Raw genomic sequence first — 144,179 nt, 5'->3', positions numbered from 1 at the left:
ACACAGCAACAGCGGTGCCGTCTAACACGCAGCTGCAGCAGTGAGAAAATGGTGGCGACGGGGAAAATGGCTTGGTCTTATAGGGCAAGGACATGTGACATACACTGCCAATGACACATGCCCTTGCTTGTGTGAAAAAAAGCACTTCGCTCCGTGTGTGCGCTGCTGATAGGCTGACAGATTGCACCTCCCCACTGCAAATGCGGGAAAGAGAAAAAAAAATGGAGATCTTCATTGTTCCTGCAGAGATCCATCCCCTGCCCCTCCCCCCACCCCGCTGTACACTCAAACTGCGTATTAACATTAATTTTCATCATTACTGAGAAAAAATCCAGTTATGATTTTGGTGCACGAACAGTTATCGAACATAACCTCGAACAGCCGAATTTTTATCAAATTGTTCGTGTTCGCCGAACGGCTCGAACACCGCCCAAAACAGCTCGAATTTGAGATTGGCGAACAGTTCGAGTAGAACAACGCTCATCTCTACTCATGTGTCTTGCGCATCCAGAAGGACCAAGTCCTTGTTGTGTTGGTAGCGAGGTAAGAATCATGCTTCCTTCCTCTGCCCTCTCCCTCCAACCTCGCACAACAGAAATGTGATCAAGGTCTCCCTCATCTGATGAGTCTTCCATGCCCATTGCCAGTTCGTCCTCCACTTCTTCCTCGGCTCCTGCACCTTCCTCAACAGTTTGGCTGCTACCATGCGCCCTGGTTAATCCCTCTCCCCCACCCTCCCATGCCTGCCGCCTTGGTGCTGCCAACCGTCTGGACCTTGGAGATGTTATCCCTTCCGCATACGACTCCTCCTCCTCTACTTCCTCCACCTCCTCTTGTCCCACCACCTGACTCCGAATTCTGTTTAACATGTGCTGCAGCATGTAAATCACCGTAATAGTCATGCTGATAATGGCATCGTCAGCACTAAACATCTTCGTCGCCATTTCAAGACTGTGCAGAAGGGTGCATAGGTCCCTGATCTGAGACCACTCCTCCAGCGTGATTTGCCCCACCTCTGGATCTCGTTGGCCCAGGCTATACGTCAGAACGTATTGCACCAGGGCTTGTCGGTGCTGCCACAGTCGCTGCAACATGTGCAGAGTTGAATTCCACCGTGTCGGCACATCGCATTTCAGCCGTTGAACTGGCAGGCCCAACGACTTCTGTAGAGATGTAAGTCGTTGAACTGCGGGATGCGAACGGCGGAAGTGAGCACACAGCGACCGTGCACACTGCAGAAGGCCATCTAGTCCGGGATAGTGGGCTAAAAATTGCTGGACAACCAGGTTCAACACGTGAGCCATACAAGGCACGTGTGTGACATTGCCCCGGCGAAGTGCCGCACCCAGGTTTGCAGCATTGTCGCACATGGCCTTCCGTGGTTGCAGGTCCAGTGGAGACAACCTTTCATGAAACTGGGTCTCCAGAGCTGACCAAAACTCCTCAGCTGTGTGACTCACATTTCCCAGACATTTCAAAGTAAACACTGATGCGTTGAGCCCTGCTGCCAGCATAGTAAGGAGGTGTGCAGGATTCCTTCTGCGCAGTTAGAAAGCAGGTGGCATTACCAGACAGGCTTTGGGTGCAGTTGAAGGACCGAGAGGAGGTTGAGGAGGCAGAAGCAGTGGAGGAAGTTCGAGATAAAGAGGATTAACACACAACTCGTGGGGACGGTAAGACTTTGACAGCAGCCCCTTGTCCTGCTGTCACCATAGTTACCCAGTGCCCAGCCAGCGACATGTAACGCCCCTGTCCATGCCTTCTCGTCCAAGTGTCTGTGGTGAAGTGCACCCTGTCACACACAGAGCTTCTCAAAGAAGCGGTGATGTTGTGTGCGACATGCTAGTGGAGCGCAGGCACACCTTTCTTTGAGAAGTAGTGCCGACTGGGCATCTGGTACTGGGGCACTGTGACGGACATAAGGTCTTGAAAATCCTCTGTGTCCTCCAGGTGGAAAGGCAGCATTTCTGTAGCCAACAGCTTGCAGATGGTGAAATTCAACCTCTTAGCTTTCTCATGGCTAGGAGGAAATGTTTTTTTACTTTTCCACATCTGAGGGACCGAGGGCTGGCTGTTGTGCTTAGACGGTGTTGAGTAGGGTGTCCCCGGTAACTGCCGGTCTGTGAGGAAGATGCAGGCGGACATGTTAGGTTGACTTGATCCAAAGGTGGTGCTCTCGATGTCGGAGAGCGCTCAACACTAGCAGGTGTTTCCACTTCCCAATGAACTGATGACCTGCCAATCACACTGGCTGTTGCGGGTAAAGAGGTGGCAGGTCTGCGTCCAAAAACATGTGTGACTGCTGTCCCCCCAGTCACAGAGGATGAAGAGGCTGCGGATGCACAAGATGGGGCAGACGGTGGTTGGCCCAGCCGGCTAGGCTGCATTGTAGCACAGTGAGCTTCCCACTGCAACTTATGCTTCATATCCATGTGACGGTACATGCATGTAGTACTCAAACTATGTATTTTTTGGCCTCTACTTAGCTTTTGCTGACAAATATTACAGATAACACGAGTTGGGTCATCCTTATCGATCTGAATAAATGCCCAGGCTATGCAAGGCTTAGAGCCCATGTGACCTGAAGAGCCACCACGACTTGTGGTCAAAGGCAGAGTTGTGGTTGAGGATGCAGTTGTTGATGTGCTTCCAGTACTCCGTCTCTGTTCAGGAAGGCGCAACCTAACCTCGTCGTCAATAGCATCTGTGATGCCCCGCTGCGCTTGGTATCACAGATCCTACAAGAGTGCATTGATGGAATCCTCCACAAGAGGCCCCCATAAACATTCACACATCTCCACCTTCCATCTCAGACCAGCAGAGGGAGCCTGTTAGGGATATAAATAGGGAAGGTGGAGCTAGGCAGTTCAGTTCCTCTGAAGAGTTCCTGCAGTAGAGAAGCCTAAGAGAGGTCAGTCTGCAGTGGAGCTCAGTCTAGTCTAGAGAACGCAGTTAATAGTTCAGCAGTGGAGCACGAGGCCCCTGTTTGCTAGATTCAGGGAGCCCAGATAGAGCTTAAGGTGTGCCAGTGCCGTAAGATCAGTGAAGCGCGTCAAGCTGCCGTTAGTGTGTATAGCCTAGTGAGGGCCCGAGTAAGCCAAAGGCGAGTGGCGAGTTAGTACATAAGGGGCAGAGGAGCTTAACCAGCTCACCCCGAATCATTTACCGGACACAGGATCCGAGCTTACCGGTATCTCTATGACCCAGTAAGGCATAACCGGAATCCCTGGAGAACTACAAGTCCCAGGATCGCTAAGGTGCTGATATGTAACAGAGCCAGAAGACGCTTAGACCCCGCATACTGGGAGCGTGAACTCCAAGAGAAGGCCCTACCACAAGGTCAGCCAGCGCAGGACAGAGACAAAGTTAGGCCTAGCTCCAGGCAGGTCAGAAACTTACTACGCAGAGGCAAGAAACAGGAGGCCCTACACCCGCTCATTGGGGAGGATCCTGATATGCACCCTTCACCCTACAGTGCTCCGGGATGTGCCTGAATTTCTACCAGTAAAAGGTACTGAAGTGACTACCGTGCCCGTTCCCGTTCCTGCTCTGACCCAGCTGGGTCTCGCCTGTCCTGTATTCCCCCTGCATACGCTGCCCTGAGACCTAGCTCCACCTGTGGGGAGTTATACCATCGAGCTGCCTTATCACCGGCCTCAGTGGACTGCTGCAGCGCTGGTGCTTGTCACCAGATACCACAGGTGGCGTCATGAACTCTTATAAAATTAACAATTATCCACCCTTTTAAAGAGAGACCCCAGGGTACGGGCCAGGGAGCCGACCTCCGCGACATCCCCAAGGCCAGGCAAATGCCCGGGTACCGAGTCATCCCCATCCCCAGGGCTAGTCACATCCTCCTCCACCTCCTCTGCTGACCTCATCGACTGTCTGACTGTGGGTTGACAGTAAGTGGGATCTCCAACCTCGTCATCATCACCCTGTGTGTTATCACACCCGTCGCCCTCAGAGCCAACCTCTTCCTGCCCTGACCGAAAAGTCAAGTTGTCGCTCCAATCAGGTATTTGAGTCTCATCATCGTCTTCATCATTGTCTCCACCAACAGGAGTTACAGTTTGGGAACAAGGGTCTACATTATGCTCAGAACCTTCTTCATCTGGTCCTGGATCCAACTTATAAAGATTCTGGGCATCGGATCAGATCATTTCCTCATCTGGATTAACAGAAGCTCTGGAGCAGACCTCCGTTTCCCAGGCTATAGTATGAGTAAACAGCTGGGCAGACTCAGCCATCTGTGTTACCCCATACTCAGACGGGCAGCTGGAGACTTGGGAGCTGTGAGGAAGCAAGTGCGATTGGGGTGACACCTCTGAGGACTGGAGTATTTGTGATGTTGAAATTGAGGTGATGGAGAGCCCACTTGAAGGAGCACTTGATATCCGTTGAAGCACCTGCTGTTTTTGTGCCTCATCTAGAATTTGTAGCGATATGCGTGTCCGTAAGATTGGGATCGTATCACATTGTCCACGAAAAGAAGTCGACATTTTAGTTTGGCTGGAAGATGGTCTTTCTTCTGCAGATGTTACTCCCCCCCCCCACCGTGGGGGGCCTCGACCCACCGGCGGACAGGCACCAGTATTGGGATAGGGGGGCTGGCCGTCAGGGTCCACCGCGGCTCTGGCACAAACCCGGCCACACAGAGGTGGCACAGGCAGGAACGGACTGGCCGTGTCGGCTTCTCACTTTTTGGATTTTAGAAGGGCATGACATGCCTATATCTGTGTCTCCCCCTCCTTTTACTCCTCCACCTCTTTTCTTTTTGCATGACTATATGTACTTGTCACTTTTCCATGTGTTAGTTGTGTCTTCTGAGCAGTTTGTCAGCTTTTGGACACCTTTGAAGGTGTTTTCTATGTGTTTCTATGTGTTTTTGTTTGCCTGCCATTGGTTTTAACGGTGTTCGAAAGTGTTCGACGAACAGTTCGGCGAACACACGGGTGTTCGACGAACCGAACCGAACTCGAACACTACGGGGGTGGCTCAACACTAGTTGTTATATTTCAAATTTTAGATCATATATATCATTAATAGCAATCTCCATCATCAGGGAATTTAACAATCAATTCTTACGTTATAGTAAAATTATAGCATACACATTTATCACAATAGATTAAAATATTAGATTAATTCATTTGTATAGTAACCTATCTGAAACAGGTCAGAGAGTTGAAATATGGACAATTATATCATAGACCAATACATAGACATCTGTACATATAGTAATCATGCAGACCATTTGCCATTGCTCATAAACCCGCACTGCCTCGTACACCAAACGCGCTTTTCGCATTCTGCTTCATCGGGGGGTACAGAGGCAGTGTCCTCCCTGGATATTTATAGCAAAAATATATGCAGGTCGCCTGTGAACCCCATGTTTTTCGGCGCGCGCACACCGTTCATTGAGCGACATCCTCCCACGGCCGGCGTCCCTGAAGTCGGACTGCGCATGTCCGCAACCCGATATCCGATAGGATGCCGGGCGGTGGAGGAGAGGCCAGGAATGACACGGCGCGCAAGTGCATCACACGGGGAGTAACCAGCACCATTTTAAGTGAGTGCAAATTTGCCCATTGTTCCCTTATACAAATAGATAACAAGATTGAAACATTAAATTACATGACAATCCAATTATTGCAGACAGACGACAGTAGCTTCAGTGGTTTCATAGAATCATAGAATCATAGAATGTAGAGTTGGAAGGGACCTCCTGGGTCATCTGGTCCAACCCCCTGCTCAAAGCAGGATTCATTAAATCATCTCAAACTTGTGTGATGATTCACATTAAGTCCAAATGCAAGTCCGTTATTTTGCAAATAAGAAGGGGAGCTTGTTCAAGTAAAAATATAATAAGGTACAAATTAGAAATACAGCAAATCTATTATATGAAATTATCACATTTAGTATAATGGTATATCTTGTCAAATATGCATTTAGCCCAGGAAAAACATTTATAATTATTTGCATAGTGGCATAGACACAGGCACAGCAATGTCAGGATTTAACGCAGAAATGAGGCAAAGCTCACTGAATCATTTAGCCCTTTTGGTTTTATAGTATTGAGGACGGTAATCCATTTTGCCTCCGTTTTGTATAATAAATTATTAACATCACCGCCCCTTACACCTAATCGGATTTGGTCAATTGCTCTAAATTGTAGAAAACGCCAATTACAATTGTGGGACTCTCGAAAGTGTTTAGGGATGTTTTTGAGCTTCGCTATTTGTTCTGTAGTAGTAATTTTCGCAGCATTTTTAATATTGCGTAAATGTTCCAGAATTCTCACACGAAACTCTCTAGAAGTTAATCCCACATAGATCAGATTGCAAGGGCATATTGCCCAATAGATAATATCTGTAGAGCGACAGGTAATCCGATGAAGGATTTTGTAAGTATGTGTATTGGAGGAATTATGAAAGTCAAAGGCTCTGTCTACTTGAGAGCACGCACTGCAAGAGCCACAATAATAACAACCCTATTTAGGATATTTAGAGCCAAAAATAGACCCTTCCGTAGGGGGTGGTATGTAGTGACTTCTAACTAGCATATCATTTAAATTTTGGGATCTCTTTGGGGTTATCAGAGGCTTTGAAGAAATTATATTTTTAAGGATGGGGTCCGACAACAGGACTGGCCAGTATCTATCAAGTATTGCGGACATTTCCCTCCAATGAGCATGGTACGGGGTAATCATTCTTCCTTGTTCATCCTTTTTCTGAGGTTTATTTCTCAAAAGTTGGTCCATTGGAGTTGCTGCTGCTCTGGTGTAGCCCTGTTGAATAGTATCATTATTGCAGTTACGGGCTTTAAATAGTTTTTGTAGTTCCCTAGCCTTGATTTTCAAACAAAACATCAGAGGAACATACTCTCCGAGTTCGATGAAATTGCCCCGTAGGGATAGATTTAATCACTTGGGGGGTGAGAGGATTTGGCACTCAAAAGAGAATTGACTGCAGTTTTTATTCTGTATATATCAGTTTGCATTTTACCATCAATCCCCTTTTTGATTTGTAAATCAAGAAATTAAATTTTATCAGGGCTCAGAGAATATGTCAGTCATATGTTTCGTTTGTTGCTGTTTAGTTAATCAAAAAAACAATGTAATTGGTATTCACCACCTTGCCAGATCAAAAAAAGATCATCTATGAAGTGGACCCACATATGGACCGCTCCATCTTCATTATCAGGGTACTCAATGCCATGTTCCCAATACCCCAGGAAGAGGCATGCATATGAAGGCACACATGACGCCCCCATAGCCGTGCCCCTCTCCTGAAGGTATATTCTATCCTTAGAAAGGAAAAAATTATGTGTAAGGATATAACATAACAATTGAAGAAGTAGCTCTATCAATTGACGATGTATGTTGGTCAGCTCCAGGAAAAATTTAACTGCCGTCAAGCCATCCTCATCATTGATTGATGTAAAAAGGGACTCAATGTCCGCGGTTGCCATGATTATGTCGTGCTCGAGCGTCAAATCCTGGAGTCTGACCAACAGATCTGTTGAGTCCTTAATATATGATGGCAAATTCTGCACAAGTGGCTTAAGATAGTAGTCAAGAAATTTACATACGGGTTCGCATAGTCCATTTTTACCGGATACTATTGGTCGTCTCGGAGGTTCAATAATATCTTTATGAACCTTCTGGAGGAGATACAGTGTTGGTATAGTAGGATTGGAAACAATCCCTCAAAAACACCCGTGTGGTGTGTGCCGAGTCATTACTGGCCTCTCCTCCACCGCCCGGCATCCTATCGGATATAGGGTTGCGGACATGCGCAGTCCGACTTCCGGCACACCGGTCGTGGGAGGATGACGCGCAATGAACGGTGTGCGCGCGCCGAAAAACATGGGGTTCACAGGTGACCTGCATATATTTTTGCTATAAATATCCAGGGAGGACACTGCCTCTGTACCCCCCGACGAAGCAGAACGCGAAACGCATTGGGGTATGAGACAGTGCGGGTTTATGAGCAATGGCAAATATGTATGGTTACTGTATGTACAGATGTCTATGTATTGGTCTATGATATAATTGCTCATATTTCAACTCTCTGACCTATTTCAGATAGGTTACTATACAAATGAATTAATCTAATATTTTGATCTATTGTGATAAATGTGTATGCTATACTTTTACTATAACGTAGGAATTGATTGTTAAATTCCCTGATGATGGAGATTGCTATTAATGATATATATGATCTAAAATTTGAAATATAATAACCATATGTGCATATTATCGCTGGACTTTCTGTACATTCATGGATTTGTTACTTTTAATCTGTCATCAAAGCAAAAGGTGGCTACTTTGAAGAACCTAGAATATGAGACATATTTTCAGTTGTTTTACACTTTTTTGTTAAGTATATAATTCCACATGTGTTATTTCATAGTTTTGATGCCTTCAGTGTGAATGTACAATTTTCAAAATTATGAAAATACAGAAAAATCTTTAAATGAGAAGGTGTGTCCAAACTTTTGGTCTGTACTGTACATAAATATCTCCTCAATTACTGTTATAATTTTCTGTCCACTCTACAAACCTGTTTGTTTATTTTCCCTGAGAGATCAGATGAAAATCAGTCATATACATAGCATAAAATAAATTGCATGTAATTTACATCAATTATCACAGTTGCGTTGTTCATAATAAAATATTTTTCCAAATTTTACCATCATGTTCCATAATATATTTCACAATCCTGGAGTGGTCAGGGTGTTTGGAGATGATAAGTCTGCTCCACACAGGAGAGATGATGCCTTTGTTATATAGCCAACCCTGCCTTTAGCGAAAATGATTGAAGTTAGCATTGAAAATTGCTTTTTAATCCCTTAAATGATGCTGTCAATCACTGACAGAGGTATTTAAGTCTTTGAACCTAGCATTCTGTTTTGGTGCCCAGTGTCCCCCTCAATGAGAACATGGACACCAATGTGTTGCCAATGTAGCGAGGTTTGTTGAAGGCCAACTTGGTTCTCCTGTGAAGCCCATCATGTACCCATCCTGTGAAGCCGTTCTACTATGAAGCCCATCGTGTACTCCCTAGCCACCAAATGGGCTTCATAGCAGACTCTTATTTTTATTGAATATTGCAATTCTTATTTTAGAAGACCACCATTTATCAAATGATCACAGGTTTAAGTCCCCCATGGAACTAAAAAGTAGAGTGTAGAATTTGAAAAAGTTTAATAAAATATCTTAAAAAAAATCAAACTGAAAATTCATATCACTTTCAATTCCTTTCTCCGGGTAAAAGAACAAATTATAAAAAATTCTAATTAGCATATTCTTTACTGCTCTATGCAGATTTTTTCAGATTGTGTGATTGTATTTAAACATATAAAATAATAAAAAGACTGTACAACTGTCATCATAGTCACATGAAGATTCTTGTTGCCAGGTCATTTCTACCATACAACGAGACTGTAAAAACAAAAACAAGAAACTAAACCCAAAAATCTGTTTTGTGGTCACGCTTTTTTCACAATATTAACTGGTTGATTTTCTTTCTACTTTTTCAGATTTAACCCCGAACAACTCTGATTCCTTGGACATAGTCCATAAGGATGGTTTTATCTTCACCAGATTGTGTGATCAGCAAACATCCACTGACCCTTCAGTATGAATAAGGCCCAGGACTGTGCAGTGCGGCTTACGATTGTTTTTCGCCGTCCAACGATAAAATCTGTGTTCCTGCTTTTCACACCAGCACTGACCAACCCATGAAGCAGAGGTAAAGATTGACTGAAGTCACACAAAAGTGTTAGATGATTGGCCATAGAGAAGGGAGTTGTAGCAGTCTAGTCCGGGGGCTATCGTGCACCAGCATTTCTATTAACTAAAAAGTTGATTCTATAACTATTTTTGAGTTGTAGGTGTTCGGAGATAGTAAGGGTGGGGGTGCAGACTATATTCAACATACAGTAAGTCTGTAGGAATGTTGCTTATTAGTTGTATTTAATCGCTAAGGGTATCTGGGACAAATTGAGGAAGACTGGAATGTCACCCTGTACTAGAGAAGGCTTGAAGTGTCAAAAGCATCATCAATGAAAGCTTAATGCATGAAAGAATAATTGCAACCTCAAGAGACCAGAAGTGACCTGGTGTTTTCCTGTTAGCAAAAGGACACTTTTTAGACCCCAAATTTTCCATTGGGGAAGATATGGCGGCACTCCGAGGAACATGTTTGCTGCCCAGAGGTAATAGAGATACAGGTAATGATAAAGGTGATATACATATTTATTAATATGCACAGTCCTGCAGCAATAACCTGTCTGACCCCATCCACTGGCCGTGATAAAGGACTGTTGACCAAAATGTTGTCCCTCTTCTATAGAGACACATGCTGCATTAATAAATAGGCATATCACTTGGATCTCTATGAGTGCTATGGCATTTACCTGTATCTGTGCTATTGCACAATGGATTTTTGTTTTTTTCATTTACCATGTGCATTTTACTGTAAAACTGACCTCGCAATGTGATTCTCCAGGTCTGTACGATTACATAGATACCAAATAGGTATAGTTTGTTTTTACCTAAGTGCTGAAAAAAATTCAGAAATTGTTAAAAAAAATATTAATTTTCGTCATTTTCTGAGACCCAAAACACTTTCAATTTTCTGAATCTGGAGCTGTCTGAGGGTTTATTTGCAGTATGAGCTAACTTTTTACTGATACAATTTTGGGGCAGACATAATGTTTTGATCGCTTCTCATTACATTTTATTGCTAAAAAATGTGTCATTTTGATTTTTTTTGTTATGCTGTTTATCAATAGGATTACTTTATTTTATATTTTTATTGATTTAATTTTTTTTTTTATTTTTGCTTTATTTTTAACCCCTTTACAACCCAAGGTGGTTTGCACGTTAATGACCAGGCAAATTTTTACAAATCTGACCACTGTCAATTTATGAGGTAATCACTCTGGAACGCTTCAAAAGATCCCCCTGATTCTTAGAATGTTTTTCATAACATATTGTACTTCATGATTGTATTAAAATTTCTTCGATATCACTTGCGTTTATTCGTGAAAAAAACTGAAATTTGGCAAAAATGTTGAAAATTTTGCAATTTTCAAAATTTTCATTTTTATACCCTTAAATCAGAGAGATATGTCACACAAAATACTTAATAAATAACATTTCCCACATGTGTACTTTACATCACCACAATTTTGGAATGCAAATTTTTTTTTGTTATGGAGCTATAAAGGTTAAAATTGACCAGCAATTTCTAATTTTTCCAACAAAATTTACAAAACCATTTTTCTAGGGACCACATCACATTTGAAGTCACTTTGAGGGGTCTTTATTACAGAAAATACCCAAAAATGACACCATTCTAAAAACTGCACCCCTTAAGGTGCTCAAAACCACATTCAAGAACTTTATTAACCCTTCAGGTGCTTCACAGGAATTTTTGGAATGTGGAAGAAAAAAATGAACATTTAACTTTTTTCAAAAAAATGTTACTTTAGACCCAATTTTTTTTATTTTCTTAGGGGTAACAGGAAAAAATGGACCCAAAATTTGTTGTGCAATTTCCCCTGGGCATGGAGATACTCCAAATGTGGGGAAAAACCACTGATTGGGCACACGGCAGGGCTCGGAAGGGAAGGAGTGCTATTTGAATTTTCGATTGTAAAATCTGCTTGAATAATTAGCGGACGCCATGTTGCGTTTGGAGAGCCCCTGATGTGCCTAAACAGTGGAAAACTCTCACATGTGACCCTATTTTGGAAACTAGACACCCCTGGGAACTTATCTAGATGGGTGGTGAGCATTTTGAACCCCCAGGTGCTTCCCAAATTAATCCATAAAATGAAAAAGCATTTTTTTTCCACTTTTTAATTTTTACGAATCAATTTGTAAAGCACCTAGAGGTTCCAAGTGCTCATTATGCATCAAGATAGGTGCCTTTGGGTGTCTAGTTTCCAAAATGGGGTCACTTGTGGGGGAGCTCTAATGTTTAGGCACACAGGGGCTCTCCAAAAGCGACATGGTGTCCGCTAACAAATTGAATGGAAAATCGGCTCAAATTGTTAGCGGACACCATGTTGCGTTTGGAGAGCCCCTATGTGCCTAAACAGTGGAAACCGCTCACAAGTGATCCCATATTGGAAACTAGACCCCTCAAGGATTTGATCAAGGGGTATAGTGAAAATTTTGAACCCAGAGGTATGACCCAGAATTTGATAACATTAGGTCATCATATTGAATAAGTTGTCATTAGTCTTGAGCGCAAGTGCTCTCTACTTGAGTTTGCATTGGATACTCAGGTATGCGCCATGTACTGCGTGTGCTCGAGTGACATATTCGTTTGCATTGGGTACTCAGGTATGCGCCATGTACTGCGTGTGCTCGAGTGACATATTCGAGTCCCTGCCGTGCATGTTTCACGGTTATTAGACATCCCCCAAAAAAACATGCAGGGATTACTCGTGCATGGCTGGCATTTCCCGCAAAGTTTTTTTTGGCCACGAAGCATATGGGGCGGAGACTCGAGCATTTCACTCAAATACCCACGATACTAAATGCATACCAGAGCACCCGATGCAAACTCAAGTAGCGAGCACTTGCGCTCAACACTAGTCACCATATCGTCATCTTTTTTTCATACTTTTGAAAAAAATCCCAACCCCATCACAACCCTAACCCCAACCCTAACCCCAACCCCAGCCCTAACCCTAGCACAACCCTAACCCTAGCACAACCCTAACCCGAGAGTTTCTTTTTTACGCCGTTCCTCGTGCGGTATAAGTGATTAAACAACTTTATTCTTCGGGTCGGTGTGATTACAGCGATACCAGAATCATATGGGGTTTTTATGATTGACAGCTGTCACACACTAAAAGACGCATTTTTTGTAAAATCTAGTTTTTGCATCGCCATATTTTGAGAGCTATAATTTTTCCAGATTTTGGCAGACAGTCATGTAACGGCTCGTTTTTTGCGGGATGAGTTGACGTTGTTATTGGTGCCATTTTCAGGCACGTGACATTTTTTGATCGCTTTCTATTCTGATTTTTAGGAGGCAGAATAAACAAGAACCAACAATTCAGGAATTGTTTTTTTTTTTTTTTTTATTCTGTTCCACATGTGGTAAAATGGATAAGGCAGCTTTATTCTTTGGGTCAGTACGTTTACAGCGGTACCAAATTTATATCATTTTTCTATGTTTTGGTGCTTTTACACAATAAAAGATATTTAATAGAAAAAAAAATTTTTTTGCATCGCTTTATTCTGAGAGCTATAACTTCTTTTTGATTTTTTTGGATGATGGAGCTGTATGGCAGCTTGTTTTTTCAGGACAAGATGACGTTTTCAGCGGTACCATTTTTATTTATATTCGTCTTTTTGATTGCGTGTTATTCCATTTTTTGTTTGGCAGTATGATGATAAAGCATTGTTTTTTGCTTCGTTTTTTATTTTTATTTTTTACCATGTTCACTGAAGGGGTTAACCAGTGGACAGTTTTATAGGTCAGGTCGTTCCAGATGCGGCGATACCAAACATGTGAATTTTTATTGTTTGTTTGCTTTTTTTTCATAATATTATTTATTGATGGGTACATTATATTTTTATTTTTGGTGGATTATTTTTTTAAATTTTTTTTCAAATATTTTTACAATTTTTTTTATTTTTTATTTTAATTTCTGAGAGTTTTTACACTTTTTTACTTTGTTCCACTGTGGGACTTTCACTTTTTTTATTCTGATCGCCTGCATAGCATAGGGATGGAGCACCATCCCAGTGCCATGCAGGCAGTCAGCGCTGCACAGTGAGAATATTGTTTGGTCGTGCACTGCGCATGACCAAATAGTGTTCCTGCTGCCTGGTGACCCGGATGTTGTCATGACGACATCGGGTCGTCATGGCAACACTCGGGAAGCCGCGGCAGATAGCGCTGGAGGCCGGAAGAGGAGGTGAGTATACGGATCACCTCCCTTTTCCTCCGCAATGCTGCGATCGACTTTGATCGCAGCATTGCAGGGGTTAATGTGCTGGAAGCTGTCCGGGACCGCTCCCTGCACATAGTACCGGGTGTCAACTGTGACAATCAGCTGACACCTGGCAGCGATCGCGCCCGCACAGCCTGTGTGGGTGCGCGATTGCGATGATGTACTAATATGGGTCAGGCTCTTAAGTCCCAGGGCACAGACACGTATTAGTATGTCATGGGCTGAAAAGGGGTTAATGGGTCAAAAGGGGGGTGTAAATTGCCGCTGTTAGTGATTGACAGCCGCATTTAACATGTTTATAGCCCCCGGCTGTTGAAGACACATGATGGCTGATTAAATCAGCATGTAAGCCCATATTAAAGTCAGGGAGCTAGCATATGACATATCAGTTTTTTATATGTCAGTAAGGGATTAAAATAAAACTAATGTCAGATTTTTTCACATCTTCAGACTATACAATTTCTCATGAAACATTATAAAACAGAGTAGAACAATTAGGCTGAGTATCTTGGACTAGCCTCAGTGATACTTACAATATTATTTAGTATTTTCTAGACTACATTCTTATAACATGCTTTTTTATGGCTTTTATAAAGTCTTTATTTCTCAGGCTGTATATTATGGGGTTAAAAAAAGGAGTAAAGACAGTATATAGCAGTGATATGATTTTACTGATGATTGATAATTGTCCTTTTGTTGGGACGACATAGATACTGAATATAGTCCAGAAGAATAAGGAGACCACAATGAGGTGGGAGCTACAGGTGGAGAAGGCTTTCTGTCTCCCGGTACTGGATGAGATCCTTAAGATAGCCAAAACTATACAGGTATAAGACACTACAATGATTGTGATAGGAATAAGGAGAAGTGGAATACTTAGTAAATAAACCTCCAAGTGAACAATATAGGTGTCAGAACAGGCAAGTTCTAGGAAGGGAACAAAGTCACAGAATAAGTGGTCAATGATGTTCGGCCCGCAATAGTTTAGTTTTGCAATAGTTATTATGTAAATCAAAACAATAGAAAATCCAAATACCCAACAGATGATGGTCAGTATCACACAATGACCACTTTTCATGATAACGTTATAATGTAGAGGTTTACAGATGGCCACATATCGGTCATATGACATCACAGCAAGGAGGAAACATTCAACTGATTCTGAAGCACCTAAAAAATATAACTGAGTGATACAGCCAACAAAAGTAATGGTCGCCCCATTGTTCAGTAGGACGTGGAGCATATTGGGAACAATATCTGTGATCACCAAGATGTCAGTGATGGACAGTTGTGAGATGAAGAAGTACATTGGAGTGTGGAGGTTCTTGCTGGTGGACACCAGGGTGATGATCAGGAGGTTTCCACATATTGTCCCACAGTAAATCACCAGGAGAAGACAGAAAATAAATATTTCTAATTCTTGACTGATTTGAAATCCTAAAAGGATAATCTCTATGACCGCTGTCAGATTATTCTCCAACATGTAGAACAAACTGGTTATGCTACCGAAATAAATAGGTACAATATATTATTATTTCTATTAGCTACAGTGGTCCTCCTTTTTATTTTTTTTTGTAAGGAGAATTTTAGTAATTTTAGATGATACCACTTAGTTTAGATTTTGAAGCAATACAAGTTAATGAGTCTCATAGTAATGTGACTCATATTATTATTTGGATGGCCGCAGCAGAAAATAAAAATTAGTCAGCAAAATACACTTAAAATAAGGCAATCAAAACTCACTGATCTTCGCCAGAGCATTTGCCCTTTCCAAAAAAGCTCAAGTTGAACATGAAATGTATAAAAATAAAAGGTAACTTTCTATAATTCTTAAATGTAAATACGTTTATGCCCAAAAAGTATGTTAATAGATATTTGTGGCAAACACATTAATACAATATATTTTTTTTATTGAATGTTTTCATCCCCAAAAAAATAAACTAGAATTTTAAAATATATTTTCATTAACTTTTCTTTTCCAATCTATTGTATACTTATAATACATATGAAAATAATCCCGCAGTGCTTAAAAGTACTGTAAAAAATATTTGAAAAAACCTTCTAAAGGATATATTTATACCACAAAATAAAACATCCTAAGGTCTAAAATGGTCAAGCTTCATAAATAAAATCTAACAAACTGATGAAGTCATAAAAGGTTTTAAAGTCCTCCACCCACTCATTCCAGAAGAAGGTAAAAAGAAACATTAAGCATCCGCTGAATGTATAAAGAAACTTAGAATTCCTGAGATTAGAATAGTTTACCTAACATGTAAAGTAAGATTTGCAGAAGAAGAACTGGTTCAACAAACCTAAAAAAAGAAAAAAAAGGCAATTGTCAATTGTGGCAGTCCTGAAGAAGGATATGGAGTGACTCTGAAACGCGTTGACATTAAACTATCAGCCGACATTTTATTGTGGCTTGTCATTTGTCCACCAGCGCAGGTTACTTCCATCACCCTTGACAAAGTTATGGTAAAACTAATGTTTTCATTCAAAATTGCAACTTGTCCCACAAAAAACAAGCCCTTACATGGCTCTGCTGACAGAAAACTAACAAGGTTATGGATCATGAAAGAATAAGAGAAAAAGCTCCAAGTGCAAAATTTGCTGGATCTTGAAAGAGTTAAGCAAAAAAAAGTTTGAAAACGCATTTGTCTATATTTTTATAGAAACAATATAGTTCTATATACTTTTAGATAAATCTTAAGTAGACTTTATTAGAATTTATTAAATATTTCTTCAAAAGAATACTTACACATATTTTTTGCTCTTTCAGTTTATTTTATTAATCTCAATTTTATTGTGCAGAAATCTAGAGGAAAATGACTTAAACATTAGACGGCATAATAGTCATGTTGTGTTCATGAATACGAGCGGCAGTGAATATATATATACAAAGTATGAGCCAAGGTTCCAGGTCTGAGTCTTCAGAGATTTTTTTAATATTGTCTCTAGCGTCATATTTTTAATCAGAATGTGAAATGTAAATTTAAAGCTGTTATTATTAATTTGATTTGAGAATATGAGAATCTTCTCATTTGTTTACATGAAGAACAGAAGAAAATGTAGAAAGATTTTATAAAGTGAAATGAACATTTCAATATTTCATTTTAGATTCTGCAGAGTTATTAGCTCATGGACAGACTTTTAATACTTTAATAAAATATAATTTATCATAAAATGTTATCTGCCAAAATGTTCAGAGGGTTTTAAGCCCTTCATGACCTGGTTGGGAAATGGTTCCCGACCTTGAACATATGGAGGCATCCTGGCGTAAATGTGGCACCGTGACTGAACGCATGGTGATCACATTACGGTGCCTGCTGATTCTGACAGCATGGCTCCAGGACTCGTCTTCTTGATGGATTTTGCCGACCCCCCCATGCAATTACAATCACTGTGACTGTCTGTTCAATTCAATTCTGAACAGCCAATCACAACGATTTCAGTGCTTTAGGCAATGAAGATGCCTGAAACGCTAAAGTCATGCTATGATTGGTGCTTTAATGATGATGTTGGATTGCTCCTGTCAGTGAACAGAGACGCGGTCTGAACTCTGTGACCACTCTGCACTTTCTCATTCCAGCTTGGAGATATTGCACAGTAGCCACTGTGTTGTTCTGCTCCTGATCTGCTGGGCCTTCTGGTGCCAACAACTTTTTGAAGCCTATGCCATCACTTCTTGTGCTGCTGCTGAAAGAAGATAGATATTTCTTATCCGATCATTACCTATTCCTGTCTCCTGTTTATTCCTAATCCACCTCAATCCCCTTCTCTTCCCTTTGCCCCCTCCTCCTCACCTCAACCCCTTTCCCATCTCCCTCTTTTGCCGCCAAGCGCTAATCAGTACTTGATCGTTCGTTTTTTTGTCCAATTTTTCTTGCATCCTGCAGCCGCCAAACGCTGATCAGCAATGCACATTATTGATCTATGTCTGTAAATGCTTTTGGTAAGGACTTTTTGTTCCTGTCAATTTCCTCACCCTCCTTTGCACCACCTCTGTGCATGCATTCTGCAGCCAGTGAGCAGCTGATAGTGACCCACATAACTGATCAGCCTCTGTGCTTGCTTTTAGCCAGAACTTTTTTTACCTGTCCATTTTTCTTCCCCAGCTTGCACCACCTACGTGCTTGCATCCTGCAGCCACTGAGCTGCTGATTAATGATGCACATCACTGATCAGCATCTGTGCTCGATTTTGGCCAGAACTCTCCACCCCTTTCGTACCACATCATGCGTGCATCTTACAGTCACCAAGTGATGATCAGTGATGCCAGGTTCGTCATCAGCACCCGGTGCACCAGGGCAAGTGCTGGGGCACTGAGCAGGCAGGGGTCCCACTTGCCATCAGGCACACCGGCGCACTATCGGACTCATGAGTGGAGGAGAGCAGTGTCAGAACTCGCCCCCCCCCCCACTTGCACAGGGCCTGGCACAATGCTTACCTCCGCAACAGGTCCAGTGTCTTCCGTGGCGGCTGCACTGTGACTCTCAGGTCAGAGGGCACGATGACGGCTTTTCACCGCGTTCTCTACTGAGCAGTCACAGCACAGAGCAGAAAAATGGCGACGCAGCTGAGGAGTCCAAAGCAGCAGCAGCAGGTGAGGTGATGTGAGTGTTTTATTTTTGTTTATGAATGCAGCCATGGTGCACCCGCATGAGGCATTATAAGGGAGGCATGGGGCACATGCATGGGGAATTATATGGGGCACCTACATGGGGCATTATATGGAAGCCCAGGAGGCATGGGGCATTATATGGGGTCTCAGCCTGCATGGGGCATTATAGGGGGGCCCAGCCTGCATGGGGCATTAATGGGGGCACAGCTTGCATGGAGCAATATATGGGGGCCAGTATTCTCTATGGAGTATTAGATGAAGTCCATTATTCTGTATGGAGCAATATATGGAGCCCATAATACTGTATGGAGGACTTAGTGGTGCCCATGATACTGTATAGAGAACTATATTGTCTGGTCTGCACTGTGCGCTGTGAGGATTTGCCGGTTTCTGAGTTATTGTAGAATTTACAATAGATATCACTCATGTAATGTAAGAAGTGATGTTAAGGGGACGGTTGCAAACAACTTTATTATATAATGGAATGCAACTGAACCCGGGGTCCGTGATGCAGCCTGGTGGACTACGGCCAAACACCTTCCGGGTGAGAAGGTAAAATAACCAACTTAAATAACAATCCCTTCCGTGTTACTGTACATGGGAACGGGAATAGGGATTTGCATTATCTCCGTTAACTGCACGGGAGATGTGCTATAAGAATTATATCAGTAGTCCTGTTACAGCACAGGGACTGCACAGCAGGCGCTAGGATGTGTGTGTGATACACGCTGGTGTATATGTGCTCTCAGCCGGCATGCTACCGGACTGAGGAGAATCTCTTCACGTGGCTTACAGGCGATGTCGGGAACACAACGTCTACAGACTGCTCGGGGTGTATGGCGACCCCTTTGTTGGAGCCAGACTGTCAGACGAAGCTACCTGCCTCCCTCCATCTAAGGCTGCCTATCCCCCACTAAACCAACCTGAATCTGGCTAAAGCACACGTGAAGCTCAAACGACCAAGCATCCACACAACACCATCACTTCTCAATGATCAGAGTGCACCACCATGTTTGTGGGCGGGCTATTTAAAGATTAAGCCCTGCCCATCATCGCACTATTGGAAACGTCACCCATGACCAATCAGGCGGTACCAGATCACCGGATCAGCTGACTCCCAAACCACCAATCACGGTCCGACATGTCACGGCCATGCTCAGTGCAGAGAATCCTTGACTTAGGCTGTAGCAGCCCTGTTTCCCTCCGCAACCTACGCTTCATGTTGCTAGGAACAAAGACCCAGGAAACCACTTGTCCATCTCGTGCACCAGCTAGGTGTTGGGACTGACGATGATGCTGAGCCACATCAGCCCCAGCTAGGTCAGAATGGGAGACCACAGAATCCACTGATGGTTCTGAGCCCATTTCAAATCCAGCAGATGCCTAACAAGTGAAATATTTTGCACTGTACAATATCTATATTTCTCTGCTGTATCTGTGCATCATGAATCGTGGTATGTGTTAAAGGGGCCAACTGAGACTCTTTTGACCTGGGCCCACAAAAACCTGGAGCCGGCACTGAGTGATGCACATGATAGGGACAGTAAAAATATACCGTAGTAATCACCATCTACTACAGTATTTTTTTTACCACATATAGTCAGCGTTAGCGTCAGTAAAGTATAAAAAAGAATGAAAAACAATAATTTGGATTAGCTGATAGGGTTAGATTAGTGACAGTATAAATATACTATAGTAATCGACATTTGCAACAGTATTTTTTTCTGAGTATAGTCACAATCAGTGTCAGGTAGTTGCGAGCGCTCAGTCATTTTTTTTACTGACTTCAAGTTAGCAAGTATGTTTTTTATTTTACCAAATTTTTATATTCTTTTCATTTTATTTTTAACTTTTCCTTTCTAGATTCTTTACTTCTCTTCTTTTTTTTCTATTTCTTCTATTCTAATAAATATAAAAGTTTACACCAGGCACTCACACACATGAATATTTTTTTTTTCTTTCCCCTATCACCACACATGAAAAAATGTCCCTCTCACCCCAAACACAATATTCTGCTAAGGAGGCATAGGCCTTCCTTGCCTTCGACTCTGATAGTGAGGGAGAGGAATCCACCTTCCTTAATTTTTCTTCATCCTCCTCTTTCTCAAGTGGTACCGAACCACCACACAGGCTCCCCAGGATAGGAAATGAGCAATTGTTATTTAACCCCTATGGACTTCTCCCCCCTAAGACTATGAGTCTCAGGTTCCTTATTTTAAAGCACATTCAGGAATCCAATTTGACACTACTGGCCTCACAGAAATTGATTTTTTCAAAGTCTTTTTCTCGGAGGATTCCGTAAATCTCATGGTGGCCAAGAAAATTTTTTATGCCCAACAATTTGTGGCCCAAAACCCCGCTTTGTCATTTTTTAACTGGACTCCCATAGATACAGAAGATATTATGAAGTTTTGTGTCCTTGTCCTTCACATAAGGATAGTGAAATAGCCAGAATTTTGGCAATATTGGAGTGTTGAGGGATTACATAAAAATTAATGATGAGAGAGCATACTCGTAAGTACTCTGTACCCGCCCAAGTATCTCAGAACTTGAGATGCTCGGAGCTCACCGAGTACTTGCGAGATGCTCTGGCGGATGCTCGGGTCCCCTCCCTGCATGTTTGGCGTTCTTTACAGAGCCAATGAACATGCAGGGATTGCCTGCCACTCACTGTAATGCTGCAACCATGTTGGTTATGGCATTACAGTGATTGGTTGGCCGCACAGCGTCATCAGGAATATATCAGACCTAGCGCTACTCTTCACAGCCACTCTGGAATCAGGCAGTGTATGGAGAGGTGCTGCTGAGATAGGGAGGGATTTGCTTGTTTATTAGGTAGTGTAGGTAGAACAGAAGTAGATTGCACATATCAATCTCAACAAACAGTTCTTCTGAGGACTAATCCATCTGCAGAGATATCAGGCAGGCAGTGTATATAGGCAGGCAGGGTATATAGCAGACTGAAGTGCATATAGTACAAGAGGCTCCATTACAGTTCTGTCTGCTGCTGCTGCTATTAGACATTTCTAGACAAAGGCCCAAGTCTCAGGGGGCAGGAATAATTTTTTTTTGGATCTTAATCCTCATTATTTGCTTTAAAAGCAATCCAGAGAACATTGTTTTTCTGCGTCATTTGCTTGTTAGCAGTGCAGAATACAGCCAGGTCTTTTCCATATTACAGCGCTAAAAAGCCAGCTATTTAAATCTCTGGTTTGTCCGTCACATGGATCACATATAATTGCGCTGAAAATACTGCCATTTATGGCCTCCATTACAAATTTGTTTCAGTGGGTGTAACATACCTGGTGGCGGGCTTGCATAGTGCACCATCTGTCCGCCTTCCTGGAGGCTGTATTCCCAGGCCTGTCTGAACACACTCCTAGCCTGTTCGTCCCGACTTCTGGGGGCCGCATATCCAGACCTGTTATCTGTGTCTTCTATCCTGTTTGTACGCCATTCTGGGGGCTGCATACCCAGACTCGCTCCTGTATCTTGCTGCAGTGTCAGTTCCAGTCTGAATACTCAGCTCCTGTCTGAACACTCTCCTAGCCTGTTACCTGTTTTTCTCTATGTCCGTACATATTCTTTTTCTGCAGAGTCTGAACCTGCACCTAACTCCTACTCGTTGTCTCTGTACTTCCGTTTGTGAGTTTAGAGTCCACTCGCTTCTTCATTGCAAGTACCTTGTGTGTATCTGGTTCTGCCTTTCCCTTCCAGTCAGCTCAGTGTGAACAGAGCCCTGTCCCCTCTGCTCTGCCATTGCTCACCACTCTGGTGGTTTCCCTTTGCTCTGCCTTTGCTCACCGCTCCGGCGGCTTCCTTCTGCTCTGCCATTGCTCACCGCTCTGGTGGTTTAACTCTGCTCTGCCTCACTCACCGCTCCGGCGGTTCCTGCCCGCTCTGCCTTGTTCACTGCTTCGGCGGTTTCCCTCCAGCTCTGCCTTGCTCACTGCTCCGGCGGTTTCTCTCCTGTACTGCCTTGCTCACTGCTCCGGCGGTATATCTCTGCTCTGCCTTACTCACCGCTCCGGCGATTCCTGCCCGCTCTGCCTTGTTCACCGCTCTGGCGGGTTTCAGTCCGCTCTGCCTTGCTCACTGCTCCAGCGGTTTCTCTCTGTCCTGCCTTGCTCACCAATCCGGCGGTTCCTCTCTGCTCTGCTTTGCTCACTGCTCTGGCGGTTTCGCTCTGCTCTGCCCTGACCACCACACCTACGGTTTCACCCTGCTCTGCTTACTCACCACTCCGACGGGATCTCTCTGCTTTGTCTTGCCCACTGCTCCAACGGTTCCTCTCTGCTCTGCTTGTCTACCACATCTGCGGTTCTGTTCCTGAGTCCCAGTCTGTACTGGACCCTATCCAGCCTGCGCTCCAACCTGCTAGTGTCTCCCTGTCTGCACTCCAGCCGTGCTTGCCAGAACCCACCTGTCTGCAAACCAGTCGAGCCTGCCTACACCCACCTGTCAGTATGTCAGCCTAACCTGCCAGTTCTTTTATTTCCCAGTGTGGGTCAACAGCCATATCCAGGGTTTGACCTGGAGTAGCACCTGGTCCCTCTGCTTGGTTCCACCCTGGTGCAGGGCATCGTAGTCGTCGTGTGACCTTGGTCAGATCGGGTTGAAACTTAGCTACACCCCTCCAGGCAATCTCCTGTTCATGGCACAATGGGATCACTAATCACGGACACGCCAGTCAGTCCGGGCGTGTGCATAACAGTTTGCTCTGGCCATGGTTCCCATTGAGCCCCACGGCCCTTCACTCCCAGAGACATTTTCTGGCAAATATGTGCACCAAGCAAAAATTTTTTTTGCAAGCTGATGTCCAGGCGATATACGCACCAGCAAAAATGGAACTATCAGCACTCGTTCCTGCAGATCCGCCACGGTACTATGGGGATCCAAAACGAATTTGTGCGTTTGTGGAGCAATGCATGCTGCATTGCAAGTTCTATCCTCACTACTTTCCTACCGATCAGGTTAAAGTGACATTTATGATGTCCTACCTAGCGGGTGTTGCTTTAAAATGAATCAGCCCCTATGGGAAGCATGGGATCCTATCGTGTTTGACCTACAGGCCTTCCTGATGGCCTTTCTAATGGTCTTCGATGACCCCAATCCTGAAGCCTCTGCTAAAGCTTCCCTTCCCAATTTCCAGGAGCAGCCCTGATGGGTATTATGTGTGGGTAACTCACCAATTCTCCAGCCTGAAGAGACTGCTGCCAACCCAGAATCCTCACAGGATGACTACGCTCCACAGAATACTTCTCTTCTCAACTACAAGAGGCAGTCCAGACGTGCAAGGCGTAGAGGCAAGCTATCACGCCAGGTTCTGTCCTCCCAAAGACATCCCATTCTCGAGCCTGAAGAAGGATTGGCCTCCAAATTCTCTGCGGAACACACTTGCAGGCTTGAAGAATAGGGTCGTAAAGGGGGGGTTCTGTAACATACCTGGTGGCGGGCTTGCATAGTGCACCATCTCCCACTATGCAAGATCGCAAACTTGATCTTCAGTCCAGTCTGTTAGCCTGGCTTCTATTCATGCTGTCTGCTTGTCTCTCTTCTGACTGCTTAGGGTGGTGGCTCGGTTACTTCCTGTTTCTTGTAGCTGCTGGGTCACACCCCTAATGCGTCCCCAGCCTATTGCTGTCTGTCACTTGATATTTAAACCTGCTCCACCTTGGAGCTGATGCCAGAGCAACACTTCCCTCAGAGGGCTCCTTGCCTCTGATTTGCCAGGTCCCGTTCTGTTTTTCCCGTCTGTCCTCCTTCCTGGAGGCTGTATTCTCAGGCCTGTCTGAACACGCTCCTAGCCTGTTCATCCCGCCTTCTGAGGGCTGCATACCCAGACCTGTTATCTGTGTCTTCTAGCCTGTTTTTTCGCCATTCTGCGGGCAATACCCAGACTCGCTCCTGTATCTCGGTGCAGTGTCAGTTCCTGTCTGAACACTCAGCTCCTGTCTGAACACTCTCCTAGCCTGTTTGTCCATCATTCTGGGGGCCACATACCCAGACTCGCTCCTGTATCTCGCTGCAGTGTCAGTTCCTGTCTGAACACTCAGCTCCTGTCGGAACACTCTCCTAGCCTGTTACCTGTTTTTCTCTATGTCCGCACATTCTCTTTTTCTGCAGAGTCTGAACCTGCACCTAACTCCTACTCGTTGTCACTGTACTTCCATTTGTGAGTTTAAAGTCCACTCGCTACTTCATTGAAAGTACCTTGTGTGTATCTGATTCTGCCTTTCCCTTCCAGTCAGTTCCGTGTGAATAGAGCCCTGTCCCCTCTGCTCTGCCATTGCTCACCGCTCTGGCAATTTCCCTTTGCTCTGCCTTTGCTCACCGCTCCGGCAGCTTCCCTCTGCTCTGCCATTGCTCACCCCTCTGGTGGTTTATCTCTGCTCTGCCTTACTCACCGCTCCAGCGGTTCCTGCCTGCTCTGCCATTGTTCACCGCTTCGGCGGTTTCCCTCCGCTCTGCCTTTGCTCCCTCCTCTAGTGGCTTCCCTCTGCTCTGCCATTGCTCACTGCTCCAGTGGTTTCCCTCTGCTCTGCCTTTGGTCACCGCTTCAGCGGTTTCCCTCCACTCTGTCTTTGCTCACCGCTTCGGCGGTTTCCCTCCTGCTCTGCCTTGCTCACCACTCCGGCGTTTATCTCTGCTCTTCCTTACTCACTGCTCCGGCGGTTCCTGCCCGCTTTGCCTTGTACACCGCTCCGGCGGTTCTTCTCCGCTCTGCTTTGCTCACCGCTCCGGCGGTTTCACTCTGCTCTGCCCTGACCACCGCACCTGCGGTTTCGCCCTGCTCTGCTTACTCACCGATCCGGCGGTTTCTCTCTGCTCTGTCTTGACCACTGCTCCAGCGGTTCCTCTCTGCTCTGCTTGTCTACCGCATCTGAGGTTCTGTTCTTGAGTCCCAGTCTGTACTGGACCCTATCCAGCCTGCGCTCCAACCTGCTAGTGTCTCCCTGTCTGCACTCCAGCTGTGCTTGCCAGAACCCACCTGTCTGCATACCAGTCGAGCCTGCCTACACCCACCTGTCAGTATGCCAGCCTAAGCTGCCAGTTCCTGTATTCCCCGGTGTGGGTCAACAGCCATATCCAGGGTTTGACCTGGAGTAGCACCTGGTCCCTCTGCTCGGTTCCTCCCTGGTGCACGGCGTCATAGCCGTCGTGCTACCTTGGTCGGATCGGGTTGATACTTAGTTACGCCCCTCCAGGCACTCTCCGGTTCATGGCACAGTGGGATCACTAATCACGCACACGCCAGTCAGTCCAGGCGTGTGCATAACAGTGTGTTAGTGAAGTTTTTGACACCAGTTTGCGGTTTAAAATAGTTACCTGCAGGCCACATATTTAAAACTGTGGTTTGTCAATTACCCGGATCACATATAAGCTCGCTCCACATTCAGTCATTTGTAGTGAGCGTGGAAGATATTGTCCTCCATTTAAAATGGGAAAGACGCATGGCAAGGGATGGGGAACTGGATGTGATGGTGCATTCAGAGGCTGAAGCCGAGGCCGTAAGCAAGCTGAAATTATGCCACAACAAACACCCACATCTTCTCGTCTGACCTTCCTGTCCCAATTCCTACAGAACCACAGCACACCACTATTGAACACAGAGCAGTGTCAAAAGGTTGTTGGTTGGATAGCAGATAATGATTCCAGTCATTTTGCCACCACCACCCTGTCTTCCACACAATCAATTCTCAGTAGCCGTAAGTCTGGACTGCATAATCCTCACCCTCATCCTCCTTCCACCCACCATGCTGAGTGCCCAGAGACAACTGATCCCACACTTTGACACTCTGAAGATCTGTTAACTTTTCCATTTATATATTCGGGCATCTCGCCCAGTCAACTTAAAGCGAGGCAAGAGGAGATCGCGTGTAGCAATGCCCAAATATTGGAGCAGCAACGGTCACACGAAGGCGACAGTGGGAAAGTGTCACAAGAGGTAGATGATGATGAGACACATTTCCAAGAAAGTAAGGAGGAGGACTAGGGTGTGGAAGTGGAAGGAGCAGTGGTGAATGATATAGTAACTTACCCAACCTGGCAGGAGTACATGCAGAGCGAGGACAGCATCACACAGGGGGAGGAAGGCAGAGCACCCCAATAGGCAGGAAGAAGCAGTGTGGTGGCTGCAGGAAGAAAGCAGGCAACCGTTCCCCATAACACCAACAAGAAGGAAGTTGCCAGTACCACTGTTAGGTCTTCCCGAGTCTGGTCGTTTTTAAGGACTCTACCGATAACCTCAAAAAGGCCATTTGCACCACCTGCCAGGCCAGCATAAGCAGGGGTGGCAAAACTACTAGCCTGATCAACGCAAGCATGATCAGGCACAAGGCAGCAGAGCACCAGACTTTGTGGGCCAAACTCCAGGGTCCAGGAACAGTGTCTGCGGGTGGCACCACTGATTTTTCCACTGTTGTGCATGCAAGCCAATCACCTGTCCATTGTGCATGCAGAGATGCCTCCTGCCCTGCACCTGTCATTGCACACTCTCATGCTGCAGCATCAGGAAGCACGTCCACGTTCTTGCTCCAGCGCAGCGTTCAGTTGTCTATACCCCAGTCCTTGGAATGAAAGCGCAGGCCACACAACTAAATTCCAACATTTCGAGAATACTTGTGCTCAAAATGTTGTCATTTAGGATTGTGGAGATGGAAGCATTACGCAACGTGATGGCGGCAGCCGTCTCTCGGTACTCAGTCCCCAGCCGTCACTATTTCTCTGGGTGTCCCATCCCCGCATTACACACGCACGTGTCCCAAATCATTAGCCGTGCCCTCTACAACGCAGTTACCGGGAAATTCCACCTAACCACGGACACGTGGACAAGTGCCTGTGGGCAGGGACGGTCCATCTCACTGACGGCACACTGGGTTAACATAGTTGAAGCTGGGACCCAGTAGGACCTTGGGACGGAGCACGTCCTCCCGATGCAAAGGATTGCGTTCCATAAGTAAATCAGGGTTGCCCCCCCAGTCTACAGCTCCTGCACCTCATCCTCCTCAGCCTCTTCCTCCTCTTCAGCCTCCATCTCTGAAATGACCACATCAGTCACAAGCTGGAAGAACCTGAGCACTGCCTCGGCCAAGCGGCAACAGACTGTGCTGATGCTGATATGCTTAGGTGACAAGCTGCACAATAATGAAGAGTTGTGGACAGCTCTGAAAGAGCAGGCAGATCTGTGGCTGACACTGCTGAACCTGCAGCCAGGCATAGTCTTGTGTGACAATGGCCAGAACCTAGTGGCAGCTCTGAGGCAAGGCGAGCTCACACACGTACCATGCCTTGTCCATGTGCTTATCCTCGTGGTTCAGTGGTTTCTCAAAACCTACCCGGAGCTGATGGATCAGCTTGTCAAAGTATGCCGCCTGTGTGCCCATTTTGGAAAATCACCTACAACTTCCGCCGCCCTTGCCTTGTTTCAGCATTGTTTGCAGCTTCCGGCTCACAGACTGGTGTGAGATGTCCCCATGTGTTGGAACTCTACACTGCAGATGTTGGGAAGGATTTCTGAGCAGAAAAGGGCAGTTGTTGAATAGCAGCATCAAAAAGGCTGTCAGTATTCAGTTCAGACTCCACACATAAGACCACAGGAGTGGAAATGGATGTCAGAAATATGTACCATCCTCCAAAACTTTGAAGACTCCACCAAGATGGTGAGCGGCAATGCCGCCATAATTAGCATCACCATCCCGCTTCTCTGTCTTCTGAAACACTCTCTGCTGACAATCAAAGAGGATGCATTGCAGGGGGAGCACAATGAGATGGACCAAGGAACCATACAGGGTGATTCCACACAGCCCAGCTTCATCTCATCACAATGTGGATTGGGTGACAATGAGGAAGAGGAGGAGGAGGAAGAACAGGAGCTAGTTTCCTGCTCTATAGACGGTACTACCTGCACAACTGTCATACCATCTGTTCAGCATGGATGGCCTGAGGACATAGAGGAAGAGAAGGAGGAGGAGAGCATGATCAGTCGTCCCCTTGGTGAGTACACAGAAGTCTTGCCTGTTAACAATCTGGCAAGCATGGCTGAGTTTGTTACTCTGCCTTTCCCATGACCGTTGCGTTCTCAAAATTTTGGGTGACAGTCATTACTGGTTTATGACACTTCTAGACCCACGCTACAAGGAGAACTTTATATCTCTGATTCCTGAGGCAGACAGGTCTACAAAAATGGGGCAGTACCAGAAGACCCTTGTTGCAGAACTATTAAATAAATTCTCATCTGAAAACGCTGGCAGGAGAGGTCACAGTTTGTTGGACAACCAAGGACTACAGGTGAGAGAGACACAACTCCAATCCAGCAGAGTCAGGGGAAAACTGTCAAAGTTCTGGGAGAATTTTCTCAGCCCCTCCCATCGCACAGGCCCTGAGGTGCGGGGTACTCTCACAAGGAGTGCAAAGTTTTGGAAGATGCTGCGGGAGTACCTTGCTGACCATACCAATGTCCTCCATGATTCCTCTGTGCCTTATAATTATTGGGTATCCAAGCTGGATGAGTAGAATGAACTGTATCTCTACGCCTTGGAGGTTCTGGCCTGCGCTGCCGCCAGCATTTTATCAGAGCAGGATTTTAGTGCCGCTGGTGGAATTAAAACTGATAAGTGTATCCGCCTGTCAACTGAAAAACTGAAAATGCTGACGGGCTGACTCTTATAAAAATGAACAAAGGCTGGATTGGGCCAGACTTCTCAACACCACCGAATGATAGCAGTGTAACAAACTCAAATCCAGTATCTTTTTAGGGAGGTGTATTCTCATGCACATTTTCACACCCACACATAGGTATATGCTTCCTGATTTTGGCGATTTGCTCTTGTACTCCTCCTTCTCCTCATCCTCCACCACCACATCACCAGGGTGATCGAGGTCCATTATGCAACACCCACAAAAATTTTTTAAAGGATCTTTATGATGCCTGTAAAAAAAAATTGTACACAGTAACTTCATGTTTACCCCCCAGAGGTAAATGTTTGTCAGCCCATACACTTAGTGCATGGGCATTACAAGTATAGGAGACCCACTCCTTTTTAATGAGAACATTTTTTATGAGGCCCTCCTCCACGTCTCTTCCAAGGGGCATTGGAGAGCCTCCCAATTTTTGGCAGCCCTTGCATTCACTGCATAGGCCAACACTATGGTAGACCCACTTCTTAACAATAGGAACATTTTTTTCATGAGTCACTCTACGTCTCTTACAAGGGTCATTGGAGTGACTCCCAATTTTTGGCAGCCCTTGTATTCACTGCATAGGCCAACACTATTGGAGACCCACTGTAACAATTATAATGGATAGCTCTGGAGTCCTTTTGCATGGAGACACGACAGGACACAGTTTATAGGTGGAAAGTCTATATTAAAGCATGGTGAATAAACACTAGTGCAGAGAAAACCTCCATAAACACTTGAAGATGCTTGACACAAGAAAGTCTTTGTTTAGTCCAAATACAGTTATATAAATATATATTTAAGCAAATCCATATATTTATATATATATATAATTGTCCAGGGAGGCCTGGATAGAAAGTCTCAGAAAGTCCAGAATTGACGTGTGCTCTGATTCTATTTATAGTAGGTAGGAACAGAACAGAAACCAGCTTACGTGCTCAGCAAATGCAGGTGGGGCAGACGCACAAAGGAAGCAGCACGAGGCAGAAGGATTGCTGGAAACCAGGGTATTCAGCAGGATCTCTTGTGAGTAGGAGACTGGGAAATCACACAGGATTGCAGGAGAGTGCAGAAAGCCAGGAAAACACCAGGAACTGGTCACAGGCAGAATGCTCAAGCACTGCCTGGAGGGTGGGGTGGAGTTGTAAAGCAGAAGACAAAGGGCACATGAGACCAAGGATGCCATATTGTAAGAGGGTAGGAATGCCCAAAAGGTAATAGAAAATGCTCCGAGTCCTGACATTACTCCCTCCTTAGAAGCGGCCTCAGGACGATCATGGACCCGGTTTCTCAGAGAATCTCTTGTGGAAACAAGAAATTTTCTGTTGGGCATTGATGTTTTTCTCAGGTTCCCAGGAGTCCTCTTCAGGGGGATACCCCTGCCACCTTATCAGACACTGGAGCCGATTCCTGCGAATCTTAGAATCAATAATTTCCTCAACCACAAATTGTTCTTGCCCATTAATAACCACAGGCTGCGGAGGTGGCACAACATGTCCCTGGAAGGTAATAGGAAACACAGACTTCAATAAGGAAACATGGAAAACTGGGTGCACCTTCATAGTCCTAGGCAGCTTCAGATGGCAGGCCAGAGAGCTCACAATACTGTTGATCTTGAAAGGGCCAATGAATTTCTGTCCAATTTTCTATGAAGGAACGTTTAACTTCAGATTTTTAGTGGATAACCACATGGAATTTCCTACCATGAACATTGGTGCCGGTTTACTGAATCTATCAGCCAATCTCTTGTAACGTTCTTGAGCTGAGGTCAGAGATTCCTTCAAAACCTCCAGATTTTGCCTCATTGCAGTCAGCCTCTCCTCTACACCTGGAACGGGAGCACTAATCAGAGATCAAGGTAAGATACTCAGAGGGTACCGCAGATTAGCAAAGAAAGGTGTAACCTTAGTGGAGTCACTCTGAGAATTGTTGTATGAGAATTCCGCTAACGGAAGTAACTCCAACTAGAGATGAGCGAGTATGTATTGTTAACCCTTTCACTGAGTATACTCGGGCGAGCGCTGAGTATTTATGGCATGCTAAGTGATATGTTTGAATCACTCCCATGGATTTCCTGCCAATCATTGTAATGCCGCAGCCATGGTGGTTGTGGCATTACAGTGATTGGCTGGACGCACAGTGTCATCAGGTCTATATCAGACCTGGCGCCACCATGCTCGTCACAGTCACTCCGGAATCAGGCAGAGTAGGGAGTGTGCTGCTGCATCAGGGAGAGATTTGCTTGTGTATTAGGTAGTGTAGGGAGAAAAAACATACATTACACATATTCATCTTAACAAACAGTTGTTCTGAGTGCTGATCCATCTGCAGAGATATCAGGCAGGCAGTGTATATAGGCAGGCAGTGTATATAGCAGACTACTGTGCATATCGCACAAGAAGCTCCATTCCCGTTCTGCCTTCTGCTGCTGTTAGATATTTCTATACAAAGGCCTAGGTCTCAGGGGCCAGGAATACTTTTTTTGGATCTTAATCCTCATTATTTGCTTAAAAAGCAATGCAGAGGACACCGTTTTTCTGTGCCATTTGCTGGTTGGCACTGCAGAATACAGCCAGGTCCTTTCCATATTATAGCGCTAGAAATCCATCTATGTAAAATTGTGTTTTCTCCGTCACACTGATCACATATATGTTGTCAGAAAATATTGCTATTTTTGGCCTCCATTAAAAATTTCCTTTAGTGTGTCAGTGAAGCAATTCACACCAGTTTGCTGTTCAAACTAGTCACCTACAGGCCAGGTATGTAAAATTTTGTTTTCTCCATTATACGGATCACATATAAGTTCACTCCAAACTCAGTCATTTATAGTGAGCGTGGAAGATACTGTCTTCCATTAAAAATGGGCAAGGCACGTGGCAAAAGACGGGGATCTGGACATGATGGTGATGGTGCATTCAAAGGCTGAGATCAAGACCATGGGCAAGCTGAAATTGTGCCACAACAAACACCCACATCTTCTCACCCGACCATCCTGTCCCAATTCCTAGAGGACTGCAGCAAACCACTATTGAACCCAGAGGAGTGTCAAAAGGTTTTTGGTTGGATAGCGGATAATGCTTCCAGTCACTTAGCCACCACCACCACCCTGTCTTCCACACGGAAAAGTCTCAGTAGCCGTGAGTCTGGACCGCATATTCCTCATCCTTATCCTCCTTCCTCCCACCATGCCGAGTGCCCAGAGACAACTGATCCCACACTTGGACACTCTGAAGAGCTGTTCACTTTTCCATTTATAGATTCGGGCCTCTCACTCGGTCCACTTGAAGCGGGGCAAGAGGGAATCGCTTGTAATGATGCCCAAATATTTGAGCGGCCATGGTCACACAAAGGCGACGGTGAGAAAGTGTCACAAGAGGTGGACGATGATGAGATAAAAAGTCAGGAGGAGGACCAGGGTGCGCAAGTGGAAGACGAAGTAGTGGATGATATAGTAACTGACCCAATCAGGCTGGAGGACATGCAAAGTGAGAACAGCAGCACACAGGGGGAGGGAGGCAGAGCACCACAACAGGCAGGAAGAAGCAGTGTGGTGGCTGCAGACAGAAGTCAAGCAACCATTCCCCATAACACCAACGCGAAGGAAGTTGCCAGTACAACTATTAGGTCTTCACGAGTCTGGTTGTCTTGTAAAGACTCTGCCGATAACCCCAAAAAGGCCATTTGCACCACCTGCCATGCCAGCATCAGCAGGGTTGGCAAAATGACCAGCCTGACCACCACCAGCATGATCAGGCACATGGCAGCAAAGCACCTGACTTTGTGGGCCGAATCCTAGGGTCCAGGAACAGTGTCTGCAGGTTGCACCATTGCTTCTTACGCTGTTTGGCATGCAAGCCAATCCCCTGTCCATTGCACATGCGAAGATGCCTCCTGCCCTGCACCTGTCGTTGCGTACTCTCATACAGCAGCATCAGGAAGCATGTCCATGTCCTTGTCCCAGAACAGAGTTCAGTTGTCCATACCCCAGTCCTTGGAATGAAAGTGCAAATAGGCAGCCAATACCCCACAGGACACACAAATAAATTCTCACATTTCTCGACTTGTTGCACTCGAAATGTTGCCTTTTAGGCTCATGGAGACCGAAGCATTCTGCAAGCTGATGGTGGCGGCCATCCCTCGGTTCTCGGTCCCCAGCCACCACGATTTCTCCCGGTGTGCTGTCCCCACATTACACAAGCACATGTCCCAAAACATTAGCCGTGCCCTCAACAATGCAGTTACCGGGAAAGTCCACCTAACCCCGGACATGTGGAGAAGTGCTTGTGGGCAGGGACGGTACATCTCGCTGATGGCACACTGGGTTAACAAAGGTGACAAACTGCACAATGCTGAAGAGTTGTGGACAGCTCTGAAAGAGCAGGCAGATATGTGACTGACACAGGTGAACCTACAGCCAGACATGGTCGTGTGTGATAATAGCCGGAACCTGGTGACGGCTCTGAGGCGAGGCGAGCTCACAAATGTACCATGCCTGGCCCATGTGCTTAACCTCGTGGTTCAGCGGTTTCTCAAATCCTACTCAGAGTTGCCGCATCTGCTTGATAAAGTATGCCACCTATGTGATCATTCTAGAAAGTCAGCTATAGCTGCCGCTGCCCTTGCCGTGTTTCTGCAGCGTTTGCAGCTTCCAGCTCACAGACTGGTATGTGATGTCCCCACATGTTGGAACTCTACACTGCAGATGTTGGGAAGGATTTGTGAGCAGAAGAGGGAAGTTGTTGAGTACCAGCATCAACAAGGCCGTCGGTATTCAGTTCAGACTCCACACATAAGATTCAGGAGTGGAAATGGATGTCAGACATATGTACCATCCTCCAAAACTTTGAGGACTCCACCAAAATGGTGAGTGGAGATGATGCCATAATTAGCATCACTGTCCCACTTCTCTGTCTTCTGAAACGCTCTCTGCTCACAACCAAGAGGATTCATTGCAGGTGGAGCCCGATGAGAAGGAGCAAGGAACCATACAGGGTGATTACACACAGCCAGCCTCATCTCATCCCAATGTGGATTGGGTGACAATGAGGAAGAGGAGAAGGAGAAAGGACAGGAGCTAGTTTCATGCACTATAGACGGTACTACCTGCACACCTGTCATACCGTCTGTTCAGCGTGGATGGCCAGAGGCCAGAGAGGATGAGGAGGAAGAGGAGAGCATGGTCAGTTATCCCCTTAGTGAGGACACGGAAGTCTTGCCTGTTAGTAGTCTGGCATGCATGGCTGAGTTTATGTTATGCTGCCTTTCCCATGATGCTTGCATTCTCAAAATTTTGGTTGACAGTCATTACTGGTTGGTGACACTTCTAGACCCAGGCTACAAGGAGAACTTTATATCTCTTATTCCTGAGGTGGACAGGTCTACAAAAATGGGGCTGTACCAGAAGGCCCTTGCTGCGGAACTATTAAAAAAATTCCTATCTGAAAACGTTGGCGGCAGAGGACACACTTCATTGGACAACCAAGGTGTACAGGCGAGAGAGACACTTCAATCCAGCAGAGGCAGGGAACACTGTCAAAGTTATGGGAGAGTTTTCTCAGTCCCTCCCATAGCATAGGCCCTGCATTGCGGGGTACTCTCACAAGGAGTGCAAAGTCTGGGAAGATGCTAGGGTACTGCTATGGCACCCTGCTGTTCACAGGTACCGCAGGACCCAGGGTGCATGGATGGACTTCTCCAAAAGAGGCTCTCATTACATACAAACACCTCCACCCTTCTACCTCATACAAACAGAGGGAGCCCGTTATGGATATATATATGGAGGGTGGAGCCAAGAAGTTCAGGTAGTCAGACAGTCAGAGAGTCTGAGAGCGTGCTGACGCTGAGGCAGACATTGACCAGTAGGCCTTATACCCGCTCACTGGGGAGAAGTCCTGAAGTGCACCCTTCCTACTGAGTACCCTGGACCATACCTAACATCTGCACCAGTAAAGGTATTGAAGCGAATCCCCTGTCTCTGTCAGTTACTCCTGCTGTGCCATGCCGCCTGCACTACAAGCCCCAGCATCACCACCCACCATCAAACTCCACACTGCCCCGGGGGCCCGCTCCACCTTGTGGGGAGCAGAAACATCCAAGCTGCCATCTCATCACCCCCCGGAGGTCTGCAGCAGCGCTGGTAATCCTTACCAGGTGCCACAGGTGGCATCACAAACTATTTACTTTATTTTTATTTCTATCCAAGTTCCAATCCCCTTTTCAAGAGTGACCCAAGGGTACGGGCCCGGGAGCTGACCACTGTGAGGTCCCCAAACCAGGCAAAGACCCGGGTATTGAGTCGTCCCCATCCCCTGGGCACGTCAGTACCTTGCCAACCATACCAACATCCTCTGTGATTCCTCTGTGTCTTATAATTATTGAGTATTTTTAAGCTGGATATGTGGAATGATCTGGCTCTCTATGCCTTGGAGGTCCTGACCTGCCCTGCTGCCAGCGTTTTATCAGAGCTGTTTTTTAGTGCTGCTGGTGGAATTATAACTGATAAGCGCATCCACCTGTCAACTGAAAATGCAGACAGGATGACTCTTATAAAAATGAACAAGGGCTGGAATAGGCCAGACTTCTCAACACCACCAAATTATAGCAGCGTAACATAAACTCAAATCCAATGTCTTTTTTTGGGAGGTGTATTCCCATGCACTTTTTCTCACCCACACATGGGTATGCGCTTCCTGATTTTGGCTAGTTACTCTTGTCCTCCTCCTTCTCCTCATCCTCCATCACCAAATCACCAGGGTGACCGTGGTCCGTGATGCAACACCCACATAATTTAAAGGGTGTTTATGATGCCCGTAAAAAAAAAAATTATACAGTATGTTCATGTATACCCCCCAGAGGTAAATGTTTGTCAGCCCATACTCTCAGAGTATAGGAGGCCTGCTCCTTTCTAATGGGAACATTTTTTTAAGAGGCACTCCTACACGTCTCTTCCAAGGGGCATTGAAGTGCCTCCAAATTTTTGGCAGCCTTTGCATTCACTGCATAGGCCAACACTACGGGAGACTCTCTCCTTTCTAATGGAATTTGTCATTACTGTGGCCCTGTTCTATATCTCTTTAACACCTTTACAGCCCATGACGTATTAATATGCGTCAGTGCCCTTGGCTTTAAGAGCCTTACCCGTATTAGTACGTCATCGCGATCGCGCGCGCACACAGGCTGTGCGGGTGCGATCGCCGCCGGGTGTCAGCTGATTGTCTCAGCTGACACCTGGTACTATGAGCAGGAAGCGGTCCCGCACCGCTCCCGGCACATTAACCCCCACAATGCTGTGATCAATGTCGATCGCAGCATTGCGGTGGCAAGGGGAGGTGATCGGTATACTCACCTCCTCTTCTGGCCTCCAGCGCTGTCTGCTGTGGCTTCCCGGGTGTTTCCATGATGACCCGATGTCGTCATGACAACATCCGGGTCACCACGCAGCAGGAACATTGTTTGGTCATGCGTAGTGCACGACCACACAATGTTCTCACTCTGCAGCGCTGACTGCCTACATACCACAGGGATGGTGCTCCATCTCTATGCTGTGCAGGCGATCAGAATAAAAAAAGTTTAAAATCCCAGAGTGGGACAAAGTAAAAAAGTGTAAAAACTTTCAGAAAGTGAAAAACCAAAATTTTAAAAAAATTGTAAAAATATAAAAAAAAAATAACAAAAATAATCCACCAAAAATAAAAATATAATGTACACATCAATAAATATTATTATGAAAAAAAAGCAAACAAACAATAAAAGTACACATATTTGGTATCGCCACATCCGGAACGACCTGACCTATAAAAGTGTCCCACTAGTTAGCCCCTTCAGTGAACACGGTAAAAAATAAAAATAAAAAACGAAGCAAAAAACAATGCTTTATCACCATACCGCCAAACAAAAAATGGAATAACACGCTATCAAAAAGACGAATATAAATAAAAATGGTACCGCTGAAAACGTCATCTTGTCACGCAAAAAACAAGCCACAACACAGCTCCATCATCTGAAAAATCAAAAAGGTATAGCTCTCAGAATAAAGTGATGCAAAAAAATTATTTTTTCTATAAAATAGCTTTTATTGTGTAAAAGCACCAAAACATAGAAAAACGATAAAAATGTGGTACCGCTGTAAACGTACTGACCCGAAGAATAAAGCTGCCTTATCAATTTTACCACACGTGGAACAGATTAAAAAAAAAAAAAAAAAGACTATTCCTGAATTGGTGGTTTTTGTTTATTCTGCCTCGCAAAAATCAGAATAGAAAGCGATCAAAAAAGGTTACGTGCCTGAAAATGGCAACAATAAGAACGTCAACTCATCCCGCAAAAAACAAGCTGTCACATGACTCTGTCTTCCAAAATATGGAAAAATTATAGCTCTCAAAATATAGCGATCAAAAACTAGATTTTACAAAATAATGCATCTTTTAGTGTGTGACAGCTGTCAGTCATAAAAACCCCATATGATTCTGGTATCGCTGTAATCGCACTGACCAAAATAATAAAGTTGTCTAATCACTAGTGTTGAGCCACCCCCGTAGTGTTCGAGTTCGGTTCGGTTCGTCGAACACCCGTGTGTTCGCCGAACTGTTCGTCGAACTGTTCGTCGAACACCTTCGAACACCGTTAAAACCAATGGCAGGCAAACAAAAACACATAGAAACACATAGAAAACACCTTCAAAGGTGTCCAAAAGCTGACAAACTGCTCAGAAGACATAACTAACACATGGAAAAGTGACAAGTACATATAGTCATGCGAAAATAAAAGAGGTGGAGGAGTAAAAGGAGGGGGAGACACAGATATAGGCATGTCATGCCCTTCTAAAATCCAAAAAGTGAGAAGCCGACACGGCCAGTCCGCTCCTGCCCGTGCCACCTCCGTGTCGCCGGGTTTGTGCCAGAGCCGCGGTGAACCCTGACGGCCAGCCCCCCTCTCCCAATACTGGTGCCTGTCCGCTGGTGGGTCGAGCGAGCCCCCCTGTGGTGGAGGCAGCTCTAAGCTTTTTAATTTAAATTGTCTCTCTAATTTGAATGAATACACTTTAAATCCATTTACAAGGATCTATTGGAGGGCAAGTCTCATGCCAGCAGCCGCGGTAATTCCAGCTCCAGTAGCGTCCACTAAAGCTGCTGCAGTTAAAAAGCTTTTATAAGGATCGAGCTCGGCTGTCCACCGCAAGGCATCCTACTGCCAGTCCCAGCCCCTATGCCTTGGGGTGCCTCCTGATGCTCTTCACTAAGTATCCCATGGTCCCGAAGCATTTCCTTTGAAAAAATTAAGTGTCTAAACTACAGGTGGTGCAGCTTGCTTAACAGCCGGGATAATCCGCTCACTAGCAGACACTGCTACTAGGCACAAAGTATTTCCTGGGCTAGATGCAGTTAAAAATTTGTAATTAGATACTCTCGTTGGATGCTGAGAAAGCATTCCATAGAGTCTCCTGGCACGCCATATATGATTCTCTTAAAAAGCTTGGGGTAGGGGTCTAGGGGACCCTTTTATAGCCAAAATCACGGCCTTGTATCGCAATACGTCACCTAGGCTGAAGATAAATGGAACTATAGCACCCTGAGGGCTCGGTTGCTACAGACGTATTGCACCTCACCCAGAGGTGTGATATCTCACTCTCAGGTAAGGATGGAGTGTGGATCAGGACCCGACACCTGCATGCATTACACCACATTGCCGTGGGGCAGGGCGACCAATATGCCCCTGAGATGGGCACGACAGTCCCTGTCCCTGGCTGGAGTGGGGGGAGGGAACACTGAGGAAGGGGAACCCTGTAGTGCAGGAGCAGGGAGGAAGCAGTTCCTGGGTGCATTGAGAAGGGAGTATAAAAGGTGGGCACCATCTTAGTTCAGTGCAGAGAAGTCTTAGCAGAAGTGGCAGGGAGCAGGGGCTCTGCATGAGCTCTGCTCCGGAGGCGGGCCTGGTAACAGAGGCCCAGGCCTGGAAGAGGGAGAAGGAAGGAAGAGGAGCCGAGAAGGCTCCAGGAACGAGGAACGAAGGGATCCCAGGGGTGCGGACGGGCGAGTCGCCACCGCACGCCCGAATCCACCTGCGTGGAGGGGTCAGGCCAAAGGGGGAGACCGGTCCCCGAATCTAGTGGAGGCAGGAAATGACCCTCAGCTAGAAACCGGAGGCTGTGACATTTTATGTGGTGCAGCCCCTCGCTACACCCGCTAGGAAGGCACCACATAGGGTCAGGGAAACTGGCGACAAGTTTTCCAAGAGGAGGCCCGAGGCAGCCGGACAGAAGGGTTGGTAAGAAAGGCCAGAAAAAGGACACACAAAGGGGGTCCTGTGAAGCACTCCAAAGTTATCTGGGAGTTGTCTGAGCCCCTCACCTGGTGAGCACAGTACGACGTGGGCAGCCGTTACCTGCAGACGTGGTCTGGATAATAAGAACTGTGAGTAAAGGCCCTGGACTGCATCACTGACTCCGTGTCATTACTGCTGCTGCCCTGCACCATCACCCCCATCCTCCGCATACACTGCCCTGAGGCTATACTCTTCCCGTGGGGAGTTATGCTATGCTCTGCTGCACCCACAACACCAGCCTCAGCGGTCTGCCCTGCAGCGGCGGTTCACTCTGACCGCAATCCACGGGTGGCGTAGTCGGACATTTAAACATCAAAACCACATAAATAGTTCCGCCACTGGTTTGACCGCCCTGAGACACGGAACCGGGTCGCCGCCACGGAGACTACAACCACCAGCATCCACCAAAAGGGTCCGGCTCCGGGTGTCCCAAGGCCCAGGGGGTGCATCAGAACATTTTCATCACCTTTCACAATCACCAATGGGACAAGGCAGGGATGTCCTCTGTCCCCTCTCTTATACATCCTAGTGACGGAGCACCTGCTCTCATCAATTCGCCATAACCCCAATATTAGGTGGATTGAGGTGGGAGGCACCGAGTACAAGTGCTCTCTATTTGCTGATGATGTCCTAGTATATATCACTCAATCACATATATCCATCCCTGCTGTTATGGCTGAAATAGATCACTTTGTTACATGGTCAAATTTTAAAATCAATGCAGCGAAGTCTGAGGCCCTCGATGTCTCCCTCCCCAAATCCATACAGGATTCCATCCAGTCCAACTTTCCATTTGCCTGGCCCTCACAGGGTATCAAATACTTAGGAATTCCTATTCATAGAGACCTCTCCCATCTATGTTATCTTAATTTTGGGCCCTTTATTGAACAACTCCATACAGACCACGGTTGGCAAGTTAGAACTGTAAGATTCACTACGTGAACCACTGGTGTTTTGTGGAAAAGCACATGTACACTGCGTTCCAAATTATTATGCAAAAAGTGTTTAGGAGTGATAAGGGAAGAATTTGTTTGTTTGTCAGTTAAACTCATTGATGGTGATGTGTGTCAGGGCTCTTTATATCACTGTAAGCAAATGCAGACACATGTGCTAATTAGTTTGGCAGGTGTGTCCAATGAAAGGCAAGACTACTTAAGAAGGATGTCCCACATTATTAAGCAGCCTACATTTTCTGCCAAAATGGGAAAGAAAAAGGATGTGTCGGCTGCTGAGAAGCAACAAATTGTGGAGTGTTTAGGTCAAGGCATGACTACAATCAACATTGTGCGATGATCAGGATGAAGTGTCTTGGCAATCAAGAAGTATGTAGCTGATTCACAGTACACACGTGTGCGTGCTGATAAGGGCAAATTGAGGACTCTTTCCTACAAGCAATTACGTCAGGTTAAAAGAGCAGCGGCAAAAAAGCCTTGTCATAGCAGCAGACAAGTTTTTGAAGCTGCTGGTGCCTCCAACGTCCCCCGAACAACAAGATGCAGGGTCCTTCAGAGGTTTGCAGCTGTGCATACGCCATCCTGTCGACCTCCTCTATCCACTTCACACAAGCAGAAACGGCTCCAGTGGGCCAAACATTACATGAAGACTGATTTCCAAACTGTTTTGTTCATGGATGAGTGCCGTGCAACGCTCGATGGTCCAGATGGATGGAGTGGAGGATGGCTGGTTGATGGACACCCCACGCAAACATGGCTACAGCGCCAACAAGGAGGAGGTGGAGTAATGTTTTGGGCTGGAATCATGGGGAGAGAGATTGTCGGCCCCTTTAGGATCCCTGAAGGGGTAAAGATGATCTCCATAATGTTTGTGGAGTTTCTCAAACAGCACTTCCTGCCATGGTTCAAGAAGAAGAACCGTGTATTTCACAGCAAGATCATTTTTATGCATGATAATGCACCATCTCATGCTGCACATAAAACATCTGCATCTCTTGCTGATATGGGCATAAAAGGGGACAAACTTATGGTGTGACCCCCATGCTCCCCTGACCTCTACCCCATTCAGAACCTCTGGAGCATCATCAAAAGGAGTGTCTATGATGGCGGGAGGCAGTTCACATCTAAGCAACAGCTCTTGGAGGGTATTCTGTCCTCATGCAAAACAATTGAAGCAGAAACCATCCAAAACCTGACAAATTCAATGGACGAGAGAGTTCAGAAGCTCCTTTCGAACAAGGGGTCCTATGTGAAAATGTAACATCACCTAGAATAAAGTTTTGAGTTGAAAACTGTTTGATTTCAGTTTCTAATAACCTGCTAATGCTTGTAATTTCAAAAATGACCATGTTTTTGGTCTTTATTAAAATGAAAAGGTTGATCGAAAAGTTTGGGGGATCTAAGAGTGTGGCAACCCAGTAGTCAGGATTACTTCGAATTCTGACAATATGAGGGTCATGTTGCAGGTAGTGCAGCAAGAAGGCACTTATGTGTCTTGCGCATCTCGGAGCCCCAAAATTATTTTCTGGGCTAGATGCAGCTAAAAATTATTATTAATTTTAAATCTGGTGGAGCTTAGTATAGATGGCCTAATAGAATCAGTGCTGCACACTGCTACAAAGCCCAAATTATTTTCCAGCCAAGGTACAGATAAACATGATTAGTAATTTTAAATCTGGTGGAGCTTAGTATAGATGGCCTAATAGAATCAGTACTGCACACTGCTACAAAGCCCAAATTATTTTCCAGCCAAGATACAGATAAACATGATTAGTAATTTTTAATCTGGTGGAGCTTATTATAGATGGCCTAATAGAATCAGTGCTGTACACTGCTACAAAGCCCAAATTATTTTCCAGCCAAGATACAGATAAACATGATTAGTAATTTGAAAGCTTAAAACGGTTGGTGAGGTGATTTTAGCCAATCATCAAGCTTTTACTCTCCCCAGGATGACACGGGGGTAGAAAAGTCATTTCGGATCCATGATTTGATCATCTTTATGAACGTGGGTCTGTCTACATTATCAGTGGAGAGCCGCGTGCACTTATCTGTCAGCACACCACCAGCAGCGCTGAACACATGTTCAGACAGAACACTGGCTGCAGGGCATGACAAGATCTCCAAGGCGCAAGTGGCTAGCTCCTGCCATTTATCCAGATTGGAAGCCCAAAAAGAGCAAGGGTCCTGTGACCCAGTCATGGCTTCAATGTTTACTTGGAGATACTCCTGTACCATCGTCTCTACGCGTTGACTATGTGTCAGACTTCTTGTCTCCTGTGGCCTTGCAAAGGATGGGCTAAAAAAGTGGTGAAATGATTCCGCAAAATTGATGTTACCAGCAGATACTGTGGTTCTGTTACGGTTTGAGTGCTGAACACTCGACGGTCCCACGGTTGGCAAGTTGGAACTGTGAGATTCACTACGTGCACCACTGGTGTTTTGTGGAAAAGCACATGTAAGATTCTGCAACAGTCTCTGCTGATACTCCTGCATGCGTGCATCCCTTTCTATGGCAGGAATAATTTCTGCAAATTTACTTTGGTACCGGGGATCTAACAGTGTGGCAACCCAGCAGTCAGGATTATTTCTAATTCTCACAATTCGAGGGTCATGTTGCAGGTAGTGCAGCAAGAAGGCACTCATGTGTGTTGCGCATCCAGGAGCATCACGTTCATGTTGTGTTGGTGGCGAGGTAACAATCATACTTCCTTCCTCTGTCCTCTCCCCCCAACCACGCACAACAGAAATGTGATCAAGGTCTCCCTCATCTGATGAGTCTTCCATCAGTTCGTCCTCCACTTCTTCCTGGGCTCCTGCACCTTCCTCACTAGTTTGGCTGCTACCATGCGCCCTGGTAAAACCATCTCCCCCACCCTCACATGCCTGCCGCCTTGGTGCTGCCGACCGTCTGGACCTTGCAGATGTTAGCCCTTCCGCATACAACTCCTCCTCCTCTACTTCCTCCACCTCCTCTTGTGCCACCACCTGACTCCGAATTCTGTTTAACATGTGCTCCAGCATGTAAATCACCGGAATAGCCATGCTGATAATGGCATCGTCAGCACGAAACATCTTCGTCGCCATTTCAAAACTGTGCAGAAGGGTGCATAGGTCCCTGATGAGACCACTCCTCCAGCGTGATTTGCCCCACCTCTGGATCTCATTGGCCCAGGCTATACGTCAGAACGTATTGCACCAGGGCTTGTCGGTGCTGCCACAGTCGCTGCAACATGTGCAAAGTTGAATTCCACCGGGTAGGCACATCGCATTTTAGCCGGTGAAGTGGCAGGCCCAACGACTTCTGTAGAGATGTAAGTCGCTGAGATGCGGGATGCGAATGGCGGAAGTGAGCACACAGCGACCGTGCCCTCTGCAGAAGGCCATCTAGTCCGGGATAGTGGGCTAAGAATTGCTGGACAACCAGGTTCAACACGTGAGCCATACAAGGCACGTGTGTGACATTGCCCCGGCGAAGGGCCGCACCCAGGTTTGCAGCATTGTCGCACACGGCCTTCCCTGGTTTCAGGTCCAGTGGAGACAACCATTCATGAAATTGGTTCTCCATAGCTGACCACAACTCCTCAGCTGTGTGACTCACATTTCCCAGACATTTCAAAGTAAAAACCGCCTGATGACGTTGAGCCCTACTGCCAGCATAGTAAGCAGGTATGCAGGATCCCTTCTGCGCATTTAGAAAGCTTGTGGCATGACCAGACAGGCTTTGGGTGCAGGTGGAGGACCGAGAGGAGGATGAGGAGGCAGAAGCAGTGGAGGAACTTTGAGATAAAGAGGATTGACGCACAACTCGTGGGGACGGCAAGGCTTGGACAGCAGCCCCTTGTCCTGCTGTCACCATAGTTACCCAGTGCCCAGTCAGCGACATGTAACGCCCCTGTCCATGCCAACTCGTCCAAGTGTCTGTGGTGAAATGCAACCAGTCACACACAGAGTTTCTCAAAGAATCGGTGATGTTGTGTGCGACATGCTGGTGGAGCGCAGGCACACCTTTCTTTGAGAAGTAGTGCCGACTGGGCATCTGGTACTCTGGCACTGCGACGGATATAAGGTCTCGAAAATCCTCTGTGTCCACCAGGCGGAAAGGCAGCATTTCTGTAACCAAGAGCTTGCAGATGGTGAAATTCAACCTCTTACCTTTCTCATGGCTAATAGGAAATGGTCTTTTACTTGTCCACATCTGAGGGACCTAGGGCTGGATATTGTGCTTAGACGGGGTTGATAAGGGTGTCCCCGGCAAACTGCCAGTCTGTGAGGAAGATGCAGGCAGACATGTTAGGTTGCCTTGACCCAAAGGTGGTGCTATCGATGTCAGACAGCGCTCAGCACCAGCTGGTGTTACCACCTCCAAAGAAAATGATGACCTGCCAATCACGCTGGCAGTTGCGGGTAAAGAGGTGGCAGGTCTACGCCCCAAAACAGGTGTGACACTGCTGTCCCCCCAGTCACAGAGGATGAAGAGGCCGCGGATGCACAAGATATGGCAGATGGTGGTTGGCCCGGCCGGCTAGGCCGCATTGTAGCACAGTGAGCTTCCCACTGCAACTTATGCTTCATGTCCATGTGCCGGTTCATGCATGAAGTACTCAAACTATGTATTTTTTGGCCTCTACTTAGCTTTTGCTGACAAATGTTACAGATAACACGAGCTGGGTCATCTTTATCGATCTGAATAAATGCCCAGGCTATGCAAGGCTTAGCACCAATGCGACCTGAAGAGCCACCACGACTTGTGGTGAGAGGCAGAGTTGTGTTTGAGGATGCAGTTGTTGACGTGCTTCCAGTACTACGTCTCTGTCCAGGAAGGCGCAACCTGACCTCGTCGTCACTAGCATCCTCCTCCACCTCCTCTGCTGATCTCATCTCTTGGCTGACTGTGGGTTGACAGTAAGTGGGATCTCCAACCTCATCATCATCACCCTGTGCGTTATCACACCCGTCGTCCTCAGAGCCAACCTGTTCCTGCCCTGACAAAAAGCTAAAGTATTTGAGTCTCATCATCATCTTCCTCATTGTCTCCACCAACAGGAGTTACAGTTTGGGAATGAGGGTCTACATTATGGTCAGAACCTTCTGCGTCTGGTCCTGGATCCGACTCATAAAGATTCTGGGCATTAGTGCAGATCATTTCATCGTCTGGATTCACAGAAGCGCTGGAGTCGACCTCTGATTCCCAGGCTATAGTATGAGTAAACAGCTCTGCAGACTCAACCATCTGTTCTACCTCATACTCAGACGGGCAGCTGGAGATTTGGGAGCTGTGAGGAAGCAAGTGCGATTGGGGTGACACCTTTGAGGACTGGAGTATTTGTGATGTTGAAGTTGATGTGGAGGAGAGCCCTCTTAAAGGAATACTTGATATCCGTTGAAGCACCTGCTGTTTTTGTGCCTCATCTGGAATTTGTAGCGATTGGCGTGGCCGTAAGAAAGGGATCTTATCACATTGTCCGCTAAAAGAAGTAGACATATTAGTTTGGTTGGAAGATGGTCTTTCTTCTGCAGATGTTACTGTTGCTTTAACACCTACCCCACGGACACAACCTTTTTTCCCCTTCCCAGCAGGCCTATTCCCCTTTCCACCAGCAGCAGGCCTTTTTCCACTCATTTTGGTGGTTAACTAATTCACAACTCTGGAGTTGTTTGCACAAAAAAACAATGGATGGGAACTGAGCAGAGCTGAGTGGCCAAACTGTGGTATTAGGCCAAAACTATTGGCTGGGTTAGATACAGAAAAAAATTATATTCAATTTGCAACCTGATGGAGGTCAGTATAGATGGACTAATAGAACAAGTCCCACACACAGCTAGAAGCCCAAATATTTTTTCAGAGGTAGATGCATAAAAAAATTGTATTCAGTTTACAACCTGATGGAGGTCAGTATAGATGGACAAATAGAACAAGTCCCACACACAGCTAGAAGCCCAAATATTTTTTCAGAGCTAGATGCAGAAAAAAATTATATTCAATTTGCAACCTGATGTAGGTCAGTATCGATGGACTAATAGAATGATGCTATGCCCAAAAGATTTTACTTCACTAGGTGCAGTAAAAAATTGGTATTCTATACACAGGTGGTATATCTTGCAACACAGATAGGCTACTCCACTGACTAGCACACTCTGCAATGGGCCAAAAAGGATTAGCTTTGCTAGATTCAGCCAAATGCTGTGAAAAAAACTTGCACAGCACTGGCACAGACCTGCCTGGCAAAAACTGATAGGAACTGATGTAACCTAGTCCTGAAAAGGACTGCAATTACAATTAGTCTTTACTCCCACAACCTATCTATTTAAGAGCACAGACCTGCCTGATAAAAGTCGTAGGAAATGCTGTAACCTAGTCCTTAAAAGGACTGCAATCACAACTATTCCCTACTAGAGATGAGCGGTGTTCGACTAGAACTGTTCGCCAATCTCAAATTCGAGCTGTTTTGGGCGGTGTTCGAGTTGTTCGACGAACCCGAACGATTTGCAAAAAATTCGGCTGTTCGAGGTTATGTTCGATAACTGTGCACCAAAAGCGTGTCCTGCATGTCTGGCGCTATTTAGAGCACCAATCATGCAGGGATTGTCTGCCACTCACTGTAATGTCACAGCCATGGTGGTTGTGGCATTACAGTGATTGCCCAAATCGATGGGAACAGTGCCAACAGTGAAACATGAAAAGCCGGCAATTCAGCAGCAGCATACACCGGTACCCGACAATTTAGAACCGAAAGAATAGAGCTTCACACATAGATTAGATAGATAGAAACACGTCAGTCACACATATATACGAAGTACAGTGATAGTGTTGCTTACTGAACTTGTCATTTAGCGTAAAGGATTTATCAAAAAAAATAATAGTGTTTTCATGCACCGTCTCTTTAAAAAAGCCGGCCGGCAATTCAGCAGCGGTACCCGACAATTTAGAACAGACAGAATAGAGCTTCACACATAGATTAGATAGATAGAAACATGTCAGTCACATATATATGAAGTACAGTGATAGTGTTGGTTACTGTACTTGTCATTTAGTATTAAAATAAAGGATTTATTATTAAAAAAATTGGCGTGGGGTTCCCCTTAATTTTAGGCTCTAGCGGAGGTTAAGCAGACGGCTGGGGCAGATGTTTGAAGCCTGGGAAGGGGGTAATACCCACGGAGCTTCCCAGGCTACAAATATCAGCCCCCAGCTGAATACATAGCCTTTACTAGCTATTAAAATGGGGGACCCCCCAAAAAAAATGACGTGGGGTCCCCCCTAATTTAATAGCTAGCAAAGGCTAGGCAGACAGCTGGGGGCTGATATTAATAGCCCAGGAAGGGAGCCATGAATATTGGCCCCCTCCCAGGCTAGAAACACCAGCCGTCAGCCGCCCCAGAAATGGCGCATTCATAGGATGCGCCAATTCTGGCACTTAGCCTCGCTCTTCCACGCTGCCCTGGTGCGGTGGCAGGGGGTAATAGGGCTGGGGTTGATGTCAGCTTATAATGCCAGCTGACATCAAGCCCAGGTTAGTAATGGACAGGCGTCTATAAGACACCCCCATTACTAACCCCATAGTCAAAGTTAAAAAAAACACAAACACCCAGAATAAAGTCCTTTAATTGAAATAAAGACACAATCCTTTATTGTTCTAAATTAAACCATACTTACCATCACACCCATTCCAGCTGAAGCCAACGATCTCCTGCAATAAAAGAAAAATAATAAACCAACCTCATCCTTACCTTTCCATGGTTCCCACGATAGCTTCAGCTTTGCTACATCGAGATGACTGGCTGGACCGCAGCAGAACGCTGCCATCCAGTCTGTCATCCCGCAGACACTGAGAAGCGCAGGCATGCTTGCGCTCCTCACTGTCTCGCTGTGACGGCATCCAGATGAGCCGAGGTCATGTCCAATGAACTCGGCTCACCTCATGCACGTCACTGACAGCGTGGGAAAATTCTCACGCTGAAGTGCTGAGTGCAGGAGAATTCTCCCACGCTGTCAGTGATGTGCATGAGGTGAGCTCATGTCCAATGAACTCAGCTCACCTCCTGCACGTCACTGACAGCGTGGGAAAATTCTCCTGCACTCAGCGCTTCAGCATGAGAATTTTCCCACGCTGTCAGTGACGTGCAAGAGGTGAGCCCAGTTCATTGGACATGAACTCGGCTCATCTGGATGTCGTCACAGAGAGACGCTGAGCAGCGCAAGCAAGCCTGCGCTTCTCAGTGTCTGCGGGATGACAGGCTGGATGGCAGCGTTCTGCTGCGGTCCAGCCTGTCATCTCGATGTAGCAGAGCTGAAGCTGTCGTGGGAACCATGGAAAGGTAAGGATGAGGTTGCTTTATTATTTTTCTTTTATTGCAGGAGATCGTTGGCTTCAGCTGGAATGGGCGTGATGGTAAGTATGGTTTAATTTAGAACAATAAAGGATTGTGTCTTTATTTCAATTAAAGGACTTTATTCTGGGTGTTTGTGTTTTTTTTAACTTTGACTATGGGGTTAGTAATGGGGGTGTCTTATAGACGCCTCTCCATTACTAACCTGGGCTTGATGTCAGCTGGCATTATAAGCTGACATCAACCCCAACCCTATTACCCCCTGCCACCGCACCAGGGCAGCGTGGAAGAGCGAGGCTAAGTGCCAGAATTGGCGCATCCTATGAATGCGCCATTTCTGGGGCGGCTGACGGCTGGTGTTTCTAGCCTGGGAGGGGGCCAATATTCATGGCTCCCTTCCTGGGCTATTAATATCAGCCCCCAGCTGTCTGCCTAGCCTTTGCTAGCTATTAAATTAGGGGGGACCCCACGTCATTTTTTTTGGGGGTCCCCCATTTTAATGGCTATGTATTCAGCTGGGGGCTGATATTAGTAGCCTGGGAAGCTCCGTGGGTATTACCCCCTTCCCAGGCTTCAAACATCTGCCCCAGCCGTCTGCTTAACCTCCGCTAGAGCCTAAAATTAAGGGGAACCCCACGCCAATTTTTTTAATAATAAATCCTTTATTTTAATACTAAATGACAAGTACAGTAACCAACACTATCACTGTACTTATTATATATGTGACTGACATGTTTCTATCTATCTAATCTATGTGTGAAGCTCTATTCTTTCTGTTCTAAATTGTCGGGTACAGATGCTGAATTGCCGGCCGGCTTTTTTAAAGAGACGGTGCATGAAAACACTAATATTTTTTTTAATAAATCCTTTACACTAAATGACAAGTGCAGTAACCAACACTGTCACTGTGCTTCTTATATGTGTGACTGACATGTTTCTATCTATCTAATCTATGTGTGATGCTCTATTCCTTCTTGTCTAAATTGTCGGGTACCGGTGTATGCCGCTGCTGAATTTGCCGGCCGGCTTTTTTAAAGAGAGTGTCTTCTGAGCAGTTTGTCAGCTTTTGGACACCTTTGCAGGTGTTTTCTATGTGTTTCTATGTGTTTTTGTTTGCCTGCCATTGGTTTTAACGGTGTTCGACGGTGTTCTAAGGTGTTCGACGAACAGTTCGACGAACAGTTCCTCGAACATCCCGGTGTTCGACGAACCGAACCAAACCCGAACACTACGGGGGTGGCTCAACACTATTCCCTACTCCCAAGCTATCTGTAGATTTGTGCGAAAATTGGCTTGAAATTAACAAGGTATAGCGCACACAGCAACAGCAGTGAGGTCTAACACGCAGCTGCAGCAGTGAGAAAATGGTGGCAACTGGGAAAATGGCTTGGTCTTATAGGGCAAGGACATGTGACATACACTGCCAATGACACATGCCCTTGCTTGAGTGAAAAAAAGCACTTCGCTCCGTGTGTGCGCTGCTGATAGGCTGACAGATTGCACCTCCCCACTGTAAATGCGGGAAAGAGAAAAATAAATGGAGATCTTCATTATTCCTGCAGAGATCCATCCCCTGCCCCTCCCCCCACCCCGCTGTACACTCAAACTGCGTATTAACATTAATTTTCATCATTACTGAGAAAAAATCCAGTTATGATTTTGGTGCATGAACAGTTATCGAACATAACCTCGAACAGCCGAACTTTTCTCAAATCGTTCGTGTTCGCCGAACGGCTCGAACACCGCCCAAAACAGCTCGAATTTGAGATTGGCGAACAGTTCGAGTAGAACAACGCTCATCTCTAGTATGAAACTACATACACTATGGCTTGGGGTAACACAGATGGTTGAGTCTGAAGAGCTGTTTACTCAGAGGTCTGCTCCAAAGCTTCAGTGTCTGCTAGTCAGTGTAGAATTTTTAACTGCATCTAGCCTAGGCAATACTTTGGGCATAGTAGCCCAGCTGCGAAGCAAGCTGCACCGCCTGTGTATCTAATAAAATTTTTTAAATGCATCTAGCCTAGGCAAACTGTGGGGACCTCCAACCAAACCCAGACACTCAGGTCCCATACCGCCCCCCTTTCCTTGACAATACAGTAATGTAACTCTTACATTTGGATGGGTGAGGATGGGTTACAACTTTATTAACTCTTTATACTCATTCCATTGGAAAGGCATTTTATTTCTAAAATAATTCAGCTTGTTGCAGCATGCCCTAGGTCTCCACACCGGCAAGTTGGCCAAAAAGTGTAACTCTCCAACATGTCCTTTCTATTTCCTGGCCACAGAGGATCCTGCGTACTTGTATGCTGGACTCTGACTCCCATCCGTCACTCTTAACGCTTGTTTCACTCCGTCCTGGAGTCCTGACAGGAATATGTCCTGTCCAATATCCATTAAGTGAACACAGTCGGGCCGTATGAGGCCTGCTATATCTCCTTCCAGTTGTCGGTGTTGTATCACTATAATGGCATTCCATCAATGTGTGATAGGAAGAAATTACTTTGTGATCTGATGGTTATATATGTTCTTACTATTGTTACCCGACTCAGTGTACCGTTTGTGGGTTGTAGAAGTACCCAAGAGCCCCTGCCCGCTGGAACCGTTTTCGATTGGTGTATGCGTAGACGTATTGCATTATTGGCTATGACTACATCCTGGTGTAATAAGCCTCCACTGGTGGTAAGTTTGGATTGAGGGACTAATTCGCTTATGCATAGCGCCCCGAAGAAGGCGATCGCAAATGCAGTAGACAGTAGTGTAGCTTCAAATTGTGAGTGTCATGTTAATTTTGTTAGGGATATGATGTGAGAAATCAGTTTTAGTGACACGGGACGGGACGTCTACACTCCTGACTTGGCTGAACCCTTTTCCACCATTTTATGGATTGTCTGATGATGAATCTCTTTGTCACATCTCCATAATTCAGTAGTTGGAAGTGAAATGCTACTCCGGTCAGACACCACTGCGCTTATAAGATAAGATAAGATAAGATAAGATAAGATAAGATATACTTTATTTATCCCGGAGGAAATTGCGGAAATTATGCCCCTGATATGCCCCTCATCATTAGCTGGTGGAGAAATTCTATGGTGACTTGTAATCAGCCTGGTTCACATTGGTCAACCCGTCTGCCTGCTACTAGTCTTGTCCACTCTTCCCATGCCTTACCGTATGGTTGCCACGTCGACGGGGCAACTGACGCTCTGATTAATGGCATCAACTATTCGCCACTTGATCCCATAAGGAGGGTGGGCAACTGTTGCCCGATGGGTGGGTGTTGGAGAGGAGCTCTGTGAAAATCTGTCAATTGAATTGTGATAAAGCATTAGCAGCAGCATTAGACCCCTCAGCATCATGGCTAGCGTGGACCCATACATTGTGCTTTAGGCACAGGAATGCTAGCTGCCGTAGTAGGCCTAGGACTGGGAGAGACGATGATGCCATCTTATTAATGCAGTGCGCTAGGCTGGTGTTTTTGTTATGAAGCGTATATTTTTGTTAGCAAGGCGCGCGCCCCATATTTCTATTGCTACCACTATTGGGAAGAAAAATTATTTTCGGGGCTAGATGCAGCTAAAAATTATTATTAATTTCAAAGCTGGTGGAGTTTGGTAGAGATGGCCTAATACAATGAGTACCACACACTGCTACTATGCCCAAAATTATTTTACAGGCAAGATGCAGCTAAAAATTATTAGTAATTTGAAAGCTGGTGGAGCTTAGTATAGATGGCCTAATAGAATGAGTACCACACACTGCTAATATGCCCAAAATTATTTTACAGGCAAGATGCAGCTAAAAATTATTATTAATTTCAAAGCTGGTGGAGCTTGGTATTGATGGCCTAATACAATGAGTACCACACACTGCTACTAAGCCCAAAATTATTTTCCGGGCTAGATGCAGCTAAAAATTATTATTAATTTGAAAGCTGGTGGAGCTTGGTATAGATGGCCTAATACAATGAGTACCACAGACTGCTAATAAGCCCAAAATTATTTTCTGGGTTAGATGCAGCTAAAAATTATTATTAATTTCAAAGCTGGTGAAGCTTGATATAGATGGCCTAATAGATTGAGTACCACACAATGCTACAGGCCCAAAAGGTTGGCAAGGTGCAGTAATAAATTTGTATTACATACACAGGTGGTGTAGCTTGCAACACAGATAGGCTACTCCACTGACTAACACACACTGCAAGAGGCCCAAAAGGATTTGCTTAGCTAGATTTAGCCAAATGCTGTGAAAAACACTTGCACAGCACTAAAACAGACCTGCCTGGCAAAAAGTCATAGGAACTGATGTAATCTAGCCCTCAAAAGGGCTGCAATTACAAACTAGTCCCTACTCCCTAAACCTTTCTGTCTATTTAAGAGAAAATTTGCTTGCAATTCAGTTACACAATATAGCGCTAACAGCAGCAGTGCCGTCTAACACTCAGATGCAGCAGTGAGAAAATGGTGGCGACGGGAAAAATGGCTGGGTCTTATAGGGCAAGGACATGTGACATACACAGCCAATGACACATGCCCTTGCTTGTGTGAAAAAAAGCACTTCGCTCTGTGTGTGCACTGCTGATAGGCTGACAGACTGCACCTCCCCACTGTAAATGCGAGAAAGAGAAAAAATATGTTGATCTTCATTATTTCTGCAGAGATCCATCCCATGCCCCTCCCCCCACCCCGCTGTACACTCAAACTGTGTATTAACATTGATTATCAGCATTACTGTGAAAAAATCCAGTTACGATTTTGGTGCACGAACAGTTACAGAACATAACCTCGAACAGCCGGATTATTTTCAAATCGTTCGGGTTCGTCGAACGGCTCGAACACCGCTTAAAACAGCTCGAATTTGAGATTGGCGAACAGGTCGATTCAAACACCGCTCATTTCTACAGCGAAGTAAAGAAAAACAAGTGGCCATCATTACTTTAAGAAATGAAGGTCAGTCAGTCTGAAAAATTGGGAAAACTTTGAAATTGTCCCCAAGTGCAGTTGCAAAAACCATCAAGCGCTACAAACAAACTGGCTGACATGAGGACCGCCCCAGGAAAGGAAGACCAAGAGTCACCTCTGCTTCTGAGGATAAGTTTATCCGAGTTGCCAGCCTCAGAAATTGCAGGTTAACAGCAGCTCAGATTAGAGACCAGGTCAATGCCACACAGAGTTCTAGCAGAAGACACATCTCTTCAACAATTGTTAAGAGGAGACTTTGTGCAGCAGGCCTTCATGGTAAAATAGCTGCTAGGAAACCACTGCTAAGGACAGGCAACAAGCAGAAGAGGCTTGTTTGGGCTAAAGAACACAAGGAATGGACATTAGATCAGTGGAAATCTGTGCTTTGGTCTGATGAGTCCAAATTTTAGATCTTTGGTTCCAACCACAGGGTTTTTGTGCGACGCAGAAAAGGTGGACTCTACATGCCTGGTTCCCACCGTGAAGCATGGATGAGGAAATGTGATGGTGTGGGGGTGCTTTGCTGGTGACACTGTTGGGGATTTATTCAAAATTGAAGGCATACTAAACCCACATGGCTAGCACAGCATCTTGCAGCTGAATGCTATTCCATCCGGTTTGCATTTAGTTGGACCATCATTTATTTTTCAACAGGACATTGACCCCAAACACACCTCAGGCTGTGTAAGGGCTATTTGACCAAGAAGGAGAGTGATGGGGTGCTACGCCAGATGACCTGGCCACCACAGTCACCAGACCTGAACCCAATTGAGTTGGTTTGGAGTGAACTGGACCTCAGATTGAAGGCAAAAGGGCCAACAAGTGCTAAGCATCTCTGGGAAATCCTTCAAGATTTTTGGAAGACCATTTCCGGTGACTACCTCTTGAAGCGCATCAAGAGAATGCCAAGAGTGTGCAAAGCAGTCATCAAAGCAAAAGGTGGCTACTTTGAAGAACCTAGAATGTAAGACATATTTTCAGTTGTTTCACACTTTTTTGTTAAGTATATAATTCCACAGGTGTTAATTCATAGTTTTGATGCCTTCAGTGTGAATGTACAATTTTCTTGGTCATGAAAATACAGAAAAATCTTTAAATGAGAAGGCGTGTCCAAACTTTTGGTCTGTACTGTATGGTGGTGATATGTTGGTGGAGGATGAGGATGCAGAGAAGGAGGAGGACAAGAGGAAGTAGACAAAATCAGGAAGCCTATACCCATTTCTGGGTGTGAAGACAGAGGTGCATGGGAATAGAGTTAACCCCCCCAAAAAAGACACTGTATTTAAGTTTATGTTACATTGCTATGATTCTGTGTTGTTGAGAAGTCTGGCCCAATCCAGCCCTTGTTCATTTTTATAAAAGTCAGCCTGTAAGCATGTTCAGTGGACAGACGGATGCACCTATCGGTTATAATTCCACCAGTGGCATTAAAAACTACCTCTGACAAAACGCTAGCGGCAGGGCAGGCCAGGACCTCCAAGGCATAGAGAGCCAGTTCAAGCCACCTGTCCAGCTTGGATACCCAATAAATATAAGGCACAGAGGAATCACGGAGGATGTTGGTACGGTCGGCAAGCATCTTCTGCAATTTTTCCCTCTTTGGGAAAGTTCCCTGCGCATCAGGGCCTGTTAAATGGGAGGGTCTGAGAAAACTGTCCCAGAACTTTGACAGTGTTCCCCTGCCTCTGCTTGATTGCATCTGTGTCTCTTTTGCCTGTACTACTTGATTGTCCAGCGAACTGTGACCTCTGCCACCAGAGTTTTCAGATGGGAATTTTTTTAATAATTCCGCAACAAGGGCCTTCTCATACTGCCCCATTCTATTAGGCCTTTCCTGCGTGGGAATGAGAGAAAGTTCTCCTGGTAGCATGGGTCTTGAAGTGTCACCAACCAATAATGACTGTCACCCAAAATTTGGACAACACGAGGGTCACGGGAAAGGTTACACAACAAAATCTCAGCCTTGTGTGCCAGACTGCAAAGAGGCAAGACTTCCGTGACCTCACCAAGAGGATGTCTGATCATGCTCTCCTCCTCATTCTCCTCCTCTTCCTCCTCCTCCCTGTCCTCAGGCTGTCCACAATGAACAGACGGTATGACAGTTGTGCAGGTAGTACGATCTATAGCGCAGGAAACTAGCTCCTGTTCTTTCTCCTCCTCTTCCTCATTGTCACCCAATCCACATTGTGATGAGATGAGGCTGGGCTGTGTGTAATCACCATGTATGGTTCCTTGCTCCATCTCATCGTGCTCCTCCTTCAATGCATCCTCTTTAATTGAGTGCAAAAAGAGTTTCAGAAGACAGAGAAGCGGGATAATGATGCTAATTATGGAGTCATCGCCACTCACCATCTTGGTGGAGTCCTCAAAGTTTTGGAGGATGGTACATATGTCTGACATCCATGTCCACTCCTGAGATTTTATGTGTGGAGTCAGACATGAATACCGATGGCCTTGTTGATTTTGGTAGTCAACAACTGCCCTCTTCCGCTCACAAATCCTTCCCAACATCTGCAGTGTAGAGTTCCAATGTGTTGGGGACATCGCAGTTCAGTCGATGAGGTGAAAGCTGCAAATGCCGATGAAGCACGATAAGGGTGGCGGAAGCTGTAACTTACTTTTTAAAATGGGCACACAGGTGGCGTACCTTGACAAGCAGATCTGGCAGATATGGGTAGGTTTTATGAAACCGCTGAACCACGAGGTTAAGCACATGGGCCAGGCATGGTACGTGTGTGAGCTCACCTCACCTCAGACCACCAGCAGGTTCCGGCCATTGTCAGACACGACCATGCCTGGCTGTAGGGTCAGCGATGTCAGCCACAGATCTGCCTGCTCTTTCAGAGCTGTCCACAACTTTTCAGCCTTGTGTGGGTTGTCACTTAAGCATATTAGCTTCGGCACAGCCTGTTGTCACGTGGCCAAGACAGTGCCAGAGATGGAGGCTGAAGAGGAGTAGGAGGTGTAGGATCTTTAGAATTTGGGTGCAACCCTGATTGACCGAATCCACGGAGTCGGGAGGACGTGTTCCGTCCCAAGGTCCGACTGGGTCATGGCTTCCACTATATTTACCCAGTGTGCCATGAGCGAGATGTACCATCCCTGCCCACAAGCACTTGTCCACGTGTCAGTGGTTAGGTGGACTTTCCCAGTAACTGCATTGTTGAGGGCATGGCTAATGTTGTGGGACATGAGCTCGTGTAATGCGGGGATGACACACTGGGAGAAATAGTGGCGGATGGGAACCGAGTACCGAGGTACAGCCGCCATCAGGTTGCAGAAAGCTTCTGTCTCCACGAGCCTAAAAGGCAACAATTTGAGCGTAAGTGTACGTGAAATGTGTGAATTTAGTAGTGTGGCTTGTGGGGCTTTAGCTGCGTATTAGCGCTTGCGTTCCAAGGAATGGGGTATGAACACCTGAACGCTGCATGAACATGTTTCCTGATGGTGCTAGTTGAGAGTGTTAAATGATAGATGCAGGGCAGGAGACATCTTGGCATACACCATGGACAGGGGATTGGCGTGCATGCACAACAGCGGAACAAGCAGTGGTGTCAACCTCAGACACTGTTGCTGGACCCTGGGATTCGGCTCACTTAGTCGGGTGCTTTGCTGCCATGTGCCTGATCATGCTGGTGGTGGTCAGGCAGCTAGTTTTGCTACCCCTGCTGATGCTGGCCTGGCAGGTGGTGCAAATGGCCTTTTTGGGGTTATCTGCAGAGTCTTTAAAAAATAACCAGACTCGGGAAGACCTAACAGTTGTACAGGCAACTTCCGTCGAATTGGCGTTATGAGGAACGCTTTCGTGCCTTGTGTCTGCAGCCACTACACTGCTTCTTCCTGCCTGTTGTGGTACTACACCTTCCTCCCCCTGTGTGCTGCTGTCCTCGCTCTGTATGTCCCCGTCAGGTTGAGTCAGTTACTATATCATCCACCACCTCTTCTTCCACTTTGCACCCTGGTCCTCCACCTGACTTTCTGACAATTGTGCCTCATCATCATCATCATCCACCTTTTGCAACAGTAATTGCACTTTCCCACCATTGCCTTCATGTGACCGTGGCTGCTCCAATATTTGGACATCGCTACACGCGTTCTCCTCCTGACTCACTTGAAGCTGGTTGGGCGAGAGGCCCAAATCTACAAATGGAAAAGTGAACAGCTCTTCTGAGTGTCCAAGTGTGGGATCAGTTATCTTCAGGCACTTAGCATAGTGGGAGGAGGGAGGATAAAGGTGCGGAATATGTTGTCCAGACTCACGGCTACTGAGACTTGAGCAATATCTGCTATCCAACCAACAACCTTTTGACACTGCTCTGGCTTCAATAGTGGTGTTCTGCGGTCCCCTAGTAATTGGGACAGGAAGGTTGAGCAACAAGTTGTGTGCATTTGTTGTGGCACAATTTCAGCTAGCCCACGGCCACGTTATCGGCCTCTGCATGCACCATCACCATCACGTCCACTTCCCCGTCCCTTGCCACGGATTTTGCCCATTTTTAATGGAGGACAATATTTTCCACATTCACGAGAAATGGCTGATTTTGGAATGCAGTTATAAGCGATATGTCTGCGGCATGGCAAGCTGGATGGCAGCTTTCGGCTGCGATCCAGCCTGTCATATGAATGAAGCAGAGCTCGAGCCATCGTGGTAACCATGGAAAGGTAAGGATGAGGTTGCTTTATTATTTTACTTTTATTGCAGAAGACATTGGCTTCAGCTGGAATGGGCGTGATGGTAAGTAGGGTTTAATTGAGAACAATAAATAATTGTGTGTTTATTTAAATGAAAGGACTTTATTCTGGGTGTTTGTGTTTTTTTTTTAACTTTGACTATGGGGTTAGTAATGGGGGTGTCTTATAGACGCCTCTCCATTACAAACCTGGGCTTGATGTCAGCTGGCATTATAAGCTGACATCAACCCCAGACCTATTACCCCACTGCCACCGCTACAGGGCCGTGGGAAGAGCGAGGCTAAGTGCCAGAATTGGCGCATCCTGTGGATGCGCCATTTCTGGGGTGGCTGACGCCTGGTGTTTCTAGCCTGGTAGGGGGCCAATATTCATGGCACCCTTCCAGGGCTATTAATATCAGCCCCCAGCTGTCTGCCTAGCCTTTGCTAGCTATTAAAATAGGGGGGACCCCACGTCATTTTTTTGGGGATCCCCCATTTTAATAGCTGGTAAAGGCTAGGTATTCAGCTGGGGGCTGATATTAGTAGCCTGGGAAGCTCCGTGGGAATTACCCCTTTCCCAGGCTTCAAACATCTGCCCCAGCTGTCTGCTTAACCTCCGCTAGAGACTAAAATTACGGGGTACCCCACACCAATTTTTTTTTAAATAAATCCTTCATTTTAACACTAAATGACAAGTACAGTAATCAACACTATCACTGTACTTCTTATATATGTGATTGACATGTTTCTATGTATCTAATCTATGTGTGATGCTCTATTCTTTCTTTTCTAAATTGTCGGGTACCGATGCTGAATTGCCGGCCGGCTTTTTTAAAGAGACGGTGTATGAAAACACTATTATTTTTTTTAATAAATCCTTTAACACTAAATGACAAGTACAGTAAGCTGATCGCTGCCATCCAGCTTGTCATCCTTCAGAGACACTGCAGAGCGCAGGCAATATGGGAACTTCCGATTCCGGTATTCGATATTCAATAAGAATCGGAACTCAGTATCGGAACTCCGATACCGCGAATATCGGTCGATACCCGATATTTCAGCATCGGATTGCTCAACACTATTCTTCACCAATCATTGCACGTGTATCTTGCCTTGTCTTTCCCTGGCATTTGACCCTGGCTAGGGAAGGAGGGGATAAGCGCTAGTCGATCACAACTGAACACTAAAAACAAAAATGGAGGACAGACAAGGGGAAATTGCTTAGCTTTAGACGACACCAGACAAATGTGCATGTAACATACCTGGCGGCGTCCTTGCATGGTGGTCCATCTCCCACTGTGCAAGAGCGCGCACTTGATCTCCAGTCCAGAATGTCTCTCTGGCTTCCCTCCTTGCTGTCTGTTTGTCTGTTTTGGCTGCATAGGGCGACGCCCGCTGAACTTCCTGTTTCTTGTACCTGCTGCGGACACGCCCCTGTTGCACCTTCAGCCTATTGCTGTCCATATTTGGGTATTTATACCACATTCTTCCTCAAGATGGCGCCTGAGCATTGTGTCCTGTCAGTTGGCTTTTTGTCTCTGACGTGCCAGGTCCTTTCCTGTTTTCCTGCCTGTTCTCCAGTTCTGTGTCTGAACTGTGGTCTGTTCTTGTGAACGCGCTTCTAGCCTGTTCTTTCGCCTTCTAGGGGCTGTATTCCTAGATCTGCCTGTCTGTGCCTTGCGGTATCTGTTCCCGTCTGAACAGAGTCCTGTTTGTGTCCCAGCCTTGCTGTATTTGTTCCCGTTCCTCGGTTCCCAGTTGTCTGTGCCTCGTTTCTACTTTAGCCTTTTCTCCCTTTTCCCTCTATGTCTGTTTTCTGCGTCTTTCTGCAGAGTCTGAACTTGCTCCTAAATTCCTTCTCGTCGTCTCTGTACCTCTGTTGAGAATTTAGTGTACGCTCGCTACTTCTTTGTAAGTACTTTGTGTTCTTCTGGTTCTGCCTTTCCTTCTCCGTCTGTTCTTTGTGAACAGAGTCCTATCCCCTTGCCTTGTCTCGTTCGCCGCTCCAGCGGTTCTAGCCGCTCTGCGGTTTCCGCTCTGCTTCTGCCTCGCCTACCGCTCTGCGGTTTCCACTCTGCTCCTGCCTTGTTTACCGCTTTGCGGTTTCCGCTCTGCTCTTGCTTAGCTTGCCGCTCTTGCGGTTTCTGCTCTGCTCCTGCCTTGTTTACCGATCTGCGGTTTCCGCTCTGCTCCTGCTTAGCTTGCCGCTCTTGCGGTTTCTGCTCTGCTCCTGCCTTGGTTGCCGCTCTGCGGTTTCCGCTCTGCTCCTGCCTTCTTAGCCGCTCTGCGGTTTCCGCTCTGCTCCTGCCTTGTTTACCACTCTGCGGTTTCCGCTCTGCTCCTGCCTTGTTTACCGCTCTGCGGTTTCCGCTCTGCTCCTGCCTTGTTTGCCGCTCTGCGGTTTCCGCTCTGCTGCGGCCTTCTTAGCCGCTCTGCGGTTTCCGCTCTGCTCCTGCCTTGTTTACCGCTCTTGCGGTTTCCACTCTGCTCTTGCCTTGCTTGCCGCTCCTGCGGTTTCTGCTCTGCATCTGCTCGCTGCTCCGGCAGTCCTGTCCTGCTCTGCTTCTGCTCGCTGCTCCGGCAGCCCCGTCCTGCTCTGCATCTGCTCGCTGCTCCGGCAGTCCTGTCCTGCTCTGCTTGTGCTCGCTGCTCCGGCAGTCCCGTCCTGCTCTGCTCTTGCCCACCGCTTCGGGCGTTCCCTCTCTGCTGTGTTTGGCTACCGCATCTGCGGTTCTGTTTCTGTGACCCAGTCTGTACTGGGTCTTGTCCTCTCTGTGCTCCAGCCCGTCCTTTCGGCCAGTACCTCAGTGCCTGCATATTCGCCTGTATCCACCCGTCTGCATACCTGCCGTGTTTGCTTATATCCACCAGTCTGTGCCAGCCTAGCCTGCCTGTTCCAGTAATCCCTGTGTGGGTCAACCCTCGTGTCCGGAGTTTGACCTGGAGTAGCACCGGGTCCCTCTGCCCGGTTTCTCCCTGGTGCACTGGCATCGTATGCCGTCGTGCCACCTTGGTTGGATCGGCCAGATACTTAGTCACGCCCCTCCAGGCACTCTCCGGTCCATGGTCTAGTGGAACCACTACTCCCGCACACGCCAGTCAGTCCGGGCGTGTGCATAACAGTGCACACGTCCTCTAGCTCCAGATAGGAAGAAATACTGCTCTTGCTAACGCCTTCACAAGGAGTAATGAATATCACCATCACCTCCCTCAGGAACACAGCAGGTATTTATACACCCAGGCCAGAGTGTTAATTAGCCAGAGGAAGGTAACATAGTAACATAGTAACATAGTTTTTAAGGTTGAAGGAAGACTAAGTCCATCTAGTTCAACCCATAGCCTAACTTGTTGATCCAGAGGAAGGCTAAAAAAAAACATGTGGCAAACACTAAGCTCCACATTGGGGAAAAAAATTCCTTCCCGACTCCATACGACAATCAGACTAGTTCCCTGGATCAACTCCCTATCAAGGAATCTAGTATTTATAACCTGTAATATTATACTTTTCCAGAAAGGCATCCATGCCCTTCTTAAATTTTAATAGTGAATCACTCATTACAACATCATGCGGCAGAGGGTTCCATAGTCTCACTGCTCTTACAGTAAAGAATCCCCGTCTGTGATTATGATTAAACCTTCTTTCCTCCAGACGTAGAAGATGCCCCCTTGTCCCCGTCTCAGGCCTCAGAGTAAAAAGATCAGTAGAAAGGTCTTTGTACTGTCCCCTCATATACTTGCAAATAGTAATAAGATCACCCCTAAGCCTTCTTTCTTGCACAGTAAATAACCCCAAGTGTAATAACCTGTCTTGGTATAGCAGACCCCCCAGTCCTCTAATAACCTTGGTCGCTCTTCTCTGCACCCACTCTAGTTCAGCTATGGTCGCTGGGTCCTTGAGACAGCCTCCAACAAGGTGTCTGTAATGCCAAATGTAGAGATCTCCTGCAACCAACTGCAGGGCGACTGTCTGTCACTTCTGAAACACCCGTGATATAGTCTATGAAACTGATTTTTCTGCCATCTGAGTGTGGCTCAGCATAAAACCAGGTTGAGCAATTGCATGTGGTATCAGGGCTCCCAGCACAGTAGACCTAAACTGATTCCTCACCCACCTTGTCTTAATTTGAAGTTTAATTCAAAGTTGTAAATGCTGGCCCAGACCCTGATTGCTTCTCCATGAATCCAATGGGGTTCTGTACGTTCGGCAAATTATTTGGCGAATTATTCGACGAACATAGCAAGTTCGCTGAACTGGATCTAATCTGTACATTGAAACATTCACTCGTCTCTATTCTTGACCAAGTTTGCACACATTGCAGTAGGGATTTTGGCCCACGCCTCCATACATATATTCTCCATATCTTTCAGGTTTCAGGGCTGTCGCTGTTCAACATTGAGTTTTAGCTCTCTTCAAAGATTTTCTATTAGGCTCAAGTCTGAAGACTAGCTTGGCCACTCCAGGACCTTTAAATTCTTTTTACAACACAATACTTAGTTGCCCTGGCTGTGTTTTTGGGTCATTGCTATGGTGGAAGACCCAGCCATGACCCATCTTCAATGCTCTTACTGAAGAAGGAGGTTGTAGGGCAAAATCTTGGGATTCATGACCGCATCCATCCTCCCTTCAGTCATCAAGTCCCCTTTGCAGAAAAGCACCCCCAAAGTATGATGTTTCCCCCACCATTCTTCACTGATGGGACATTGTTCTTGGGGTTGTACCTATCCTTTTTCTTCTTCCAAACACGGCAAGTGTAGTTGATGCCAAAAAGTTGTGATATGCTCTCATCTGACCACATAACCTTCTCCCATGCCTCCACTGGATCAAGCAGATTTTCATAAGTGAACTTCAAATGGGCTTGGACATGTGCTGGCGTGAGGCGGGGAACCTTGCATGAGTAATCTATGATGGCGTAGTGTGTTACTAATGGTAATGTTTGAGACTGTGGTCTCAGCGCTCTTCAGGTCATTGACAAGGTCCTCTCATGTATTTCTGGGTTTATTCCTGACCTTTCTCTAATTCATCCTTATTCCACTACGAGAGCTCTTGCATGGAGGCCAAAACCGAGGAAGATTGACAGTTATCTTGTGTTTCTTCCATTTTCTATAAATTGTGCCAGCAGTTGTTGCCTTCTTACCATGCTGTCTGCCTATTGTTTTGTAGCCCATCCCAGCCTTATGCCGATGTACAATTTTGTCCCTGGAATCCTTAGACAGCTCTTTAGTTTTGGCCATGATGGAGAGGTGGAGTGTGATTGATTGAGTGTTTGGACAGGTGTATTCCATACAGGCAATGAGTTGAAAAAGGTCAAACAGGTGCAATTAATACAGGTAATGAGTGCAGAGTACGAGGGCTTCTTAAAAAAAAACAAACAGGTCTGTGAGAGCCAGAATTCTTGCTGGTTAGTAGGTGATCAAATACTTATTTCATGCAATAAAATGCAATGTAATTATGTAAGAATCATACAATGTGATTTTCTGTTTTTATTTTTAAATTCTGTCTGTCAAAGGTGAAGTGACCTACAATAAAAATTACACACCCCTCCATTCTTTGTAGGTGGGAAATTTTGCAAAATGGTCAGTGTTTCAAATACTTATTTCCCCCACTGTATACTGTAGAACTTTGTTTGTGTGAAAATCCTGTTTAGTACAAGTCAGCCACGTTTTGACTCCCCTTGATGTATGTTTCGCGTAGGCTTCTTCTGAAGAAGCTTACACTAAACAACGGTAGTGATCATACCTGGACATGTGTTATGGATATGGTACTTGCTAAGGCTGCAAAGCAAATGATATACAATCTATTAGGAGTTTGTGTTTACACTCTACACTTTACAGTATTTCACCAGCAATGATTTCTCATGCACTATATCACCTTGGCTGTTGCATGTATTTTACCCCCAAATTTTTTTTAAGTATTAGACAGGTTCATATCTAACACTTTGTTTCTTATGCAAGTCTTGTTTAAGTCTCTAACCAGCAACTCAAGTGCAGTAAGCTAATAAAAGGATCTTTTCTAAGCAATGATTTGTCCATCATAAATTTTTGCAATTTTCGGCAATACAATGTTAAGCAAGGTAATTTTTAATACATTTAGTAATATAATAGTGCATATCATTTGGTGATGTAATGGACTATTGTGGTTGCCTGATTTGCTGTGTCACTCCATGATTTGATTGTTTATGGTAAAATAACCCAAACAGTTCTCTACCATTGCTATGCACTGTGCACTTTATTAGCTATCACCTTATTTGCTGATATTTTCAGATCCAGATTTATGACTTTGTATGAGCGGATATGATGAGCAAACTTATTTGCATAAAAATCATGATCTATTAAGTTCTGTAATTATGTATTAATCATAAATGTTCAGGCCATGTGATGTTTTTTTTTTTATGCACCACCTCAAAGTCTTTATGTTTTTAAGTCATGTCAATTTTTGTTTTAACAAAATTTGTTGGATTTTACAATTGGAAGTCTCCATTGTTTGATAGGTTGTTTTGTGTGGCTTCAAGCAGCTTTGCTCAAAATGATGAAAAACATTTTTCAGTCCAGGAATTGGAATTAAAAGAGAAAAAAATATTTAATGTGACTTTATTAAACTAGTAGCATGGGCATACAAAAATTTCTGATGCGATTTGAGTCTGGCTGACTCGTAATCATAGATAAAGTTAAAAAATGACAAAACAAATGGTATAAAAACACATAAAGCCACTAATTAGTTGACATCACATATTCACAGCACCTGAAAAACAAAGTATTAACCCTAAAATGAGATGTTGTGGACATGCATGTCTATCATAGACAACCTACTTTTGCATTGTTGTCTGTAAGACACATGGATGTTCACAACATCCCATTCTATGTTTAATACTTTGCTTTTAAGGTGCTGTCAATATGTGATATCATCTATTTAATGGGCTTCATGTATTTTTATACCAGTTGTTTTGTCATTTTCAAAAGTTGTCTACAATTAAGAGTCAGCCAGACTCGAAATGCGTCAAAATTTTTTCTATGCGCATGATACTATTCTAATGATGTCACAATAAAGATTTTTTTTTTTGCTTTTAATTTGATTTGCTCTATTGAAAAATCTTTTTCATCACTTTTAACCAGGTGAGTTTCAGTAGATATATTTGCATACAGTATACAGTAGACTTATTGCTATTTAGTAGAGGAAGAGCTACAAGGATGATTGCTAATAGACAAAGGTAACTGGGATGACTGTAAGGAGAATGTCTGTAGCATCATCAATAAAGTGTATGGTTGACAATTGCTAAAACTACAGGACTAGAAATTTAGGAACTGCAAAGATTTTTTTTGTTTTCTTGTTGGAAATGGGAATCTTTTTAAAATCTTAAAAATGTCTGCCACGTACAGACATGATCAAATTGTATGTATCGCTGCATTCACATAATACCTAAACATACATATGGTGAATACAGATTTTGCTGCTAACCAGCTACTTACACAGTCTGCATATAGTCACAGATAGTTATCTGGTAAGATAAAAACCCTTCTTTCTGGTTTTATACCGGAACCTACAGTTAAAGATAAGAACTACAAAATAATAGACTATGTGGTTGGACTTCCAACATTTTGCAATGAATAGGAAAACATGTCTTAAATAGTGTTGAGCATTCCGATACTGAAATATCGGGTATCAGCCGATATTCGCGGTATCGGAATTCCGATACTTTTAGAATATCAAATACCGGAATCGGAAGTTCCCATAATGCCTGCGCTCTGCAGTGTCTCTGAAGGATGACAAGCTGGATGGCAGTGCTCAGCTGCGATCCAGCCTGTCATTAGAATGCCATCCCAGCGTGGGAGAATTCTCCTGATTGTTTAAAAGCCGGTGGGCGGTAAAAAGCCGCCGGCTTTTAAACAATCACACAGCCCCATAATGCTTCCCCGCAGCCTCCCACCCCGATCCTCCGCTCCCCTCACCACCTCCCATCCCGATCGTAAGTTAGGACCGGGCGGGGAGCGCAGCACCAAGGAGCGGGGAGCGAAGGACCTGGGCGGGGAAGCCGGCAGTGAAAAGACTTCACCGCCAGCTTACTTGTTCTGTGCAGCGCTTTCCCGCCGGTTATTTCAAATGAACAGCTAAGGTATCAGGTGATGCCGATCAGCTGTTCATTTGAAGTAACCGCGGTGCCCTCAGAGGGTTCATGTGAGTTCATGCTTGACTGCATTGCATGAACTCACATGAACTTTCCCACAGCCGCACAGGTCAGCCTCACCTCCCAGACCATCATCCCGTCATGATTAGTGTGTGCGCGGTGTCTGTGCGATGTCTGCGAGTGTGTGTGGGGTGTCTGTGCGATGTCTGCGAGTGTGTGCGGGGTGTCTGTGCGATGTCTGCGGGTGTGTACGGGGTGTCTGTGCGATGTCTGCGGGTGTGTGTTGGGTGTCTGTGCGATGTCTGCGAGTGTGTGCGGGTGTGCGCGGTGTCTGTGCGATGTCTGGGGGTGTGTGCATGCAGGCAGACATAGGCCGATGTGACACTATTACTCCCATCGGCCTATGTCTGTCCCCCGTCCACTCGTGCCAGCAGGATCAGCTCGATGGGAGCAGTAGTTCCCATCAGACTGATCCTGCTATTTAAATTGCCCTACTGTGTCCCCAATAAATTTTAAATACATGTCATTGGTGGCCAGTGGTTACCAAAAATAAATTAGTTTACATTACCTGTCCACGCCGATCGCCACCTAAAATAAAGTAAAAAAAAAAAAACGACACCTATACTCACTTAGACACCTAATTCCCCGAAGCCATCGATCTCCTGTAATAAAATCTAAAATAATAAACCACAACCTTATCCTTACCACTCCGTAGTAGTCCACGAGTGTCCCACGATGATCTCCAGTTTAGAGCAGCCACATAGAATGTGACCGCTCTTAACCGCTGCCGCCGCTAGAATGATGGGGCCGTAAAGCGTCCCCGTCATTGCATAAGCGGGTTCGCCGGAGTTCAGGCAGCGCTGCTCCGGTTAGCTGCTTTACGGTCCCGCTGTATTATGAGAAATTCCCACGGTACAGCAGTGCCGTAAAGGGGGTCTCCGGAGCTGTGCTGACTGAATGCATTTCCTCAGTCAGGGGCTCACGCTGTCGGGAGCGGACGTGTTCCCAGCAGCCATGCACAGCTGTCACCATCTCCAGATGTGACAGCTGTGCATGGGAGATCAGCACAGGAACATGGACAGGTAACTATTTTTTTTTAGTAAACTAAGAATTAAATAAAATGGTGTGTTTTATTTCAAATAAATTATTTTTTTCTGGGTGTAGTGTGTGTTTTTTCTTTTTAACACTTTGTAGGTTAGTAATGGGGGTGTCTTATAGACGCCCATCATTACTAATCTGGGCTTCATGGCAGCTGGCGCTGACATGAACCCCACCACTATTACCCCCTGCCACCGCACCAGGGCAGCGTGGAAGAGCAAGGCTAAGTGCCAGAATTGGCGCATCCTGTGGATGCGCCATTTCTGGGGCGGCTGACAGCTGGTGTTTCTAGCCTGGGAGGGGGCTAATATTCATGGCACCCTCCCTGGGCTATTAATATCAGCCCCCAGCTGTCTGCCTAGCCTTTGCTAGCTATTAAAATAGTGGGGACCCCACGTCATTTTTTTGGGGGGGTCCCCCATTTTAATAGCTAGTAAAGGCTAGGTATTCAGCTGGGGGCTGATATTAGTAGTCTGGGAAGCTCCGTGGGTATTACCCCCTTCCCAGGCTTCAAACATCTGCCCCAGCCGTCAGCTTAACCTCCGCTAGAGACTAAAATTATGGGGGATCCCACGCCAATTTTTTTTTAAATAAATCCTTTATTTTAACACTAAATGACATTTGAGGAGTTAATAAAGATGCAGTCCCTAAATTATTATTTATTTTTTAATTAATTTTTCCCAAAAATTTTGACGTGGGCTGTGCCATATTTTTGGATGCCAGCCAGGTACATCATCTAGCTTCTATGAACGCACCATTTTCCGGGGTGGCTGCGAACTGCAATTTGCAGCGCGGGGGCCCAGAAAGCTTGGGCCTCCCTGCGCTGCAGATTCCATCCCCCCGCTGCCTAGTTGTACCTGGCTGGACACAAAAATAGGGAGAAGCCCCACGTATTTTTTTTTTAATTATTTCATGAATTTCATGAAATAATAAAGAAAAAAAGGGCTTCCCTATATTGTTGTGTCCAACCAGGTACAAATAGGCAGCTGGTGGTTGGGGGCAGCCCGTTCCTGCCTGCTGTACCTGGCAGGACACAAATATAGTGCGAAGCCCCACGTCAATTTTTTTTTAATTATTTCAGGAAATTCAGGAAATAATTAAAAAAAAATTGATGTGGGGCTTCACCCTATATTTGTGTCCAGCCAGGTACAGCAGGCAGGAATGGGCTGCCCCCAACCACCAGCTGCCTATTTGTACCTGGCCGGACACAGCAATATAGGGAAGCCCTTTTTTTTTTTAATTATTTCATGAAATAATTAAAAAAAAATTGACGTGGGGCTTCGCACTATATTTGTGTCCAGCCAGGTACAGCAGGCAGGAACGGGCTGCCTCCCACCACCAACTGCCTATTTGTACCTGGCCGGACACAACAATATGAATTTCATGAAATAATTTAAAAAAAAAAATACGTGGGGCTTCGCCCTATTTTTGTGTCCAGCCAGGTACAACTAGGCAGCTGGGGGCTGGAATCCGCAGCACAGGGAGGCCCAAGCTTTCTGGGCCCCACCCGCTGCAAATTGCAGTCCTCAGCCACCCCGGAAAGTGGCGTGTTCATAGAAGCGCCATCTTCTGGCGCTGTACCCAACTCATCCAGGGCCCTGGTGCGGTGGCTCACTGGGTGATAAAGGGGTTAGGGCCAGCTTGGCATTATCAGCTGGCCCTAAGCCCGAAATTCATGGGGTCACGCCAATATTAGACATGACCGCCATGAATTTCTAGTAAAGTATTTAAAAAAAAACACAACACCCAGAATAAAGTCCTTTAATTGAAATAAAGACACAATTCTTTATTGTTCTAAATTAAACCATACTTACCATCACGCCCATTCCAGCTGAAGCCAACGATCTCCTGCAATAAAAGAAAAATAATAAAGCAACATCATCCTTACCTTTCCATGGTTCCCAGGACAGCTTCAGCTCTGCTACATCGAGATGACAGGCTGGACCTGCAGAATGCTGCCATCCAGCCTGTCATCCAACGGACACTGAGAAGCGCAGGCATGCTTGCACTCCTCAGTGCCAGGGTGTGACGGCATCCAGATGAGCCGAGTCTCTCACGCTCACCGCATGCGCAGGAGAATTCTCCCACGCTGTCAGTGACGTGCATGAGGTGAGCTGAATTAATTGTTGGCTCATCTGGATGCCGTCACAGCCAGACACTGAGGAGTGCAAGCATGCCTGCGCTTCTCAGTGTCCGCGGGATGACAGGCTGGATGGCAGCGTTCTACTGCGGCCCAGCCTGTCATCTCGATGTAGCAGAGCTGAAGCTGTCCTGGGAACCATCGAAAGGTAAGGATGATGTCGCTTTATTATTTTATTTTTATTGCAGGAGATCGTTGGCTTCAGCTGGAATGGGCGTGACGGTAAGTGTGGTTTAATTTAGAACAATAAAGAATTGTGTGTTTATTTCAATTAAAGGATTTTATTCTGGGTGTTTGTGTTTTTTTTAACTTTGAGTATGGGGTTAGTAATGGGGGTGTCTTATAGACGCCTCTCCATTACTAACCTGGGCTTGATGTCAGCTGCTACAGGGCAGTGGGAAGCGCGAGGCTAAGTGCCAGAATTGGCGCATCCTATGGATGCGCCTTTTCTGGGGCTACTGACGGCTGGTGTTTCTAGCCTGGGAGGGGGCCAATATTCATGACACCCTTCCTGGGCTATTAATATCAGCCCCCAGCTGTCTACCTAGCCTTTGCTAGCTATTAAAATAGGGGGGACCCTACGTCATTTTTTGGGGGGTCCTCCATTTTAATAGCTAGTAAAGGCTAGGTATTCAGCTGGGGGCTGATATTAGTAAGCTGGGAAGCTCCGTGGGTATTACCCCCTTCCCAGGCTTCAAACATCTGCCCCAGCTGTCTGCTTAACCTCCGCTAGAGACTAAAATTAGGGGAACCCCACGCCAATTTTTCTTTTAATAAATCCTTTATTTTAACACTAAATGACAAGTACAGTAATCAACATTATCACTGTACTTCTTATATATGTGACTGACATGTTTCTATCTATCTAATCTATGTGTGATTCTCTATTCTTTCTATTCTAAATTGTCGAGTACAGATGCTGAATTGCCGGCCAGCTTTTTTAAAGAGACGGTGCATGAAAACACTAATATTTTTTTAAATAAATCCTTTACACTAAATGACAAGTACAGTAAGCAACACTGTCACTGTACTTCATATATATGTGACTGACATGTTTCTATCTATCTAATCTATGTGTGAAGCTCTATTCTTTCTGTTATAAATTGTCAGGTACCGGTGTATGCCGCTGCTGTATTGCCGGCTTTTCATGTTTCACTGTGAGCACTGTTCCCATCGATTTGGGCAACCACCTCCCCCAATACATTCTACATTATTGTTAGTTGTTTTCCTTCATGTAGAATTAACCTACAAGGAAAGAAAGGGTTTATTTTCATTCCGATATTTGTGTCCCATTGACTTGCATTGGTTTCCGGTATCGGAATCAGCGATATCCGATACTTTTTGGGTATCGTCCCGATCCAATCCGATCCGATCTTTCCTGATATCGGAAGGTATCGCTCCACACTAGTCTTAAACTTCATTGAAGTTAATATGCACATACATTAATTTTGAATATGTAACCTACAAATATATACAAACGCATGCTTTAATATTTTATTCTTTTTATTAGGATATAAATTAGTTGCATAATACTCATAATTTAACCTTTATATTTTCAATCGAAATTCTACAAGATAAAGCAATGAGCAGTAGTCAGAGTATCTTGTGGTCAAACCTCAGTGACATTTACAATATTGTTGATAATATTTTAGACAGGGCACTTATGAACTGCTTCTTGCACAGCTTTTATAATATCTTTATTTCTCAGACTGTATATAATAGGATTAATTAAAGGTGTAAGTACAGTATATAGTAAGGTTAGGATTTTACTGACACTGAGAGTTGGGCCTTTTGTTGGGACAACATAAACACTGAATATTGTCCAGTAGAATATGGAGACCACAGTGAGGTGGGAGCTACAGGTAGAGAAGGCTTTCTGTCTACCGGTAATGGATGGGATCCTTAAGATTGTGGAAACTATCTTGGTATAAGAAGCTACAATAATTGCACTAGGAATGATTACCACAGGAATACTAAGAATATAAATCTCCAAGTGAACATTGAAGGTGTCGGAACAGGAAAGTTCTAGTAAGGGGACAATGTCGCAGAACACATGGTCAATAACGTTCGGACCACAAAAGTTTAGTTTTGCTGTTGTAACAATGTAGAACAGGACAATAGAAAATCCAAAAACCCAAGAGATGATGGTTAGTATCAAGCAGTATGCACTGGTCATGATAGAGGTATAGCGGAGGGGATTACAGATGGCCACATATCGGTCATAAGACATCACAGCGAGGAGAAGACATTCAAATGTTTCCAAGACAGATAAAAAATAAAACTGTGTGATGCAATTAATAAAACTAATTGTCCCCCCATTATTCAGAAGAAGAGGCAGCATTTTAGGGACAATATCTGTAATAACTAAGATGTCACCGATGGACAGTTGTGAGATGAAGAAGTACATTGGAGTGTGAAGGTTCTTGCTGGTGGACACCAGGGCGATGATCAGTAGATTCCCATATATTGTCCCACAGTAAACAACAAAGAAAAAACAAAACAGTGAAATTCTTATATTTTTACTGACTTGAAATCCTAAAAGGAAAAACTCTGTGACTGCAGTCAGATTATTCTCCAACATGAAGAACAAATAGTGATTATGCTACAAGAATGAATAGGAACAATAGAATTATACTGCATTGTACATGATATTCCTTAATTCTGAAACCATATGAATTCATGATGGGGGGTCCTGGCCTAAAATCCAATGCAGCATACTTTTAAAGTGTAGATTTAAATAAGTTGCTTGCCACCCCTATTAAATTTTGTGGTTATACGACTCACTACATTTTTATTGGGATGTCACTAATAGACAGGACTCGGAAAATCTGACACAGGTGACAATTGTCACTTTAAAATGGCAGCACAGTTTCAGATGGACGGGGAAAATAGAGATTAAAAAAACATTTTTTCACCTTGTAAAACAAATTCTAAAAAAGATAAGTAAAAATAAATAATTTACAAAATACAAATAAAATAAACTATTCTAAACTCAATCAATAAATTCACCAGATCATTAGTCTAGACGTAAATAAATCACAACTGGACATTTATAAAATAAGTCAACTTCATATCATTCTCAGAAAAATGAGACAGACTTTTAAAATACATTTTGTTTTAATTTTTTTTGTCATAAGTATAGTTTTGAAGTATAATGCATCTATAAAAAATTTGCATTGCTTATAAATAAAAATAACAATGATAGTAATATAATAATAAGAAGTTAAATTAAAAAAAAAGAAAGAAAATAAAACTGTTAAAAAGGTATAACTGTAACACAAATAAAAGTTGAAGAGTTAAATTACAAAGTTGAAGTTCCAAAATCTCCAGTCTTGATTTGGTGAAGTTTTATATTATAAATAAAATGATTCAATGCACTGGCAAATCTGCAGCAGAAAATACAAGGATTTAATCAAAATGGCAGAAAACAGACCAGTATGTGATTTATAGCTGAAATCACGGTCTCAGCACCTACATGACGCCACTCTCTGATGGGGGAGCACAAACCTGGAGACTGATTCCTTTAAATAGCTTGTAAGAAATGAAAGTTTGTTGTTACATCAGGTATACAATAATTATTAGTGATCTCATTTGTCAAATTCTTAATTAAGCACAAACGTTTGTAACACATTTGTCTGTTTTCTGAAGGAACGCAATACATTTCTAGACTCCTTCCGATAAAATGTATCTAGACTTTATCATCTACTGATCCACATAGGTTTAGAATACTTACAGCAGAATTTTTTACTTCTGTTTCCTTCCTTAATATCAATTATTTTGTGAAAAATTGTGTCAGAGGGAACTGGCTGAAATGTTGAACATTATGATAGTTGTGTTGTGCATTTGTCAAGCAGATGAACATGAGCTAAAACTGTTATTTATAAACAAGATATGAACCAGGTACACCACTGTATCTTAAGTCTTCAGAGATTTATTTTTTCCCTTTGTCTCTTGTGTCTCTATTGTGTTCATAAGTAAAATCAAAAATTTTAACTTTTAGCAATTGGATTTTTAGAATATGGGAATATATTAATTTGTTTATAAAGTTTTATATGAAGAACATCAAGAAGAATGTGCGGAGTAAATTAGCAAAGTTAAATAAAAATGGTTAAAGTTGACGGGAAGATGAATGGAACTTAATACAGGGCAATCCTGGAGGAAAACCAGCTAGAGGCTGCAAAAGTCTTCAGATTGCGGTGTAGGCAGGCCCGCCGTCAGCATTCAGCACACCCAGGCAAGTGCCGGGACACTGAGCAGGCGGGAGGGCCTACTCGCCGTCGGGCACCCCTGCGTGCTATGGGACCCGTGAGCGGAGGAGTGCGGTGCCGGTGTCAACGCCCGCTCCCCCCACTTTCTCAGGGCCCCGGCAGCCAGCACAATACTTACCCCTCCCTGTGCCTCAACAGCCGGTCCTGTCTTTTCCGCAGTTGCTGCACTGTGACGTCTCAGGTCAGAGGGCGCGGTGATGTCTTTCCACTGCGTTCTTTACTGAGCAGTCACAGTGCAGAGCAGGAAGACGACGGCACGGTTGAAGAGTCCGGAGCAGCAGTAGTGATGAGAAGTGAGGTGAGTATTTGTTTTTTTTTTCTTTATGTATGGATGCATGGGGCATTATATGGGGGGGGTTGATGACATCCTGCATGGGGCATTATATGGGGGGGTGATGACATCCTGCATGGGGCATTATATGAGGAGGATGACATCCAGCATGGGACATTATATGGGGGGAATGACATCCTGCATGGGGCATTATATGGGGGGGTGATGACATCCTGCATGGGGCATTATATGAGGGGGATGACATCCAGCATGGGGCATTAAATGGGGGGATGACATCCTGCAAGGGGCATTATATAGGGGGGATGACATCCTGAATGGCATTATATGGGGGGAGTGACATCCTGCATGGGGCATTATATGGGGGTGTAAGTGACATCCTGCATGGGGCATTATATGGGAGGGAGTGACATCCTGCATGGGGCATTATATGAGGGGGAAGTGACATCCTGCATGGGGCATCATAGGGGGGAAGTGACATCCTGCATGGGGCATTATATGGGGGGACAGCGTGCATGGGACATTATGTGGGGGGGATAAACAGCCTGCATGGAACATTATGTGTGGGGAAGAGAAACAGCCTGCATGGGGCATTATGTGTGTAGGGGGGTGACAGCCTGCATGCGGCATTATGAGGAGGGCACAGCCTGCATAGGGCATTATATGGGGCCAGTATCCTGCATGGAGCGTTATAAGGGGGCCAGTATCCTGTATGGAGAATTATATGGGGGTCAGTATCCTGTATGGAGCATTATATGAGGGCCAGTATCTTGTATGGAGCATTATATGATGGCCAGTATTGTCTATGGAGCATTATATGGGGCCCATTATACGGTATGGAGGACTATACTGTCCGGTCTGCACTGTGCGCTGCGAGGATTCACCGGTTTCTGAGTTATTGTAGAATTTACAATAGATATCGCTCATGTAATGAAAGAAGTGAAATCTTTGGCCTTGTACTATATATACATATGTATCTGCTGTATCCATCCGTGCATCATGAATCGTGGTATGTGTTAAAGGGACCCACTGAGACTCTATCACCCAGGGCCCACAAAAACCTGGAGCCGGCCCTGAGTGTAGGTTCACCTTCCAGCAGGACAGTGACCCTAAACATCCTGCCAGAGCATCAATGGATGCTGTAGATCAGAGAATATTCATGTATGTGAACGGCTCTTCCACAGCCCATACCACCTTACCATATTCTTAGCCGTGAACTTTTCCAATTCTTTCACATTACACCCACAAACTTAAATGTACAGTGGTGGCCAAAAGTATTGGCACCCCTGCAATTCTGTCAGATAATACTCAGTTTCTTCCTTAAAATGATTGCAATCACAAATTCTTTGGTATTATTATCTTCATTAAATTTGCTTGCAAGGAAAAAACTCAAAAGAGAATGAAGCAAAAATCAAATCATTGATAATTTCGCACAAAACTCCAAAAATGGGCCAGACAAAAGTATTGACACCCTCAGCCTAATACTTGGTTGCACAACCTTTAGCCAAAATAACTGCGAACAACCGCTTCCGGTAACCATCAATCAGTTTCATACAATGCTCTGCTGGAATTGTAGACCATTCTTCATTGGCAAACTGCTCCAGGTCCCTGATATTTGAAGGGTGCCTTCTCCGAACTTCCATTTTGAGATCTCTCCACAGGTGTTCTATGGGATTCAGGTCTGGTCTCATTGCTGGCCACCTTAGAAGTCTCCAGTGCTTTCTCTCAAACCATTTTATAGTGCTTTTGGAAGTGTGTTTTGGGTCATTGTCCTGCTGGAAGACCCATGACCTCTGAGGGAGACCCAGCTTTCTCACACTGGGCCCTACATTATGCTGCAAAATTTGTTGGTAGTCTTCAGACTTCATAATGCCATGCACACGGTCAAGCAGTCCAGTGCCAGAGACAGCAAAGCAACCCCAAAACATCAGGGAACCTCCGCCTTGTTTGACTGTAGGGACCGTGTTCTTTTCTTTGAATGCCTCTTTTTTTTTCCTGTACACTCTATGTTGATGCTTTTTCCCAAAAAGCTCTACTTTTGTCTCATCTGACCAGAGAACATTCTTCCAAAACATTTTAGGCTTTCTCAGGTATGTTTTGGCAAACTCCAACCTGGCTTTTTTATGTCTCGGGGTAAGAAGTGGGGTCTTCCTGGGTATCCTACCATAAAATCCCTTTTCATTCAGACGCCGACGGATAGTACGGGTTGACACTGTTGTACCCTTGGACTGCAGGGCAGCTTGAACTTGTTTGGATGTTAGTCGAGGTTCTTTATCCACCATCCGCACAGTCTTGCGTTGAAATCTCTCGTCAATTTTTCTTTTCCGTCCACATATAGGGAGGTTAGCCACAGTGCCATGGGCTTTAAACTTCTTGATGACTCTGCGCACGGAAGACACAGCAACATTCAGGTCTTTGGAGATGGACTTATAGCCTTGAGATTGCTCATGCTTCCTCACAATTTGGTTTCTCAAGTCCTCAGACAGTTCTTTGGTCTTCTTTCTTTTCTCCATGCTCAATGTGGTACACACAAGGACACAAGACAGAGGTTGAGTCAACTTTAATCCATGTTAACTGGCTGCAAGTGTGATTTAGTTATTGCCAACAGGTAAGTTACAGGTGCTGTTAATTACACAAATTAGAGAAGCATCACATGATTTTTCAAACAGTGCCAATACTTTTGTCCACCCCCTTTTTTAGGTTTGATGTGGAATTGTATCCAATTTGGCTTTAGGACAATTCTTTATGTGTTTTTTCATTGAAGACAAATTAAATGAAGATAATAATACCAAAGAATTTGTGATTGCAATCATTTTCAGGTAGAAACTGAGTATTATCTGACTGAATTGCAGGGGTGCCAATACTTAGGCCACCACTGTATATACACATCATGACCATTGTATTAACACATCATGACCATGACTGGATTTTTGGAAATAGAAATTGATCCCCCAAAAACATGTAAAGGGATTTTGAAAAATATTAAATATATATAAAAAATAAGTCACATTCCATCCATACACATACACATGAGATAAGTAGAATCTGGGCTAGTGATATAGAAATGGCATAAATTCTCGAGGGAGAAACGTGAGTGGCTAAATAAAATGTTTGTTCAACTCTATAAAGTTCTGTCCAAGTACAAATTTGTTTCTGAGAGTATAGCGTAGAGATTGCTGCTTGTGGGAAATTAAATTTAAGGAAAATTAATTCATGCAAAAGTTTGTATACCCTGCATTGTTAGTACCTAGTAGCACCCCCTTTTGAAATTATCACAGCTTGAAAACATTTTTTGTAGCCAGCCATAAGTGTTTCAATTTTTGTTTGAGGGATTTTCATCCATACTTCCTTGCAGTATTCTTACAGTTCTGCGAAATTACCGGGTTGTCTAGCTTGCTCTGCTATTTTGAGGTCTAGCCAAAGATTTTCAATGATGTTCAGATCAGGTGACTATGAGGGCCATTATAAAACCTTCAGCGTATGCCTTTTGAGGTTGTCTATTGTGAATTTTGAGCCTTTAAGATTAATATCCATTTATAGCAGCCATCCTTTTTCAACTTCTGTTTTTTTTCTTTGCTTCAAGAATCTGTAGAAATTTAATTGAATTCATTGTTGCCTCTATCGGTGAAATGTTCCCCGTGTCATTGGCTGCAACACAACCCCAAAGAAAGATTGATCCACCGCCGTGCTTAACCCCTTTACCCCCAAAGGCTGTTTGCACATTAATGACCAGGAAAATTTTTACAATTTTGACCAGTGTGTCATACACAGTGTAGGAAAAACTAAGTGCAACACGAAGGGATGAGGGGAAGGTAGCCCAAACTCTAGGAAAAGCGGGAGATCTAATATGGCCCTACCTAGTCTGCCGTCCCTATATAGGTTCTGCACTAGTGTTGAGCCACCCCCGTAGTGTTCGAGTTCGGTTCGGTTCGTCGAACACCCGTATGTTCGCAGAACTGTTCGTCGAACACCTTCGAACACCATTAAAACCAATGGCAGGCAAACAAAAACACATAGAAACACATAGAAAACACCTTCAAAGGTGTCCAAAAGCTGACAAACAGCTCAGAAGACCCAACTAACACATGGAAAATTGTCAAGTACATATAGTCATGCGAAAAGAAAAGAGGTGGAGGAGTAAAAGGAGGGGGAGACACAGATATAGGCATGTTATGCCCTTCTAAAACCAAAAAAGTGCAAATCCGACACGGCCAGTCCGTTCCTGCCCGTGCGACCTCCGTGTCGCCAGGTTTGTGCCAGAGCCGCGGTGGACCCTGACAGCCAGCCCCCCTCTCCCAATATTGGTGCCTGTCCGCTGGTGGGTCGAGCGAGCCCCCCTGCGGAGGAGGCAGGTCTAATCTTTTTAACTTAAATTGTCTCTCTAATTTGAATGAGTACACTTTAAATCCTTTTACAAGGATCTATTGAAGGGCAAGTCTCATGCCAGCAGCCGCGGTAATTCCACCTCCAGTAGCGTCCACTAAAGCTGCTGCAGTTAAAAAGCTTTTATAAGGATCGAGCTTGCTGGTCCACCGCAAGGCGTCCTACTGCCAGTCCCAGCCCCTATGCCTTGGGGTGCCTCCCCGATGTTATTCACTGAGTGTCCCGGGGGTCCGAACCATTTACTTTGAAAAAATTAAGTGTCCAAACTAGAGGTGGTGTAGCTTGCTTAACAGCTGGGATAATCCGCTGACTAGCAGACACTGCTACTAGGCACAAAGTATTTCCTGGGCTAGATGCAGTTAAAACTTGTAATTAGATACTCTCGTTGGATGCTGAGAAAGCATTCCATAGAGTCTCCTGGCACGCCATATATTATTCTCTTAAAAAGCTTGGGGTATGGGTCAAGGGGACACTTTTATAGCCCAAATCACGGCCCTGTATCGCAATACGTCACCTAGGCTGAAGATAAATGGAACACTTTCATCACCTTTCCTAATCACTAATGGGACAAGGCAAGGATGTCCTCTGTCCCCTCTCTTATACATCCTAGTGTCGGAGCACCTGCTCTCATCAATTCGCCGCAACCCCAATATTAGGTGGATTGAGGTGGGAGGCACCGAGTACAAGTGCTCTGCATTTGCTGATGATATCCTAGTATATATCACTCAATCACATATATCCATCCCTGCTGTTATGGCTGAAATAGATCACTTTGTTATGTGGTCAAATTTTAAAATCAATGCAGCGAAATCTGAGGCCCTCGATGACTCCCTCCCCAAATCCATGCAGGATTCCATCCAGTACAACTTTCCCTTTGCCTGGCCCTCACAGGGTAACAAATACTTAGTAATTCGTATTCATAGAGACCTCTCCCATCTATGTTTTCTTAATTTTGGGCCCTTTATTGAACAACTCCATACAGACCACGGTTGGCAAGTTAGAACTGTAAGATTCACTACGTGAACCACTGGTGTTTTGTGGAAAAGCACATGTACACTGTGTTCCAAATTATTATGCAAAAAGTGTTTAGGAGTGATAAGGGAAGATTTTGTTTGTTTGTCAGTTAAACTCATCGATGGTGATGTGTGTCAGGGCTCTTTATATCACTGTAAGCAATTGCAGACCCCTGTGCTAATTAGTTTGGCAGGTGTGTCCAATGAAAGGCAAGACTACTTAAGAAGGCTGTCCCACATTTTTAAGCAGCCTACAATTTCTGCCAAAATGGGAAAGAAAAAAGATGTGTCGGCTGCTGACAAGCAACAAATTGTGGAGTGTTTAGGTCAAGGCATGACTACAATCAACATTGCCAAGACACTTCATCCTGATCATCGCACAATCAAGAAGTATGTAGCTGTTTCACAGTACACACGTGTGCGTGCTGATAAGGGAAAATTGAGGACTCTTTCCTACAGGCAATTACATCAGGTTAAAAGAGCAGCAGCAAAAAAGTCTTGTCATAGCAGAAGACAAGTTTTTGAAGCTGCTGGTGCCTCCAAAGTTCCCCGAACAATAAGATGCAGGGTCCTTCAGAGGTTTGCAGCTGTGCGCAAGTCATCCTGTCGACCTCCTCTATCCACTGTACACAAGCATAAACGGCTCCAATGGGCCAAACAATACATGAAGACTGACTTCAAAACTGTTTTCTTCACTGATGAGTGCCGTGCAATGCTTGATGGTCAAGATAGATGGAGTGGAGGATGGCTGGTTGATGGACACCCCATGCAAACACGGCTACGGCGCCTACAAGGAGCAGGTGGAGTAATGTTTTGGGCTGGAATCATGGGGAGAGAGATTGTTGGCCCCTTTAGGATCCCTGAAGTGGTAAAGATGAACTCCATAATGTATGTGGAGTTTCTCAAACAGCACTTCCTGCCATGGTTCAATAAGAAGAAACGTGTATTCCGCAGCAAGATCATTTTCATGCATGATAATGCACCGTCTCATGCTGCAGATAACACATCTGCATTTCTGGCTGATATAGGCATAAAAGGGGACAAACTTATCGTGTGACCCCCCATGCTCCCCTGACCTCAACCCCATTGAGAACCTCTGGAGCATCATCAAAAGGAGTGTCTATGATGGCTGGAGGCAGTTCACATCTAAGCAACAGCTCTGGAAGGGTATTCTGTCCTCATGCAAATCAACTGAAGCAGAAACCATCCAAAACCTGACAAATTCAATGGACGAGAGAGTTCAGAAGCTCCTTTCGAACAAGGGGTCCTATGTGCAAATGTAACATCACCTAGAGTAAAGTTTTGAGTAGAAAACTGTTAAATTTCAGTTGCTAATAACCTGCTAATGCTTATATTTTCAAAAATGACCATTTTTTTTGTTCTTTATTAAAATGAAAGGGTTGATCGAAGAGTGTGGGGGATCTAAGAGAGTGGCAACCCATTAGTCAGGATTATTTCAAATTCTGAAAATCTGAGAGTCATTTTGCAGGTAGTGCAGCAAGAAGGCACTCATGTGTCTTGCGCATCCAGGAGCACCAAGTCCCTGTTGTGTTGGTGGCGAGGTAACAATCATGCTTCCTTCCTCTGCCCTCTCCCCCCAACCTCGCACAACAGAAATGTGATCAAGGTCTCCCTCATCTGATAAGTCTTCCATCAGTTTGTCCTCTGCTTCTTCCAGGGCTCCTGCACCTTCCTCACTAGTTTGGCTGCTACCATGCGCCCTGGTAAAACCATCTCCCACACCCTCACATGCCTGCCGCCTTGGTGCTGCCGACCGTCTGGACCTTGCAGATGTTAGCCCTTCCGCATACAACTCCTCCTCCTCTACTTCCTCCACCTCCTCTTGTGCCACCACCTGACTCCGAATTCTGTTTAATATGTACTCCAGCATGTAAATCACTGGAATAGTCATGCTGATAATGGCATCGTCAGCACTAAACATCTTCGTCGCCATTTCAAAACTGTGCAGAAGGGTGCATAGGTCCCTGATCTGAGACCACTCCTCCAGCGTGATTTGCCCCACCTCTGTATCTCGTTGACCCAGGCTATACGTCAGAACGTATTGCACCAGGGCTTGTCGGTGCTGCCACAGTCGCTGCAACATGTGCAGAGTTGATTTCCACCAGGTAGGCACATCGCATTTTAGCCGGTGAAGTGGCAGGCCCAACGACTTCTGTAGAGATGTAAATCGCTGAGCTGCAGGATGCGAATGGCTGAAGTGAGCGCACAGCGACTGTGCCCTCTGCAGAATGCCATCTAGTCTGGGATAGTGGGCTAAAAATTGCTGGACAACCAGGTTCAACACATGAGCCATACAAGGCACGTGTGTGACATTGCCCCGGCGAAGGGCCGCACCCAGGTTTGCAGCATTGTCGCACACGGCCTTCCCTGGTTTCAGGTCCAGTGGAGACAACCATTCATGAAACTGGTTCTCCAGAGCTGACCACAACTCCTCAGCCGTGTGACTCACATTTCCCAGACATTTCAAAGGAAAAACAGCCTGATGACATTGAGACCTGCTGCCAGCATAATAAGGATGTGTGCAGGATCCCTTCTGCGCAGTTAGAAAGCTTGTGGCATGACCAGACAGGCTTTGGATGCAGGTGGAGGACCAAGAGGAGGTTGAGGAGGCAGAAGTAGTGGAGGAACTTTGAGATAAAGAGGATTGACGCACAACTCGTGGGGACGGCAAGACTTGGACAGCAGCCTCTTGTCCTGCTGTCACCATAGTTAAACAGTACCCAGTCAGCGACATGTAACGCCCCTGTCCATGCCTACTCGTAAAAGTGTCTGTAGTGAAATGCACCCTGTCACACACAGAGTTTCTCAAAGAAGCGGTGATGTTGTGTGCGACATGCTGGTGGAGCACAGGCACACCTTTCTTTGAGAAGTAGTGCCGAGTGGGCATCTGGTACAAGGGCACTGCAACGAACATAATATCTCAAAAATTCTCTGTGTCCACCATGCGGAAAGGCAGAATTTCTGTAGCCAAGAGCTTGCAGATGGTGAAATTCAACCTCTTAGCTTTCTCATGGCTAGAATGAAATGGACTTTTACTTGTCCACATCTGAGGGACCAAGAGCTGTCTGTTGTGCTTAGACGGGGTTGAGAAGGGTGTCCCCGGCAAACTGGCAGTCTGTGAGGAAGATGCAGGCGGACATGTTAGGTTGCCTTGATCCAAAGGTGGTGCTATCGATATCGGACAGTGCTCAACACCAGCTGGTGTTTCCACCTCCAAAGAAAATGATGACCTGCCAATCACGCTGGATGTTGCGGGTAAAGAGGTGGCAGGTCTGCGTCCCAAAACAGGTGTGACTGCTGTCCCCCCAGTCACAGAGGATGAAGAGGCCGTGGATGCACAAGAAGTGGCAGACGGTGGTTGGCCCGGCCGGCTAGGCTGCATTGTAGCGCAATGAGCTTCCCACTGCAACTTATGCTTCTTATCCATGAGACGGTTCATGCATGAAGTACTCAAACTATTGATTTTTTGGCCTCTACTTAGCTTTTGCTGACAAATGTTACAGATAACACGAGTTGGGTCATCTTTATCGATCTGAAAAAATGCCCTGGCTATGCAAGGCATATCACCCATGTGACCTGAAGAGCCACCACGACTTGTGGTCAGAGGCAGAGTTGTGTTTCAGGATTCAGTTGTTGACGTGCTTCCAGTACTACGTCTCTGTCCAGGATGGCGCAACCTGACCTCGTCGTCACTAGCATCCTCCTTCACCTCCTCTGCTGACCTCATCGACTGGCTGACTGTGGGTTGACAGTAAGTGGGATCTCCAACCTCGTCATCAACACCCTGTGTGTTATCACACCCGTCGTCCTCAGAGCCAACCTGTTCCTGCCCTGACAAAAAACTAAAGTTTTCGCTCCAATCAGGTATTTGAGTCTCATCATCATCTTCCTCATTGTCTCCACCAACAGGAGTTTGGGAACGAGGGTCTACATTATGGTCAGAACCTTCTGCGTCTGGTCCTGGATCCGACTCATAATGATTCTGGGCATCAGTGCAGATCATTTCCTCATCTGGATTCCCAGAAGCTCTGGAGCTGACCTCTGATTCCCAGGCTATAGTATGAGTAAACAGCTCTGAAGATTCAACCATCTGTTAAACCCCATACTCAGACGGGCAGCTGGAGACTTGGGAGCTGTGAGGAAGCAACTGCGATTTGGGTGACACCTCTGAGGACTGGAGTATTTGTGATGTTGAAGTTGAGGTGGAGGAAAGCCCACTTAAAGGAGCACTTGATATCCGTTGAAGCACCTGCTGTTTTTGTGCCTCTTCTGGAATTTGTAGCATTTGGCGTGGCCATAAGAAAGGGATCTTATCACAATGTCCGCTAAAAGAAGTTTACATCTCAGTTTGACTTTAAGATTGTCTTTCTTCTGCAGATGTTACTGTTGCTTTAACACCTACCCCACGGGCACAACCTTTTTTTCCCTTCCCAACATGCCTATTCCCCTTTCCACCAACTCTGGAGTTGTTTGCACAAAAAACAATGAATGGGAACAGAGCAGAGTTGAGTGACCAAACTGTGGTATTAGCCCAAAAGTAATGGCTGGGTTAGATGCAGATAAAAATTATATTGAATTTGCAACCTGGTGGAGGTTAGTATAGATGGACTAATAGAACAAGTCCCACACACTGCTACAAGCCAAAATATTTTTTCAGAGCTAGATGCAGATAAAAATTATATTGAATTTGCAACCTGGTGGAGGTTAGTATAGATGGACTAATAGAACAAGTCCCACACACTGCTACTAGCCGAAATATTTTTTCAGAGCTAGATGCAGAAAAAAAATATTTTGAATTTACAACCTGGTGGAGGTTAGTATAGATGGACTAATAGAATTATGCTATGCCCAAAAGGTTTTACTTCACTAGGTGCAGTAAAAAAATTGTATTCTATACACAGGTGGTGTAGCTTGCAACACAGATAGGCTACTCCACTGACTAACACACACTGCAAGAGGCCAAAAAGGATTTGCTTTGCTAGATTTAGCCAAATGCTGTGAAAAAAACTTGCACAGCACTAAAACAGACCTGCCTGGCAAAAAGTGATAGGAACTGATGTAACCTAGCCCTCAAAAGGACTGCAAATACAATTACTCTTTACTCCCAACCTTTCTATTTAAGAGCACAGACCTGCCTGATAAAAGTGATAGGAACTGATGTAACCTAGCCCTGAAAAGGACTGCAATTACAATTAGTCTTTACTCCCAACCTATCTATTTAAGAGCACAGACCTGCCTGATAAAAGTGATAGGAACTGATGTAACCTAGTCCTTAAAAGGTCTGCAGTCACAACTATTCCCTACTCCCAAGCTATATGTAGATTTGTGCGAAAATTGGCTTTAAATTAACAAAGTATAGCGCACACAGCAACAGCGGTGCCGTCTAACAAGCAGCTGCAGCAGTGAGAAAATGGTGGCGATGGGGAAAATGGCTGGGTCTTATGTGACATACACTGCTAATGACACATGCCCTTGCTTGTGTGAAAAAAGCAGTTTGCTCCATGTGTGCGCTGCTGATAGCCTGACAGATTGCACCTCCCCACTGTAAATGCGGGAAAGAGAAAAAAAAAAGGAGATCTTCATTATTTCTGCAGAGATCCATCCCCTGCCCCTCCCCCCACCCCGCTGTACACTCAAACTGCAATTTAACATTAATTTTCAGCATTACTGAGAAAAAATCCAGTTATGATTTTGGTGCACGAACAGTTATCGAACATAACCTCGAAGAGTCAAATTTTTTTCAAATTGTTTGTGTTCGCCAAACGGCCCGAACACCGCCCAAAACAGATCGAATTTGAGATTGGCGAACAGTTCGAGTCGAACACCGCTCATCATTATTCTGCACCAATAACCGAACAAGAAACCTAATCCCTGTATATCCCTAGAGCTTTGCCCTGAATAGGGAGGGGACTGATCACTGGTCAGGCCCCACTTTAAATTAAAGACAACAATCTAGACAAACAAAGGGGAAAACTTAGCTTGAGCAGAATCCAGAGAGATAACAACAAACGTCCTCCATGGGCACCAGAGAGGAAGCTAGCCGACTGCTATTGCTCCAAGCCTGCCCAAGGGTAAATGATAATATCACTGGAGACTCCCTGAAGCAGACTGAGAGTTTAAAAACACTCAGACCAGGGTGTGTCAATCATAGCAGGAGGGAGGTTGCCGCTAGGTAAAAAAGTAAGAAGGATTAAGAAGGTGCCTGCAATGCCAAATGCAGTGACCTTCTGCAGCCAGATCCAGAGTGACTGTCTGTTCCTCCCGACACACCTGTGACAGTACCCCCCTTTCATGAGTGGCCTCCGGACACTCAGGACCAGGTTTCTCAGGATAAGAAGGGCGGAATGAACGAACCAGCCTGGGGGCATTCACCTCTGATGCTGAAATTCACATAATTTCCTCTGGATCATAACCCTTCCAGTGCACCAAGTATTGTATTGAATGACGTTGGAGGTGAGAATCTACAATCTTCGAAATCTGAAACTCCAAATTACCATCAACCATAATTGGGGGCGGCAGTAGGGGTGAGGACTCAAGAGGTTCCACATATTTCTTGACAAGAGACCTGTGAAAGACATTGTGGATCTTAAAGGGCCTGAGGAAGCTCAAGACGAAATGCTGCTTTGTTAATGACGGCGGTTATTTTATAGTGACCAATAAATCTAGGTCCCAGCTTCGAAGAAGGAACCTTCAACTTGACTTTCCTGGTAGAAAACCACACAAAGTCATTCACACTCAGGTCCAGACTAGAGATGAGCAAATGATTCAATATTCAGTTCGGATTACGATAGTTGAATTTTCAATATTCGCAGATTTAAATCATTGAATATTCGCCGAACATTACCGGATGTCATTGGATTCAATGCAAATGCTTACACAACACCTTCATATGGGCCCAAAAGCTGCCAAAACACATAAAATTAGGGGCAGACACCAGGAAAGTGCCATCAATTAACCCAGAGTACAAGTACTATAATTATTATTATTATTATACTGGCATTCAGCACTAAAATTCTCGAGTACTCGTTTTAGTCGAGCAAATTGTAATGCTTGGATGCTCAACCCGAGCAACAAGCCCAAGCAACAAGCCTAAAAATTGCCAAAATTGATTGGAACAATGCTCAATGACATGGGAATAGCATTTAGTATATACCCTGCTCAGCAGTATATATTAATTGATGGCTGGTAGCCTCTGGTTATAAAATAACAAGAGATTATTTAGACCATATCGTAATTTTTATGCAGATTTCCCACCTCTGAGCTGTGTAAATGAGAATTCTTATTGGATATAGCAGATCAGGTGATTTGAGGGAGGCTTTGGCCTAAGAACCCAACACCCTTTATAAGGTGTGCAGAATTATTAGGCAGAGAGTTTTTCTCAGGCAAAATAGGCCAAAAGAGATTTATCTGATTCTTAAAAGTTGAAAATTATTGCAAATAGTGATGAGTGAGCACTAAAATGCTCGGGTACTCGTTGCTCGGGTCGAGCACATTGGAATACTCGGGTGCTCGACCCGAGCAACGAGCCCAATGTAAGTCTATGGGAAACTCGAGCATTTTTTAGGTGGCTCCCCCCGGAGGTCTGCAGAGAGCCTAAAAATTGTCCAAATCGATGGGAACAGTGCTCAAATGACATGGGAACAGCATGGGGAAGACCCCTGGAAGCATCTCTGACTCCCAGGTCACTGCTGTGAATGATGTTGTCAGAATATTGCTCCACTTGTATGGGATCACAATAAAGCACAGTGAAAGCAACTGCTGTCTAAATGTAGGAAAAATTCCAATACCAATTTAAAGACACATAGAGGGGGGGCCTCAGTAACAAAATGTTCCCATTAGAAAGGAGCGGTTCTGCTATACAGTTATTGCATATGCAGTGACTGCAACCGCTGCCTAAATGTAGGAAAAACCCCAATACCAATTTAAAGACAAATAGAGGAAGATCTCCGTAACAACATGTTAACATTAGAAAGGAGCAGTTCTGCTATACAGCTTTTGCATATGTTTTGACTACAACAGCTGTCTAAATTTGGGAAATACCCCAAAACCAAATTGAAGACACATAGAGGTGGGCCTTAGTAACAAAATGTTCCCATTATAAAGGAGCAGTTCTGCTATACAGTTATTGCGTATGCAGTGACTGCAATGGCTGCCTAAATTTAGGAGGACAGGGACATGAATGTCATTGATGATGGTGGTAGTTGTGAGTGTGCAATGACAGGAGCAGGACGGGAGGCATCTTTGCATGCACCATGGACAGGGGATTGGCGTGCATGCACAACAGCGGAATGAGCAGTGGTGTGACCCACAGACACTGTTTCTGGACCCTGGCGTTCAGCCCATCTAGTCAGGTGCTTTGCTGTCATGTGCCTGAGCATGCTGGTGGTGGTCACGCTGCTAGTTTTTCTACCCCTGCTGATGATGGCTGGTCAAATGGTGAAAATGGCCTTTTTGGGGTTATTTGAACAGTCTTTAATAAAGAACCAGACTCTGGAAGACCTAACAGTTGTAGTGGCAACTTCCAACATGTTGGTTTTCCGGGGAATGGTTGCCCACCTTGTGTCTGTGGCCACCACACTGCTTGTTCCTTCCTGTTGTGGTGCTACACCTCCCTCCCCCTGAGTGTTGCTGTCCTCGCTCTGCATGTCACCTTTCAGGTTGGGTCAGTAACTTCATTGTCCACCACCTTGTCTTCCACCTGACTTTCTGGCAATTGTATCTCATCATCATCCATGTCTTGTGACAGTAATTGCACTTTCCCACCATTTCCTTCATGTGACCATGGCTGCTCAAATGTTTGGGTATCTCTACATGCAATCTCCTCTTGCCCTACTTGAAGCTGGCTGGACGAGAGGCCAGAAGAATAAATAAATGAAAATGAACAGCCCTTCAAGTGTGGAATCAGTTGTTTCCGGGCACTCGGCAAGGTGGAAAGGAGGAGGATCAGGTTAAGGAATATGTGGTCCAGACTCATGGCTACTGAGACTTGACTGTGTGGAAAACAGGAGGGTGGTTGTGGTGGTGGTGGTGGCAAAGTGACTGGAAGCATTATCTGCTATCCAAACAACAACCTTTTGACACTGCTATGGGTTCAATAGTGGTGTGCTGTAGTCCTCTAGTAATTGGGACACGAAGGTCGGGCGACAAAATGTGGGTTTTTGTTGTGGATCTATTTTAGCTTGTCCACAGCCTCAGCCTTGACCTCTGCATGCACCATCACCATCACCATCACCATCACGTCACTTCCCCTTCCCTTGCCACGTGCCTTGTCCATTTTAAATGGAAGACAATATTTTGCACAGTCACTACAAATGGTTGGATTTGTACCACAGTTATATATGATACGTCTAATGGACGCTCATGGTCTTAAATTTTGGGCTTGTAGTTTCCTATTATTGCCAGCGACCTCAAGTGTATAGCTTCATTGACACACTGCTGCAAACTGTAAATGGGTGACAATATTTTGCACAGTTGCTACAAATGGCTGGATTTGTACCGCAGTTATATGTGATAAGCCTGACAGACACCCACGGTTTTAAATAGCGGGCTTATAGTTTCCTATTATTGCCAGTGACCACATGTGAATAGCTTCACTGACATGCTGCTGCCAAACTGTAAATGTAGGACAATATTTTCCACGTTCCCTACAAATTTCTAGATTTTTATCACTGTAATATCGGATCATGTCTGATGATGGAAAAGATCTGCCAGTATTCTGCTGTGCTAAAAAGCAAATGGAGCAGTAAAATGTTGGAATCTATTACTTTTTTAGAAAATAATCAGGATTAAGAATAAATAAAAAAAAAAATTACCCCTTGCCCCTTTGTCTACCAATATCTGCAGGAGCAGACAGAATGTGCAATGGACACTATTGTGCTTTATAGTGTTCACAATCTCTGCCTACCTAACTCCTGCTATCATCACTGAATATATGCGGCTGGATTAGTCCTCAGAAGGACTGTTAGTTCAGATGGATATATACAGTTCGGTCCATATATATTTGGACAGAGAAAACATTTTTCTAATTTTGGTTCTAGACACTACCACAATGAATTTTAAACAAAACAATTCAGATGCAGTTGAAGTTCAGACTTTCAGCTTTCATTTGAGGGTATCCACATTAAAATTGGATGAAGGGTTTAGGAGTTTCAGTTCTTTAACATGTGCCACCCTGTTTTTAAAGGGACCAAAAGTAATTGGACAATTGACTCCAAGGCTATTTCATGGATAGGTGTGGGCAATCCCTTCATTATGTCATTCTCAATTAAGCAGATAAAAGGCCTGGAGTTGATTTGAGGTGTGGTGCTTGCATTTGGAAGGTTTTGCTGTGAAGTAAACATGCGGTCAAAGGAGCTCTCCATGCAGGTGAAACAAGCCATCCTTAAGCTGCAAAAACAGAAAAAAAACCATCCGAGAAATTGCTACAATATTAGGAGTGGCAAAATCTACAGTTTGGTACATCCTGAGAAAGAAAGAAAGCACTGGTGAACTCATCAATGCAAAAAGACCTGGACGCCCATGGAAGACAACAGTGGTGGATGATCACAGAATAATCCCAAGATGAAGAGAAACCCCTTCACAACAGCCAACCAAGTGAACAACACTCTCCAGGAGGTAGGCGTATCAATATCCAAATCTGATATAAAGAGAAGACTGCATGAAAGTAAATACAGAGGGTTCACTGCATGGTGCAAGCCACTCATAAGCATCAAGAATAAAAAGATTAGACTGGACTTTGCTAAAAAACATCTAAAATAGCCAGCACAGTTCTGGAAGAACAATCTTTGGATAGATGAAACCAAGATCAACCTCTACCAGAATCATGGAAAGAGAAAAGTATGGCGAAGGTGTGGTACAGCTCATGATCCAAAGCATACCACATCATCTGTAAAACACGGCGGAGGCAGTGTGATGGCTTGGGCATGCATGGCTGCCAGTGGCACTGGGTCACTCGTGTTTATTGATGATGTGACACAGGACAGAAGCAGCTGAATGAATTCTGATGTATTCAGAGCCATACTGTGTGCTCAGATCCAGCCAAATGCAGCCAAACGGATTGGTCGTCGTTTCATACTAAAGATGTACAATGACCCAAAACATAAAGCCAAAAGCAACCCAGGAGTTTATTAAAGCAAAGAAGTGGAATATTCTTGAATGGCCAAGTCAGTCACCTGATCTCAACCCAATTGAGCATGCATTTCACTTGTTAAAGAATAAACTTCAGAAAGAAAGGCCCACAAACAAACAGCAACTTAAAACCACCGCAGTGAAGGCCTGGCAGAGCACCAAAAAGGAGGAAACACAGCATCTGGTGATGTCCATGAGTTCAAGACTTCAGGCAGTCATTGCCAACAAAGGGTTTTTAACCAAGTAATAGAAATGAACATTTTATTTACAATTATTTAATCTGTCCAATTACTTTTGGTCCCTTTAAAAACAGGGTGGCACATGTTAAGGAGCTGAAACTCCTAAACCCTTCATCCAATTTTAATGTGGATACCCTCAAATGAAAGCTGAAAGTCTGAACTTCAACTGCATCTAAATTGTTTTGTTTAAAATTCATTGTGGTAATGTGTAGAACCAAAATTAGAAAAATGTTGTCTCTGTCCAAATATATATGGATGTAACTGTATATACTTCACATTTGAATTCGTGTTCGTACCCCCCGAGCTTTTTTACTCAAAAATGGCAAAATTCGGCCAAAGTGTGGTAAATGATCATGTTTCTACTAATGCTGCTTTTAGGATCTTGGCTAGAGTAGTGGTGCTGTATGATGAGATGGGGGGGCGTGTTAAATGAGGGGAGGGGCTGGGGAGAGGTCAGAGTATACTTTCTGCTACTAATGTGCTGCAGAAAATAGTCCATGTTTTAATTCTTTTGTGCTGATATTCTGCTCCATCCGGGGTACACTTTCGAAAATCTAAATTCTTTCTGCTAATAACATGGTGCTGAAACAAGGCCACATTCGTGCATAGAATTATTTGGTGCAGGTATTTTTTGTGGACCGGCAGGAGTTATCATTTGAAAATTTAATTTTTTTTTGCTACCAGTGAGTCGCTCAAACTAGGCCGCATTAGGCTCCAATATTCCTTCGGTCGCTCCCTCTGGAGTCTTGCGTGCTTCTGTCAACTTTGTTGTCTTGTCGCCCGTTACACCATATGGATGACTAATTGAATCTAGAAAAACTTTGAACTCTTCTTTGGAGTGTTATATACCACCAAAAGGTAACACAAAGCACGTAATACTCTATGGATGACAAATTCAATCCACAAAACATTTTGAACGCTTTTTTGGAGTGTTATATACCACCGTAATGTACCACAAAGCACGTAATACTTTATAGATGACAAATTCAATCCAGAAACCTTTTTTAACGCTTTTTTGGAGTGTTATATACCACCGAAATGTAAAAAAAAGCATGTAAAACTCTATGGATGAGAATATAGTAAAAAAATTGCGGTCACGTACAGCAGCTTTATATTTAGCATCGGGCTGCAAAGCCCCAAGCCCTGCCTAGAGGCTGTATTCAGACCCTCTCAATGTTCCTGCAACTGTCCCTAGGCTAAATGCAGAATGCGCCTGATGCAAACAGCAAAGCACAGGATTAGCCCTTAGAAGGACTGTTAGTATGATGGTTAAGAATCAGCACCAGTAACAACACAAGAAGACTCTGATTAGTTAAACTGTGGACACACAAGTGTGGACAATTACTCTCTTCCTCCATTCACAACTGTCCCTGAGCTGTGCAATGGGGTCAGTGTGGTGAGCGTAGTGGCATCTGTCCATTTATAACCCCTGATGATGTACTAATGTCATCCAATCACATCAATGCCACTACCAAGATGGCCACAACATTACAGTGACTGGCAGGCATTCCCCTATATTTATTGGCTGTGTAACAGGCTCCAAACATGTGGGGTGGGGATTCAAGCTTCAAATTTGAGCCCCAGCAAATGCTCGTTGAGTATCGAGCACATCCGTGCACCCAGATACTCGAGTGATATCTGAGTATCACTGAGCACGTTCGCTCATCCCTATTCTAAACATTGAAAGAACTGGAATGTAAATAAATGAAATTTAAGTTATATTGAATTTTTCACACAAAACCATATATTAATCTACTCAGCTTCCCTAAATAGGACAGCATGCATGGAAATTTTGAATACTCGTAGCAAAGTCAGTAAGGTCTCATGCACGTGTCTATGACGCCTGCTCACCTTCAAGCACATGACTATATCATATTTAGTAGGTTGAATCTTAACGCAAAAAAGTTCCGCGTCCTTGACTTAGTATTCTATTGTGCAACGTTTAAAAAGGAACAAAAGTATATTCTAATGGCTGATTCCCTTACAAGGCCATACTTTTGTGCAATAAACCGATTCACTATTGATTCAAACATGAATTTTATGATTTTGTGATCCTTGGTTATATATCTTTATAATCCTTTCAGATTTCATTTTATCTTTTTATCTTTCAGCACATGTAAAATTACAAAATCCATATAGATTAAATCTCAATTGAATTAATTAATTTTTATTGCATGTATTCATGGTGTCCACAGGGGAGTTTTGTGGATATCTCACTGGATCTTGAGCTTCCGACTGCTCCATGTATATAATGACCATATATAAATGTATTATTGTAAGATCACTCGTATTATATCTCATTGGTATTTAGAAGTCTCCACAGAAGAGATAATGCTGAGATGAGCCCTTGTGACTGCTGAGCTTTACATAACTTTTTGCCACTATTGTAAGTTTTTGAGAAATATGTATGAAACTGACTCATGATGGCTGTAAATAATAATTATATAAATGAATGACTAGATTAACATGTCCTAGCATAAACATAGACATGTAGATACATCCAATTTATTTTTATTCAGTAGCAATGAAAAAAACAAAACTAAGACCAAGCTTAAAGTGATCCAGACAGATTTTTGTAAAATTCTATAAGAATTTAATTTCACTTAAATACAATAGTTCAACTCGAATTGCAACAGGAAATGATAGGAAAAAAAAAATTGGGTTCATTAATTTTGTAAGCAAGTTTTGTGGGTTTTTTTGGAAAATGTAGGAAACTATCTTTGGACTTCGATGATAATAAGTTTGTGAAAGTTTTATCTTAATACATTGGTTGATTTCACTGTCAAAATGATGTTTTGGACTGCTGGCTTTGATCAAAAACTCATCTAAATTTGAAAAATTCTAAAAGAAATATGGACATGTAAAGCGACAAGAGGTAATTGAAGACCAGTAAGCCTGATTGCTTCAATATGTGAAATATTTAAAGGTATTTTTAGAAACGTCAGGAAAGTATTTCATAATAGAAATTATTTATTTATTTAATGACCTTCTGGTCAATCTTGAGCCATTGCGACTTGATGATGAACTCTGTAGGAAGATCAATCTTGTGCAAGCCTAGATAAGTCCACCAGGGTCTTCTCCACCGTTATCTTGATTGTATCAAGCCATAGAGTTGCTGGTCTTCTTCTTAGTCTTGTTCCTCTTATGACCATGATTTCCTTCTCCAGTGATTGTTATGTAATAGAAAACTAGGTTGAAAATTTGTGATGAAGATTGTGACTAAATAAAATATTGAAGCATTATGAACAAATTAAAACTTGAATGTTGGTAATGATACTAATATACTGCATATTTTTATTTTTTGGATTTTGAAAAAAAAAGTATTTTACAAATTATATATATAAAATATAATAAATATATATTTATTTACAGAGATTGTGAGTCCAAATTTGTGTAAATGAATGAAACTCTGGTCAGAAGGGTGAACATGAAGAGCAAACTGATAAAATGGACTTAAAGAGATTCTAATAAACAAAAATTTGATTTTGCAGATGAGAAAATAAAAAAATGATCAATGTTGTAGAAACATTTTTTTTTTTTTCCAAGTTTGCAATATGTTCATATTCGGCAAGTAGGAAACGATGATCAAATAAAGTGTTGCTCAGCAGTCAATCAATGAGTTCAGCACCTCTGAGTGACTCATGCTGTCTGCATCTGCAAAGCTGCTGAGTTCAGATATTGATGTGACAACAGAGCTGCAGACAATGACACCGGGAGCAGCGGCGAAGACTCAGAGCTATGCCTGGGGAAGGTGAGTTAAGGAAGCAATTAAGTTATTTTTTGTATAAATGTTAATGTAGTGTAAAGCAAGTGTGTTTTTTAGCGCTGCTCCAGTCCTCTTTTGAGTCTTCTAAGTCTTCTGGCATGAACATTTTGAGATTCGATTTGCAAAAAAGAAAAAATCAAAAAAGAAAAATACCTGGAAGGTGAGTTAAGGAAGCACTCCAGTTATTTTTTTTTAATCCCTAAACCTTATTTAAATGTTATTGTAATGTAAAGTAAATGTTTTAATACTCTCACTGATCGCCCACCGATCTTTCACAGTTTCCAGCACAGTTACGTTCTTCTTCTGAGTCATCTAAATCTTCTGGCTCTTCCAACTTGCTGGCTCACACTGCAGTTTGCGTGAGCCGGAAGTGGCTTTTACAATGTATGTCTATGGAGCAACAGAGCAACACCATTAAGTCTAGGAGTATGCTGAAGTGAGAGATTTTTGAAAGGAATTGATCTTTAATTATATACTAAGCATAAATGATCAATCCTAATTTTAAAAAATTCTAATTTTAAAAAATCCAAAAATTTACAAATGCCAAGCTTTAGCTGCAAAAGCAAATAATACTAACAAAGAGAAATATTTCTGTTACAAAATGACTTGCACAGGTTAGAAAATTGATTATTCTCTTGTTAAAGATATAGAACTTTTTAGGATTACTCAAACCACAATGTGGCAAGATATCATGATGCAAAATACATGTCCTAACTCGACGTGTTCAGTAGCTTGTGCTCCCTTAAGTGTCTACTTACTGATTTCTTCATCAATATATTTTTCTGTCTCACAATATAAAGAACATGTTGTGTGTTAGGTTAAAGAATAGAGATATGCAGATTGGATCGAGAAGAATTGAGTTCGAAACTAATTTCTTAAAATTTGCTAATTTGAACATTTTGAGAATCAATCTACAAAAAAGATAAACTATAAATGAGAGCAGGATAATGTTACAATCACAGAATGTTAGAGTTGGAAGGGACCTCCTGGATCATTGTGTCCAACTCTCTGCCCAATGCAGGATTTGTGGTGCCCCTGCGGGTCTAGTTGCCACAGAGTTACTGCATCTTAGCCAGAAGTGTGGTACCCCACTCTCAGGTAAGGAGGGAGCACTACCAGGGACCCAAACACTCACATCCAAAACTACACCACTTCATAAGGGAAGGTCTAGATAGCTCCTATGGGAAAGCACAGGCCTGGTCCCTGTTAGGAAGGTGGAACTAAGCAGAGAAGGTGTGTGGAGTAGTTTAGGGGAGCACAGAGAGAACAGTATAAATGGAGGGTAGAAACATCTAAAAGGGTCCATTCTCCTGTTCCCGAGCTTGGAGCAGGAGCTCAATTCGGTTCAGTGAGTGAGGACCGTGGATGAGTTAGAGAGTGAGGAGAGGAGAGGAGACCGGAGCAGTGAGGATGGCTCCAGACATAGAAGGGATCCGAGGGGCATGGCGAGTGAGGGATGTGACCCGTGTGCCTGAGTTCACGCTGATCGTGGAGGGATCAAGGCCGCAGGAGGGGACCGGCCCCAGGCTAGTGGAGTACTTTAGAGTCTCAGCTAGCAAACCGGAGGTTGCGGTATCTTCATGTGCCGTAGCCACAGTCTACACACAATCGCTGAAAGGTGGCCATATAGGACAAAGGGGACAGACCAGACATTGCCCAGCAAGGCCCATTGCCACTGGCTCGGGACACTGTGTGTGAGGTGCAGGGCAGTAGGGAGAGAGCCAGCACAGAGAGATGACCTGGAGAGGTACACAGAAAGGGGTCTCGTTTAAGGGCATCCAAGTTATCTGAGAGTTGGCAGGATCACTTCCCCGGAGGACACAAGATGACGTGGGCGGTTTTAATTCGGTGGGTTGTAACCTGGAGCATTTTGATAACTGGGAGTAAATACTTGAAGACTGCACCACACTGTGTCATTGACAAATTGCTGCACCACCTGCCTTGCACCACACTAGCAATAACTACCTCATTGAGTCCCATATACTGCCCTGGAGCTTAGCTCTGCCCGTGGAGAGCTGAACCATCTTTGCTGCATCACCAACAGCCCCAGTGCATCTGAACAGCAGCGGCAGCCATCTATAGCCTCATACCACGGGTAGCGTCACAAACTTTATCCCCAAACACGTTATTTCCCAATTGACTTTACTTTATCGTCTCCCATGAAGTTCACTTTGGATCAAACAATGACAGATAGTGCGATCTTACACTGACGTTTCTTGAGCTTGACGTTCACCTTTAATCTCTTTAGAAGTTATCCAGTGCTCTTTTGTTACCATTTGTATTATCCGTCTCTTTGATTTGTCATCAATTTACCTCCTGCAGCCACGTCCAGGGAGTTTGGCAACAGTCACATGGAGCTTAAATTTCTGAATAATATGTGCAACTGTAGTCACAGAATCATCAAGCTGCTTCGAGATGGTCTTATGACCTTTACCTTTAACATGCTTGTCTATAATTTTCTTTCTAATCTCCTGAGACAACTCTTTCCTTTGCTTCCTCTTGCAGGCCTCAATTCATTATCAGCTTTAGCTAATCTGATACGTGCCCTACAGGTTCTGCAGACAGCAGTATACTCTTCTTTATCTATGCCTCCCTCTTTCCGTTTGATAAACATATCCTTCTTCCGTTTTAGCATGTGTTTAAATTCTGTGTTCATCCATCCTGGTTTTCTTAAATGCTTCCTATTCTTCCCTCTTTTAGGGATTGATAATGATTGTGCTTTGACAATGTCCTTTTTTTAAAAATTTCCCATCCTTCCTGGACATTTCCGCCCTTAAGGACATCCAGCCATTGGATCCCTCCTATCCTCTTTCTGAGTCCTTTAAAATCTGTTTTTCTGAAATCTCATCTGACTCTTCACATGTCTTTCTCCTCTAGTTATAAAAATTCTATGATAGCATGATCACTGCCTCCTAAATTCCCAGCCACCTTTACTACCTCAATCATTTCCTCCCTGTTTGTAAGAATTAGATCCAAGGTAACAGATCCCTTTGTTCTCTCTTATACCTTTTGGAAGATAAAGTTGTTAGCAAGAGAGGATAAGAATTTGCTGGACCTGTTACTTTTGCCTGAGATTCACAACAAATGTCTGGATAGTTGAAATCTCTCATGATCACTACGTTATATTTTTTGATAACTTTGCCATCTGATGCACAAAGAGTTCATCCATATCTTCAGCTTTCCAAGATGGCCTATAGTAAATGCCTACAATAGTGTCTTTTCCATTGTTTTCTCCTTGTTTTATTACTCAAACTGTTGCCACAGAACTCCCAGTCTCTGAAGCTTCAATCTTTGTTGATATTTACGCTTTCTAACATACAATGCAACACCTTCTCCTCGTTCTTTTGTGTTGCAGCTCGAGCCTTATCATCAAGAAATGCAACTATGAAATCCTATGGATTACCATACCTTGCACAGTTGTGGTCAGTATCTGGGCCATCACAGATCCGTAGTTATCAGTTGAGCACAGTTTTTCTCAGATGAGTTTTCCATCCCCAGAGTCACTGGATAAGTCTCCCTCTTTTGTAAAGTGTAAGCTCTTATAGTCAGTGGGGTCCTCACTCTCTTCTGTATAGTGTAAGCTCTTATGGTCAGCGAAGTCCTCTCTCTCCTGTAGAGTGTAAGCTCTTATGCTCAGCGGGGTCCTCTCTCTCTCTATTCTGTAGAGTGCAAGCTTTTATGGTCAGCGGGGTCCTTTTTCTCCTGTAGAGTGTAAGCTCTTATGGTTAGTGGGGCCCTCCCTCTTTCTCCTGTAGATTATAAGCTCTTATGGTTAGTGGGGTCCTCTCTCTCCTGTAGAGTGTAAGCTCTTATGGTCAGTGGGATCCTCTCTCTCTCCTGTAGAGTGTAAGCTCTTATGATCAGTGGGGTCCTCTCTCTTTCCTGTAGAGTGTAAGCTTTTATGGTCAGTGGAGTCCTCGGTATTTTGTAGAGTGTAAGCAGGGTCCTCGCTCTCTCTCTTACCTGTAAAGTGTTAGCTCTTATCGTCCTCTCCTACACAAGTATTTTCTGAGCAAATACATTATTTCCATTATTGAGATTCAAGGAAATGTATTCACTGAAAATAAAATTTTGAGGAAAATTTGGCAAAGGTGGCAAATTTCAATTTCATGACAGCCTCCCACCTTTGCTAAAAATTGTGAAATCTGTATACATGTCCAAAGAATACAATAAACTATCATGCAAATTATATCCAGGATATAATTTTTACAGTCAAGAAAGATTTTTCTTCAAAGTTTAAGTGACCACTAGGAGAGCATCAATAATGGCCACAAAAATGCACTTTTAGGTTTTATTTATTACATGGTGAATTATAAAAAGCTTGTAGATCTTTGATATTGATAGCATTAAGCATTCTCAACACCTTGTCTTCAGGGGACGATGCCAAGTAATATCACCTCCATCATCCTTCTAGGATTTCCAAATGTTCATTGCTCAAAATTTCTATTTTTGCCTCTACTGATTATTATATATTTTGGGACCATTTTTGGAAACCTTCTCATCATATTTTTGTATTCAGTCAGTAAAATCCTTCAGTCCCCGATGTACTTCTTCATTACACAGCTGTCATTGTGTGACCTCCTGGAGATTACAGATATTGTCCCCACTCTTCTTCACTCCATATTGCATGGAGAAGTCACTGTGTCTCTTAACTCCTGCATATTCCAGTTATGTTTCTTTGTTATGTTGGAGTCCTCAGAATGTCTTCTTCTGTCACTGATGTCTTATGATCGTTATCTGGCCATCTGCAATCCCCTCCGCTATAACATTTTAATGAATCATAGGTTTTGTGTAAGGTCGGTAAATTTAATTTGGTTAATTGGTTTTATCATGGCACTGACAGATGTAATTTCAATACCTAAATTATATTTCTGTGGACCACACGTTATCCACCATTTCTACTGTGACCTAGAACCCATACTGCAGCTCTCCTGCTCTGATACATCCAGAATTCATAACCAGGTTCTTATATTGGGATTTTTTGTTGTTATAGGACCGTTTATAGTAATTGTGATGTCTTATGTGTACATTGTTATCACCATTCTGAAGATCCCATCCACCACTGGAAGACATAAAGTCTTCTCCACCTGCAGCTCCCACCTCATTGTGGTTTCCATGCTTTATGGGACATTATTCATTGATTATATATTTCCAACAAGAGGAAAATCTCTGATCCTGAGCAAAGACTTATCTCTTATTTATACTGTTCTGACCCCACTGCTTAATCCTATTATATACACCCTGAGGAACAAGGACTTTAAAAAAGTGTTTCTTAAACTTAAGCTTATTTTCTAATTTGTTCATGATAATTAGATGCTGGATACTTTTTAACATTATAATAAAGACATTGCAAATTTAAATGATTGTATTAATTTCATAATTCTCCAATAAACCTTATATATTCCTAACTGCCCTTCACGGTCCAAGAAAGGATATTTTATAGACTGAGTTAGAGAGATGAAGATAAAAAGATGAGAATATAAGTAATTGGTGGTCAGATGGCGAATGCTGAGCTTTTAATGTTAGATAGGGAACACAGCCAGGTGAAAATGAGGACTATTGTGAGTTTATTTTTGTGGGTGATTGTGAAATAAAATTGTGTGAGACCAAAGGATGAAGTAAAGTAAGAAGCATCTGAATATTCCTTATAAATGGGAATATTGAAATCACCCATATATATGGTGAAGGTATCTGCATAGTTTAAATGTAAGGCTCAGTTTACACAGACTGACCAATGGCACTAATCCGACCACCAATCGGTAAACCAGGAAGTGAGTTCAATCCCATGTAGTTAGGTGAAAATGGATGGCAACCAGAAGAAACTAACAGCATATTTAACAATTCACTGTGGTATTAGACATTTTAGGAAACTGAAATTGACTTTTTGGGATACTTATTGAATGAATAAGCTAATCAAAAAATATCACTTTATTTCAGGAGACAAATAGTGATGAGCAACGGTACTCACAACTGCTCTGTACTCGCCCGAGCATATCACAGCTCGAGATGCTCAGCGCTCGACGAGTACTTCCTGGGTGCTCGGGCGGGAGCTCGAGTCCCTGCCCTGCATGTTTGGCGTTGTTTAGACAGTGAATAAACATGCAGGGATTGCCTGCCAGTCACTGCAATGACGCAGCCATGTTGGTTGTGGTGTTACAGTGATTGGCTCTGATTGTTAAAACAAATTCACACTTAGTCATTGAACAATACCATACTATTAGGCCACTGCCTAAACCTGTGGTCATCATATATGATCCAATATTACTGCAGTAATAATCCTGAAATTTTTTGAGAACGTGACACATATTATACTCCATTTAAAATGGGCAAGGCACATGGCAAGGGATGGGGAAGTGGACGTGATGGTGCACGGAGAGGCCGAGGCCGTGGGCAAGCTGAAATTGTGCCATTGTAGCCAGTACATGGGCATTTTCACTATAGGAGACCCATTCCTAATAATGGGAACAATTTTTTTTAATGAGGACTTCCACTATGTCTCTTCAAAGTGGTATTAGGTGGCATCTAATTTTTTTGCAGTCACTGCAATAACAGTATAGGAGATCCATTCTTTTGTAATGGGAACATTATTTTTTTACTGAGGCCCTACTCTGTCTCTTCAAAGGGTTATTGGAGTGCGTCAAAATTTTTGGCAGCCTTTGCAGTCACTGCATACGCAATAACAATAAAGGGGACAAACTCCTTTATAATGGGAACTTTTTTTAATGAGGCCCTCCTCTACACCCCTTCAAAGGGTTATTGGGGTGCGTCCTAATTTTTGGCAGCCATTGCAGTCACTGCATACACAATAAAAGTATAGGAGACCAAATCTTTACTATTGAGAACAACAAAACAAGGCTTTGTGACTTTCTGTCATGCAAGGTGTGGGAAAGAGTTAGTGCAATTCAAAGAGAAAAAGGGAAAGGGAGCCCAGACTCTAGGGAAAGGGGGAAGAGGAGACCTCCTGGGCTGATCTAATATCACACTGTCACCAATTACATCCCTATATTGGTTCTTCACGAGTCGCCACATGTAAAACCTCTCCATGTCTTTCCCTGGTGTTAAGCCATGGCTAGTTAAGTAAGGGGGGTGAGAGCTAGTCGATCGCCACTGACAACTAAAGACAACAAGGGGGTACAAACAAGGGAAGATAGCTTAGCTTTAAGTCGATTTCATAGAGATGAATACCTGTCCTCATAGCTCCAGAGAGGAAAAAGTAATGCACTTGCTCCGGGCATTCACAAGGGATAATGTGAGTATCACTGACACCTTCCTCTATCAGACAGCAGGTATTTATACACACAGGCGAGGGTGTTAATTAGCCAGATGAAGGTAGCCACTGGGTCCTTGAGAGAAAGCCTCTAAGAAGGTATCTGTAATGCCAAATGAAGAGATCTCGTGCAACCAACAGCAGGGTGACTGTCTGTCACTTCTGACACACCCGTGACAGTACCCCCCCTCTACGAGTGTCCTACGGACATTAAGGATCTGGTTTCTCAGGATATGAGATGTGGAATGAACGAACCAACCAGGGAGCGTTCACCTCTGATGCTGAAACCCAGATCCTCTCCTCTGAACCATAACAATTCCAGTGCACCAAGTATTTCAGAGAACGATGTTGGAGAATAGAATCTACAATCCTCGAAATCTGGAACTCCAGATTTCCATCAACCATTACTGGGGGCGGTGGTAGGTGTGAGGGCTCAAGAGGTTCCACATCCTTTTTGAGTAAGGACCTGTGGAACACGTTGTGGAACTTAAGGGCCTGAGAAAGTTCAAGACAAAACGCTGCTGGGTTAATGACGGCGGTTATTTTATAGGGACCAATAAACCTAGGTCCCAGCTTCCAAGAAGGAACTTTCAATCTTATATTCCTGGTAGATAACCATACAAAGTCATTCACATTCAGGTCCGAACCTGGCAAGCGATATTTGTCAGCCATACGTTTATACCTGTCTCCCATGATCTTTAAATTACTCAGAACACCCTGCCACACAGAGGAGAGTGATATAGCAAACCATTCCTCCTCAGGAACTCCCAAACCTCCTCCCACAATAAAGATACCAAACTGTGGGTGATAACCGTATGCACTGAAGAACGGTGACCTGTCAGTGGATTCTTGACGATGATTATTAATAGCAAATTCTGCCTGCAGTAAGTAGGATGCCCAATTCTCCTGATTTTCGGAGATGAAACACCTGAGGTAGGTCTACATATTCTGATTGACACGCTCGGTCTGACCATTCAACTGAGGGTGGAAGACGGAGGAAAAGGACAGCTGCACCCCCAGTCGAGAACAGAATGCCTTCCAGAACTTGGAAACAAACTGGGTCCCCAGATCTGATACCACATTGGAGGAAACCCAGCGAAGCTTCACAATCTCATTTATGAACACCTGAGCCAGTGTCTTGGCATTTAGAAGTGCAGTTAATGAGACAAAGTGAACCATTTTACTGAACCTATCTACAACCACCAAAACCACCGTTTTGCCTGCAGAAACCAGTAGTCCAATAATAAAATCCATTCACAAGTGTGTCCATGGCCTACTAGGGATAGGTAGCGGAAGAAGAGTACTAGACGGACTGGTATGCAAAACCTTAGAATGCATGCAAATACTACAAGCAGAAACATGTTCAATCAAATCCTGATGCAGTCCCGGCCATCAAAAATGATGAGAGAGGAGGTCCGCAGCTAACTTACCACCTGGATGCCCAGCAAGCACAGAGTTATGATGTTCCTTCATTACTTTGCAGTGCAGATTAGATGGTACAAATAACCTTCCTGAAGGGCAGGAGGCAGAGGCATCCCCCTGAGCCTCCAACACCTTACCCTCCAGTTCAGGATAAAGTGCCGAAATGACTACCCCTTTCTGTAATATCGGGGAACGGTTCTCATGGTCACCACCATCAGGGAAGCTTCGGTACAAAGCATCAGCCTTGACATTTTTGACCCCTGGACGAAAACTGACAACAAAATTGAACCTAGTAAAAAACAGTGACCATCTGGCTTGCCTAGGGTTGAGAAGGTTAGCTGTCGGAGATATGACAGGTTCTTATGGTCAGAAATAGCAGTAATAAGATGAACAGTCCCCTCCAACCAATGTCACCATTCTTCAAACGCCAATTTGATCGACAAAAGTTCCCTATTACTTACGTCATAATTTCTCTTAGCCAAAGAAATTTTTTTAGAAAAGATAACGCTTGGACGCCATTTACCAGGGGACAGACCCTGAGACAACACCACCCCAACCCCGACATCCAACGCATCAACCTCCACAATAAAGGGATTTGAAACATTGGTTTGACTGAGTTCAGTTGACTAGGTTCAGTGGCAAAATGATTCCTTAAGGAAGAAAAAGCTTGAAGGGAGGCATCCGAACATTTTGAAAAATAAGACCCCTTCTTCGCCATGTCAGTAAGGGGTTTCACAATAACAAAGCAATTTTGAATGAATTTCCGGTAAAAATTATTAAAGCCAAGAAAACATCGTAGAGCCTTCAGATTCTCAGGACCATACCAATCAAGGACTGCATGGATCTTCTCCAGAGCCATCCAAAAACCCGAAGATGACAACAAGTACCCCAAAAACTGCACCTCCTGAATGGCGAAAACACATTTTTCCAGTTTTACATAAATTTTGTTATCCCTTAATATTTGGAGCACCTGCTTAACATGCCCCCGATGTGTCTCAAAATCAGGTGAGTAAACCAAAATATCGTCCAGATAGACCACCACAAACCTCCTCACCAAATGATGGAAAATATCATTTATGAAATGCTGGAATACCGCAGGTGCATTTGTCAAACCGAAAGGCATAACAAGACTCTCGAAATGCCCTTCAGGGGTATTGAACTCTGTTTTCCATTCATCCCCTTTTCTGATTCTAACGAGATTGTAGGCTCCCCTTAAATCCAACTTGGAGAATACCTTAGCTTCCACAACCTGGCTGAACAAATCAGGAATCAGAGGAAGAGTGTATGGATCACGGATGGTAATTTGATTTAATTCCCGGAAATCTAAACAGGGACGTAGACTGCCATCTTTTTTCTTCACAAAGAAGAACCCTGCAACCACGGGCAAAGATGAGGGTCTGGTATGTCCTTTCTCCAGACTGTCCGCAATGAAATCCTTCATGGCTTGTGTCTCAGGGCCAGAAATATTATGCAGTCTGGACTTCAGTAGTTTAGCTCCGGGGGTCAGGTTAATAAGATAGTCATAGGCATGATGAGGAGGAAAATCCTGACACCCCCTCTCAGAAAAAACTTAATCAAAACCAAACAGAAAATCAGGTAATATTTCCATAGAGACAGTAGCAAGGGAAATAGCTGAACAGTTCTCAAGGCAGTGATCTCCCCATTCAATAATCTCCCCAGCTTGCCAATCCACCAATGGATTATGTTTAACAAGCCAAGGAATACCCAAAACAATAAGTATGGGAAGACTGTCAAGGACATAGCAAGAAATAATTTCATAATGAACTGACCTCACCCTTAGTTTCCTTTCTGTGCAAGTGGCACCGAGTCGATGGCGAAGATGGAAATAGGTTTAGCTAAAGCACAGCAAGCAAGACCATGAGTTTTCACAAACTCAGCATCAACCATGCTAACTCCAGCACCACTGTCAACAAACACAGAAATTTTCACGGTTTTGCTCTCTAGCACCACCTCTGCTGTCAGGACAAAGCAGGATCGGCAGGTTGGCCACAAATGCACCCCTTGTTTATCTAATTCCAGACTACCAAGAGTTAATTGAGTTTCCTTTTGTTTAGGAATTGAAGGACAGGTCCCAACAAAATGTCTCTTTTTCCCACAAAAAAAAGCCTTTTTTCTTGCGGATCTCTGGGGGAATGTATGATGCCGAGAGAACCCCTAACTGCATGGGTTCCTCCACTTCCCACTCCCACAGTACTGGTTCACCAACAGACCACTCCCCCAGCAGAGATACATAACCCTGACAAGAAGGCCCCGGAGAAGGTAGTCTCGCCTGCCTATCCCGAAGGCATCTATAAAGACGTATGGCCAAAGACATAGCAGCCTCCAGAGCCAGAGCCCAGAAAAACCCCTCCACAGACTGAAGACAAACCGAGTCCTGCTGTAAAGAAAACGCCCATGACTGAGAATCTCCCTGCAGTAGAGAGATCACAATTCCAACCCGTTGCTCCTCCTCTCCGGAGGAGTAGGGACGAAGTTTAAAATACAGTTTGCAGGCCTCCTTGAATACAAAAAACTTGTCCCTACCTCCTAAAAAAACCTTGACAACTAAAGACAACAAAGGGGAACAAACAAGGAAAGATAGCTTAGCTTTAAGTCGACTTCAGAGAGATGAACACCTGTCCTCATGGCTCCAGAGAGGAAGAAGTAATGCACTTGCTCCGAGCCTTCTCAAGGGATAATGTGAGTATTGCTGACATCTCCCTCTAGCAGACAGCAGGTATTTATACACCCAGGCCAGGGTGTTAATTAGCTAAAGGAAGGAAACCACTGAGTCCTAGAGAGACAGCCTCTAAGAAGGAGTCTGTAATGCCAAACGAAGAGATCTCCTGTAACCATCAGAAGGGCGACTGTTTGTCACTTCTGAGACACCCTTTCATAGTCCCTCCTTCATAAATGAAAGAGGATGTTTCTGATCATTTGTCACACACCACATGGCCAGATAAGGTAGTAAAATGTTAAAATTACATTTTCCGTTGAATGTATTTTTCACTGTTGAAAGCAATACAAAAGTGCAAAAAATGCATCAAAAAGGCTACGTGTGAACATAGCCCAAAGAGTGGAGGAGCATTTTTGTTTTTGATTTTTTGATTATTTATTTTGCCTTATATACAAGTCATTACCCTGGAAATGATGTTCCTTAACATTTTTTCCAGGAAAATCCATTTAGCTTTGTTTTTGCATGTTTTATTGTGAGTCCGTAAAAATGGTGTAATACTTTTTCAACATTGTTCACAGCAGTGACCTCGGAGCTAAATATGCTTCCAGGGGTCTTCCCCAAGCTGTTCCCATGTAATTTTAGCACTGTTTCCATCAATTTGGCCAATTTATAGGCCCCCTCCAAACCTCCAGGGGGCCCGCCAGAAAAATGCTTGAGTTTCCCATTGTCTTACATTGGGCTCATTGCTTAGGTTTAGCACCAAGCATTAAGATTTGCTCGACCTGAGCAACGAGCACCGAAACACTTTAGTGCTTGGTCATCACTAGCGAAGAAGTAATAACCACGTAACTAGAAATTAAAACTATTTCCCTTTTGGTGAATCTTCTACTAAATTACTAATAATTGAATAATAATTAAAGAAGAGCTGGAAAAAACAATAATGGAATAGGGTCTTATCCCAGTAACAAAGGAAATAGTGGTTAAGTGCTCACCTGTCAAAATTGTGTGACTACAACAACATAAAAATGTTCGGTTATGGCAGCTGGAGACCCGGAGGTAATCCTCAATGAATAAATATAAAGGAATGGGTTTTTTTCTCTGATGCTTGGAAAACAAGTAATGATTCTGGAGATTGTCAGTGGATAGGGCCACGAAATGTGATTCCCTTATCAATAAAGTGGCCTCCCTAAATTTTCTTAACAATCAAAAATAAAGATTCCTGTAAAAAACCCCACTACCCCTTTTTTTCTGTCTTTTGCCTAAGATTCACAAACGTAAAAAAAATCAAAAAACACAGGTCTCCCAATTATTTTGGGAATCGGCTCATCAACGAGCAATCTATCTGCTTACATAGATAGAATTATGGAAACCCGTGTTCTTAATCTCTCCAGGTATCTTAGAAATTCCACAGAACTGATTGTGATATATACGATGGCTTGATTCTTTTGTATTTCTCACACTGGATGTGTCTCCTCTTTATTGAAATATTCCACATGAAATGTATTTTAACAAATTTTTAACTCATGACATGTTACTTCCACCAGAAAAAAATACTTTATTCTTGCGAGCCTATCTTTCATGTTAAAAAATAATTGTTTTACTTTTCTTGATAAACACGATCATCAGATACAGGACACCGCAATGGGCCCAAGAGTAGCATCTATAGATCTAAATCTTTTTATAGGGGTCTTAGTTAAAATAGCCCACGTTTTAACAATGTAATTCTTGTACAAAAATTTTATTGACAACCTCTTTTTTATATTGGATAACTCATAAAATGATACTCTCCTTTTTATCAGCGGCATCAATTCAATTAATTGAGATCAATCTTTTTTACCCAATAAGAGCAAACTTAAGACTGACTTCATATATCTCACCATTTTCCATTGTATACAAGTGAAAACATTTTTTTAAGCTCTTTTCACATCTCTGTTTTTTTTTGTAAATATGCGGTCTGATTTTTAAGGATAAGAGTAGTGTTGAGCCACCCCCGTAGTGTTCGAGTTCGGTTCGGTTCGTCGAACACCCGTGTGTTCGCCGAACTGTTCGTCGAACTGTTCGTCGAACACCTTCGAACACCGTTAAAACCAATGGCAGGCAAACAAAAACACATAGAAACACATAGAAAACACATTCAAAGGTGTCCAAAAGCTAATAAACTGCTCAGAAGACATAACTAACACATGGAAAAGTGACAAGTACATATAGTCATGCGAAAATAAAAGAGGTGGAGGAGTAAAAGGAGGGGGAGACACAGATATAGGCATGTCATGCCCTTCTAAAATCCAAAAAGTGAGAAGCCGACACGGCCAGTCCGCTCCTGCCCGTGCCACCTCCGTGTCGCCGGGTTTGTGCCAGAGCCGCGGTGAACCCTGATGGCCAGCCCCCCTCTCCCAATACTGGTGCCTGTCCGCTGGTGGGTCGAGCGAGCCCCCCTGTGGTGGAGGCAGCTCTAAGCTTTTTAATTTAAATTGTCTCTCTAATTTGAATGAATACGCTTTAAATCCATTTACAAGGATCTATTGGAGGGCAAGTCTCATGCCAGCAGCCGCGTAATTCCAGCTCCAGTAGCGTCCACTAAAGCTGCTGCAGTTAAAAAGCTTTTATAAGGATCGAGCTCGGCTGTCCACCGCAAGGCATCCTACTGCCAGTCCCAGCCCCTATGCCTTGGGGTGCCTCCTGATGCTCTTCACTAAGTATCCCATGGTCCCGAAGCATTTCCTTTGAAAAAATTAAGTGTCTAAACTACAGGTGGTGTAGCTTGCTTAACAGCCGGGATAATCCGCTGACTAGCAGACACTGCTACTAGGCACAAAGTATTTCGTGGGCTAGATGCAGTTAAAAATTTGTAATTAGATACTCTCGTTGGATGCTGAGAAAGCATTCCATAGAGTCTCCTGGCACGCCATATATGATTCTCTTAAAAAGCTTGGGGTAGGGGTCTAGGGGACCCTTTTATAGCCAAAATCACGGCCCTGTATCACAATACGTCACCTAGGCTGAAGATAAATGGAACTGTAGCACCCTGAGGGCTCGGTTGCTACAGACGTATTGCACCTCACCCAGAGGTGTGATATCTCACTCTCAGGTAAGGATGGAGTGTGGATCAGGACCCGACACCTGCATGCATTACACCACATTGCCGTGGGGCAGGGCGACCAATATGCCCCTGAGATGGGCATGACAGTCCCTGTCCCTGGCTGGAGTGGGGGGAGGGAACACTGAGGAAGGGGAACCCTGTAGTGCAGGAGCAGGGAGGAAGCAGTTCCTGGGTGCATTGAGAAGGGAGTATAAAAGGTGGGCACCATCTTAGTTCAGTGCAGAGAAGTCTGAGCAGAAGTGGCAGGGAGCAGGGGCTCTGCATGAGCTCTGCTCCGGAGGCAGGCCTAGTAACAGAGGCCCAGGCCTGGAAGAGGGGGAAGGAAGGAAGAGGAGCGGAGAAGGCTCCAGGAACGAGGAATGAAGGGATCCCAGGGGTGCGGACGGGCGAGTCGCCACCGCACGCCCGAATCCACCTGCGTGGAGGTGTCAGGCCAAAGGGGGAGACCGGTCCCCGAACTAGTGGAGGCAGGAAACGACCCTCAGCTAGAAACCGGAGGCTCTGACATTTTATGTGGCGCAGCCCCTTGCTACACCCGCTAGGAAGGCACCACATAGGGTCAGGGAAACTGGCGCCAAGTTTACCAAGAGGAGGCCCGAGGCAGCCGGACAGAAGTGTTGGTAAGAAAGGCCAGACAAAGGACACACAAAGGGGGTCCTGTGAAGTGCTCCAAAGTTATCTGGGAGTTGTCTGAGCCCCTCACCTGGTGAGCACAGTATGACGTGGGCAGCCGTTACCTGCAGACGTGGTCTGGATAATAAGAACTGTGAGTAAAGGCCCTGAACTGCATTACTGACTCCATGTCATTACTGCTGCTGCCCTGCACCATCACCCCCATCCTCCGCATACACTGCCCTGAGGCTATACTCCTCCTGTGGGGAGTTATGCTACGCTCTGCTGCACCCACAACACCAGCCTCAGCGGTCTGCCTGTAGCGGCGGTTCACTCTGACCGCAATTCACGGGTGGCGTAGTCGTACATTTAAACATCAAAACCACATAAATAGTTCCGCCACTGGTTTGACCGCCCTGAGCCACGGAACCGGGTCGCTGCCACGAAGACTACAACCACCAGCATCCACCAAAAAGGGTCCGGCTCCGGGTGTCCCAAGGCACAGGGGGTGCGTCAGAACATTTTCATCACCTTTCACAATCACCAATGGGACAAGGCAGGGATGTCCTCTGTCCCCTCTCTTATACATCCTTGTGACGGAGCACCTTCTCTCATCAATTCGCCATAACCCCAATATTAGGTGGATAGAGGTGGGAGGCACCGAGTACAAGTGCTCTCTATTTGCTGATGATGTCCTAGTATATATCACTCAATCACATATATCCATCCATGCTGTTATGGCTGAAATAGATCACTTTGTTACATGGTCAAATTTTAAAATCAATGCAGCGAAGTCTGAGGCCCTCGATGTCTCCCTCCCCAAATCCATATAGGATTCCATCCAGTCCAACTTTCCCTTTGCCTGGCCCTCACAGGGTATCAAATACTTAGGAGTTCCTATACATAGAGACCTCTCCCATTTTTGTTATCTTAATTTTGGGCCCTTTATTGAACAACTCCATACAGACCACGGTTGGCAAGTTAGAACTGTAAGATTCACTACGTGAACCACTGGTGTTTTGTGGAAAAGCACATGTACACTGCGTTCCAAATTATTATGCAGAAAGTGTTTAGGAGTGATAAGGGAAGAATTTGTTTGTTTGTCAGTTAAACTCATTGATGGTGATGTGTGTCAGGGCTCTTTATATCACTGTAAGCAATTGCAGACACCTCTGCTAATTAGTTTGGCAGGTGTGTCCAATGAAAGGCAAAACTACTTAAGAAGGCTCTCTCACATTATTAAGCAGCCTACATTTTCTGTCAAAATGGGAAAGAAAAAGGATGTGTCGGCTGCTGAGAAGCAACAAATTGTGGAGTGTTTAGGTCAAGGCATGACTACAATCAACATTGTGCGATGATCAGGATGAAGTGTCTTGGCAATCAAGAAGTATGAAGCTGATTCACAGTACACACGTGTGCGTGCTGATAAGGGCAAATTGAGGACTCTTTCCTACAGGCAATTACGTCAATTTAAAAGAGCGGCAAAAAAACCTTGTCATAGCAGCAGACAAGTTTTTGAAGCTGCTGGTGACTCCAACGTCCCCCGAACAACAAGATGCAGGGTCCTTCAGAGGTTTGCAGCTGTGCATACGCCATCCTGTCGACCTCCTCTATCCACTTCACACAATCAGAAACGGCTCCAGTGGGCCAAACATTACATGAAGACTGATTTCAAAACTGTTTTGTTCACGGATGAGTGCCGTGCAGCGCTCGATGGTCCAGATGGATGGAGTGGAGGATGGCTGGTTGATGGACACCCCACGCAAACACGGCTACAGCGCCAACAAGGAGGAGGTGGAGTAATGTTTTGGGCTGGAATCATGGGGAGAGAGATTGTCGGCCCCTTTAGGATCCCTGAAGGCGCTAAAGATGAACTCCATAATGTATGTGGATTTTCTCAAACAGCACTTCCTGCCATGGTTCATGAAGAAGAACCGTGTATTTCACAGCAAGATCATTTTTCTGCATGATAATGCACCATCTCATGCTGCACATAAAACATCTGCATCTCTGGCTGATATGGGCATAAAAGGGGACAAACTTATGGTGTGACCCCCATGCTCCCCTGACCTCTACCCCATTCAGAACCTTTGGAGCATCATTAAAAGGAGTGTCTATGATGGCGGGAGGCAGTTCACATCTAAGCAACAGCTCTGGGAGGGTATTCTGTCCTCATGCAAAACAATTGAAGCAGAAACCATCCAAAACCTGACAAATTCAATGGACGAGAGAGTTCAGAAGCTCCTTTCGAACAAGTTTTCCTATGTGAAAATGTAACATCACCTAGAATAAAGTTTTGAGTTGAAAACTGTTTGATTTCAGTTTCTAACAACCTGCTAATGCTTATAATTTCAAAAATGACCAATTTTTTGGTCTTTATTAAAATGAAAAGGTTGATCGAAAAGTTTGGGGGATCTAAGAGTGTGGCAACCCAGTAGTCATGATTACTTCGAATTCTGACAATATGAGGGTCATGCTGCAGGTAGTGCAGCAAGAAGGCACTTATGTGTCTTGCGCATCTCGGAGCCCCAAAATTATTTTCCGGGCTAGATGCAGCTAAAAATTATTTTTAATTTTATATCTGGTGAAGCTTTAGTATAGATGGCCTAATAGGATCAGTGCTGCACACTGCTACAAAGCCCAAATTATTTTCCAGTCAAGATACAGATAAACATGATTAGTAATTTGAAAGCTTAAAACGGTTGGTAGGGTGATTTTAACCAATCATCAAGCTTTTACTCTCCCCAGGATGACACAGGGGTAGAAAAGTCGTTTCGGATCCATGATTTGTTCATCTTTATGAACGTGAGTCTGTCTACATTATCAGTGGAGAGCCGCCTGCGCTTATGTGTCAGCACACCACCAGCAGCGCTGAACACACGTTCAGACAGAACGCTGGCTGCGGGGCATGACAAGATCTCCAAGGCGTAAGAGGCTAGCTCCGGCCATTTATCCAGATTGGAAGCCCAAAAAGAGCAAGGGTCCAGTGACACAGTCGTGGCTTCAATGTTTACTTGGAGATACTCCTGTACCATCGTCTCTAGGCGTTGACTATGTGTCAGACTTCTTGTCTCCTGTGGCCTTGCAAAGGATGGGCTAAAAAAGTGGTGAAATGATTCCGCAAAATTGATGTTACCAGCAGATACTGTGGTTCTGTTACGGTTTGAGTGCTGAACACTTGACGGTCCCACGGTTGGCAAGTTGGAACTGTGAGATTCACTACGTGCACCAATGGTATTTTGTGGAAAAGCACATGTAAGATTCTGCAACAGTCTCTGCTGATACTCCTGCATGCGTGCATCCCTTTCTATGGCAGGAATAATTTCTGCAAATTTACTTTTGTACCGGGGATCTAACAGTGTGGCAACCCAGTAGTCAGGATTATTTCTAATTCTCACAATTCGAGGGTCATGTTGCAGGTAGTGCAGCAAGAAGGCACTCATGTGTGTTGCGCATCCAGGAGCACCAAGTCCCTGTTGTGTTGGTGGCGAGGTAACAATCATGCTTCCTTCCTCTGTCCTCTCCCCCCAACCTCGCACAACAGAAATGTGATCAAGGTCTCCCTCATCTGATGAGTGTTCCATCAGTTCGTCCTCCACTTCTTCCTGGGCTCCTGCACCTTCCTCACTAGTTTGGCTGCTACCATGCGCCCTGGTAAAACCATCTCCCCCACCCTCACTTGCCTGCCGCCTTGGTGCTGCCGACCGTCTGGACCTTGCAGATGTTAGCCCTTCCGCATACAACTCCTCCTCCTCTACTTCCTCCACCTCCTCTTGTGCCACCACCTGACTCCGAATTCTGTTTAACATGTGCTCCAGCATGTAAATCACCGGAATAGTCATGCTGATAATGGCATCGTCAGCACTAAACATCTTCGTCGCCATTTCAAAACTGTGCAGAAGGGTGCATAGGTCCCTGATCTGAGACCACTCCTCCAGCGTGATTTGCCCCACCTCTGAATCTCGTTGGCCCAGGCTATACGTCAGAACGTATTGCACCAGGGCTTGTCGGTGCTGCCACAGTCGCTGCAACATGTGCAGAGTTGAATTCCCCTGGGTAGGCACATCGCATTTTAGCCGGTGAAGTGGCAGGCCCAACGACTTCTGTAGAGATGTAAGTCGCTGAGCTGCGGGATGCGAACGGCGGAAGTGAGCACACAGCGACCGTGCCCTCTGCAGAAGGCCATCTAGTCTGGGATAGTGGGCTAAAAATTGCTGGACAACCAGGTTCAACACGTGAGCCATACAAGGCACGTGTGTGACATTGCCCCGGCGAAGGGCCGCACCCAGGTTTGCAGCATTGTCGCACACGGCCTTCCCTGGTTTCAGGTCCAGTGGAGACAACCATTCATGAAATTGGTTCTCCAGAGCTGACCACAACTCCTCAGCTGTGTGACTCACATTTCCCAGACATTTCAATGTAAAAACCGCCTGATGACGTTGAGCCCTACTGCCAGCATAGTAAGGAGGTGTGCAGGATCCCTTCTGCGCAGTTAGAAAGCTTGTGGCATGACCAGACAGGCTTTGGGTGCAGGTGGAAGACCGAGAGGAGGTTGAGGAGGTAGAAGCAGTGGAGGAACTTTGACATAAAGAAGATTGACGTACAACTCGTGGGGACGGCAAGACTTGGACAGCAGCCCCTTGTCCTGCTGTCACCATAGTTACCCAGTGCCCAGTCAGCGACATGTAACGCCCCTGTCCATGCCTACTCGTCCAAGTGTCTGTGGTGAAATGCACCCTGTCACACACAGAGTTTCTCAAAGAAGCGGTGATGTTGTGTGCGACATGCTGGTGGAGCGCAGGCACACCTTTCTTTGAGAAGTAGTGCCGACTGGGCATCTGGTACTGGGGCACTGCGACGGACATAAGGTCTCGAAAATCCTCTGTGTCCACCAGGCGGAAAGGCAGCATTTCTGTAGCCAAGAGCTTGCAGATGGTGAAATTCAACCTCTTAGCTTTCTCATGGCTAGGAGGAAATGGTCTTTAACTTGTCCACATCTGAGGGACCGAGGGCTGGCTATTGTGCTTAGACGGGGTTGATAAGGGTGTCCCCGGCAAACTGCCGGTCTGTGAGGAAGATGCAGGCGGACATGTTAGGTTGCCTTGATCCAAAGGTGGTGCTATCGATGTCGGACAGCGCTCAACACCAGCTGGTGTTCCCACCTCCAAAGAAAATGATGACCTGCCAATCACGCTGGCTGTTGCGGGTAAAGAGGTGGCAGGTCTGCGCCCCAAAACAGGTGTGACTGGTGTCCCCCCAGTCACAGAGGATGAAGAGGCCGCGGATGCACAAGATATGGCAGACGGTGGTTGGCCCGGCCGGCTAGGCCGCATTGTAGCACACTGAGCTTCCCACTGCAACTTATGCTTCATGTCCTTGTGCCGGTTCATGCATGAAGTACTCAAACTATGTATTTTTTGGCCTCTACTTAGCTTTTGCTGACAAATGTTACAGATAACACGAGTTGGGTCATCTTTATCGATCTGAAAAAATGCCCAGGCTATGGAAGGCTTAGCACCCATGCGACCTGAAGAGCCACCACGACTTGTGGTGAGAGGCAGAGTTGTGTTTGAGGATGCAGTTGTTGACGTGCTTCCAGTACTACGTCTCTGTCCAGGAAGGCGCAACCTGACCTCGTCGTCACTAGCATCTTCCTCCACCTCCTCTGCTGACCTCATCTCTTGGCTGACTGTGGGTTGACAGTAAGTGGGATCTCCAACCTCATCATCATCACCCTGTGCGTTATCACACCCGTCGTCCTCAGAGCCAACCTGTTCCTGCCCTGACAAAAAACTAAAGTTGTCGCTGCAATCAGGTATTTGAGTCTTATCATCGTCTTCCTCATTGTCTCCACCAACAGGAGTTACAGTTTGGGAATGAGGTTCTACATTATGGTCAGAACCTTCTGCGTCTGGTCCTGGATCCGACTCATAAAGATTCTGGGCATCAGTGCAGATCATTTCCTCGTCTGGATTCACAGAAGCGCTGGAGTCGACCTCTGATTCCCAGGCTATAGTATGAGTAAACAGCTCTGCAGACTCAACCATCTGTTCTACCTCATACTCAGACGGGCAGCTGGAGATTTGGGAGCTATGAGGAAGCAAGTGCGATTGGGGTGACACCTTTGAGGACTGGAGTATTTGTGATGTTGAAGTTGATGTGGAGGAGAGCCCACTTAAAGGAGCACTTGATATCCGTTGAAGCACCTGCTGTTTTTGTGCCTCATCTGGAATTTGTAGCGATTGGCGTGGCCGTAAGAGAGGGATCTTATCACATTGTCTGCTAAAAGAAGTAGACATTTTAGTTTGGCTGGAAGATGGTCTTTCTTCTGCAGATTTTACTGTTGCTTTAACACCTACCCCACGGACACAACCTTTTTTCCCCTTCCCAACACGCCTATTCCCCTTTCCACCAGCAGCAGGCCTTTTTCCACTCATTTTGGTGGTTAACTAATTCACAACTCTGGAGTTGTTTGCACAAAAAAACAATGGATGGTAACCGAGCAGAGCTGAGTGGCCAAACTGTGGTATTAGGCCAAAACTATTGGCTTGGTTAGATGCAGAAAAAAATTATATTCAATTTGCAACCTGAAGGAGGTCAGTCTAGATGGACTAATACAACAAGTCCCACACACAGCTAGAAGCCCAATATTTTTTCAGAGGTAGATGCAGAAAAAAATATATTCAGTTTGCAACCTGATGGAGGTCAGTATAGATGGACTAATACAACAAGTCCCACACACAGCTAGAAGCCCAATATTTTTTCAGAGGTAGATGCAGAAAAAAATATATTCAGTTTGCAACCTGATGGAGGTCAGTATAGATGGACTAATACAACAAGTCCCACACACAGCTAGAAGCCCAATATTTTTTCAGAGGTAGATGCAGAAAAAAGTATATTCAGTTTGCAACCTGATGGAGGTCAGTATAGATGGACTAATACAACAAGTCCCACACACAGCTAGAAGCCCAATATTTTTTCAGAGGTAGATGCAGAAAAAAATATATTCAGTTTGCAACCTGATGGAGGTCAGTATAGATGGACTAATACAACAAGTCCCACACACAGCTAGAAGCCCAATATTTTTTCAGAGGTAGATGCAGAAAAAAATATATTCAGTTTGCAACCTGATGGAGGTCAGTATAGATGGACTAATACATCAAGTCCCACACACAGCTAGAAGCCCAATATTTTTTCAGAGGTAGATGCAGAAAAAAATATATTCAGTTTGCAACCTGATGGAGGTCAGTATAGATGGACTAATACAACAAGTCCCACACACAGCTAGAAGCCCAAATATTTTTTCAGAGGTACTGTAGATGCAGATAAAAATTATTTTTAATTTGCAACCTGATGGAGGTCAGTATAGATGGACTAATAGAGAAAGTCCGACACACTGCTAGAAGGCCAAATATTTTTTCAGAGCTAGATGCAGAAAAAAATTATATTCAGTTTGCAACCTGATGGAGGTCAGTATAGATGGACTAACAGAGAAAGTCCCACACACTGCTAGAAGGCCAAATATTTTTTCAGAGCTAGATGCATACAAAAAATTATTTTGAATTTGCAACCTGATCGAGGTCAGTATAGGTGGACTAATAGAACAAGTCCCACACACTGCTAGAAGGCCAAATATTTTTTCAGAGCTAGATGCAGAAAAAAATTATATTCAGTTTGCAACCTGATGGAGGTCTGTATAGATGGATTAATAGAACAAGACCCACACACAGCTAGAAGCCCAATATTTTTTCAGAGGTAGATGCAGAAAAAAATATATTCAGTTTGCAACCTGATGGAGGTCAGTATAGATGGACTAATACAACAAGTCCCACACACAGCTAGAAGCCCAATATTTTTTCAGAGGTAGATGCAGAAAAAAATATATTCAGTTTGCAACCTGATGGAGGTCAGTATAGATGGAATAATACAACAAGTCCCACACACAGCTAGAAGCCCAATATTTTTTCAGAGGTAGATGCAGAAAAAAATATATTCAGTTTGCAACCTGATGGAGGTCAGTATAGATGGACTAATGCAACAAGTCCCACACACAGCTAGAAGCCCAATATTTTTTCAGAGGTACATGCAGAAAAAAATATATTCAGTTTGCAACCTGATGGAGGTCAGTATAGATGGACTAATAGAATGATGCTATGCCCAAAAGATTTTACTTCACTAGGTGCAGTAAAAAAATTGGTATTCTATACACAGGTGGTATATCTTGCAACACAGATAGGCTACTCCACTGACTAACACACTCTGCAATAGGCCAAAAAGGATTAGCTTTGCTAGATTCAGCCAAATGCTGTGAAAAAAACTTGCACAGCACTGGCACAGACCTGCCTGGCAAAAACTGATAGGAACTGATGTAACCTAGTCCTGAAAAGGACTCCAATTACAATTAGTCTTTACTCCCACAATCTATCTATTTAAGAGCACAGACCTCCCTGATAAAAGTCGTAGGAAACGCTGTAACCTAGTCCTTAAAAGGACTGCAATCACAACTATTCCCTACTCCCAAGTAGAGATGAGCGTTGTTCTACTCGAACTGTTCGCCAATCTCAAATTCGAGCTGTTTTGGGCGGTGTTCGAGCCGGTCGGCGAACACGAACAATTTGAGAAAAATTCGGCTGTTCGAGGTTATGTTCGATAACTGTTCGTGCACCAAAATCATAACTGGATTTTTTCTCAGTAATGATGAAAATTAATGTTAATACGCAGTTTGAGTGTACAGCGGGGCGGGGGGAGGGGCAGGGGATGGATCTCTGCAGGAACAATGAAGATCTCCATTTTTTTTTCTCTTTCCCGCATTTGCAGTGGGGAGGTGCAATCTGTCAGCCTATCAGCAGCGCACACACGGAGCGAAGTGCTTTTTTTCACACAAGCAAGGGCATGTGTGATTGGCAGTGTATGTCACATGTCCTTGCCCTATAAGACCAAGCCATTTTCCCCGTCGCCACCATTTTCTCACTGCTGCAGCTGCGTGTTAGACGGCACCGCTGTTGCTCTGTGCGCTATACCTTGTTAATTTCAAGCCAATTTTCGCACAAATATACAGATAGCTTGGGAGTAGGGAATAGTTGTGATTGCAGTCCTTTTAAGGACTAGGTTACAGCATTTCCTACGACTTTTATCAGGCAGGTCTGTGCTCTTAAATAGATAGATTGTGGGAGTAAAGACTAATTGTAATTGGAGTCCTTTTCAGGACTAGGTTACATCAGTTCCTATCAGTTTTTGCCAGGCAGGTCTGTGCCAGTGCTGTGCAAGTTTTTTTCACAGCATTTGGCTGAATCTAGCAAAGCTAATCCTTTTTGGCCTATTGCAGAGTGTGTTAGTCAGTGGAGTAGCCTATCTGTGTTGCAAGATATACCACCTGTGTATAGAATACCAATTTTTTTACTGCACCTAGTGAAGTAAAATCTTTTGGGCATAGCATCATTCTATTAGTCCATCTATACTGACCTCCATCAGGTTGCAAACTGAATATAATTTTTTTCTGCATCTAGCTCTGAAAAAATATTTGGGCTTCTAGCGGTGTGTGGGACTTGGTCTATTAGTCCATCTATACTGACCTCCATCAGGTTGCAAATTAAAAATAATTTTTTTCTTCATTTATCTCTGAAAAAATATTTGGGCTTCTAGCAGCGTGTGGGACTTGTTCTATTAGTCCATCTATACTGACCTCCATCAGGTTGCAAATTAAAAATAATTTTTTTCTGCATCTAGCTCTGAAAAAATATTTGGGCTTCTAGCAGTGTGTGGGACTTGGTCTATTAGTCCATCTATACTGACCTCCATCAGGTTGCAAATTAAAAATAATTTTTTTCTGCATCTAGCTCTGAAAAAATATTTGGGCTTCTAGCAGTGTGTGGGACTTGGTCTATTAGTCCATCTATACTGACCTCCATCAGGTTGCAAATTGAATAAAAAAAATTTCTGCATCTAGCTCTGAAAAAATATTTGGGCTTCTAGCGGTGTGTGGGACTTGGTCTATTAGTCCATCTATACTGACCTCCATCAGGTTGCAAATTAAAAATAATTTTTTTCTGCATCTAGCTCTGAAAAAATATTTAGGCTTCTAGCAGTGTGTGGGACTTGGTCTACTAGTCCATCTATACTGACCTCCATCAGGTTGCAAATTAAAAATAATTTTTTTCTTCATTTAGCTCTGAAAAAATATTTGGGCTTCTAGCAGTGTGTGGGACTTGTTCTATTAGTCCTTCTATACTGACGTCCAGCAGGTTGCAAATTGAATATAATTTTTTTCTGCATCTAGCTCTGAAAAAATATTTGGGCTTCTAGCGGTGTGTGGGACTTGGTCTATTAGTCCATCTATACTGACCTCCATCAGGTTGCAAATTAAAAATAATTTTTTTCTGCATCTAGCTCTGAAAAAATATTTGGGCTTCTAGCAGTGTGTGGGACTTGGTCTATTAGTCCATCTATACTGACCTCCATCAGGTTGCAAATTAAAAATATTTTTTTTCTGCATCTAGCTCTGAAAAAATATTTGGGCTTCTAGCAGTGTGTGGGACTTGGTCTATTACCAACTAACACAAAAAACCCTTTTATCTATTTATTATGAAAGATAATCTTTAATAGTCAAATATGACAAATATAACATACATAAAGTGCCCGTAAAGTGCCCATAAAAAGTGACCTAGTGCAGGCAGAAATATACATTCATCATAATTGATTTTTCCGATGAGAGTCATAGGCACTTATGGCACTAGATCCAATGAGGTGTATAATATCCTTAAAAGACATTGGGGGATCCTATTGGCTGATCCAGACCTTAAGGGATGTGTGCCCCCATATCCAAAGATTACATATAGGAAGGGACGATCGATTAGAGATAGATTGGTCCACTCCTTGTACAAACAACCAGCACATCAGGGAACATGGCTAGATCGAAAAGTCTGTGGGACCTATAGATGTGGAAGTTGCAAGTTTTGCCCATGGGTTGTACCCAGTAAACAATTCGTGGGATCCATGAGTAAAAAGATTTTTTATATGAGAGATTTTGCCAATTGTAAATCGGAGGGGGTGATATATATGGCTACTTGTTCATGCCCCCGCAGTTACATTGGTAAAACAAAGAGAGAACTGCGAAGGCGTATTGGGGAACATCTGGGGGACATAAAACACAAGAGAGATACCCCCATAGCGCGCCATATAAGAGAGTGCCATCAAAATGACCCCAAATCTCTATCTTTCTGTGTAATAGAAGTAATAAGAAAGAACCCACGAGGGGGAAATTGGGATAGGCTACTCCTACAGAAGGAGTGCCAATGGATATACAGATTGAACACCCTCACTCCGGTGGGACTCAATGAACAGCAGAATTTCTGCTGTTTTATTTGATTCTAAAACCCATGGTTTATCAACCTGCTTAATGGCCTGATTATTAAATTATATTTATCTAATATCAAAAATTAAATCATCTAATATATATATGACAGATATGATATTTCCCCTAGGAAAAATAACTGAGGGTATAACCTAATCCCCGGTAAGGGGTATAGGATAACCTATGTATTCAAGGACAACTTGCCACGTAGATTATTCATTAGGGGAAGCATTTTCATTGTTAAATGACCCTATAGACAACCACAATGTGTATGGATCACATAAGCAAAATGAAACATAACATGCTTTATATGTGAAGCCTCAGGAGCAATTTGATACACACATCCTTAATGCCTGGACTCTGAAAGAGCTGCATCACCTGTCATGTATGGGTTAAATCATGGCAGCATAAACACAGCTGCAGAAACACTTCCTGACAGGGAGATGACGTCCACATCAGATTAGATGGGAGGTGCCGAATTCAGGGCTCCGGAGGGAAGGGACGTCATGTGCAGTGGGAACAGAGACCTCTAGTGTCTGAATCACGATTAACACAGGCACAGTGGAGATAAGAGATTAAGGATGTAAATTGGCTACAAACGGAACTTTCAGGCATGCGCAGTAGACATTGGGAATCTCTAGTGTCTGAATCACCATTAGAGCATGCGTAGTAGAGAGAGGAGACAGAGGAGTACAATGATTATGAATGAGGCTCTGTCTCTGGATTGTGGAAGTGGTTTCAATCAGATTTCACGTGGTGTACACATATAAGGAAGGGGATAGAGTGGCACAATGTAGCTCTCTGCAGGATGATCTTCTCCTGATGAACCACTAAACAACGGGGAAACGCGTCGAGGAGTTTGGAGGAATGATGGGGGCAACCTAAATACATATTTCAGATAAGTCCTATCTTTGATCATGTTATGGTCTAGAAAAAGTATTTTGGAATGGAGTATTAGCTTATCATATAAACCCAAACTGTGAGGGGGATTAGCACTGTTAACCCTGTGAATATCATACTGTAATTTGTGTAAAGCATCTGATTAAGGACTCCATATATAGGGTTGAGCCCTTGACATGTATGTGGTATATTGATTCAGTTTGGGAAATAATAGATATGTATTCATAAGTCCCACCTACAATAACCTTCTCCTGCTGTTTTTAAGACTAGTGACCTATTATGTATAGGCTGTTTTTGTTCAAGTTCACACCTACACATTATGTATCAAGTAGTGAAAGATTATCGTCTTCAGTAAGAAGGTGTGAAAATAGGAAAAATCAATTATGATGAATGTATATTTCTGCCTGCACTAGGTCACTTTTTATGGGCACTTTACGGGCACTTTATGTATGTTATATTTGTCATATTTGACTATTAAAGATTATCTTTCATAATAAATAGATAAAAGGGTTTTTTGTGTTAGTTGGTAAAAGATATTCCCTTTATATATGGAATCAAGACTTTGTGACTTGGTCTATTAGTCCATCTATACTGACCTCCATCAGGTTGCAAATTAAAAATAATTTTTTTCTGCATCTAGCTCTGAAAAAATATTTGGGCTTCTAGCAGTGTGTGGGACTTGGTCTATTAGTCCATCTATACTGACCTCCATCAGGTTGCAAATTGAATAAAAAAATTTTCTGCATCTAGCTCTGAAAAAATATTTGGGCTTCTAGCGGTGTGTGGGACTTGGTCTATTAGTCCATCTATACTGACCTCCATCAGGTTGCAAATTAAAAATAATTTTTTTCTGCATCTAACCCAGCCAATAGTTTTGGCCTAATACCACAGTTTGGCCACTCAGCTCTGCTCGGTTACCATCCATTGTTTTTTTGTGCAAACAACTCCAGAGTTGTGAATTAGTTAACCACCAAAATGAGTGGAAAAAGGCCTGCTGCTGGTGGAAAGGGGAATAGGCGTGTTGGGAAGGGGAAAAAAGGTTGTGTCCGTGGGGTAGGTGCAGAAGAAAGACCATCTTCCAGCCAAACTAAAATGTCTACTTCTTTTAGCGGACAATGTGATAAGATCCCTTTCTTACGGCCACGCCAATCGCTACAAATTCCAGATAAGGCACAAAAACAGCAGGTGCTTCAACGGATATCAAGTGCTCCTTTAAGTGGGCTCTCCTCCACATCAACTTCAACATCACAAATACTCCAGTCCTCAAAGGTGTCACCCAAATCGCACTTGCTTCCTCACAGCTCCCAAATCTCCAGCTGCCCGTCTGAGTATGAGGTAGAACAGATGGTTGAGTCTGCAGAGCTGTTTACTCATACTATAGCCTGGGAATCAGAGGTCGACTCCAGCGCTTCTGTGAATCCAGACGAGGAAATGATCTGCACTGATGCCCAGAATCTTTATGAGTCGGATCCAGGACCAGACGCAGAAGGTTCTGACCATAATGTAGACCCTCATTCCCAAACTGTAACTCCTGTTGGTGGAGACAATGAGGAAGACGATGATAAGACTCAAATACCTGATTGGAGCGACAACTTTAGTTTTTTGTCAGGGCAGGAACAGGTTGGCTCTGAGGACGACGGGTGTGATAACGCACAGGGTGATGATGATGAGGTCGGAGATCCCACTTACTGTCAACCCACAGTCAGCCAAGAGATGCGGTCAGCAGAGGAGGTGGAGGAAGATGCTAGTGACGACGAGGTCAGGTTGCGCCTTCCTGGACAGAGACGTAGTACTGGAAGCACGTCAACAACTGCATCCTCAAACACAACTCTGCCTCTCACCACAAGTCGTGGTGGCTCTTCAGGTCGCATGGGTGCTAAGCCTTGCATAGCCTGGGCATTTTTTCATATCGATAAAGATGACCCAACTCGTGTTATCTGTAACATTTGTCAGCAAAAGCTAAGTAGAGGCCAAAAAATACATAGTTTGAGTACTTCATGCATGAACCGGCACATGGACATGAAGCATAAGTTGCAGTGGGAAGCTCAGTGTGCTACAATGCGGTCTAGCCGGCCGGGCCAACCACCGTCTGCCATATCTTATGCATCCGCGGCCTCTTCATCCTCTGTGACTGGGGGGACAGCAGTCACACCTGTTTTGGGGCGCAGACCTGCCACCTCTTTACTCGCAACAGCCAGCGTGATTGGCAGGTCATCATTTTCTTTGGAGGTGATAACACCAGCTGGTCTTGAGCGCTGTCCGACATCGATAGCACCACCTTTGGATCAAGGCAACCTAACATGTCCGCCTGCATCTTCCTCACAGACCGGCAGTTTGCCGGGGACACCCTTATCAACCCCGTCTAAGCACAATAGCCAGCCCTCGGTCCCTCAGATGTGGACAAGTAAAAGACCATTTCCTCCTAGCCATGAGAAAGCTAAGAGGTTGAATTTCACCATCTGCAAGCTCTTGGCTACAGAAATGCTGCCTTTCCGCCTGGTGAACACAGAGGATTTTCGAGACCTTATGTCCGTCGCAGTGCCCCAGTACCAGATGCCCAGTCGGCACTACTTCTCAAAGAAAGGTGTGCCTGCGCTCCACCAGCATGTCGCACACAACATCACCGCTTCTTTGAGAAACTCTGTGTGTGACAGGGTGCATTTCACCACAGACACTTGGACGAGTAGGCATGGACAGGGGCGTTACATGTCGCTGACTGGGCACTGGGTAACTATGGTGACAGCAGGACAAGGGGCTGCTGTCCAAGTCTTGCCGTCCCCACGAGTTGTGCGTCAATCCTCTTTATGTCATTTTTCCTCCACTGCTTCTGCCTCCTCAATCTCCTCTCGGTCTTCCACCTGCACCCAAAGCCTGTCTGGTCATGCCACAAGCTTTCTAACTGCGCAGAAGGGATCCTGCACACCTCCTTACTATGCTGGCAGTAGGGCTCAACGTCATCAGGCGGTTTTTACATTGAAATGTCTGGGAAATGTGAGTCACACAGCTGAGGAGTTGTGGTCAGCTCTGGAGAACCAATTTCATGAATGGTTGTCTCCACTGGACCTGAAACCAGGGAAGGCCGTGTGCGACAATGCTGCAAACCTGGGTGCGGCCCTTCGCCGGGGCAATGTCACACACGTGCCTTGTATGGCTCACGTGTTGAACCTGGTTGTCCAGCAATTTTTAGCCCACTATCCCAGACTAGATGGCCTTCTGCAGAGGGCACGGTCGCTGTGTGCTCACTTCCGCCGTTCGCATCCCGCAGCTCAGCGACTTACATCTCTACAGAAGTCGTTGGGCCTGCCACTTCACCGGCTAAAATGCGATGTGCCTACCCGGTGGAATTCAACTCTGCACATGTTGCAGCGACTGTGGCAGCACCGACAAGCCCTGGTGCAATACGTTCTGACGTATAGCCTGGGCCAACGAGATTCAGAGGTGGGGCAAATCACGCTGGAGGAGTGGTCTCAGATCAGGGACCTATGCACCCTTCTGAACAGTTTTGAAATGGCGACGAAGATGTTTAGTGCTGACGATGCCATTATCAGCATGACTATTCCGGTGATTTACATGCTGGAGCACATGTTAAACAGAATTCGGAGTCAGGTGGTGGCACAAGAGGAGGTGGAGGAAGTAGAGGAGGAGGAGTTGTATGCGGAAGGGCTAACATCTGCAAGGTCCAGACGGTCGGCAGCACCAAGGCGGCAGGCATGTGAGGGTGGGGGAGATGGTTTAACCAGGGCGCATGGTAGCAGCCAAACTAGTGAGGAAGGTGCAGGAGCCCAGGAAGAAGTGGAGGACGAACTGATGGAAGACTCATCAGTTGAGGGAGACCTTGATCACATTTCTGTTGTGCGAGGTTGGGGGGAGAGGACAGAGGAAGGAAGCATGATTGTTACCTCGCCACCAACACAACAGGGACTTTGTGCTCCTGGATGCGCAACACACATGAGTGCCTTCTTGCTGCACTACCTGCAACATGACCCTCGAATTGTGAGAATTAGAAATAATCCTGACTACTGGGTTGCCACACTGTTAGATCCCCGGTACAAAAGTAAATTTGCAGAAATTATTCCTGCCATAGAAAGGGATGCACGCATGCAGGAGTATCAGCAGAGACTGTTGCAGAATCTTACATGTGCTTTTCCACAAAATACCAGTGGTGCACGTAGTGAATCTCACAGTTCCAACTTGCCAACCGTGGGACCGTCAAGTGTTCAGCACTCAAACCGTAACAGAACCACAGTATCTGCTGGTAACATCAATTTTGCGGAATCATTTCACCACTTTTTTAGCCCATCCTTTGCAAGGCCACAGGAGACAAGAAGTCTGACACATAGTCAACGCCTAGAGACGATGGTACAGGAGTATCTCCAAGTAAACATTGAAGCCACGACTGTGTCACTGGACCCTTGCTCTTTTTGGGCTTCCAATCTGGATAAATGGCCGGAGCTAGCCACTTACGCCTTGGAGATCTTGTCATGCCCCGCAGCCAGCGTTCTGTCTGAACGTGTGTTCAGCGCTGCTGGTGGTGTGCTGACAGATAAGCGCACGCGGCTCTCCACTGATAATGTAGACAGACTCACGTTCATAAAGATGAACAAATCATGGATCCGAAACGACTTTTCTACCCCTGTGTCATCCTGGGGAGAGTAAAAGCTTGATGATTGGTTAAAATCACCCTACCAACCGTTTTAAGCTTTCAAATTACTAATCATGTTTATCTGTATCTTGACTAGAAAATAATTTGGGCTTTGTAGCAGTGTGCAGCACTGATCCTATTAGGCCATCTATAATAAGCTTCACCAGATTTAAAATTAAAAATAATTTTTAGCTGCATCTAGCCCGGAAAATAATTTTGGGGCTCCGAGATGCGCAAGACACATAAGTGCCTTCTTGCTGCACTACCTGCAGCATGACCCTCATATTGTCAGAATTCGAAGTAATCATGACTACTGGGTTGCCACACTCTTAGATCCCCCAAACTTTTCGATCAACCTTTTCATTTTAATAAAGACCAAAAAAATGGTCATTTTTGAAATTATAAGCATTAGCAGGTTGTTAGAAACTGAAATCAAACAGTTTTCAACTCAAAACTTTATTCTAGGTGATGTTACATTTTCACATAGGACCCCTTGTTCGAAAGGAGCTTCTGAACTCTCTCGTCCATTGAATTTGTCAGGTTTTGGATGGTTTCTGCTTCAATTGTTTTGCATGAGGACAGAATACCCTCCCAGAGCTGTTGCTTAGATGTGAACTGCCTCCCGCCATCATAGACACTCCTTTTAATGATTCTCCAAAGGTTCTGAATGGGGTAGAGGTCAGGGGAGCATGGGGGTCACACCATAAGTTTGTCCCCTTTTATGCCCATATCAGCCAGAGATGCAGATGTTTTATGTGCAGCATGAGATGGTGCATTATCATGCAGAAAAATGATCTTGCTGTGAAATACACGGTTCTTCTTCTTGAACCATGGCAGGAAGTGCTGTTTGAGAAAATCCACATACATTATGGAGTTCATCTTTAGCGCCTTCAGGGATCCTAAAGGGGCCGACAATCTATCTCCCCATGATTCCAGCCCAAAACATTACTCCACCTCCTCCTTGTTGGCGCTGTAGCCGTGTTTGCGTGGGGTGTCCATCAACCAGCCATCCTCCACTCCATTCATCTGGACCATCGAGCGCTGCACGGCACTCATCCGTGAACAAAACAGTTTTGAAATCAGTCTTCATGTAATGTTTGGCCCACTGGAGCCGTTTCTGCTTGTGTGAAGTGGATAGAGGAGGTCGACAGGATGGCGTATGCACAGCTGCAAACCTCTGAAGGACCCTGCATCTTGTTGTTCGGGGGACGTTGGAGGCACAAGCAGCTTCAAAAACTTGTCTGCTGCTATGACAAGGCTTTTTTGCCGCTGCTCTTTCAACCTGACGTAATTGCCTGTAGGAAAGAGTCCTCAATTTGCCCTTATCAGCACGCACACGTGTGTACTGTGAATCAGCTACATACTTCTTGATTGCCAAGACACTTCATCCTGATCATCGCACAATGTTGATTGTAGTCATGCCTTGACCTAAACACTCCACAATTTGTTGCTTCTCAGCAGCCGACACATCCTTTTTCTTTCCCATTTTGGCAGAAAATGTAGGCTGCTTAATAATGTGAGAGAGCCTTCTTAAGTAGTCTTGCCTTTCATTGGACACACCTGCCAAACTAATTAGCACAGGTGTCTGCAATTGCTTACAGTGATATAAAGATCCCTGACACACATCACCATCAATGAGTTTAACTGACAAACAAACAAATTCTTCCCTTATCACTCCTAAACACTTTTTGCATAATAATTTGGAACGCGGTGTACATGTGCTTTTCCACAAAACACCAGTGGTTCACGTAGTGAATCTTACAGTTCTAACTTGCCAACCGTGGTCTGTATGGAATTGTTCAATAAAGGGCCCAAAATTAAGATAACATAGATGGGAGAGGTCTCTATGAATAGGAATTCCTAAGTATTTGATACCCTGTGAGGGCCAGGCAAAGGGAAAGTTGGACTGGATGGAATCCTATATGGATTTAGGGAGGGAGACATCGAGGGCCTCAGACTTCGCTGCATTGATTTTAAAATTTTACCATGTAACAAAGTGATCTATTTCAGCCATAACAGCAGGGATGGATATATGTGATTGAGTGATATATACTAGGACATCATCAGCAAATAGAGAGCACTTGTACTCGGTGCCTCCCACCTCAATCCACCTAATATTGGGGTTATGACGAATTGATGAGAGCAGGTGCTCCGTCACTAGGATGTATAAGAGAGGGGACAGAGGACATCCCTGCCTTGTCCCATTGGTGATTGTGAAAGGTGATGAAAATGTTCTGACGCACCCCCTGGGCCTTGGGACACCCGGAGCCGGACCCTTTTTGGTGGATGCTGGTGGTTGTAGTCTTCGTGGCGGCGATCCGGTTCCGTGGCTCAGGGCGGTCAAACCAGTGGCGGAACTATTTATGTGGTTTTGATGTTTAAATGTCCGACTACGCCACCCGTGGATTGCGGTCAGAGTGAACCGCCGCTACAGGGCAGACCGCTAAGGCTGGTGTTGTGGGTGCAGCAGAGCGTAGCATAACTCCCCACGGGAGGAGTATAGCCTCAGGGCAGTGTATGCGGAGGATGGGGGTGATGGTGCAGGGCAGCAGCAGTAACGACACGGAGTCAGTGATGCAGTTCAGGGCCTTTACTCACAGTTCTTATTATCCAGACCACGTCTGCAGGTAACGGCTGCCCACGTCGTACTGTGCTCACCAGGTGAGGGGCTCAGACAACTCCCAGATAACTTTGGAGCGCTTCACAGGACCCCCTTTGTGTGTCCTTTGTCTGGCCTTTCTTACCAACACTTCTGTCCGGCTGCCTCGGGCCTCCTCTTGGTAAACTTGGCGCCAGTTTCCCTGACCCTATGTGGTGCCTTCCTAGCGGGTGGAGCAAGGGGCTGCGCCACATAAAATGTCAGAGCCTCCGGTTTCTAGCTGAGGGTCGTTTCCTGCCTCCACTAGTTCGGGGACCGGTCTCCCCCTTTGGCCTGACCCCTCCACGCAGGTGGATTCGGGCTTGCGGTGGCGACTCGCCCGTCCGCACCCCTGGGATCCCTTCATTCCTCATTCCTGGAGCCTTCTCCGCTCCTCTTCCTTCCTTCTCCCTCTTGCAGGCCTGGGCCTCTGTTACTAGGCCCGCCTCCGGAGCAGAGCTCATGCAGAGCCCCTGCTCCCTGCCACTTCTGCTCAGACTTCTCTGCACTGAACTAAGATGGTGCCCACCTTTTATACTCCCTTCTCAATGCACCCAGGAACTGCTTCCTCCCTGCTCCTGCACTGCAGGGTTCCCCTTCCTCAGTGTTCCCTCCCCCCACTCCAGCCAGGGACAGGGACTGTCGTGCCCATCTCAGGGGCATATTGGTCGCCCTGCCCCACGGCAATGTGGTGTAATGCATGCAGGTGTCGGGTCCTGATCCACACTCCATCCTTATCTGAGAGTGAGATATCACACCTCTGGGTGAGGTGCAATACGTCTGTAGCAACCGAGCCCTCGGTGCTACAGTTCCATTTATCTTCAGCCTAGGTGACGTATTGTGATACAGGGCCGTGATTTTGGCTATAAAAGGGTCCCCTAGACCCCTACCCCAAGCTTTTTAAGAGAATCATATATGGCGTGCCAGGAGACTCTATGGAATGCTTTCTCAGCATCCAACGAGAGTATCTACTTACAAATTTTTAACTGCATCTAGCCCAGGAAATACTTTGTGCCTAGTAGCAGTGTCTGCTAGTCAGCGGATTATCCCGGCTGTTAAGCAAGCTACACCACCTGTAGTTTGGACACTTAATTTTTTCAAAGGAAATGCTTCGGGACCACGGGATACTTAGTGAAGAGCATCAGGAGGCACCCCAAGGCATAGGGGCTGGGACTGGCACTAGGATGCCTTGCGGTGGACAGCCGAGCTCGATCCTTATAAAAGCTTTTTAACTGCAGCAGCTTTAGTGGACGCTACTGGAGCTGGAATTACGCGGCTGCTGGCATGAGACTTGCCCTCCAATAGATCCTTGTAAATGGATTTAAAGTGTATTCATTCAAATTAGAGGGACAATTTAAATTAAAAAGCTTAGAGCTGCCTCCACCACAGGGGGGCTCTCTCGACCCACCAGCGGACAGGCACCAGTATTGGGAGAGGGGGGCTGGCCGTCAGGGTTCACCGCGGCTCTGGCACAAACCCGGCGACACGGAGGTGGCACGGGCAGGAGCGGACTGGCCGTCTCGGCTTCTCACTTTTTGGATTTTAGAAGGGCATGACATGCCTATATCTGTGTCTCCCCCTCCTTTTACTCCTCCACCTCTTTTCTTTTCGCATGACTATATGTACTTGTCACTTTTCCATGTGTTAGTTGTGTCTTCTGAGCAGTTTGTCAGCTTTTGGACACCTTTGAAGGTGTTTTCTATGTGTTTCTATGTGTTTTTGTTTGCCTGCCATTGGTTTTAACGGTGTTCGAAGGTGTTCGACGAACAGTTCGACGAACAGTTCGGCGAACACACGGGTGTTCGACGAACCGAACCGAACTCGAACACTACGGGGGTGGCTCAACACTACTCCCAAGCTATCTGTATATTTGTGCGAAAATTGGCTTGAAATTAACAAGGTATAGCACACACAGCAACAGCGGTGCCGTCTAACACGCAGCTGCAGCAGTGAGAAAATGGTGGCGACGGGGAAAATGGCTTGGTCTTATAGGGCAATGACATGTGACGTACACTGCCAATGACACATGCCCTTGCTTGTGTGAAAAAAAGCACTTCGCTCCGTGTGTGCGCTGCTGATAGGCTGACAGATTGCACCTCCCCACTGCAAATGCCGGAAAGAGAAAAAAAAATGGAGATCTTCATTGTTCCTGCAGAGATCCATCCCCTGCCCCTCCCCCCACCCCGCTGTACACTCAAACTGCGTATTAACATTAATTTTCATCATTACTGAGAAAAAATCCAGTTATGATTTTGGTGCACGAACAGTTATCGAACATAACCTCGAACAGCCGAATTTTTCTCAAATTGTTCGTGTTTGCCGAACGGCTCGAACACCGCCCAAAACAGCTCGAATTTGAGATTGGCGAACAGTTCGAGTAGAACAACGCTAATCTCTAGATAAGAGATATGGACACAGGCACACCCTCTGTATTTAATGGTGGTGCCCACATGTCAGGTTTTTCAGACACCGTGTGACCTGCGGTAACCATTTGGCTTGATGTCATCAGACATTACACAGCTGACATCAACCCCAAAACCATTACCCCAATTGCCACTGCACTATGGCAATCAGGAAGGGCTGAGGCTAAGCGCCAGAATTGGTGCATCTAATGGATGCACCATTTCTGGGGTGGCTAAGGGCTCATATTATTAGTTTGGAAAGGGGCCAATATCCATGGCTCCTTTCCAGCTTATTAATATTATCCTGCAGGTCTGTGCTTAGATTTTTCTGGCTAGTAAACATAGGGGGTAAAGATAATTACAACACAACTGATCATCCCAACCACATTTATAAGGCAAGAAATCCCACTTATTAAATCTGACAGAGCAAACCTGTGAAGTGAAAACCATTTCCGGTGACTACCTCTTGAAGCTCATCAAGAGAATGCCAAGAGTGTGCAAAGCAGTCATCAAAGCAAAAGGTGGCTACTTTAAAGAACCTAGAATATAAGACATATTTTCAGTTGTTTCACACTTTTTTGTTAAGTATATAATTCCACATGTGTTAATTCATAGTTTTGATGCCTCACTACAGTTTTAGTTTCTTAGTTTACTACCTGTGTATTTAAGGGTTAACTACATTGCACTAAAATCCTGAGGTGTAGATTTACTCACAAGGGGTTAATTAAGGGGAAAGGGTCATAATTAAGGGTTTATAAGGGGCAGCTGGTTGTTCATCAAGTCCTTTGGAAGTGCATTGATGGAAAAGGAAAAAAAAAAAAAAAAACTCTTTAAATCTCTTAGTCTGCGAGTGTGAACGAGTTGCGTGTGTCCGGAGCATAAGTGCGAAAGAAAGTAAGTGTGTGACTTGTTTTTCAGTGACTTTGGATTCAGGGAGTTTGGAAGGGAGGACTTAGGACTGAATTGCTGACTGTATTTCATTCTTTCTTTACTTTAATTTTTACTTAATTAATCCACCTGACTTACTTAGCTGATTCCCCCGTCCATACTTGATACTTAATTGATCCCCCGTCCATACTTAACTGATCCCCCGCCGATATCTAATTGATACACTTGCACATCCCTAATTGATCCCCGTCCATACACCTATATATAAATAATTGTGGTTTGTACTTGTATATATATACTGACTGTATCCCCATATTTAGAATGACGTCCATGTTGGCCGGAGCCGTGCAGTGTACATCTTGCGCAATGTATGCATTCCGTGAGCACCCGCTCGAGGATCCATACTGCTGCGAGAGATTTGAGCATATCGTGCACTTGGAAGCCCAAATTCTGGATCTAAGTGCTCAGATAGCGGTACTGAGGAGCATCGACAACATGGAACGGAGTTTGCTGCTCACCGAGCAGACACTCAATGGGTCAATACTGGGGGTGGAGCATAGAGGGGAAGTGCAGGCTGAACAGGCAGGGAGCTGGATAACAGTTAGGAGGGATAGAGGGAAGAAGTATAGGAAAGCTGGTTCAGAACCGGCATTATTGGAGCACGACAGATCCTCTGACCGCCGGGGGAGTGTATGCTCCAGTAATGAGGGGGAGGAGGCAAGTGTAGGGCAGGCAAGACAGGTTCTGGTAGTGGGTGACTCTATTATTAGGGGGACAGACAGGGCAATCTGTCACAAAGACCGGGATCGCCGAACGGTGTGCTGCCTCCCTGGCGCTCGAGTCCGGCACATCGCAGATCGGGTTGACAGGTTACTGGGTGGGGCTGGCGAAGACCCAGCGGTCATGGTCCACATCGGCACCAATGACAAAGTGAGTGGTAGATGGAGGGTCCTTAAAAATGATTTCAGGGACCTAGGTAGGAAGCTTAGGGCAAGGACCTCCAAGGTAGTGTTCTCAGAAATACTACCAATCCTGCGAGCCACACAGGAGCGCCAACAGGAGGATAGGGAGGTGAATAAGTGGCTAAAGAGTTGATGCAAGGCAGAAGGGTTTGGGTTCATGGAGAACTGAGCCGACTTCGCGGTCGGCTACAGGCTCTACCGTAGGGACGGGCTGCACCTCAATGGGGAGGGTGCAGCGGTGCTGGGGAAGAAGATGGCTAATAGGTTGGAGGAGTTTTTAAACTAGAGACGGGGGGGGGGAAACCAAGGAAATAGGTGGGATGTGAGGCAAGCAAGGGGGAAGGGGAGAAGTGAATATAATGAGGGTGGAGAGGGGGGTGGGGATAGTACAGTTAGATCATTAGAGAAGAATAGGATGCTAAATAACCCCAAAGTTTTATCTTGCATGCTGACCAACGCAAGAAGCCTGACCAATAAGGCGGATGAGCTGTGGGCGCTTATATCGGAGGAGAGGTATGACATCGTAGGTATAACAGAGACTTGGCTAGACGATAGCTACGACTGGGCGGTAAATGTATTACATTATAGTTTATTTAGAAGGGACCGGAAACAGGGGAAAGGCGGAGGAGTCTGCTTATATGTAAAGTCATGTCTAAAACCCAGACTAAGGGAAGATATAGGAGAGGGAGAAGAGGGGGTCGAGTCCATGTGGGTAGAGATAGAGGGGGCAAAAAATAATAATAAAATATTACTAGGGGTCTGCTATAAGCCACCCAATATAACAGAGGAGAATGAGAATCTGCTATTAGGACAAATAGACAAAGTAGCAAAACATAATGAAGTGATTGTAATGGGGGATTTCAACTACCCGGATATTGACTGGGAAACAGAAACCTGTAGATCTCAGAAAGAAAAAAGGTTCTTGACAAATATTAAGGATAATTATCTCTCCCAACTAGTGCAGGAACCAACAAGAGGGAAGGCCGTGTTGGACTTAATATTGACTAATAGGCCTGATAGAATAACTGAGGTACAGATAGGGGGGCACCTAGGTAATAGCGATCATAATATTATCGACTTCAAAATGCCCTTCAGTAGGGTTATCAATAAGGGAACAACAACAAAAACATTAAACTTTAGGAGGGCGAAGTTTGATCAGCTGAAAGAAAGCCATCAACTTATTGACTGGGACAAAGTTCTTAATCAAAGGAATACGAATAGTAAATGGGAAACCTTCAAAAGAATTCTGAATTCTCAGTGCGAGAGGTATATACCGTATGGGAATAAAAGGGCCAGAAATAAGAGGAAACCAATATGGTTGAACAAGAACGTAAAAGGGGCGTTAAATAGCAAAAAAGAGGCATTCAAGAGATTAAAACAGGAAAACAGTAAGGAGGCACTAATGTGTTACAAGGAAAAAACGAGAACCTGTAAAAAACAAATAAAAATAGCGAAGGAGGAAACAGAGAGACTTATTGCTAGGGAAAGTAGATCAAATCCCAAACTGTTCTTTACGTATAAAAATAGTAAAAGGATTAAATCGGATAATATTGGACCGATAAAAAGTGAGGAAGGCAAAATCATAGAGAAAGATGAGGATAAAGCTAATCTATTAAATAATTTTTTTTCGACAACTTTCATAAAGGAAATAGAACTAACAGGAGAAATGAGAAGTGACAAGCTTAATCCTCCACTAAGTATGACAAATCTAACCCAAGCTGGGGTACAGAAACGCCTCAGTAACATTAAAATAAACAAATCACCAGGACCTGATGGCATACACCCACGGGTACTAAGGGAACTAAGTAATGTGATAGACAGACCGTTATATCTTATATTTAAGGACTCTGTTGAGACTGGGTCTGTGCCACTTGATTGGCGACAGGCAAATGTAGTGCCAATATTCAAAAAGGGAGCGAAAAGTGACGCCGGAAACTATCGGCCGGTGAGTCTGACGTCTGTTGTGGGCAAAATTTTTGAAAGCTTCATTAAAGAGGGAATTACGGAGCATCTTGATGCTAATAATCTTTTAATCCCGAACCAACATGGATTCATGAGGAATCGCTCCTGCCAAACAAACCTGATTGACTTCTACGAGGAGGTTAGTTCTCGAGTAGATCAGGGGGAACCAGTGGATGTCGTGTATCTCGACCTCTCAAAAGCGTTCGATAGCGTGCCACATAATAGGTTGGTATACAAAATGAGAATGATGGGGCTGGGGGAAAATGTCTGCAAGTGGGTAGCTACCTGGCAAATGGATAGAAGGCAGAGGGTGGTTATAAATGGAATATACTCAGATTGGGTAAGCGTCACTAGTGGGGTACCACAGGGGTCTGTACTAGGCCCAATGTTATTTAATATCTTTATTAACGACATAGTCAACGGGATAAATAGTAAAATATCAATATTTGCAGATGACACAAAGTTATGTAAAACAATTAATACAAAAGAGGACAGTGCAGACCTACACAGGGATTTGGATAAGCTGGGTATGTGGAGCATTAAATGGCAAATGAGGTTTAACGAGGAGAAATGTAAGGTCATACATATGGGAAGGAAAAATGGAAGTCACCAGTGCTCACTGAATGGGAAATCATTGGGGAATTCAGAGATGGAGAAGGACTTGGGCATCTTGATTGATAGCAAACTAAATTGGAGTGCCCAAAGTCAGGCCGCTGCTTTAAGGGCAAACAGGGTAATGGGATGTATCAGAAGAGGTATAGCTGCAAAGGATGAGAACATTGTTCTTCCACAGTACAAAGCACTGGTCAGACCACACTTGGAATACTGTGCTCAGTTATGGGCCCCAATATATAGAAAGGATATAAATGAGCTTGAAAAGGTAAAAAGGAGGGCAACAAAATTAATAAAGGGAATGGAGGGACTGCAATACCCAGAGAGGTTGGCAAAACTAGGACTATTCAGCCTGGAAAAGAGAAGGTTGAGGGGGGACATAATAAATGTGTACAAATATGTTAGGGGACAGTATAGAGACCTTGCCAGGAATTTGTTCAAAAGGAGGAATATTACGGTAACAAGAGGGCATTCAATAAGACTGGAAGAGAAAAGGTTTCAGCACCAGCATAGGAAGGGGTTCTTTACGGTAGGAGCAGTGAGAATATGGAATTCACTGAGTAAGGAGACGGTAATGTCGGATTCACTACTAGGGTTGAGCCACCCCCGTAGTGTTCGAGTTCGGTTCGGTTCGTCGAACACTCGTGTGTTCGCCGAACTGTTCGTCGAACTGTTCGTCGAACACCTTCGAACACCGTTAAAACCAATGGCAGGCAAACAAAAACACATAGGAACACATAGAAAACACCTTCAAAGGTGTCCAAAAGCTGACAAACTGCTCAGAAGACACAACTAACACATGGAAAAGTGACAAGTACATATAGTCATGAGAAAAGAAAAGAGGTGGAGGAGTAAAAGGAGGGGGAGACACAGATATAGGCATGTCATGCCCTTCTAAAATCCAAAAAGTGAGAAGCCGACACGTTCAGTCCGCTCCTGCGCGTGCCACCTCCGTGTCGCCGGGTTTGTGCCAGAGCCGCGGTGAACCCTGACGGCCAGCCCCCCTCTCCCAATACTGGTGCCTGTCCGCTGGTGGGTCGAGAGAGATCCCACTGTGGTGGAGGCAGCTCTAAGCTTTTTAATTTAAATTGTCTCTCTAATTTGAATGAATACACTTTAAATCCATTTACAAGGATCTATTGGAGGGCAAGTCTCATGCCAGCAGCCGTGTAATTCCAGCTCCAGTTGCTTGCGCTGCTCAGCGTCTCTCTGTGACGACATCCAGATGAGCCGAGTTCATGTCCAATGAACTCAGCTCACCTCCTGCACATCACTGACAGCGTGGGAGAATTCTCCTGCACTCAGCACTTCAGCGTGAGACTTTTCCCACGCTGTCAGTGACGTGCATGAGGTGAGCCGAGTTCATTGGACATGACCTCGGCTCATCTGGATGCCGTCACAGCGAGACAGTGAGGAGCGCAAGCATGCCTGCGCTTCTCAGTGTCTGCGGGATGACAGACTGGATGGCAGCGTTCTGCTGCGGTCCAGCCAGTCATCTCGATGTAGCAGAGCTGAAGCTGTCGTGGGAACCATGGAAAGGTAAGGATGAGGTTGGTTTATTATTTTTCTTTTATTGCAGGAGATCGTTGGCTTCAGCTGGAATGGGCGTGATGGTAAGTATGGTTTAATTTAGAACAATAAAGGATTGTGTCTTTATTTCAATTAAAGGACTTTATTCTGGGTGTTTGTGTTTTCTTTTAACTTTGACTATGGGGTTAGTAATGGGGGTGTCTTATAGACGCCTCTCCATTACTAACCTGGGCTTGATGTCAGCTGGCATTATAAGCTGACATCAACCCCAACCCTATTACCCCCTGCCACCGCACCAGGGCAGCGTGGAAGAGCGAGGCTAAGTGCCAGAATTGGCGCATCCTATGAATGCGCCATTTCTGGGGCGGCTGACGGCTGGTGTTTCTAGCCTGGGAGGGGGCCAATATTCATGGCTCCCTTCCTGGGCTATTAATATCAGCCCCCAGCTGTCTGCCTAGCCTTTGCTAGCTATTAAATTAGGGGGGACCCCACGTCATTTTTTTGGGGGGGTCCCCCATTTTAATAGCTAGTAAAGGCTATGTATTCAGCTGGGGGCTGATATTAGTAGCCTGGGAAGCTCCGTGGGTATTACCCCCTTCCCAGGCTTCAAACATCTGCCCCAGCCGTCTGCTTAACCTCCGCTAGAGCCTAAAATTAAGGGGAACCCCACGCCAATTTTTTTAATAATAAATCCTTTATTTTAATACTAAATGACAAGTACAGTAACCAACACTATCACTGTACTTCATATATATGTGACTGACATGTTTCTATCTATCTAATCTATGTATGATGCTCTATTCTGTCTGTTATAAATTGTCGGGTACCGCTGCTGAATTGCCGGCCGGCTTTTTTAAAGAGACGGTGCATGAAAACACTATTATTTTTTTTGATAAATCCTTTACGTTAAATGACAAGTACAGTAAGCAGCACTTTCACTGTACTTCGTATATATGTGGCTGACATGTTTATATCTATCTAATCTATGTGTGAAGCTCTATTCTTTCGGTTCTAAATTGTCGGGTACAGGTGTATGCCGCTGCTGAATTGCCGGCTTTTCATGTTTCACTGTTGGCACTGTTCCCATCGATTTGGGCAATCACTGTAATGCCACAACCACCATGGCTGTGGCATTACAGTGAGTGGCAGACAATCCCTGCATGATTGGTGCTCTAAATAGCGCCAGACATGCAGGACACGCTTTTGGTGCACGAACAGTTATCGAACATAACCTCGAACAGCCGAATTTTTTGCAAATCGTTCGGGTTCCTCGAACAACTCGAACACCGCCCAAAACAGCTCGAATTTGAGATTGGCGAACAGTTCTAGTCGAACACCGCTCATCTCTAGTTAGCTGCAGACGTGGTCTGGATAATAAGAACTGTGAGTAAAGGCCCTGGACTGCATCACTGACTCCGTGTCGTTACTGCTGCTGCCCTGCACCATCACCCCCATCCTCCGCATACACTGCCCTGAGGCTATACTCCTCCCGTGGGGAGTTATGCTACGCTCTGCTGCACCCACAACACCAGCCTTAGCGGTCTGCCCTGCAGCGGCGGTTCACTCTGACCGCAATCCACGGGTGGCGTAGTCGGACATTTAAACATCAAAACCACATAAATAGTTCCGCCACTGGTTTGACCACCCTGAGCCACGGAACCGGATCGCCGCCACGAAGACTACAACCACCAGCATCCACCAAAAAGGGTCAGGCTCCGGGTGTCCCAAGGCCCAGGGGGTGCATCAGAGCATTTTCATCACCTTTCAAAATCACCAATGGGACAAGGCAGGGATGTCCTCTGTCCCCTCTCTTATACATCCTAGTGACGGAGCACCTGCTCTCATCAATTCGCCATAACCCCAATATTAGGTGGATTGAGGTGGGAGGCACCGAGTACAAGTGCTCTCTATTTGCTGATGATGTCCTAGTATATATCACTCAATCACATATATCCATCCATGCTGTTATGGCTGAAATAGATCACTTTGTTACATGGTCAAATTTTAAAATCAATGCAGCGAAGTCTGAGGCCCTCAATGTCTCCCTCCCCAAATCCATATAGGATTCCATCCAGTCCAACTTTCCCTTTGCCTGGCCCTCACAGGGTATCAAATACTTAGGAATTCCTATTCATAGAGACCTCTCCCATCTATGTTATCTTAATTTTGGGCCCTTTATTGAACAACTCCATACAGACCACGGTTGGCAAGTTAGAACTGTAAGATTCACTACGTGAAACACTGGTGTTTTGTGGAAAAGCACATGTACACTGTGTTCCAAATAATGCTGCAAAAAGTGTTTAGGAGTGATAAGGGAAGAATTTGTTTGTTTGTCAGTTAAACTCATTGATGGTGATGTGTGTCAGGGCTCTTTATATCACTGTAAGCAATTGCAGACACCTGTGCTAATTAGTTTGGCAGGTGTGTGCAATGAAAGGCAAGACTGCTTAAGAAGGCTGTCTCACATTATTAAGCAGCCTACATTTTCTGCCAAAATGGGAAAGAAAAAGGATGTGTCGGCTGCTGAGAAGCAACAAATTGTGGAGTGTTTAGGTCAAGGCATGACTACAATCAACATTGTGCGATGATCAGGATGAAGTGTCTTGGCAATCAAGAAGTATGTAGCTGATTCACAGTACACACGTGTGCATGCTGATAAGGGCAAATTGAGGACTCTTTCCTACAGGCAATTACGTCAGGTTAAAAGAGCAGCGGCAAAAAAGCCTTGTCATAGCAGCAGACAAGTTTTTGAAGCTGCTGGTGCCTCCAACGTCCCCCGAACAACAAGATGCAGGGTCCTTCAGAGGTTTGCAGCTGTGCATATGCCATCCTGTCGACCTCCTCTATCCACTTCACACAAGCAGAAACGGCTCCAGTGTGCCAAACATTACATGAAGACTGATTTCAATACTGTTTTGTTCACGGATGAGTGCCGTGCAGCGCTCGATGGTCCAGATGGATGGAGTGGAGGATGGCTGGTTGATGGACACCCCACGCAAACACGGCTACAGCGCCAACAAGGAGGAGGTGGAGTGATGTTTTGGGCTGGAATCATGGGGAGAGAGATTGTCGGCCCCTTTAGGATCCCTGAAGGCGCTAAAGATGAACTCCATAATGTGTGTGGATTTTCTCAAACAGCACTTCCTGCCATGGTTCAAGAAGAACCATGTATTTCACAGCAAGATCATTTTTTTGCATGATAATGCACCATCTCATGCTGCACATAAAACATCTGCATCTCTGGCTGATATGGGCATAAAAGGGGACAAACTTATGGTGTGACCCCCATGCTCCCCTGACCTCTACTCCATTCAGAACCTCTGGAGCATCATCAAAAGGAGTGTCTATGATGGCGGGAGGCAGTTCACATCTAAACAACAGCTCTGGGAGGGTATTCTGTCCTCATGCAAAACAATTGAAGCAGAAACCATCCAAAACCTGACAAATTCAATGGACGAGAGAGTTCAGAAGCTCCTTTCGAACATGGGGTCCTATGTGCAAATGTAACATCACCTAGAATAAAGTTTTGAGTTGAAAACTGTTTGATTTCAGTTTCTAATAACCTGCTAATGATTATAATTTCAAAAATGACCATTTTTTTGTTCTTTATTAAAATGAAAAGGTTGATCGAAGAGTGTGGGGGATCTAAGAGTGTGGCAACCCAGTAGTCATGATTACTTTGAATTCTGACAATCTGAGGGTCATGTTGCAGGTAGTGCATCAAGAAGGCACTTATGTGTCTTGCGCATCTCGGAGCCCCAAAATTATTTTCCGGGCTAGATGCAGCTACATATTATTATTAATTTTAAATCTGGTGGAGCTTAGTATAGATGGGCTAATAGGATCAGTGCTGCACACTGCTACAAAGCCCAAATTTTTTTCCAGTGAAGATACAGATAAACATGATTAGTAATTTGAAAGCTTAAAACGGTTGGTAGGGTGATTTTAACCAATCATCAAGCTTTTACTCTCCCCTGGATGACACAGGGGTAGAAAAGTCGTTTCGGATCCATGATTTGTTCATCTATATGAACTTGAGTCTGTCTACATTATCAGTGGAGAGCCGCGTGCGCTTATCTGTCAGCACACCACCAGCAGCGCTGAACACACGTTCAGACAGAACGCTGGCTGCGGGGCATGACAAGATCTCCAAGGCGTAAGTGGCTAGCTCCGGACATTTATCCAGATTGGAAGCCCAAAAAGAGCAAGGGTCCAGTGACACAGTCATGGCTTCAATGTTTACTTGGAGATACTCCTGTACCATATTCTCTAGGCGTTGACTATGTGTCAGACATCTTGTCTCCTGTGGCCTTGCAAAGGATGGGCTAAAAAAGTGGTGAAATGATTCCGCAAAATTGATGTTACCAGCAGATACTGTGGTTCTGTTACGGTTTGAGTGCTGAACACTTGACGGTCCCACGGTTGGCAAGTTGGAACTGTGAGATTCACTACGTGCACCACTGGTGTTTTGTGGAAAAGCACATGTAAGATTCTGCAACAGTCTCTGCTGATACAAATGCATGCGTGCATCCCTTTCTATGGCAGGAATAATTTCTGCAAATTTACTTTTGTACCGGGGATCTAACAGTGTGGCAACCCAGTAGTCAGGATTATTTCTAATTCTCACAATTCGAGGGTCATGTTGCAGGTAGTGCAGCAAGAAGGCACTCATGTGTGTTGCGCATCCAGGAGCACCAAGTCCCTGTTGTGTTGGTGGCGAGGTAACAATCATGCTTCCTTCCTCTGTCCTCTCCCCCCAACCTCGCACAACAGAAATGTGATCAAGGTCTCCCTCATCTGATGAGTCTTCCATCAGTTCGTCCTCCACTTCTTCCTGGGCTCCTGCACCTTCCTCACTAGTTTGGCTGCTACCATGCGCCCTGGTAAAACCATCTCCATAACCCTCACATGCCTGCCGCCTTGGTGCTGCCGACCGTCTGGACCTTGCAGATGTTAGCCCTTCCACATACAACTCCTCCTCCTCTACTTCCTCCACCTCCTCTTGTGCCACCACCTGACTCTGAATTTTGTTTAACATGTGCTCCAGCATGTAAATCACCGGAATAGTCATGCTGATAATGGCATCGTCAGCACTAAACATCTTCGTCGCCATTTCAAAACTGTGCAGAAGGGTGCATAGGTCCCTGATCTGAGACCACTCCTCCAGCGTGATTTGCCCCACCTCCGGATGTCGTTGGCCCAGGCTATACGTCAGAACGTATTGCACCAGGGCTTGTCGGTACTGCCACAGTCGCTGCAACATGTGCAGAGTTGAATTCCACCGGTTAGGCACATCGCATTTTAGCCGGTGAAGTGGCAGGCCCAACGACTTCTGTAGAGATGTAAGTCGCTGAGCTGCGGGATGCGAACGGCGGAAGTGAGCACACAGCGACCGTGCCCTCTGCAGAAGGCCATCTAGTCTGGGATAGTGGGCTAAAAATTGCTGGACAACCAGGTTCAACACGTGAGCCATACAAGGCACGTGTGTGACATTGCCCCGGCGAAGGGCCGCACCCAGGTTTGCAGCATTGTCGCACACGGCCTTCCCTGGTTTCAGGTCCAGTGGAGAAAACCATTCATGAAATTGGTTCTCCAGAGCTGACCACAACTCCTCAGCTGTGTGACGCACATTTCCCAGACATTTCAAAGTAAAAACCGCCTGATGACATTGAGCCCTACTGCCAGCATAGTAAGGAGGTGTGCAGGATCCCTTCTGCGCAGTTAGAAAGCTTGTGGCATGACCAGACAGGCTTTGGGTGCAGGTGGAAGACCGAGAGGAGGTTGAGGAGGCAGAAGCAGTTGAGGAACTTTGACATAAAGAGGATTGACGCACAACTCGTGGGGACGGCAAGACTTTGACAGCAGCCCCTTGTCCTGCTGTCACCATAGTTACCCAGTGCCCAGTCAGCGACATGTATTGCCCCTGTCCATGCCTACTCGTCCAAGTGTCTGTGGTGAAATGCACCCTGTCACACACAGAGTTTCTCAAAGAAGCGGTGATGTTGTGTGCGACATGCTGGTGGAGCGCAGGCACACCTTTCTTTGAGAAGTAGTGCCGACTGGGCATCTGGTACTGGGGCACTGCGACGGACATAAGGTCTCGAAAATCCTCTGTGTCCACCAGGCGGAAAGGCAGCATTTCTGTAGCCAAGAGCTTGCAGATGGTGAAATTCAACCTCTTAGCTTTCTCATGGCTAGGAGGAAATGGTCCTTTACTTTTCCACAT

General features: G+C 44.8%; 3 protein-coding genes across 3 annotated transcripts; 1 reads left to right on the top strand and 2 right to left on the bottom strand.

Moving 5' to 3' along the window:
- Nucleotides 1-14,542: 14,542 nt before the first annotated feature.
- On the bottom strand, nt 14,543-15,469 carry LOC141165439 (olfactory receptor 11L1-like). Its single transcript, XM_073651039.1, has one exon. It carries the CDS (start codon nt 15,467-15,469, stop codon nt 14,543-14,545), a length of 927 nt encoding a protein of 308 aa, XP_073507140.1.
- A 15,092-nt stretch (nt 15,470-30,561) lies between these two features.
- LOC141167523 (olfactory receptor 6B9-like) lies at nt 30,562-72,464 on the bottom strand. The gene is made up of 4 exons (XM_073654918.1): nt 71,574-72,464; nt 63,661-63,766; nt 30,991-31,115; nt 30,562-30,933 (listed from the first exon to the last, which is right to left on the bottom strand). Exons 1-4 carry the CDS (start codon nt 72,462-72,464, stop codon nt 30,562-30,564), a joined length of 1,494 nt encoding a protein of 497 aa, XP_073511019.1.
- Nucleotides 72,465-99,531: 27,067 nt separating this feature from the next.
- Nucleotides 99,532-100,284, top strand: LOC141167522 (olfactory receptor 5G26-like). The gene has a single exon (XM_073654917.1). It carries the CDS (start codon nt 99,532-99,534, stop codon nt 100,282-100,284), a length of 753 nt encoding a protein of 250 aa, XP_073511018.1.
- The last annotated feature ends 43,895 nt before the right edge of the window (nt 100,285-144,179 follow it).

Source organism: Phyllobates terribilis, unplaced genomic scaffold, assembly GCF_046119375.1.
Source record: "Phyllobates terribilis strain yellow unplaced genomic scaffold, ASM4611937v1 Scaffold_11__3_contigs__length_659146591, whole genome shotgun sequence".
NCBI lineage: Eukaryota > Metazoa > Chordata > Amphibia > Anura > Dendrobatidae > Phyllobates > Phyllobates terribilis.
The sequence above is the reverse complement of the archived record's forward strand: the minus strand, read 5'-3'. Positions and strand labels throughout refer to the sequence as shown.

Bases quoted from the DNA above. Each gene is read 5' to 3' on its own strand.
- LOC141167522 (XM_073654917.1), top strand. From the start codon at position 99,532: ATGTACTTCTTCATTACACAGCTGTCATTGTGTGACCTCCTGGAGATT.
- LOC141167523 (XM_073654918.1), bottom strand. From the start codon at position 72,464: ATGTTGGAGAATAATCTGACTGCAGTCACAGAGTTTTTCCTTTTAGGA. The intron at 63,767-71,573 runs ATAAAAGCTGTG...ATCACACTCCAC, and splicing joins GTCTGAGAAATAAAGATATT to CTCTCCATCATGGCCAAAAC. The intron at 30,934-30,990 runs GTAGGAAATTCC...GTTCCTTCATAG, and splicing joins AACCGGCACCAATGTTCATG to AAAATTGGACAGAAATTCAT.
- LOC141165439 (XM_073651039.1), bottom strand. From the start codon at position 15,469: ATGTTGGAGAATAATCTGACAGCGGTCATAGAGATTATCCTTTTAGGA.